Below are 129,181 nucleotides of genomic sequence, written 5' to 3'. Positions count from 1 at the left end.
TCGCGAAGTTGGCTGAGTGGCCTAAGTAAGGTAAGAAGAGGTTTTGTTTTTGATTTAAATATACTTTTTTCTTTGTTTTACGGTAAGCAATTAAAATTTGATGTTTAGTGGACATTTTCCGTTTTGACATTTACTCCCAGACCATAAATTACGATACAAGTTCTAGTAGTAATTTATGGACTATAACGAATTTTGCCTTGTCTAAGTTTAGTTTTTGATACCTATTGCCTGATGTTTATTTTGTTGTCATTTCAAATATAAGTTTCTGAGCTTTTTTTAAACCGATTCTGTACTGGTTTGGATTTTATGGTAAAAATAACAAACATTCATTCATACATTCATTGTTGTATTTATAAAAAATCATTTTCAATATTTTCATACTAACGTACTGGATTCTTAATGTAAATTTACCTATTACCTATAGAATCTGGTCACAAAATTTCACAAGAATCGGTTGAGAATTGTGACCTGTAGAGGAGAACATCCGGACATACAAAAGCAAAATGCCCGAGTCAAAACGTAGACCTTCGCTACGCTTCGGTCAATAAATACATAAGTTTTGATGAAAGTTTGTGCAACTGTATCCCCTTAAAGCCCTATTTAGACGGCGCGCGAACTCGCATGCGATTTTAGTTACATTGCAGACTGTTGGTTACGTCCAATTAAAACGACCGATCAAAACCCGCAATGTAATGAAACTCGCATGCGAGTTCTCGCATCGTCTAAATATCCCCTTTATCGTCACAATGGGACCAATTGGATAATCTAAAGATCGGATCGGTGTCAAGGAAATGAACGGGACATGTACTATTGTCAGCCAATAGAGACGCAGGACTATTGGGGTCCGGAGGACAATGATAAAACCCTTCTAGAAATACATCTTCGATTCGCTTATTTACTCATTCATTCAGAGATTTATCCATTCACTCTTTCCTATATTTCTCATTCACTCATTTGGGTACCTCTGTGGAATGATTAGATCCAGCGACACAATTCACTCTTCGATTAACAGTTGCTCACTACTCACTAATACACAGTCAAACAAATGTAGTTTTGTGGAGCTTTGTCCTTAACAAAAAAGTTGTAACTTTTGTGTAATAAATAACTAAAATAAATAAAAATAAATAATAATAATACTCTAACTAGCTCTTACATTCATTCATTCAATCTGATTCTCAATGAATTAATCTAGAGATCGGAACGGTGTCAAGGAAATGAACGGGACATGTACTATTGTCACCCAATAGAGACGCAGGACTATTGGGGTCCCGGAGGACAATGATAAAACCCTTCTAGAAATACATCTTCGATTCGCTTATTTACTCATTCATTCAGAGATTTATCCAATCACTCTTTCCTACATTTCTCATTCACTCATGAATGACCTCTGTGGAATGATAACATCCAGCTACACAATCCACTCTTCGATTAACAGTTGCTCACTACTCACTAATACTCTAACTAGCTCTTACATTCATTCAATCTGATTCTCAATCAATAAAATTAATCTAGAGATCGGAACGGTGTCAAGGCAATGAACGGGACATGTACTATTGTCAGCCAATAGAGATGCAGGACTATTGGGGTCCCGGAGGACAATGATAAAACCCTTCTAGAAATACATCTTCGATTCGCTTATTTACTCATTCATTCAGAGATTTATCCATTCACTCTTTCCTATATTTCTCATTCACTCATTTGGGCACCTCTGTGGAATGATAAGATCCAGCGACACAATTCACTCTTCGATTAACAGTTGCTCACTACTCACTAATACTCTAACTAGCTCTTACTCATTCATTAAATCTGATTCTCAATCAATTAATCTAGAGATCGGAACGGTGTCAAGGAAATTAACGGGACATGTACTATTGTCAGCCAATAGACACGCAGGACCTTTGGGGCCCCGAGGGACTATGATAAAACCCTTCCAGAAATACAGCAGAGAAATTGCACGAAGAAATTATGAATGAATTTGAAAAGTCGCCATGAACTTTAATTGCGGCAGATGGTACATTTTCTATTCGCTCATTTACTCACTCTTTCAGAAATTCATCCATTCACTCTTTCCTATATTTCTCATTCACTCATTTGGATTCCTCTGTGGAATGATAAAATTCAGCTACGAAAATCACTCATAGATTCTTCACTCATTCATTTTCTCAGTCATTTAGGTATACATTCACTTATTCTCAATATTTCATTGGGATCTCTCTGGACAATAATAAAACCCAGCTACATAATGCACACATCATTCACTCACTCATTTGGTCACTAATACTTTGACTCACTCATTCCCTCATTCATTCTGAGACTTATCCATTCGTCCTTCAAATACAAATTATTTATTGTTTGAATGTTACTGGTTATAAATGGTGGTTTACATCAAAGTCAGAATTTGGCGTACAATACTCTGACTCTCATCATTCATTACGTGTTTCATTCATTCATTCATTCACGGAACCCAGAGCTTATTGTGCGAAATGAGCACTCCGCGTTATATTCGTCGGTCTCCATTATCTACTTCACACACGTCAACGCGGGCAGGACTCTATGGTATAAAGTGCGAGCGAAGAGCGGGCTTGTTCATTCACTCATTCATTAGTTGGTTAAATATAAACAAAAACATTCATTCATTCTCTTATCTAGTTACGAACTGAAGTATTCTCATTCGTTTCTTTTTTTTATATGCTTATTTTTTCCATTAATTTGTTCTCATAACTTATTTATCATGTAAATCATCTATTCATTCACTCGTTAATTCATTCGCCAATTCATACGTCCATAATTCATTCATTCTTATTATACGAGATACCTAGTTTTAGTAACGTACGTAAGTACGAAACCAAAAATAGTTCGAAATATATTATCGCTCCGTCTGTGACGAGCTTAATTCACTGCACGCGACTTCGTCAGAGAGTCGTTACAAGCTAAGGATAGAGTGCGAGCGAAGAGCGGGCTTGTTCATTCACTCATTCATTGGTTGTTTAAATATAAGCAAAAACATTCATTCATTCGCTTATCTAGTTACTTAGTACCGTACAGATTAGTTCGCCATATCTGTCTGCGGGCAGATATCCAATAAACACGTCGACCAGTCACATCTAACCGGCAACAAAATATGATACCTATATAAATATCCAAAGCTCTCAACTCTCAATACACTGTCAAATCATCAATGACTGACACCATATCACTGAAACCCCTTCTCCATACATATAAAGAAGCACTCACTTCGCTCGCAACTCGCAACCTACAACCTACACCTTGGAGCCCTGTACGCGTTAAAAAGTGTAAAACAGATGACCGATATATCACTCACTTAACCCTTTCTACCTGTCAACCAAGACAAGCAAAATATAACTGTAAGTGAAGTACCTAAGTATTACTAGATATTTTGCACGCCATGTACTCTACGCAGCTTCTATTCTACCTGTGGAAACTTGTAATTGGCTCACTGTTTCTATGTTATTACCTAACTTGTTACTCTAGCTGTAAGTTTTCCTAACAAATAAAATAAAAAATAAAATAAAATATTATCGCTCCGTCTGTGCTGGGCTTTAGGCTAGCAACTTATAACTTGGACCATACACCAGCTCGTTTATCAGTCTGTCACACCATCCAGCCATGAGGGTAAAGTTCAAGGGAATACAGACCTTAACGTAAACAGAATTGAGTTCAAATTCGATGCAGGTCAAATGTTCATGTGAAAATTAGATTAATATCGAATGCGCATAGATTTTAGGCCCCTTATTCATAGAACTTGAGGGACCTGATTTTAGTTAAATTATGTTTTATCCCTTTCTGTTTCTGTACGCAACCATATATATACTTATGACCGAATGGTTTTATGCCTGTGTGTTATCCATTCATCGATTCACTCAACTTCTTCTTTCTCATCTACTCCCACGGTTAACATGGCTCTGTATTAATTTAAGTTTTTTAGAGAAAATGCACAGTCTTCATTTAATAAAAGTGACTTTTAATCATCCACCAACACTTTCTTACAAATATTATGTATGTATAGTCTAGCGGTAAGCGCATATGTTTGAGAAAAGCACTCGTGAAAATGGGTTGCCGGCCTCATAACTATTATGTACTCGGCCACTTCGGCCAGCAACCCCTGACTTCCCGGTCTCTGTAGTAATGTAGGTACTATTGGAACGTTGGTATGTAAGATGTTGACGGCAAAATACGATAGAAGATTCTCACATAAAATAAACCACAATAGCATTAATTTAACACGAATCGTGACTGAATCGAGACATTCGAGGTCTCATGTTTCTTGCATTTCACGGAATCAATTAAATTTACGAAATTAGACTTTAATGGCGAAGTAATACGGTTTAAATTCGATTGTGGTGACGTGAGATTTTGACGTAGGACTTTTGAACTTGTCTACAAGATTAATAGGTACTTATAGTTACTAGGTTTGCTGTTTGTCTGTACGTCGTAGCTCTGACTCTATTACTACTAGTATGTATGTATGTATGTAAACTCTTTATTGTACATACGACAGGTTAAGATACAATTAAAAGAAATTATATACAATGTACAAAGGCGAACTTGTCCTATAAGGGATCTCTTCCAGTCAACCTTTGAGCGATTGAGTAGACAAATGAAAATGACAGACAAACGAACTAGTGTGGCTCTATGAGCTGTAGATCTCGCGATCATAGCTTAAAACTGAATATATAATTGGCACATTGCTACTCAATACAGACAGACAGGCAGACAGCGGGAAGCGACTTTGTTTTATACGATGTAGCGATGAAACAAACTTAGAGGGTTAAATAAAGCATAAGTCCGTGAGAGAAGTGGATGCCAGCCACTTCTTCTTACATATAGTACCAGCTTGTCAAACATTTCTACCACAAAAACCTAACCATAAGACATCGTATCGCACTAACATAACTACTTAGGTACTAAATGCAGGTGTTTCATGTACTTACAATAGCACTGGCTTAGCCTTTTTTCCTATTGTCTAGAACTCAATCGTGGGAACCATTGTGTAAGACATCTCTATGAAAACCCACCATTTCATACCCTCTATCGCCCAGAGACCTATAAAAAGGTCTGTTCCATTCTAATTTGAACTTTGTGTTGACAGAATAAAATTTCATTTTGCTTGGCAAGGTTTGATGTATGGGTGGCTAGAGGATACAGTCGCTATCAGACACATCGGAGCGCCCAAAGTGCTCACAAATATCTGAACACGCCTCTATTCTCAAGGCGTTAGAGTGCGTGTTCAGATATTTTGAGCAACTCTGCCTCTCCGATGCCGACTGTACATAATTTACGCTGTTTTAAACTTTATTGATTTATTAATAAGACGTATAATGGTGTGTAAGTCTAATTTTACATGGGATGTTAAAGATCTGGGGTTTAAAACAGCAAATAGGGTAATATAAGCCACATAAGCGATTTCTGGCTTTAACAGTGAATGGCATCTTTATCTATTGTAGTGTAGATAGATTTAGATTTATTTATTTCATAATATTTTAATATCTGAAATATTATATGATATAATATTTTACATTATATACCTACCTATATGTTTTTTTGTGAAAATAAACATTTAAGTATACTGGAACACTTTTAGAAGTTTACAAACTTATAAATAAATATTACGTGTAGTCCTTATGTATGTATGTATGTCACTTTCCAGGAATGTTTGCATAAATCTGTCTTATTAAAATTATTCTTCCAAAATTAATGGACATTTTAAGTTTCTTCTTCATCCACAAGAATTAAGCCTATTTTAAAGTGACAACATCATCAGGTGTTTTCACGGGTCACGTGTCGATACCCTCTCTACCTTGACCCACAAAACAGCGATAAGAATTGACGTATATCTCGGGACGGGCCTTATTTATGCCTTACGAGCACTACAATGGTGCTAGTTCAGCGGTGTCACTCACGAATTCGAGCCAGTCGTGAGTCTAACGCAACTAGTTGCGACCAATCGCGATTAGTTCATGAGTTCGCCCGTGTTGCGAACTCATGAACCAATCGCGTTGTAGCGACGTCACACCGCTGTACTGGCCCCATTCATGCCCCATTCTTATTGCCCGTAAGGCCAGTCCAGAGATATCTGTCAATGGCGATAAGTTATGTTTATAAATATCTCGGAGCTGTTGACCTAATTTCAGCGTATCAAACATATGTACCTACAACGCAGAATTTCCAATAAGGATTTTGCACTATTTTTGCACAATTTGACAAATAATTCTTAAATAATACCAGGATGCCCTTAGTTATTTAGATGACCGCTAGAGGCACTGTACAATTTCTCCTTTGAGTAACGTATTGGTAATCTGTAAGTACCTAAATTGTTTTAAAATCGTCAAAACAATAACAATATTTTAAATAAAGATTCAAAGACACATTCTTATGATTTAGTATTTTTACGTCACCTAGGAGGAAACACTACGCGAGGAGATAATCTCACTTACTGGCCAAGGCAAGACGTAAAACTTTAGACAAACCACGGGCGGTAATTCGTAAAGCCCCAGATCGCATATTTATGGCCCTCACCTTCGGTTCGGGCCACAAACACCTGCGATCTGGAGCATTCACGAATTCACCTCCCTAGGTATGTAATGTACTATTACAAGGACTGTGTTCATGTATGACCTGTACTTCGCCTGTTCGTATATTATTTATTCATCATTATTTACCCAGGTGGATTATTAAAATATGCATAATTTACAATATGCAATAACAGGTACACATTATAGGCATCCTGAAATACAATAATGTATATGCTACTTGCGTCTAGTCATCTAGTGGCAAATGTATCAACTCGCAATAAATACTAATCAATCTGTAAATAGGCCCCAACGTAAAGGCACACTTACCGGTATGCCACACTTACTAGTACGCCACACTTATCCGTATGCCACACTTACCCGTATGCCACGCTTAACCGTATGCCACACTTAACCGTATTCCACATTTACCTACCCGTATTTGTCTTATTTTAGTTATTTTACTTACCTATATGTATTTATTTTAAGTATTACAGTCTAATGTCATTACTAAACATGTTTTTAACACGTTATGGTTTTATCGTGTGAAATATTAATATTACAGTGTGAAACTAATTTGCTTCACATGAAAACACTGAAAATTATTATTATTTGTTTTACATATGTTCAATTGTTTTTATTTGTTTAAGTAAAAGTAAACGCGTTTTTTTTATTTATAGCTTAAACGTCTCAGTTGTTAAAGTTCCTTAAATTATATTTTATTTGGTTTATATGAATATCTCGTAACTATTATATAATAGTACTAGCGACCCGCCCCGGCTTCGCACGGGTTAACAAATAATACATAAACCTCCCTCTTGAATCACTCTATCTATTAAAAAAACCGCATCTAAATCCGTTGCGATGTTTTAAAGATCTAAGCATACCTACATAGGGACAGACAGACAGCGGGAAGCGACTTTGTTTTATACATGTGTTTACTAATGACTGTCGGAAAGTTTCCTAAACTGCAAAATTTCCACGTGAAATAATTTCGGGAACTTCACTAAATATGGGGAACTAAATATTCCATTCAAAATGACAAGCTGCTTTATTTCTTGCGAGATTTTCCTGAAATTTCCTAGAATTTTCCAAAAAATATATATATGTATACTAAGTCGATGGTAAACAAGCATACGGCCTGCCTGATGGTAAGCAGCTCCGTAGCCTATGGACATGAAATTTTTGATAAGTTAGCATGCATATCAGATCTGTAAATTTACCTATTTTAAGACCACTAAAACTTTAACCAAGTGAAACTGCTTAAACTATAACCTTAGCACATTTAAGTGATCGCTCGTGCATAACCCAAGTTCACAGTTTTCGTGGTCAAACCTTAATCGAAGGCTGTCACAGTTATTATAACAATATTAGTATTTTATCTTTTACTAGCGACTCGCCCCGGCTTCGCACGGTTTAACAAATTATACATAAACCTTCCTCTTGAATCATTGAATTGAATTGAATCAATCTCTATCTATAAAAAAAAACGCATCAAAATCCGTTCCGTAGTTTTAAAGATCTAAGCATACATACCGACAGACAGACAGCGGGAAGCGACTTTGTTTTATACTATGTAGTGATGATAATATTGTTATTTCGTGTGAAATACTAAAACTTCGGTCAAGTGCGACTGGTTAAACTAGAACCTTACCACATTTTAGCGGCCTTCGAGCGCTCATGCAGAACCTAAGTTCACAATTGTCGTGGTCGAACCTAAATCGAAGGCTGTCATTATTACATTTATTACTATTACTATTATTTAATAATAATATTTTATTTATTCAGTAAAAAATAGCTAAACTAGTTTTTTTATGTTGTTACAAACTTAATTTTAAGTACTTAAAGATTCACACTAATCTACCCTCGAAGTTAGGCTATCATTTTACAGCATTATGAAATATGATGAACATTTTAGTAACATATACATATGTATATATACATATGTATGTATACAGCGTGTAAATTCAATACGGGCGTATATTAAATCGGTTAGCATAGGACCTAAGAAGTATAAGTATTGAGATAGATTTTCGCTTAGAAAAATACAATTAAAATGTTAACCGTAACAAAATAATTCGGCCCGCAATGTAAATACACGTACCACACAAGTTACGGGATACGAGCTTTTTAAAGTAACTGAGCGTTTTCCAAAAAAGTGTACATTTCATTCATGTCTTCAAAATATTGACTTTTTGCGCTGATTTTACTCAGAATCATTTGTACATTCACGCCTCATACATGAAACGATGTGTCCCAAAATTTTGTATGAAAAATTTTTTTTCCAGTGCGTCACGTTCATACAAATAAAAAAAAATCATACAAGAATGTGACGATCAGGCAAGGAAATTTTTGGACACATTTTTTTATGTATGAGGCGTGAATGTACAAATGATTCTGAGTAAAATGAGCCCAAGAAATCAATATTTTGAAGACATGAATGAAATGTACACTTTTTTTGGAAAACGCTCAACTGTCAACAGCTGTCAACGCTTGTTGGCAGTTATTATTAAAAAGTTTGTACCTCAGAATGTCATGTCATCTGATGTTTCTTAATGTTTGCAGTACATTGCTGCTCGGTAAAATTAAAAAATAATAATTACGGGGTCATAAATTAATAATTACCTATAGTTTGTTAAATGACTGTCTCATTTCAAACATAGACAGAGAGAATCATACTATCTTCTCTTACACTAGTATACACTAGCACTCAAAAGAAAATGATGAGTATAGTTTTCCCTGTTCTTACTGACTGACAGATTGGTTTGACCAACTATAACTTAAAAAAACTTCTTAATAATGACTAGACGGTAAAAATCTATAATCTTGTATAATTTATTGCCCGTATTGGATTTACACACTGTATTATTTAGGGTAGAAATTTAGGGATTGCATAACCGGTACTTTTTAAAAGAACCGTGATATTCGGTACTAGGCAAAATTGGAACCGGGATTTCCCGGTATTTTCGGTACTTTCGGGACTGCCATCAAAAACAGTGTTGATCTTAATGTTCAGTAAAAAAAAGCGTAAAACGACCACGAATCTTTCTCTAGACATTGGCACAATATAAAAAGATTAAAAAGTACCAAAGTGAAGGTACACACACTTCTTTTTTACGATAATTTGTGTCTTTATATAAGCTTTACACAATCATTGCCTACATTAACTGTGATATGGACTGCCTCTGCGTACTATACTACTAAATAATATAATTTTGGTTTAATCCTAATCTACATGTCATATTTTACTTTTTATAAAATTTCTCTCTATTATTTTCTCGTATTTAGTATACAAATAACTAATTAATCGTTATATTTTTAATCGTAGTAACACTTATGTCCTTAAAGTTTCAAATTACGCAATTTTATGTTGTCGGCATTGTCAAATCCGTTGACTATTTTTGTTTTGATTTTAATATTGTGATAGATAGAACATATTTCTTTAAAAAACTTGACATTTCATGCTAAGTAACAGAAAACAGTCAACTATTTTACCGGAAATGTTAGTCCCGAAAATCCCGAAAGTACCGAGATTTTAATTTAGAAATCCCCGTTCTTTGCTTGGCTCTAAATCCCGGGAAATCCCGGTACTTTCGGATCCGGTATTTCCCGGGAACAAACCCTAGGTAGAATCCAGAGACATACCAAAACTTTTGTTGGGAACAATACAATTGTTGTGACTTTGTGACTTCATTATTGATAAAGACCCTTAGTGAGTTCGATAGCAGTTTAATATAGAAATAAGATTACATTTCAAGGCGATGCAATAGCACTGATCTCGGACATTACTCATAATTGACAGACGCACGGAATCTTTCCATCTCGCTATACCTATATATTATATGTATCATAGCAACCTCTGTTGAATTTTGTCTCTTAAAATTTAGACTGTAGGTACCCATAGTGTAAATTTCATTCGATAGCGTGACGTGACGTACCTATACGCGTTTGCGTTAAGTTCAGAGATGTATACACATCTGTGAACCTATACAGGTATCTATATTATACATTATATCGGTGATCACGTGGTGCTTTCCATAGAGAACGAAGCGCCGGAAGCTCTGGCCCGGTCCCGGCCCAGTCTAACGTGAGTCATCCTTAATCCGAACAATTTCTCGAAGCACTGCCCGTTATACATGTTTCAACCATTCGTATTTGAAAAGTCGGTATACTGTTTTATATATTAACTATGTAACTTGAAAAGACTAGACTTTCAAGGCTTTTATTGACCAAACATACATAGCGACCCGCGAATGGGCGGGGCCTAGGTAGGGGTGGTCTCGACCAATCAGGTCGCGGCATTTGAAATAGGAACGCGTGCCAAATTCGTGCGTTGCGGGAATGACGTATCGTCAAAACAAAACAGTTGTGTACAGGCTGATTTTTTATTATCGATAATATTTTCTTGGTATTGTAATCATGTTTGTATGATACGATGCGCGCGAAATATGATGCTTTTATGACCCTACAAATAGATAGATATCTGTGTCAGATATTTTTGCACATTCCAATGTTTTAATGGTTTAAAGTAATGTCCGACTGAAACGTGATATTACGCCGAAATCTGCCGAAACTGAAACCGAAACTTCGTAAAGTAATGTCCGACTGAAACGTGATATTACGCCGAAACTGAAACCGAAACTTCGGTAGGGCACTAGTTTAAAGTTATAACAGATACCCACAGAAAGGCTGTACCTACCTTCGAAATATTACATTACTATACAAGTGCGAAAAGTTGGCAATTCGCAATGAGTGGCGATAAATTAAAACACGACCGTAGGGACACGAGTTGTGAATTACCTATTCGCACATGTATCATACAACGTTTTACATATACAGCGAGGCCGAAGGGTCGCTGAAGATAGAAAGGCGTGGCGCGAACTTGTGCCCTTCACACCTTTGCACCTCTGGGGTGCCATAGGACAACATGATAACCCATTAAATTTCTGACATAGGCACGTAAAGTTCAAAAGTAGGATATCATATCGGGAAGAAATAGGTCACCGAACTAATCTCAGTAAAGGACTGGTTTCCAATCTCCATTGGAACGTCTTGAAGGTGTTAGTAAAAGAACTAGGTTTTGAAAAAAACGGGACCAATCTGTATGCATATTATACATACAAACAAAATAGTTATTTTCGATACAAGTGCGAAAAAGAGGAAATTCGAAACGAGTGGCGATAAATTAAAACACGACCGAAGGGAGTGTTTTAAATCGACACGAGTTGCGAATTACCTATTCGCACGTGTATCGAACAACGTTTTACAGTACATATGGCACTTTAAAGTTTCGACATACGCACGAAAAGTGCTATTTTACGCACTAGTGCGGAAAAGTAGCCCCATTTGTACTGTAAAAGAATTTTCAAATTATGGAAAAAACCCACAAACTAATTGATAACCTCCTCCTTTTAAGACTTGCAGAAGTCGGTTAAAAATAGAAGTTCGAGTGTTTTTTCATCATTATTATCCTTCCTTCTTGTCGTGGCTTCCAAACTCCGTGGCGACCTGACGTAGACCAACTGACGGACTGGCTAACTGACATACATATTTGGAACTACAGACATTTAAATTCAAAATTAGACATGACAACGACACGACAAAATAAGATCAGTTCACGACGGACAGCCACCAAAACCAGACAGACTGTGTTCACTTCTGAAAACGCTCATTGAATAATAGTTATTTACGATACAAGTGCGGAAAAGAGGAAATTCGAAACGAGTGGCGATAAATTAAAACACGACCGAAGGGAGTGTTTTAAATCGACACGAGTTGCGAATTACCTATTCGCACGTGTATCGTACAACGTTTTACAGTACATGTGGCCCTTTAAAATTTTGACATCGCACGAAAAGTGCTATTTTACGCACTAGTGCGGGAAAATAGGACCATATGTACTGTAAAGTAAATATTACGAATCAACCTGTATACCAATACTATGACAACGCATCACCGTTCACCGTCGCTCGCGTGATGCCCAAAAATTATGGCTCCCGATATTCAAATGAGGTTATATAAATTAGACGCCTTAATTTATTCCGAGTTTATTTGTAATTAGGTTTTAAATGCTATTGTGTTGTATAAATCGAGGATATTTGTATAATTTATTGGTTTATGGTATTCAGCCGACAAGAATGGTATTCGACGCGTGATATGTTGTTTTAGTCATCATCATCTTCCTCTCGTTGTCCCGGCATTTCGTCATGGCTCATGGAGGCCTGGGGTCCGCTTGACAACCAATCCCAAGAATTGACGTAGGTAGGTAGTTTTTACGAAAGCGACTGACATCTGACCTTCCAACCCAGAGGGGAAACTAGGCCTTATTGGGATTAGTTCGGTTTCCTCACGATGTTTTCCTTCACCGAAAAGCGTATGGTAAATATCAAATGATATTTCGTACCTAAGTTCCGAAAAACTCATTGGTACGAGCCGGGGTTTGAACCCGCGACCTCCGGATTGAAAGTCGCACGCTCTTATACCGCTTATTTCGCTCCTCTACGAATGGTGTCAATAAATATCTACTAACAACTTTATCATATTCTTTCTTGAAGTCTATTAATAGTATTCGAGGTTTTCTCGAAGGACTGCAGTATGGGGTTCATGTCCAAAGGCATTCAGAAGACCATATTATGGTGAAGCGTGCCCTAAAACTGTCAAACACTACACGCAACTCGGGCAGACCGCCTAACACGTGATGGACGACGGTTGAAAAAGACCTAAAAGAAGCTCATTTAAATAAATACGTAGCGCAAGATGGAAATTGAGAACAAGAAAGGCCGACCCCAAGTAAATGGGAACAGGTCTAGCAGGAAGAAGAAGACTGCAGTATGGGGTTCTTCAAAAACAGAGTGCACAGGTTCTCAAAAGGTCGGCAACGTGGCAGCCCCTAGTTGCCGGCGTCCATAAGCTACACTTGTTTGCCACCGGCGTGCTATAAAAATAACGCTTATCGATACTCGATAGCCAAAACCAATGAACCGTGTCATATATGCACTGGATTTGGGGTACACAGGCAGGTGGGGACCAATCGTGTGTGACGGCAGCTGTGCTATACTGTGTCCATATATTATCGTATGTTAACGTCATTTTGTTTAAGTGGTTAATATACCTACTTGCCTACTTGGTCAAGCAAATCTTGTCAGTAGAAAAAGGCGGCAAATTTGAAAAATCGCGGGTTAGCAACTCTACGTTTGAATTGTTCGAAAATCGCCTGTCATTTATATCTTATCTACAAAACTGTTTTTAACCGACTTCCAAATCTAAAAGGAGGAGGTTATCAATTCGGTTGTATGTTTTTTTTAACCGACTTCCAAATCTAAAAGGAGGAGGTTATCAATTCGGTTGTGTTTTTTTTTATTTTTTTTATTTTTATTTTATTTTTTTTTATGTTTGTTACTCCATATCTCCGTCATTACTGGACCGATTTTGAAAATTTTTTTTTTGATTGTATGTATATGCATACAGATTGGTCCCGTTTTTGTCAAAACCCGGTTCTGATGATGGGATCCATGAGGAATCGAGGGAACTCCTCAAATCTTAAAGGCATACATATAGTGATTTTTGTGTTTTTATCAACAAATCAAGCATATACATTCAAAAAAGTGACATTTGATGAAGTGGAACTGCTGATGATGATCAGAACGGAACTCTTCAACGACGTATAGTACACGTTTGACGATTTGTCCTCTTCGTTATGTTTGTTAAGCAAGTTAAGTTTTTAATCCACATTTTTGTCAAGCTCGAGTTCTGATGATGGGATCCATGAGGAATCGAGGGAACTCCTCAAATCTTAAAGGCATGCGTATAGAGATTTTTGTATTTTCATCAAAAAATTAAGCATTTTCATTAAAAACTGTCGCATTTGATGCAGTGGAACTGCTGATGATGATCATAACGGAACTCTTCAACGACGCATAGCTTGCATTTGGCGATTTGTCCTTTTCGTTATGTTTGTTAAGCAAGTTAGGTTTTTAGGCACATTTATGTCAATCTCAAGTCCTGAACATGGGATCCATGAGGAATTGAGGGAACTCCTCAAATCTTAAAGGCATACGTATATAATTTTATATATTTTCATCAGAAAATCAAGCATTTACATTACAAACTGTGGCATTTGATGAAGCGGAACTGCTGATGATGATCAGAACAGAACTCTTCAACGACGCATAGTACACGTTTTGTGATTCTGAATTTAGATTTTGACTTGGACTGGGACTCGGACCCGTACTCGGACTCGGACCCGTACTCGGACTCGGACCCGGATCCGGACACGGACCCGGACCTTGATCCGGAAAACCACTTCTTCTTCCTCGCGTTGTCCCGGCATTTTGCCACGGCTCAAGGGAGCCTGGGGTCCGCTTGGCAACTAATCCCAGTAATTGGCGTGGGCACTAGTTTTACGAAAGCGACTGCCATCTGACCTTCCAACCCAGAGGGTAAACTAGGCCCGTATCGGGATTAGTCCGGTTTCCTCACGATGTTTTCCTTCACCGAAAAGCAACTGGTAAATATCAAATGATATTTCGTACATAAGTTCCGAAAAACTCATTGGTACGAGCCGGGGTTCGAACCCGCGACCTCCGGATTGCAAGTCGCACGCTCTTACCACTAGGCCACCAGCGCTTCTTGATCCGGAAAACCACTATGATACCTAAACTAAAAAAACCACTATGATTACCATAAAATGTATACAATATTACCAAATAAAGTATAAGCGCCGTTAAGTGGGTCCAGGCTAGTAGTTAGAGAAGTCGGTTTTTTTCTATTAAAGATTATGTTTAGGTACATTTCATCATTGTTCGATGTACATTGCTGCTTTTTGTCCGTTTCCTAGGGATACTTTAGTTTGTTTACATTGCTACTGACATATCCAGCTTGACAGACTATATGTTCCCCTGACGGCCTTGACGGTAAAAGATGACTCTCCCTAGATCGGTCCGGGTCCGGGCCGAGGCCCATCAGTGAGCACGAGATGGTCTCTATTGAAAACTGAGGGCCTACCGCGAACCACGTCCGACGTGTTGTCTCTCTGTCGCACTTGTAAATTCGTACGTAAGTGTGACAGGGAGGCAACACGTCGAACGTGGTTCGCGGTAGGCCCTCTGGAATGTCGGACGCCTCGACTTAGACCCGGGCCGTTCTAGCGTGTCATCCTTAAACCGTCCTTTCAAACCGAAGGTCCAAGCCCCTACACAAATCATCCAAAATTTCCTAAGTTATTATTTACTAAAATGGGACTTATTCGCGTATAATTAAGGATGACTCACGTTAGACCGTGCCGTGTCCAGGCCGGAGCTTCCGGCGCTTACTTTTCTATGACAGAAGACGTGATCACGTGATGCTTTCCATAGAAAACGAAGCTCCGGAAGCTCCGGCCCGGACATGGCCCGGTCTAACGTGAGTCATCCTTTAAGCTTTTTTAATTTACCTCCGACGTTTTGAGGACAATTGTCCCTGTGGTCTCGGAGAAGACTGGCTAGACTTCAACATTTTTTACCTGCGCAAGTTTTTCGAACTATCCGCTTTGTCTTGTTTATCAACTTGAACGTTTTGCGTAAAAAGTTCAAATCAGTATTTGACCAGATCGCCCAGTTGGCGGCCATCTTGGAAAATACTAAAAATTAATTAGTTTAATAGCAGTAATATACAAATTGCGGTTCTCATAGCCCCGGGGTTAATGCGTATATCCTCATCCATTGTGACAATGAATACATTTTCGGAACGTGGGTGAGGTTAGGAATACGAAAATAGGGTTGTAGCTTGTGTTCGCCATCAGATATATCGGAGCGGCCGAGGTGCTCAAAAATATCTGAACACGCACTCAGACGTCCAGTCCTCATTTAGACGGCGCGCGAAATCGTATACGATTTTAGTTACATTGCGGCCCATTGAGGTGACATCAATTCAGCCGACCGATCAAATTTCTCGCACCGTCTAAATGAGCCCTTAGGCCTTAATAAATAAATAAATATTATATATAGGACATTCTTACACAGATAGACTAAGTCCCACAGTAAGCTCAAGAAAGCTTGTGTTGTGGGTACTCGGACAACGATAATTATATATAATATACAAATACATAAATACATAGAAAACACCCAAGACTCAGGAACAAATATCTGTGTTAATCACACAAATAAATGCCCTTACCAGGATTCGAACACAGGACCGTCACTACCCACTAGGCCAGACTAGTCGTCAGTCGTTAATGAAAGAGGCTTGTTCAGATATCTGTGAACACCGCTCCAATATATCTGATGGTGACTGCCTATATCCAGGTTCGAAGCTCTACCGTCCACTGATCGATGCCTTTGGATTTGAGCGTAATATAATAATAGTACTCGTATATTGTGATACAAGTGCGAAAAATAGCTGCAAAATATTGAACATAATAAAAATAAAAATAATGACAGGAATTCTTTGGCGCAAGTACCATAGTATTTTTAGGGTTCCGTTCCGTACCTCAAAAGGAAAAACGGAGCCCGTGTAGGATCACTCGTCGACTGTCTGTCTGTCTGTCCGTCGGTCACAGCCTATTTTCTCCGAAACTACTGGTTTTTAGTAAACCTTAGCACTTAATTGTTCATAAACTAAGTGTCATTATTTCACACCCTATCCCACCTGCCCCTGTTTAAACATTGAAGCTCCCACGATTAACTGTGCGGAGGTGACCTTTAAACTGTAAACAATCGTAATTGCTACTAATTTGTTTAGTTTAGGGGCAATCATTGATATTCTTAATTTGTTTTACCCGACTAAAACAAATATAAACGAAGGGTTATGATTTTAGAAGTCTATATTTTTAAAACCGTAAATAAATGTTAACATGAAACTAACCTCATCTAGAATAAGTTTCTCAAAACTTGTAAAAACTCTTAAGGGGCCCACTGATTAGGTACCAGTCCGCCGGACAATATCGGCCTGTCAGTTGTTTGGAACTGCCGATATTGTCTGGCGGACTGGTAATCAGTGGGCCCCTTTACAAATAGCTACAGTAAGGGTTTAGTGATTCCGAACCCTAGCTTGCAAGCCTACAAGTCTGTCATCGTGATCGTCATCGGCAGTAAAGAAAACAAAGAAAGAAAATACATTTATTTAACATCTCAAAAGCATTGAAAAATACTTTTAAAATAACACGTACAACACAAACTATGTAAGAATTAGAAATTAGACGGGGCGAGAACTCGCATGCAAGTTTGATTACATTGCGTCGTTTGATCGGTCGGCTGAGTTGATGTGACCTCAATGGTCCGCAATGTAACTAAAATCGTATACGAGTTCGCGCGCCGTCTAAATCAGCTATAAAGCTAGAAACACAAACTAAGTAATAAGAAATGTCTCAGATCACATGGTAATTGTCGGCCGAGGCGATGCCGAGGTCTCCAAACAGTCTACCCGAGGTGTGTATACTATCTTTCAATCCGACGGAGCCTGAAAGTGGCAACTTCGTTTAGCGCAGTGTGCCGAAAACTGACGCTTTCTGCACTGAGAATAGAAAACATACATAAGAATTACAAGATTGATGCAGAAAATACCATAGACGTTATGATTTGCAACTAATCAACCATCATTGCTAAAAAAGGATAAGACAGTAATTAACTAATTAAGCGCCACTTGCACCATTCGGTTAACCCTGGGTTAACCGGTAAAACCTGGAGTTACCATGGTTACCAGTACAATTTGACACTAAGTTAACGGTTTAACCGGTTAACCCCGGGTTAGTGGGATGGTGTAAGTGGCCTAAAGACGTGTAAACTTTTATAAATAAGAGGGCTAGAGTTTGATTAAACAAAATAAAAATCCGCAGTTAAAAACGTACATCAAAAAATCCAACCGAGCAATACGATCAATACAGTTCGCGTCATCATTTCTACTATTCCGAACTATTAGGACTAGAACTTTCTGTAAAACTCGATAAAATACGCCTTTGTGGTTTAGATCGATCGTAGGTCAAATGGCACAAGATCCTAAGGCAAAAATTCTGGTTTTAAACAAAATGTGTTTAGTAATGAATGAGTAATATTTAAGACTCAGATTAGTTCAATTTCTAATAGGTTCTTGTAGGATTGACAAAAGAGAACGTCCAATAAGAGAATGAGAGGGCGATAGTTAGGTAGAGTTTGACTATATAGCACACGCAGTGTGTTATTTATATGTCATAATTTCATAGAAGTTTGACATTTAAAACAGCGTGTGCCATTTAAATCGATGCAGACTTATCTTGGTCTAACTCTAAGGGTGTCTAGAGTTACGGATACATTCTATCTGTATGTACACATGTATTCATTTCTTCGTAATGTAAAGTGCTTTAAAACACAGTAACTCAACTTACTGTATTCCGCCATTCTGCGCACTTTAGTCACGAGATGGTTGCCATAGCTCGTTGAATCAATGAAGATTCGGGGCTAACCATGTTTACTACCCTGTATAATTGTATAGTTATATTGTACCGTCTGTAAAGGGTGTATTCTCAAGCTATAGTGATAGTTTGCACCGGGATCTTTGGGATCTTGTCAACGACATATTTGGGGAAAAAGATAACAATTTATTTACATAAAACATATATACAGTGGTACTAAAAAACTACAGCGATAAAATACGCAACGGGCTTCGTCAACTCACTTACTCTAAAAATACACATTAATAAGAAACAAAAAAAAAACCTACAAATAAAATACACCCTCCAACTCACCGCCAGCAGGCAGTGTATCCAGCAGGCTGGCCACATTGGTGGTACTAATAAACCAAATTAATAACTATTAAAATAGGCCCTTGGGATAATTCTAATATCCAATTTAATACATTATTCAGCCCTAGTAGCACGGTCGCATTTTTATCGTTTATCACCATGCCTGTCACGTTCTAACAAGTATGTAAGTGCGAAAGTGACGGGCATAGTGATAGTCGATAAAAATGGAACCGTGCTGAGCCCGCAGGTCATACATTGTATACAGTCAGCAGCAATAGTTGCTAAGCGGGCGAGGTGTTCAAAACCTTGACGCGCTCTTATTCTCTTAGGAATAAAGTCGCGTCAAGATCATTTTGAACACCTCGCCCGCTTAGCAACTATTGCTGCTGACTGTACTATGGATCATCCACTAAATTGCGAGAAAAATTGGCTGTTTCATACATAATATCGATGCTTTTATAGGAGAGGCAATATTTTTTTAGCAGGTTGGTCCCATAGTAATGGTCGCTTAGTATTTCGGCTGAAAAACACCCCGTATGTATGTTATACCCTGTATATATTACAGTTTGGGGACAGAAAGTGGTAGTAAACACGGGAGGGGAGGATGGATCTATTTATTGTTTATGAATTATGTATTGTTTATGTATATGGTTGATAGGTTGATGAATGTTATTCTCATCTACTCAAAGGTTAACTGGAAGAAATCCCTTAAAGGGATAAGTTCGCCTTTGTACTGCCTATCCTGTGCCATAAATTTGTGTTTTGTACAATAAAGAGTTTATACATACATACAATTCGTGTGCATATTTTGTTAGTTTAACTTTTTACATTTATAGCAAAAAAAGCAAAATTTGTTGATAGAGTCCGTTTAAAAACTAAGTTTACACTGATTTAAGAGAACAAAGTGAGGAAGTGTCATTTTAAACGTCATATTCTCAAAGAAAATAGACATTTTGTCATTGCAAATGCCATTAAAACTCAATTTTTTTTGTTCCCGTTAAACGAAAATCCCTGTTTCTATCTTTTTAGGGTTCCGTATCCTCTTCGTGCGTCCTGTCTGTCTGTCCGACCATTCCCCCCCCCCCCCCCCCCGCCCCTTTATCTCCGAAACTACTGGGTCTAATATTTTCATAAACAATACACAAAATAGTTCTTTACCTATAGATGACAGGAAAACCAATTAGAAATGTGCAGTCAAGCGTGAGTCGGACTTAATGTACGGAACACTTGGAACGCGAGTCCGACTCGCACTTGGCCGGTTTTTTTGTTCTTACAACAGGAATTTATTGTATGTTTGGACAGCTCGTTCATGAATCATAACTATCTAATCACAACATAGTATAAAACAAAGTAGCTTCCTCTTGTCTGTCTGTCTGTCTGTCTATATGCTTAGATCTTTAAAACTTCGCAACGGAATTTGATGCGGTTTTCTTTAATAGATAGAGTGATTCAAGAGGAAGGTTTATGTATAATTTGTTAACCCGTGCGAAGCCGGGCGGGTCGCTAGTAATTGATAAAATTTAAACAAAACAAAACTCTGTTGTTATCAAAGTTAAAATAATAAAAATATTATTAGTATTCTTTGTGACGAACATACATACAAAACAGTCTGAAAATATATATTCATTCATGTCTGTAAAGTCACCTAACATTTAGTAGCATGAAAACTGCCCTAATATTCAAATCCACACGCCCTTTGACCAAAAATACCATTTTCCTAACAAAAGAAAACCCAGCCATTGGTCAATTTCCAACCCCACCGCTTTTCCTAAAAACAGTGAAAATATTCTCCGTCCCGCTTGCACGCACGCTTCGTTCCAATGACTGACTCTTTCACACGCAAGGGGTATAATAGATGAATTCGCCAGTGCCTCAAACGATCAAACGCCAAACGGTCGTTTTTTAAAAAAGATAATTCTATAACCGGCCAGTGTTTTCGAAAAAAGAATTTACTGTTGTTTTTTTTTCTGTGGATTGAACTATAGGGAATTTTTTTGGACTTTTTAAATTTAAAGACGTTTTTAAACGTGATGTGTGTTTGTGGTTTCGTATTAGATGGGACGTAAATGATGTGTTGAAAATGATTGAGTTGTAGACAATTAAAATGGAATATTCTTGGCATATGGAGGACAGTGGAACTAATTTAAGGAGATTGCAGAGAAATCCAGGTAACTCTTTTAATTATCCGTCGGAAACTTTCCGAAATTGCGAAATTTCTACATGAAATACTTTCGGAAACTTAAGATTTTGTTTAATGAGAAATTAAAATCCATTTTTTCTAGTGTAATTTGCAACTTTCCAACTTTTTGTACACTTTCCGCAACTTGTACAGAGATTTAATAAACTAAAATTAAAAATAAACTGAGAAATGCAAAACGAAGTCCAGGAGAAAATAGTTAAAAAATATCCTAAAAAACTAGAAAAAATTAAAATTCTTATAGATTACCTACTTTCAGTTTTTTTTTGCGTTTAAAACTATTATAGTCTAAGAACTTCGACTATGTGTTTCTTTCAAAGTTGTTTTAATTAAGTAACCAGTTTTTTTTGCGTAAAAATCTTTTTCTGTTTGCAAGATTTTAGAAACTTACCGTCGTTACTTTATATTACAAAAGTAAGTGCAATTTCTGTCTAACCCTTGACTTAAAATAATCCTGATCATAATATTATACTTCAATTAATAATAGTAGTTATTTTAAGCCATTAAAAACAATACTTTTTCTACTCCAGCACTTAAATGTGTCAATTAAATGACTGACAGTGATATCTAAAGCAATGTCATTTGAATGCTTTGTCTATAGGCTCATAAGATGACTGCTAGCAGTCATCTTATGAGTATAATACAACTGCTTTATTTTTTTTAAAGATACAAGTTCCGATCATCTTGATTGAAAGAGGTATGTTTTCATTTACAATAATAACTCTTTTTTTTTTAAATAATAACTCATTTTTTTTTTAAATAATAACTCTTTTTTTTTATAATAACTCTTTTTTTTAATAATAACTCTTTTTTTTTTAATAATAACTCTTGTTTTTAATAATAACTCTCTTTTTTTTTTTTTTTTTTTTTTTTTTTTTTGCTGCAGCTGTCATAGAAATAGTAATGTATGCAACAGCTCATAATTGGTTCTTAACATTCTCGGGTCTTTTTTTACAAAACTCGACTTTTTTTTTTTTTTTTTTTTGCTGCAGCTGTCATAGAAAAAGTAATGTATGCAACAGCTCATAATTGGTTCTTAAAATTCTCGGGTCTTTTTTTACAAAACTCGACTACGTCTCGTTTTGTAACTTCGACCCTTGAATTTTAAGAACCCTTATTATATCACTGTTGCATAAACTACTATTATATTGTTTGTCGATAAATCAATAAATTAAACGACTGATAATAATATCTTCAAAAGAGATAACTTGTTTGTATTTAACATACACAGTCGTTTCCCAAAGTAAATAAGGAAAGTTACTTGCCAGCACGTCTAGCACGCACGACTTATATGAAGGGTACACGGAAATAACATGTCTAGTAAATTTTTTTCAAAAATGAGATTTTAATCTCAAAATATAGAGCTCTCAATGAATTATTTGTTACAACTTCTGTTACCTCTGTAATTATAAATATAACTCCTTATTTCTCATTTTAAAAACACCCACACTCAGGTTTGTTCCTGGTTCGTCGTATTCCTGTTTCGTCGGATTCCTGATTCGTCGAAATGTCAATATGAAATGAAACTATGCAATTACCGTGACTTCACCTTTGTTTTTAATATCAATTGAAAACATATTTACAAACGAAAAATTCAAACAAAACTTAACAGCAAACTTATATACACAAACGCTAATCAAATCAATATACAGAGCCTATTCAAGCAATCTGGTTTACTGCACGACTTTATATGTATATAATTTCGACGAAATAAGAATACCACGAATCAGGAATCTGACGAAACAGGAATACGACGAACCAGGAACAAACCTATACGGTTAATCGTTCATCGTTCTTTCAAACCGCGATAACTCAAAATGATGTCAGGAGAGGTCAGAGTGACTAGACACGTTCTTTCCATGAACCCTAAATATGTTAAACTTGTTAAAGATGACGTTCGGATAGCAACTGTAGCAGCATTACTGTTGCGACATCACAGCTGCAGCCTTGACGTGGGTGATGTATCTGTCAATTTCCTTGTTAAAAGGGGCCCACTGATTAACAGTCCGCCGGACGATATCGGCCTGTCAGTTAAAACAAAAAGGTCACAGTTCCGAACAACTGACAGGCCGATATCGTCCGGCGGACTGGTAATCAGTGGGCCCCTTTAAAATTATTCACTCGGAAACTAGACTATATTATATTTGTAAGGGCAAACTTTAGCAACACCGTAAAAGAGTGTCAGTTCACCCGATTTTATCGATAAAAGTGCCGATCAAGTTAACTTATCTGGCCTTGGCCAGCCATTTTGTATAAAAACCCATTACCGGCGCGATATTTCTGTGTCTGTTTAAACGAACATCAAGTACATTTATATTTTTATCCATGTTAAAGACCAAAGACAATCAATGTTTCAAATGTTTCAATACGCGTGCAAATATTATTAATGAGCAATGTTTAAGCTTCCCTTGTTTACTTGAAACCTAAACCAAATACTTGTTTACTTGGGTAACCCCTACAATGGGGTTCCAGTACTTAATACTTATTAGGATTGTAAACAGTTTAGGCACGTTTAGGCGTATTGTTTGTCAGTTCATTAATTACATTATAATATACTTGCATAGATAAAAATAGATGTAATTTTATTTAAGTAACCGTTAATTTAAAAAGGAAAAATGTTACTATCAGGAAGTATCAATAGTACTGAAGGAGAATACGCGTCAAATGTATGGGGGTATTGTAACGTGGCAACGCGGCCAGTGTGATGGGCACCTTTGCACCCGATACAGCTCGCGGAGGTCTTTTTGATTAGTTTATTTGTAGTTTATTAATTAATTAAGATATTTATAAGGTTTACATTGAGAGATATTCCTTCTTAAGAACTGTAGAGGTATATTTTTATTTTTGTTCCTATTAGAGTTGTTCGCATTGTTCTATCCGCTACTGATGCTGACTGTACCTAATCCGTAAATTCGTTTTTTTTAGATATTTAAAGGTGAATAGTTAAGTTTAATAATAAACCGTAGACCCTAATAACCCGAAATAAGAATAAGAATAAAATTTATTTAAAAAATGTACTAAAGTATTGGATAAATTCACCCTATCGTCTTACTGTTTATTAGGCTGGCCGTACGGTTGTTTGCCACCTCTCCTAGTAAAGTACAAGTAGAATAGTAAAGTGCCCGCAATACCTATTTGTTTGCAAATATATTCTTGTTTTCTATCGGAAGCGTCAAATGTTCCGCTTTCATTTGAAACGTATAGTGCAACTGGAAACAGTCAATTATCATTGTTTTTGTATGATAGTGGCAAACAAGTGTACTGCCCGTCCTATTGCTTATAATCTCCAAGCATCGGTATCATATACTACTTAAAATCTTTACTCTAAGAATAGCGTTTTTAGTTAACTAGCGACCCGCCCCGGCTTCGCACGGGTTACAGAAAACCTTAACAAATTATACACCTAAACCTTTCTCAAGAATCACTCTATTGATAGGTAGGTGTTTTATATAATATGAAACCTATAAATTCTAGTATACTATAGGAAATAGTGTTTTATAGCGATTTTATGGCCATTATGGAATGTTATAAACTTATGACGTTACTTTGGTTACATAAATTTACTGTACAATTCGGTTTAACAAAATATTGTAAATTGGCCATTTTCGACAAAATGTATGTTACAGTGTGAGCCCGACTAGACCTCGCAATTATAATCAACGATTTTACTTAAATGTTCATATTAACTGTCGTTTAAAAATGAGAGCCTAGACGGCGCGTGAACTCGTATACGATTTTAGTTACATTGCGGACCATTGAGGTGTCAGCAATTCAGCCGACCGATCAAATGACGCAATGTAATGAAACTCGCATGCTAGTTCTCGCGCCGTCTAAATGAGTCCTTAAAGCTGGCTATACACACTAGGTTACCTACGCCTGCGCACCTGAGGGTCTAACGCGAAAACCGAATTTCGCAATTTGGCAACTGTCGAAGGTTTGCATAGATGGCGCCATCATAGCTTGCCCCTTTTTCTATGAGATTAGCTTAAAGAGCTGGCATCCAGGGCATTAAACAAACAAAAAAATTGACACAATTCTAGGGATTGACAGGGCAAGCTATGATGGCGCCATCTGCTAAATACTTCGACCAGCCAACCCCATTGCGGGGGTCTTAAGGGGCCCACTAGAACAAAAAGTTGACAGTTCCGAACAACTGACGGGCCGATACCGTCCGGCGGACTGTTAATCAGTGGGCCCCTTTAGGCGTAGGTATTATTTATTTTTGGTAAATACATACTTATACACTAGGTATCATGGTATATCGTTTTCAGTTATATATGACTGTTGATATTGATCCATATGATAGTTCTAATAAGGCAACGAAACTAGTTGCCCGCGGTAAATGGAGCGTATTGACTTGTTCATAATATGCATATTATAGTGAAGAACTATTACATAAAGGAACGACACTCTCTAATCTCTACATACCGTAAAATGGGGTGAGTAGGGTTCGCGGGGAGAGTTGGGTTATGAATGGGGAGAGAAGGGATGAAAGGGGTGAGATGGCATTTTAAGGCTACTGCTACAAAAATAATGTATTCCAATTTAAAATGGAGCTATAGTAATACCTACTCATATTTTGCTCGGTCCAGAGCCGTATCACGCCAGCTTTCGCCGACGCCGAGCTCACGGAGATCTGCCTCCACTCTGTCCGCCTAACGATATTTAGGATGACCAACAGGACGGCGTTCCGTTGGTCGACCCAAGTAGGCCATTTTGGCTGCCCGATCTTCACCCATCCTTTCGAGGTGGCCAAGCCAACGGATACGATACGCGCGTACGGTACATACGTATCTACCTACCTAATTAAATATTAAATTATGTCAAAATTATCATAATAACCGTTTCAAGCATCATGTTTCAAGTCTCCGTACTTTGTTGTCATTGCAATTCTCATTGTGAATTAATCTACCAATTAGGTATTTACAAAAATAACTCGGTACTACGCACTGAAATCGGATATATGATAACGGGGCACTAACGTCAACGCATCGGTTTTAGACAAAACGTCATATCTGCTTAACACATACACATATATACATATATGATTAACATTTAGGTGCTTAAGCCCCTTTTGAATGAAGTTACGTTAATAAACGCTAGAAACGAAATGTCGTATGTTTTGTGATGTCGAAATGTTTGACGTTTTGTAACTGTGGTAATTTTGATGACAAACATGGAATTTTGAAGCGTTCAAGGTTCAAATGGGAATCGATGTACGTCGTTTCGCTGAAATGATTATCTGATACTTATATATATTAAACGGAAATAATGAAAATTTTATTGAATAACAGTTTATACATCACACTGAGCAACTTTTACTATGGGACCAACCCGCGGAAAAAAAATTGGATGTTTCATAGATTTTGCTGGTCTGATGTTGAAATTTCCTATGGGAGAGTCAATTTTTTTCCGCGTTGTCGGGGTTGGTCCCACAGTAAAAGTTGCTCAGTATGACCAAAACATTTAATGGGTCTCTTTCTTTGCCCTTCGTTCTGATACATACTGTATACTATAAATAGTCTAAAATGTCGTACAAAATTGTATGACCGATCTGACACACCATGTACAGTCAGCAGCAGAAGTTGCTAAGCGGGCGAGGTGTTCAAAATTACCTGGACACGCTCTTATTCTCTTAACAATAAAGTCGCGTCAAGATCATTTTGAACATCTCGCCCGCTTAGCAACTTCTGCTGCTGACTGACCTATACAGGTTGTCCATTAAAAGGTAGCGTTTATTGGCGTTGTCTAATTTATTTCACTACTGACTTGACGCAGGTAAAACTATGTATACCTATGTATTGCATCTGCATATTCAGCGTAAGGACTTCAATAATACAGTCTCTATAATTGACTAGTCACATTCGCAACACGTAAACATTACGTTTTATACGTAACCACCAATAAAAGTTTATTGTCCTAACACAAACTTAAACTTATCAACGCAATGCATTTCACAAGCATACAATTTTAACCCTTACTTTCATAGTGCTAAAGTCTAATCTTAAAATCCACTCACCTTTCGTGAGATGCGTCATCTAAAACATATAATTTTGTCTCTGAACGCATAGCTCTATCACTCCAACTCCAAAAAGTCGTAAGTACATATGAAATTCATAGTCGTTAGTATGTTTTGCCGTCTAGTAGCACGGAGCGCAAAATATAAAAAGAACGGATGAATATATGCGTCGGATTAAGTAAATAATACTCTATTGTAATAGGCGCTTATGTCGTTTAGCGTCTATTTTATATAAGATTTTTTTAAAGAAGGTCTTAAGCGACTACCGCGTTAAAGTGTATTTTTCTATAGCTATATGCTAGTGCGTTTTAGTGATGTATGAGCAGACAATGAACCGGCCTTTCACTCTCTGTGATTCAGCTGATTGATTTTCATAGTGCACAAAAAGTGTAGTTGTTAAGATAATAAAGTTGACGAAATGTTGACTTTTTTAGCTTGTTTTTTGTTAAAAATATAGTGTTTCTTGTTACTATATAGTATATTGTCACGTCAATACAATAGGTATAAAAACTTAAGAAAATATTGTCTTCGATTACCGCGATAGTTACTCGTGAAAAAAACTAATTATAAAAATGTTTTTAATAGAGATGCCACGAATATTCGGCAACTATTCAGTATTCGGCCTATTCGGCCACTTTGCCGAATATTCGGTATTCGGCTGAATATTGCCTACTATTCGGCCGAATACCAAATACCTGTTGCACCTACTTAAAAAGAAAAATTGCACAATAAAAATAATCAAAAACTATGTAGGTATATTTAGAATGTGTTCTTGGAAAGTTGTTAAATACGAGGACCCTTTTTTGAGCATTTGTTGATTAAAAAACATTTTATTTTTATCATGAGTCTGTTTTGTTTGACTCTATTCATTAATGCTGTTCAAGAAAAATATATCTTAGCTAACGTTATCTAACGTTGAGCTTTGTTAGCGATCAGTTTTCATAATAATTGTGACTCAGAATGTTCGCATGTCATGCCGATTATTCGGTCGCCGAATATTGGGTATTCGGCCGAGAGAGGGGCCGAATATTCGGTATTCGGTATTCGGCCAAAACCACTATTCGGGGCATCTCTAGTTTTTAAGCCTCTCCAGTTGTTTTTATTAAACAATCTCGTGTAAGTAACCCATTTACGTTAAGTCAAGTGAAATTTAATAATCGGTCGTGCTTTTATACTAAGTCATAATAGGAGCGCTAATACGTCGCTATCGAATCTCTTTGTGGTCTCTGTCACTCTTCTATATTAGTGTGACAGTGACAGTTGCGTTTCTTTCGCTACGTAGCGTTAGCGATTGGTATGTTGTCTACGGGGCCAGGGCCGATACAGGCACATAAAAAAATACATTGTTAAAAATTGGGCAATGTACGGAACCCTTGGAACGCGAATCCGACTCGCACTTGACCGGTTTTTAGTATTTTTTGTTATAGCGGCAACGCCGGCAACCGGCACAATACACATCTTCTGTAAAATTTCAAGTCTGGCTATCACGGTTCATGAGATACAGCCTGGTGACAGACAGACGGACAGACAGACGGACAGACAGACGGACAGACAGACGGACAGGCAGACGGACAGACAGACGGACAGACAGACGGACAGACAGACAGACAGACGGACAGACGGACAGTGGAGTCTTAGTAATAGGGTCCTGTTATTACCCTTTGGGTACGGAACCCTAAAAAGAATTTAAAATTTAAAGGATTAATGACTAATCATACAAAATAATAGTTCATTATTTTCAGTTATTACCCAGCAGATGCCAATTTTCCCTTTATCTATAAGTTTCACGGATCACTGGATCAGCAGGGGCGTTTACTTCACACAACTTATTAAACAAATTAGCTATACAGGGTGACCGGAAACAGGGTCTCAACAATCAACATTCATTGCATACCATATATAGAAATTATTTTGAAAATGAAAATTAGTTAACTGACTCAGAATGCCATTTTGTATTAAGGGCGCCATATGTAATTAGTAATTACCTAATACATTTTTCTTGGTATTGTGAAAAAAAGCTAAAATTATGAACCTAACCTAACCTAATTAATTATTCGTGTAGATACATTCTAAGACACCTTATTCCAAAACTAACCATGACTGTTACTATGGAAGTTAGAAAAATTTATATTGTATTGTTAAACTACGTTCATAATGTTCATAGTATGTCATCATCATTGGCCTTATATCGTCTATTGCAGACAATTTATGGTGTAAAACCGGAGATATATCCTATTACACCGCCTGGGACGAAATTAAGGAAACGCAGGGATGCCCAGCACCTGCATTACCCTCTCGGCTTCACTGTCTTATCCCGCAGGAAAGGCGAGCCAATACGTGTGGAGACAGGTCGGCTGCAGGAATCTGCCGCTTATTTCAGGTTGGACCCTACTCGCGCCTTACGGAAACTCCATTCCGGGTTTTATTTTAGAGTATCCTTCTCCTAGATGGATTGCAAACCAATGTTAAGAGGACCATCTCCCTGCAACGAAATACCTTCTTGCTGCTTTTGTGGACTTAGTCGCCTCGTACGACACCCTTATCCTATGTTAGGGTTGGCGCTATTCTAAAGCCGGCCACCACACGGCCTATAGTATGTATATCAAATGGTATTATATCAACACACACAAGCGAATATTACCGGGTGCGTATCATAATGAATACGCACTTTTCGTATAATTTCAATTTACAAACGTTCAAAACGTATACTTATCTTATGTATAATGCACTAAATCTATATTTTCAATTAAGTATAACATAAAAATAATATAACATACAATATACATACCGGTGTTTGGTATAACATACAAATAAACTAATTATATTTAATATAACATTCATTATGCATATAAATTAAAATAATGAATAACATCTCATATAAGTATCTGAACAAGACATCAGTAAAATTATTTGGATAGCTCATAGGTCATCGAAACTAATTACTGTCAGAAAAGTAGGTTAGGTTACGTTAGAACTGTGACTCCCCAGAAAAAGAAACTGCTACCAGAAAAGTAGGTTAGGTTAGGTTAGAACTGTGACTCCCCAGAAAAAGAAACTGCTACCAGAAAAGTAGGTTAGGTTAGAACTGTTACCGCACAGAAAAAGACACTGCTAACATAAAAATAGGTTAGGTTAGGTTAGAACTGTGACCCCCCACAGAAAAAACTGCTACCAGAAAAGTAGGTTCGGTTAGGTTAGAACTGTGAACCCTCAGAGAAAGAAACTGCTACCTTAAAAGTACGTTAGGTTAGGTTAGAACTAGGTTACCCCCCCTTAAAAATTTAAAATAAAAGGTTAGGTTTATTGCGTGGTATTTGTTTTGTATATTATATTATTTCAACGTTATATCTTTTTATACTTATCATAAACGATATTATATGTAAAGTTCATTATACGTTATAAAATTATAGAATTCATTGTTATACGTATCACACGTTATACTTATTGCACGTTATGTCATTCAAAATTATACTAATTGAATTTATATATTCTGAGCAATATATTATAGGTTTGTATACGTTCTATTACTTACCCAATATTACCTACTGCTCGTAATACAACAAACACGTGGATTAATAAAATAAAATAAATAATGTAAAACTATGTAACAATTCCGAACGCTTGAATTAGTTCCGAGCATTTCCTATATCAATAAAACTTACTCATTAGTGTCACTCACAGATCTAGAATAACGCTTACACTTAAGGCCCCGCAGGTTCAGTGAGCGAAGTTTTTGAAAAAGTCGTTACATGTCCATCTTTGGGTCACTAATTTACATATATGTACCAAATTTTTAACTTAATTGGTCCAGTAGTTTCTGAGAAAATAGGCTGTGACAGACGGACAGACAGACGCACGAGTGATTCTATAAGGGTTCCGTTTTTTTCCTTTTGAGGTACGGAACCCTAAAATGCAAATAATTTGCGCAATCACATATTATTTCTGAATTCAATACTTCCAATGTCTTTTGCCATCATTCCAATTTGGTCGCACTTTTGATATTTGACTGTACTTTGCAGATCTGTCTGCCATACCGCCGCTTAGCTTAGCAGTGTCGAACTGACATAATATTCGCTAACGTCTACGTAACTTATTTTCTATAAGTACATCTCGCTCGCACTAATAGGTATGCGAGTCTAGCGAATAACAAGCAACTTCAATGATATATGATGATATGACAAAGCATGCCGATTTTTGCATAAGTAATATATATTTATTTAAATATGATGTCACGATAGCCACTTATTTATGTTAAACAACTTTTTAATTGCACAATGAGGCATTTTCTATAATAAAAACAAACGTATGTCAAAGCATGTAAAATATACGAGATGTAGATTTATTTAAGAGCCGTAAAACCTGGAATTAGAAGGAAAGAAAAGATATGGCGCGCCGCGTGAAATTTGCGACGGAAGATATGGTCGGCACGCGGGTTTTTTTGCCTTTTGGGTCATTTTTAATATTTTTGTTAATTTTATTTTTTGACAGATTTTGATAAAAAATAGTAGGTTTGAAAAGCTCCTTATTCTGGTCGGAATAAACTAGAAATCCAAAGAAAAAAATATTGAAAAAACGAATGTTTATTTATTATTCTTAAACTCTGTGCACCCTGTAGTAAAATCGTTTAGATTTGCGTAATCGAGGGGGTGTGTTCAGTCAACCGTGTGATTTGTCATTAGCGTAGGTACACGATAACTTAAACGATATGGGGTGGAAGACAGGTGTTTATGAATATAGTTCGAGCAATGCGCAATTTATTAACTAGTACAGGGTATTTGACTACTAGTCAAATCAGTTTCTTTTTTAGAACTGTCAAAACGATTTTGCTACTATGGAATTTGTATGAAACACTAGCATGTGACGTCACAATCAAATCACCTACTCTTTATAATTTTATAGGGCTTTTAAAATAGTAAAATAAGAAAAAAAATATTTATTTTAAATACAGGCAAATACCCTATTCTATAAGATTATATTAGATGAAGACAGAAAAGACGAATAAACAATCTTTTTTTACCACGTCGATGATAAACAAGCATACGGCCCGCCTGATGGAAAGCTGTCACCGTAGCATATGGACGCCGGCCTCCAGAGGTGTTACATGCGCGTTGCCGACCCTTTAATAACCTGTACACTCATTTTTTGAAGAACCCCATACCTACTGTAGAGCCTCGCGGGAAGTACCTACATTCTGTGGTCACCCTGTATATTAGGGTTCCGAACCTCTAAAGGAAAAAACGGAACCCTTATAGGATCACTAGTGCGTCTGTCTGTCTATCCAACCATTCACCGACATCCGACATTCACACACAAGGGGGGAGGTCCTATATCTCCAAAACTAAAGGTCTACAATTTTGAAAAAAAAAATACACTAAATAGTTTTTTATCTATACATGACAGGAAAACCTATTAGAAATGTGCAGTCAAGCGTGAATCGGACTTAATGGACGCAACCCTTGGAACGCGAGTCCGACTCGCACTTGGCCGGTTTTTTTATACAGGGTGGCCAGAATTTATACAACGTTTAAATTTGCGTAGTTAAGGGGGTGTGTTCGGTCAACCGTGTGATTTAACGTAAATGATATGGGGTGGAAAACAGGTTGACATGTTGAATATAGTTCGGTTAATGCGCAGTTCCATAGTTCATCAGTTTTTAGCATAGAGAAATATAAGTAAAGAAAGAGTGGTAACTCCATCTCCATACATCAGTTTTCATACAAATACGCTAGTTATTTCGTAGTCGACATCTAGCGTCAAGTAGCGGACATTATCAGTACTGCTAGTTGACAATAGATGTCGCGGCAAAACCAAACTCTAATGCTCAACAATTTTCAGTAGCGACATTTGTGACATCTGGTGTCAAGTAGCGGTACCTACTGATAATTCCACTACTTGACGATAGATGTCGACTACGAAGTGACTCGCGTTTTGGTAAGAGAACTGATGTATGGAGTTACCTACCCCTCTTTTTTTACTCATATTTCTCTATGTTTTTTAGTGTTTTTACCTGACTATGGGAAGGATCATGTTTTAGGGTTCCGTAGCCAAAATGGCTGTAAAGAAATGCGTAAGGTCAATTTGTCTCTTTCCGTCATACGGACTATTCCGTCTACTAGCGTTTTTATCGAACAACGAACAAAATTGATAAATTGTTATAATTAAACTGTTAATTGTTTCAGGTCCGGGTCTCATCGACGAACTGGAGGCCTACATGGCGCCCGTGGGGGACTACCCGCCGGACCGGAGGCTTGGGTAAGAGTGTAATAATAAAAAAAAAGCTAGGATAGAAGATAGGTACTTAAAGAAAGTAATGCAGAGGTGCTGAGTGGCATTGGATTGTTGTATTTAAATTCTAAAAACTGGACTGTAAATTCTAATTTCTCAATTTATAATTCCTAATTCTTTATTCCCCATTCTTCAATCTTAATCCTTAATTATTGATTCCTGATTTTTGATTCCTGATCACTGATTCCGTGATTCTTGATTCCTAATTCCTGGTTCCTGATTCCTGAACCCTGACCTCTGATTCCTGATCCCTGGCCTCAGATTCCTGATTAAGTAGTTGATTACTGATTCCTGTCTCTTAATCTTAGTTCTAAACTCTAACTAAAAAAAGAACGGGTTGCCCTCATGGAGTGCTGGCAGAAGTGACAACTCAATGACTAGTGCAAAATGCACTATGTATAATTGAGGTTAACGCCATCTAGCGTTATTTCGTCGCATTACTTGAAACCTCTAAGCACATCACTGTTAGTACTCAAGTTATATTAATACCAGTTAGAGCGAAACTCACTAAGTAGATGGCATTTAAATCAATAAAGAAAAACTCAATGACATTACATGTAACAGATCCGTCTTACGGTCACGTGATGTCACGCGAGTTTAACTTTTTTTCCCAACCTCAAAAAGTGCACAGCGCCGCTAAAGAAGTTTTCACTTCAATATTTAAATATTTGAATATTCAGATATTTGTCCCCGAGTCATGGTTGTTTTCTATGTATTTAAGTATTTGTATATTATATCTATCGTTGTCTGAGTACCCGCAACACAAGCTTTCTTGAGCTTACCGTGGGGCTTAGTCAATTTGTGTAATAATGTCCTATAATTATTATTTTTTTCATTTTCAGGAACCACCAACTCCCCGAAAGCCCCCCCGACTCTGGCTCGGAGAACCCCTACAGTCCCGACACCACCCACATACCGGTGCTGCCAGAATACGTGGTCCCCTCTCACCTGCAGGAGCTGGTGCCAGGAGACTACATGTACGAGGAGTTGAAAGACAACCTGGATGTGGTGGTGATGCCGGGGGAGGTGGAGCTGGGGGGGAGACTGGAGGGGATCTATCCTAGGTAAGATTAAAGGCTGTAGTGTGAGTGAAAGGGCGCGGCAGTAAGGTGAGAGGTGAGATCCTCTGTTGTTTAGTTTCTGTGGAATGCGGCCTTAGCATGAGTTCACTCGTTCCAAGGCTAAGGTTATAAATAATGTTAGCTAAAAATTTTCGAGCATGACAGTTTTAGTTTGCCGCGCCATCTATTGTCAACTAGCAGAACTGATAATGTCCGCTACTTGACGTTAGATGTCGACTACGAAATAACTCTCGTTTTGGTAAGAGAACTGATGTATGGAGTTACCACTCTTTCTTTACTTATATTTATTTCTTTATGGTACAAACGCAAAAGTTAAAAGCGACGAAAGAGCTTGTACACGATATTCACTCATAGACGGTCTTCGCCACATTTACCTTACGTATAATAGGTATTAACCCGGTACGCGCCTTAACCTTTTCGACGCCGTGTCAAACACAAAACCTGTCACGCTGACGCCACGTCACCGAAGTGTCAAAACTGAAATTGAACTTTATGCATATGCACGTAGGTCTATGTTGCTCTGTGATCTGTGACCGATTAATCGGTCTTTGGCGTTGAACCTACGGTGCGGATATATCGGTCATTGGCGTCCAAAAGGTTAATCTTGCATCACACCTGGCTCCTAGTACCCCTTGTATTGTTTAAATATCATTACCAGGACATTTCCTTCCAGGTACAACCAAATGCGAGTAGACCTCCCGGAGCTAGACCAGACCATCATCAGCCCTCAACTGGTGACCCTCGGCCATGAGACCTTAACACCGGTCTACACCACCCTACAAGAACCAACCACCAAGAAGAGGAAGCACTCGCAAGATGCTTCTCAAGTCAAGTGTGAACCAGGTATGTTGGGTCGATATAAGTTTTTTTTATACCACATCGGTGGCAAACAGGCATACGGGCCGCCTGATGGTAAGCAGTCACCGTAGCCTATGGACGCCTGCAACTCCAGAGGTGTTACATGCACGTTACCGACCCTTTAAAATCTGACCCTGGCCCTTTAAGTCCAGGTATCTTGGTTTCTGAAGCTACGTTTCAGGTAACTTGACGGAAAACGTCCGTCTGGGCGTCCCAGGTACCGCTGGAGTGACGAGGCCCAAAAAGACCTGTCCGCCCTCGGACCCAACTGGCGTGAAGTGGCGCAGGATAGGGCAGAGTGGCGCTCTCTTGTGTCAGAGGCCAAGATCCTTTTGGGTCACTGGGCCAGTGATGAATGTTGGTTTCTATCATTCTTCTTCTTCCTCGCGTTGTCCCGGCATTTTGGCCACGGCTCATGGGAGCCTGGGGTCCACTTGGCAACTAATCCCAGGAATTGGCGTAGGCACTAGTTTTTACGAAAGCGACTGCCATCTGACCTTCCAATTAACCCAGAGTCACACAAAAAGGTCTACTCCTAGTTTGTAGGAAAACTGACTGACACACTAAAGGATGACTCACGCTAGAACGGCCCGGGTCCGGGCCGCGGCTTTCGACACTTCGTTTTCTATTACGGGTGATCGGCAATCACGTGATGCTTTCTATTGAAAACTAAAGTGTCGGACGCCTCGGCCCGGACCCGGACCGTTCTAGCGTGAGTCATCCTTAAAGGAGGCAGTTAGCAACCTGAATACATTGCTAGGTTTCGTGGAGGACCAGGCCGTGTAGCCAACATGACAATCGCTAACGCTCCGTAGCGATCGAAACGCAACGTCACTGTCGCACTAATATGGAAGAGTGATAGAGAGACACAAAGCGTTTCGTTGTCGAAGCGATAGCGATTGTCACGTTGTCTAGGCCGGCGGTATGGTTAGAGTAGCGCTACCTCGTTTTTCACGCAATGGTTGTCGATTTGCAGAAAATGCCTAGAACTAACTAGGATCGCCTCGCTTCCTTCTGTCCTCCAATGTTGTAAGACCTAATTCCTGAAGCCTATGTCTATGTTTTACTCCATGCCATTCTATTAGGGTCGGCAACGCTTAAGTGGCTCCTGTGATGTTGCTTATGTCCATGGGCGTCGATGACCGCTTCCCATTCCCGCTCGTTTGCTGACTATCTGCCGTATTAGAACTTCAAGATATTCACAAGAGACGACACGTACTAGATCCATTCTAGATACGTTATAGTTTAGATTTCAACTAGTTCTCTTTTGCAGCGCAATTCGGGCAACCAATGTCACTTTTACGATAGATCGTGTCAGATATCTATTAGATGTGAATTAGATCTCTAAGTAATATCTTGTGGAAATCGTTCAAAAGTATCTCCAGAATCGCGGAAATGTCAAATTTGACAGGTTAGATCTTAAACATATTATCGTTATCGTATCTTGGCGATGTCTAATAGATATCTATTACAAAATCCGAATCGGGCCCTATCACATAAAAAAAATCCGCTTTTATATATTTCAGCAGCCCTGTCTCCAGAAACGCACGTCCGCCCAGCGCCACCTTCCGTGGACGGATCAGAGGCAGGAGATGACGTGCCCCTCCAGTGCATCAGATTCGCGCCCTTCCAGCAGAACTTGTGGCACACGCTGTATGACTGCAACCTGAAACCTCTGTAAGTATATCCAACTTGTAATATGCGGAATATGCCATTTAAACTTTGTTCATGAGCTCCTACAGTGACCAAAGACAGTGCTCGAGAGAGCTAAGCGTATCACTGAGCCGTAACCCTTTTGTCCTGCTGCAATGCACACAGTTTGTATGCACTTTTATGAACTCTTACTTGTGTACACATTTCTGGCTCGTTTCTGTTGTGGTATTTTCTTTGTAATTTAATTGTCTTTGTTAGTGTAATCGCTGTTTTGTTTTTTATTTTATCTTTTTGGTTATTGTTTTTGTAATTTATATTGTGTGTTTTTGCAGCTGTCAAATAAATGATTATCTATTTATCTATCAGTGAATCTGATATACTTCTGAGAGATTGTGCAACTATACAATTTTATTAGCTTCTAGGTACTCATCTATAGACCACTGCAGAACAGACTAACTGCATCCCTGGTTTAACTTTTTCATAAAGGTTTATGTCAATCCAACGTTAAGTCCTAAGACTTACGGGAGGATCTATTTGACGAATAAACCCAGGTGGAGTTGAACGTAGGGCATCAGATCGGAGCGACAAAGGTGTTCACAATATCTGAACACGCACTTTAACTCCCTGACAATAGGCGTGTTCAGATATTTGTGAGCGCCTTAGCCGCTCCGATATATTTGATGGAGACTGTATTTATACTCATGTGATAGATACTTTGTTGAAACAAAGTGTAAAATGGGGTGAGTAGGGGCCAAACTGACATTGAAACCTCGATAACATTTTATTTTTGCATATGCAAACTGAATAAGTGTTCCGGACGTTTGTATTTTAGTTTTTATTTTATTTTGGGTAGTTCCATTTCATAATTTTGACGATAAACAGGAAATCCCACCTCACCCCGTAGTCCCTCGTAATTGGGGTGAGATGGGATTTCATACAAAGGTGATTTTGGAAGATTGTTGGATCGATTTTTTTTATTATCCGTATTACTATAGCTCCATTTTAAATTGGAATAGTAGCCTCACCCCCCTTTCATCCCTTCTCTTCCCACTCATAACCCGACTCTCCCCGCGAACCCTACTAACCCCATTTTACGGTACAACTTTTGCTTCATAACTGTATTTTTCCCCAGCCAACCCCCCTCTTACGTCGTCGGCGCCGACAAAGGATTCAACTTCTCCCAGATCGACGAGGCCTTCGTCTGCCAGAAGAAGAACCACTTCCAGGTCACCTGCCAGATCCAGATGCAGGGGGACCCGCACTACGTCAAGACTAACGAGGGGTTTAAAAAGATTAGCGGGTTTAGGTTGCATTTTTATGGTGTCAAAGTGAGTACATGTCTAAATTCAGATTACTCACATTTTATAAATCATGCTAATCTGGTCTACTGAGATTGTGTGTCAATGTCAAGTCAGTCATCTTTCTAATCTATAAAATATAAGACGTGAAAATAATAAGTCTAAATTTAAATCTATGTTAAAAAAACATTAACATAATACAGGGTGCTTCCTGTAACAGGAGCAATAAATTAAACTAAAGGCTGTACTCCTCAAACTGACCAACATTTGTTAAGCAACTTTTAAAAATTATGAATCCATTAGACTTCCTCTTTTTCATACAAAATAAATATTGCCTTCAATGTACGCTGACATCAGTGTGTTTGACGTTGCTTGTCACGCTTTAAACATAACAAAATTTGCAATACATTGCGTCTTAGAATAAACTTAAAAGTGTAATAAAAATCAAAACATGAGTTATTTTCAAAAGTTGCTGAATAAATGTTGGTCAGTTTGGGGAGTACAGCCTACAGTTTAATTTATTGCTCTTGTTACAGGAAGCACCCTGTATATTGTAGTAATTAATTATCTACTATAGGTAAGTTATTTTAAGTTACATACTTAACTATAGTGCGTCAAGCAAATCTTGTCAGTAGCAATGTACTGCAAATTAAAGTAGGGTAACACCATGTAAAACTCAAAGAGCAGAATTGCGCTAGGAAAAGCAGCAATGTACATCGAACCAAAACGTGTTTATTTTCCGCCCTTCATACGTCAGTTCGAGTATGGTTCGAGTGAATTATCATAACCTCAAATTTTAGTAATGTTTACCGTCAACGAGTATGATTGTACATTGTAGGCACCTTAGCTTTCCTTGAGGTCATGCATAATCTTGGTATTTAATGGTGACAGCAGAAATTTCTCTTGAAATAGAAACGATTCAGAATGTAAACAATAAGATGATGGCTGTCATTCACGATCCACATTCCACAGATAACACACAGATGACACGCGATTTTGGAATTATTTGAACACAGTGTTGCTAACCCGCGATTTTTAAATTTGCCGCCTTTTACTACTGACAAGATTTGGTTGATCCAGTATAGAGACTGATGATAGTGATGACCCCAAAGTCATACTCATTGTTGAGTTTTGCGGGGCTATATGTAAGAACTCTGTATTTTATTAAATAAATAAATAAAAGTAAAATAAAACTACAAAAAGTACATATTTCCAGGCTGAAGATCCCAGTCAAGAAGTGAGAGTAGAACAAAGCCAGTCCGACCGTACGAAGAAACCTTTCCATCCTGTACCGTAAGTAAAGCTTTCACGGCAATAAATATATTTATAGGCATTTTATATTAATATTACACTGGTAGCAGACAAACACATGGCTCTCTTGAGAATACGCGGTTACCGCAGCCTTTGGATGCCTGATTTTCCTTCTAGAAACAAATATGTGGGTAGACTTATGTATGAGATGTGGGTAGGTCAGATTCTGAATAAACAGTCTTAGCAATGCACTCGTGGTCTCCATACAGTCAGCAGCAGAAGTTGCTAAGCGGGCGAGTATTCAGAATTACCTTGACACGCTCTTATTCTCTTAACAATAAAGTCGCGTCAAGATGGTTTTGAACACCTGGCCCGCTTAGCATCTTCTGCTGCTGACTATACATCGTCCTACCCAAATCAGTACTTTACATGGCGCAGCCGGTAGGATTCCCTAAGCTATTTGAAGAATTCCATACTTTAGTCACTTGAGGAAACGTCGGGAAGGAGTTCCTTCCAGGGATGTTGCGAATATCCGCGTCCGCAACTGCGGAACTTCCGCATTATTTTCAACATCCGCATCCGCATAAAATCGATGCGGAGTTTAATGCGGATGCGGATGTGGAACAGGTCGGTACAGGAACGTCTTAGCATCGGCGTAAGTGCTAGACTGCTAGGTAATTTAGTCATTAGCCAAAAAACTATTAGAAATGAGCAGTCAAGCGTGAGTGGGACTTAATGTACGGAACCCTTGGAACACGAGTCCGACTCGCACTTGGCCGGTTTTTTGAAATAAAAATTACTAAAATGTTATATTTGACGTTTTTTATGTATCTATCTTGACATCCACATCCGCATCCGCGGATGTCAAAAAATCGGCATCCGCAATCCGCAACATCCCTGGTTCCTTCCATAGCCAGAGCATGGGCGTTCAGAAATTCCTTGAAACCACACTGTGTGCGACCATTTAGGTTACTCACCAATTTAGGCTGTGAGACAAGACCGAATCAATAATCAGTTGGATAAAGGATGACTCACGCTAGAACGGTCCGGGTCCGGGCCGAGGCGTCCGACACTTTGTTTTCTATAGAAACATCACGTGATCAACAATCACTCGTCATATAAATACGAGACAAACAGTACCTAAGGAAGGAAGTAAGGAGTGTACAGGTTTTTAAAAGGTCGGCAACGCGCATGTTACACCTCTGGAGTTGCAGGTGTCCATAGGCTACGGCGACTGCTTACCATCAGGCGGCCCGTATGCTTGTTTGCCACCGATGTGGTATATAAAAAAAACCTAGCTACTACACTGATTTAAACTTTTTTTATTTTTACACATTATTAAATTGTACAACGGGACTTAATCGCGTATCTAAGTTTTAAGATTTACCTCCGACGTTTCGAGGACGGCGTTGTCCCCGTGGTCTCGGAGAAGACTGGCTTAAGTTGACATCAGCATCTTCTAACGTCCTCGAAACGTCGGAGGTAAATCTTAAAACTTAGATACGCGATTAAGTCCCGTTGTACAATTTAATAACCTAGCTACTGTTTCTATTCTTCGTATTTGGTTCACCAAAAAATTTCCTTTCAGAGTGGAACTAAGACGTGAAGGAACGAAAGTGACCGTCGGTCGCCTCCACTTCGCAGAAACCACAAATAATAATATGAGGAAGAAGGGAAGACCAAACCCTGACCAGAGGCATTTCCAGTTGGTGGTGGCTCTGAGGGCCCATGTCCCTAGTGGGGATGTTATGGTGGCTGCTAGTGCCAGCGACAGAATTATAGTTCGGGTAAGTGCCATATATAGGTAAATATAAAATGTAGGTACCAGGGGCCCGTTTCTCAAAAGCTTGTAACTTGTAATACAAACGGATGTCACTATTTGACGGCTTTTGTTAGAAAGGGACTTCCACTTGTATAACAAGTTACAAGCTTTTGAGAAACGGGCCCCAGCTCATTTACAATTTGCCGCTATGGGAAAGATAGTGAGTAACACTGATTTAAACTTTCACGATTTATACACATTATTAAATTGTACAACGAGACTTCATCGCGTATATAAGTTTTAAGATTTACCTCCGACGTTTCGAGGACGGCGTTGTCCCCGTGGTCTCGGAGAAGACTGGCTTAAGTTAAGAAGATGCTGATGTCAACTTAAGCCAGTCTTCTCCGAGACCACGGGGACAACGCCGTCCTTGAAACGTCGGAGGTAAATCTTAAAACTTATATACGCGATTAAGTCCCGTTGTACAATTTAATGATAGTGAGTAAGACAAGGAGTAAGGACTTTGTGTCAATTTACAGTTCATGTTGCTGTCATTAGTCATGTCCTGTAGTCATGTATTGTCATTGCCAAAGATTACCGTCAGAGGTTGGGGCACGCATATTGCATAGTACCGCAGAAAAATAAGCAAAATTAAGGGCTCATTTAGACGGTGCGAGAACTCGCATGCGAGTTTGATTACATTGCGTCGTTTGATCGGTCGGCTAAATTGATGTAACCTCAATGGTCCGCAATGTATACTTACTTAACTAAAATCGTATACGAGTTCGCACGCCGTCTAAATGAGCCCTAAATCTCTTGTTTTCTCAACTTGTATGTGAATGCTGTTTACAAAAATAATGTTTCCACAGGCATCAAACCCAGGGCAGTTTGAGTCGGACTGCACCGAGAACTGGTGGCAACGGGGTGTCTCTGACAACAGTGTCCACTTTAATGGTCGTGTCGGAATCAACACGGATCGGCCTGACGAGTCCTGTGTCATTAATGGTAAATATTTAATTATTATCCTCATTAAATAAAACTATTAATACGGATTATATCGAGTACATTGAATTTATACTACATCCCGACGTTTCGAACCCTTTGCACGGTGTAGTTTTTTCTCAGTCACCCGTTGACCACGAACGCTGTAAAGGGTTCGAAACGTCGCGGGATGTAGAATAAATTCACTGTACTAGATATAATTCGTTTTAATGGTTTTATTTCATCAGTAACTATCGCGGTAACCGTAGACAATATTATTATCCACATTATTGAGTGTATCGTTTTCATTGTTAAAATTGAGATCCAATTTAGTAGCCGTGTCTGGATTAACTTTGATCGGATTGATGAGTCCTGTGGCAATGGCAAGTGTTTTATTGTCATCATCATCAAAAACATTTAATGTATCGTTTTCAACATTGAACATAGTGTCCACTTTAACGGTATGGTGCTCTTAGAAGATAGCAAATTCGAGTAACTTAGTATTTTAGGAAGGCTCACAACAGCGAAGACTGATTAGCTATTCAAGATTTCAGGGCGATATTGCCATATAGCGCATTATCAGTTGCATTGGAGATCCTTGCAGAATGCTTTTGTTCAGCAGTGGTATCCAATGGTATTCTACGAAAAAAACCGGCCAAGTGCGAGTCGGACTCGCGCACGAAGGGTTCCGTACCATTACGCAAAAAAAGGGCAAAATAATCACGGTTGTTGTATAGGAGTCCCTCCTAAATATTTATTTTATTTTTAGTATTTGTTGCTATAGCAACAGAAATACATCATCTGTGAAAATATCAACTGTCTAGCTATCACGGTTCATGAGGTATAGCCTGGTGACAGAAAAACGGACAGACGGACAGCGGAGTCTTAGTAATAGGGTCCACTTTTTACCCTTTGGGTATGAAACCAACAAGATTTAGTTATTCTTTCTTTCTTGCAGGTAACCTAAAAGTGATGGGTCACGTTGTCCACCCGTCAGATGCTCGAGCAAAGCACAACATTGAAGAGCTGGATACAGCGCAGCAGCTGAAAAATGTCCAGAGCATCAGAGTTGTCAAGTAAGTGTCTTAACTAGAACAGTCTGTGGCATCTCCTCCAGCTGCCACTGTCGACGACTTGCCACATGATTCTAACAGATGGCGTTAGTGAGGTAGAAACCTTCGAGACTTGTAATTGTCGCATTCTATTTCTATGAGAAACCTACATCGCACTTACGGAGTTTCAAAATGTCACTTACTATATATACTCCTTCTGACTATCTCTCAGTGGATTTCGGTCCCCAGTAGGGTTGCCAGATCGAAAGGGGCTATTATCGGGAAAAAATATCAATTTTTCGGGATTTTGAGACTTAAGTCGGGAAAAAGAAAACATTCAAATTAAAGTAATTGTATTAAAAACAACGATGTTTTACATTATTGGTACTACGTCAGTTGCTCTGCCCATATAAGTTTTTATAACGCTGACGCGCTCGACACGGGTCGCTCGCTCGCTCGACGACAGTTCGGAACTTGAAATTATTGTTTTATAACGTGCAGCTGTTTCGGGACAATTTACACTTTGTCGGGAATCGGGAACACATGCTAAAAATCGGGAGAATCCCACCAAATCCCGACCATCTGGCAACCCTAGTCCCCAGGCATAACACTCGCCTGGAGAGAGTACTCTCTATTGCCCTCTCTGTACCTTCCCTAAAAGTCAAAAGAGGTTGCTGAAGATCTTGAAAAGTGGAAGTGAAAATACTGGAAGCGGATTAAGCTCTTAAAATCTGTGACAACGTAGTTTGATGAAATATACTGTTATATGACCACCAAATAGTAGCAGCGAGTCAAAATTAGGGGCTGTTCATAAATTACGTCATCGATTTTTGACGTTTTTTTGACCCCCCCCCCCCCCCCCCCCCAAAATCATCCAAAAATCATCCTCCTACCTCCTACGTTATGCTACCATCGTCCGACGTCTAGACCCCCCCCCCCCCAATTTGAAATGACGTAATTTATGAATAGGCCCCCCTTAGCTGTTGGGCAGGCTGAAGCAAATATGACCGGCCCCTATTTCACCAAGCTGACAGGTACGACAAGTGTCAAAAAAATGACAGACCTTTGTTTCACCACGCCGACATTTGTCAGTGACATATGTCGAGTGACAATTGTCAAGTGACAGGTGACAGATGACAATTTCGTAAATTGTTTTGTATAGAACTTCATATAAACATGACAGGTAGTTTGGTACAATTGTCCATCTTAAATTCAATGACAATTATTTTGTGAAACAAGGGTAATGTATACTAGCCGACATATTTGTCAATTCTTCACAAGAGATCGTTAATTGCTTTCGATGTGCCGTGTTGTCATCACTAACATGATATTGATTGAGATCCCATCTATGTCCCGACCCCATCTAATGCAGCGTATACCTACATTATTTGTTGACAAGGCGTCAAAGCATTATTTTTTTGTTTGTTTTAAGTATTTTTTTCTGCAAATGCAAAGTCAGTGACGTCAAAGTAGGAATCTATTCGTACTTCATATATTCCCTTGTATAAGAATATCACCACTACTGCTTTCGCGGAGATTCATTTTCTAACTAACCAAAACCCTAACTTTACTGTTAATGCCCAACTTCGCCCAAGTAAATTATTAAAAAAACAATACCTACCTAAACATACCTAATTTCGCTACCGGTCCCCAACTTCGCATTATATATTTTTTTTTTAATTATGAAAACTATACCTACTGAGTATTATTCCAAGTCCTAAATGTTGAATTTCTAATCGCCTTCTTAGGCAACAATTACAATTTATAATAGAATTATGATTTAATGCTAGTTAAGAAGAATTTAAAAGCGATTTAAAGCGATTTTTATTTGTACCTTAAAGGCGAATTTAGGGTACACAGTTTTGCCAACGTTTATTTTCAATGAACTGCAACAATGATAACGGGGTTTGCTAATAACGAAAACACTACAATTGTCACCCAAGCCTGACACAGCTCCGATCTCATGTCAAGAATTACCGACAAATCGACAAATATGTCGACTTATAAAAAGTACTCTTGTTTCACCAAATCATTGTCATTAAATGAAAGATGGACAATTGTAACTAAATGCCTGTCATGTTTATAAGCACTTTACTGTACAAAAACAGTTTACGAAGTTGTCACTTGTCACCTGTCACTTGACAATTGTCACTCGACATATGTCACTGACAAATGTCGGCGTGGTGAAATAGGGGCCTGCTTTTCTTAATGTAAGTAATGTCTTTACGAAAAGGTGCTCAGTAACCTACAATTAGTGAGCCTTGTAAACAAGGAGGGAAATTAGATGCTGTAGAAATCTCATATCTTACATTGTTATAATCTTGTTATGATGCTTTTGAAGGCAAAATCCTCCATTATTATTACGCTGCACAAACTTCTTCAATGATAATATAACTTGTAGTAGGCGCATCATGCCGCCTTCGGCCATGCTATTTAGAGAGAGAAAGTTTTTCTCAAATTCAGACTTCCGAACGCACGTCACGCAACCCACGCGTGACGCTTCTGTCAAACGTCATTGTCGTTTTCATGCAGCCGACGGCCATTACGTGTCCTAAAATAAAAAGTCTTTTTGTTTATAAAAGGACAAGAAATTCCTTAAAATACGTGGAAAATAGGATAAAAAGTGACCCAATTGTAAATTGGAAGAATAAGAAGATTGGAGAAGAAGATACAAGAACGTACGCGATCAAGGCTGAATGCGACCTCTCGTCGCCATGGGCCGCTATGCGCGGACGCGGTACATATCGAGATCACGATCTTGGGCCTATTCTAGGTCTGTAATTCTATATCATCAAGATTCCTATCTCCGCCAGCGGCGTCGAGAACTAGATCTCGCTCGGTATCCACAGTAAGCCTCGCTCTCTGAATTAGCATCGAATGCCAGCATTCGAATAGTTACTTTTTTAAAACATGTAACATTCCAAAAAGGAACATAAATGGTAAGTAATAGAGTGGTAGTACCAAATGCTAATTTGTTATTTCTATTTAGTGTTGGTGATGTGGTTTTGGAGTCTTATAACTAGCCAACTCTGGTTGCTGAGTGTACTTGGTGGTTGTGCTGTACACATGCATTCTGGAACGCTATTCTAGGCGTATCTGTTTCTAAATGCATAAAATGGCTGTGCTAATCATTTTGGAGTGTTAATTTAGACATCTCTGTTTGATATTCGCACTTGGCAACCTTGGCGTACTACACTAGGTGCGTTCACTGCCAGTAGCCATGGGATATTGTCACATATTCCTTGCCAACAGCACTTAGACATTGCTCATGTCCTACCTGCAAATAGGTAGTGGACCATAAGCCACCTACAAGTCTTGTTAGATAAACTTACCTACTGGGTTTTGTGGCGTGTTACACTCTAGACACAGCTCTTAACCAAATGAGTTAATCATGTGGTATGCCAATACTAGGCCGTCTCTTGATATATACTCATTTTCAAGTAGCTGAATTTAAGTAGGTACTTATTCTAATTCAAGCAAGCGAAGTACTAAGCGAGCGAGCAAATCTTGACCTTGTGGATAAAGGCACCTGAAATTCGAATATTATGGGATTAACCCTTCTAGGACTTTGCTGTTGTTTGTTCGCAGATATATAATTAAGGACATTACAAAATACTCCGCGCTGTAAATAATTATTGGTGCTCCGAGGTGAACCCAGAGAATTACGCTGCGGCTGGCGAGATGCTTGTCAGTAGGGAACAAGGCTAAGTATTGAAATTAAACAAAATCAACCTGTTCTCTAACTGTGATGATTTAGCTCTCAATACAATTGTGCACTGTAACAGAACCATAAGTGACTGCTCATTTTTGTGCGATTGTCATCATTAACAATCTTAGCTAAGGTAGCTGTTCAATAATGAATCCCAATAAATGGCATAAGATGTTTTAAAAAATCTTTTAAACATGCTGTTGACAAGTGATGTATGTGATAAGGTGTGCTAGCAAGAATAACTAATGACTTATAAATTATTGTAAGTCCTAAGAAATTTAATCTTACAGGGCTCAACTACCAATCATATTTTTACAATGTATGTTTTTGATGTTACTTATCTTTGTTTCATACAATAAGGTATTTACTACTTACTAGCAACATACAAAATAGCCTGGTCAAAAGCAGCAATAAGGAAGCGGAGCAACACTATCCTCTCTGCAGGCACAAGGTCGCTCCTAGTCCCAGCGACAGCACGGCCTGGATAAAGGCAGCAATAAGGAAGCGGAGCAACACTATCCTCTCTGCAGGCACAAGGTCGCACCTAGTCCCAGCGACAGCACCAACACAACAGCCTGTGTTCACTTAGAACAATTTTTTATAAAAGCCCTGGTTTAATTAAATTATATACCTTTTTTCATAGCAATGTCATCATACTTGCAAGGATTCTGTCCAGGACATCTCATACAAAGCTCCTATCTTATCTGTGCCAGTATTTACAGGTATTCCGAAAAATGGATATTTCTGTAAAATTAACAGTCAAGTACTGGAAAAATATGTGACTTTGATATATGCTGTGTGTACAAAATAATATATGCCTATGATGTTCTTAATGTAGGTACCTACATTTCATACAGCTCAATATTTCGTTAAAATATTTTCTGTACAAAACCCTATGGGAAATAAATACAGATATATTGCTAAGACAAGTAAAATTATTGCATCTAAGCAGTTTTAATACAACAAGAAATTGGAACTGCCATAAAACTAATAACACAAATTGTTACATGGCACTAGCTCCAAGTTGTTTTTACCTGATTCTTGAATTTGGGAAACATCTGTGTTTCATATGGAAATATGAAATTTCAATTTTAATTCCTGTCATTAGACTATTATGTGATTATATATAGATATCTCTCTAGCTATATGTATCGGACCTTTCATGAAGTGTATAAGGTCTAGAGGTCACACTATATCCATTGTTGAAACTCCTTACAATAAATGTTTCTTATACTATGTATGTACCTATACAAGATATATGGAGTCATAATCAAATGGAACTAGCACCTAAATACCTCAGAAAGCTGGCTAATATCTAGATTATTTATTTACCCAATATTTTATAAACTGGTTACATTTTTATAAGTTTATAACTTTGTTCATATAAATGGGTTGTTTGTATAGCTATAAGTTTGGCTAAATGAATATGGCATACACATGTATGTTTAAAGAGCTAAATACTGAATTTAATATATTTTAAAGAAATATAATGCCAATAAATATCACCTAGTGTAATATAAATTGATGGCTAAATATTACGCATTTGAATTTGAAGAATGCAAGAAGAGAAAAATTGCCAAGTTTGACGCAGCTCTAAGAATTGCTTCAGAATAATCGGAGCGCGAACGGAACGTCGCTGTCACTGTCAAATCCATGGGTTGTCATTGTCAACTTATCTCTTCAGTAATATGTCGATTGTCGATCGTCTTTATGTTCAAAGACATTCCTTTCAGATTTATCAGTGTGAGATACTACTGAAAGAAGATAATACAGCTATCTCAACTAATTAAAAACCGACTAGGTGAAATGAAATACAGTATGTTTATGTCTAGGATCATTTAGCATAAGATGAGTGAGAGATGATAAACTATTCGATTTTGCTGATAAAAACCTGCCAAATATGCAAGTGAGAATCCTATAGGTATTAGAAATCAATCTGAGATTGTCATACGAGTTTCAATTCAACAGTGGTTACTCAAATGAGTACGTCTGATTGTCTGTCAAGTTAAACCAGTTTGACAGCACTGGCTTACCTCGAGTATCAAGATCTCGGAGATTTAATATAAATTAAACAATGAATATTTTGAAATGTGTTGCAACATTCTGGAACTCCTCTGATCGAGTTATTAATAGTCGTGCAGATGAAATATGTGAACGCTATACATATACTTACCCTAGTGAAGTAATTAATTAACCCAGATGTTTTTCTACATAGATGCTTTCACATTTTCATGGTTATAAAAAACATTTTATCTGTGCTTTCCTTCCATTTGAAATGAAATTCAAGGTATTAAAGTTCTAGGAAAAGCAGAAGGCACGGTCATTGTACCTACTCAGTTTTACAAAATATTTATATGTTACATACATATAATTATATGGATTTGAGCCCTAGCTTCTCAATTATAAAAACTTATTCCATTAACCGGTTTCACACCGGGTTAACAAGATTCAACATCGTCTTATCCTGGTTACCCCTGTGTTAACCGGGAAGTGTCTTCAGCCATCACTGAAGGAGCGGAGGAGAGAGGAGGAACTTCCGATTGGCGCGACCAACAGTACGGTGGAGTCCCTTGCGCCCAACACCGTCAACACTGGTGTATGTTTTTGTGGAACAATTAAGCATACTTACATTAATTATTTCATAGCAGCTGTTCGAGAAGTGCTTGCTATTTAATAGAATTATGTAATGAGGAAGCTATGTATAGAAATATTTTTTTTTTATAAATTGCTCTTATGCCTGTATTGCGGCATAGGCTCTCCTCAAATGATAAGGTGGAACGCTTTATGAAAAACGTTTTTTGACTACACCCACCTCAACCTTAAGTGTGAGCTTGTACCTAATCTAAATCAGTATTTAATTATTTATCAATAATTTCACCATCTAATAAAAATCTTTCATTACAAGATTAAGAAATAGTAAAAAATTACTTATTATTCTGGCTATGGTGATTGCACACAGCGCGCTAAAACCCTATCCTTGATTTTAAATTTGAGAAATGTTGCTATCTTTAACATTTTGTAGAAAAAAAAAAAAAAACTACTTAATTTGATATTGAATGAGGTTTGTTCTCAGGCCAAAACATTACCTAGCTGTATGTTACTGATATATAAGAACGAAGAATGTTATTCATTAGTTATTATTTATTGCCGGAAAAATACCTCATCACTTCCCAAACGATTCGTAGATGAATTAAGTCGACTCTTAAAGATACTTTAAGTGGTATTGATATTTCTATTTTTCAACAAACATTCAACCTGTTATGCGTTGGTGTCATATTGATGGAAGAAAAACATTACGTTGGAGTAAGACTTCTGACGATTTTGCCCAATTTCATAATAATAGGGCCATAGTTTCATCCAATGATCTTGTTAGATCCTTAGTTATTCTTTCTTCTATCTAGTTAATAAGAGAATAAGGGTTGCTAAAAGCAGCAACACACTGTTAAGAGACAGTTAAGAGTTGCTTATAGCTATTGAATTCTCTAAAACTTTCATTTTATGCCATCTTTAGATTTTTTGATAGTCCTATACTTCATAATTAAGTTTTTTATTTGGTACTAAGTGGTACTAATAAAATACCCTTTAATAAGGAACAATGTATTATTTGTTTCAACTAGGTATCATATGATAAGCAGTTTGATGAAATGATGATCTCACTAGATCTCTAAATAATGTGTAAGAATTAAAATTATATTCATATTGGAAATAGACAGTTACTCATACCGAACTAAAACGGTAGGTATTTTAAAATGAAATCAAAAATCATTGCTTTCATTGTTCCCATACAAAGCCAAATCAAACTTTGAATACTTATCTCTAAACATCTACAAGTTATATTATCATTGAAGAAGTTTGTGCAGCGTAATAATAATTGGAAATTAAACGAACTTACCTGTAAGTGAAGTTCATTTCAATTATATTAGCTGCACAAACTTCGAAATGATAATCCCTCCCGCCCAGTACCCGCGTTATCCTGCGACAACCAGGGATTCTAATAGTGAAAAATCCCTGTCAAAGTTTTAGACAATTTTGGCTTTGCCGAGTTGGCCAAGCTGTTATATCTGTTGGCATATTCACTGCCAGTGCGAGCTACGAGCGAAGCTGATAATATGTGTTTTTCCGCTTTGTAGCGCCAAGCGCCTAAGAAAAGAGAACCCGCCTAGCGGGTCTCTGGCAGTGAAAGTGTTTTGACTTGGCTTGTTACTCTAAACTAAATGACGTTTGACAGAAGCGTCACGCGTGGGTTGCGTGACGTGCGTTCGGAAGTCTGAATTTGAGAAAAACTTTCTCTCTCTAAATAGCATGGCCGAAGGCGGCATGATGCGCCTACTACAAGTTATATTATCATTTCGAAGTTTGTGCAGCTAATATAATTGAAATGAACTTCACTTACAGGTAAGTTCGTTTAATTTCCAATTATGCGTGATAAAACACAGAATTTTTCGACTTTACATAGGTAATATCCTTGGAACCTTCTGAAATGATCTGACCTAGGGATAGAAAAAAAAACAAATGTTTGTTTTTCAAATTTATGAAAAAAAAACATGAAAAAAAACCTGGCACCATGGTTTTTTTTCTAAATTAGGTTTTTTTTCAGATGAACAAGAATATACCACAATAACGGTTTATCGTGATTTATTTATATAAGTAACTTAAAACTAAGTACATTCAAGTAAGTATGTCAGTACAGTATCCGGAATCCCTGAATTCCCCGACGCGGCGACGAGAGGCGTTGGTGTTGCCAACAGTAAATTGCGATAACCACCCCTACAGATTTCATTTATGTTGTTATTAATCAAAGTTGTTAAATTAAATTGGTTTAATGGTTAACATAAAGTCTAAAACAAGTAAAACAACCGTGTAAAAGTATTAACTGCCTTGCAAATTTTGAGTTTTCATACTTTTGAAAAAAAAACGTACTCCAGAAAAAAAACGGTTTTTTACCACGGTTTTTTTTCCATGTTTTTTTTTTTCAAGTCAGAAAAAAACCGTTTTTTTACAACCCTAATCTGACCCTTCCAGATTCAACTACGACCCCTCCTTCGCCGAGCACTCGGGCCTGCTCGGGTTCGACCCGACGTCCCCCGCCCCGCAGGCCGACACGGGGGTCATTGCGCAGGAGGTGCGGCAAGTCATACCAGAAGCGGTGAAGGAGGCAGGGGACGTCACGCTGCCAAATGGAGATACTATACACAAGTTTTTGGTTGTCAATAAGGTAATATTTTTGGCAAATCGAAGTAGGTACTACTATTATTTTTCTGTGCTAATATTAACATTAATTTCAGGACCGTATCTTCATGGAGAACCTTGGAGCAGTGAAGGAGTTGTGCAGAGTGACTGGAAACCTGGAGTCCCGTATCGATCACCTGGAGAAGATCAACAGGAAATTGTGCAAAATCAACATTCTTCAGAGGAGAGACAGCGCCAGATCTAACATAAGTAGTGGTAAGTGCAGATTTTGGTTTTTAGGGTTCCGTACCTCAAAAGGAGAAAACGGAACCCTTGTAGGATCACTCGTGCGTCTGACACAGCCTATTTTCTCGGAAAATAGTGGACCAATTAAGTTAAAATTTGGTACACATAGGTAAATTAGTGACCCAATGATGGACATGTAACGTAAACAAATGAATTTTGAACATAGCGGCCACTTTTGGGGTAAATGAGAAAGTTAAAGAATAAAGTTTTTCATATCGATCAAATGAAAGAGCTCTTTTTGAGAATTTCAAATATATATTTATTATAATTTTAAAATAGGTACATAGGTTAAAAGTTAAATAGGGTAGTTTAAGAAAACAGCCAAAAAATTGCCATTGTTGTTTCAGACTCCCACTTTTCAGCCATATCCTCCTCATCAAAATCCTTCTACAGCGACGGCAACATATCCATAGACCAGATACGAGACATAGCGCGCAACATCCGACGACACGAGTGTTGCCACAAACTCAGCCACAACTCCCCCAAATACACGAGAAAACAATGCAAGACCTGCCACGACCCACGGAACTACTCGAAATACGGCAAATTCTACAACTACAACAAAACCTGTGTCAGATATCATAAAGAAGAAAAACACGAATGTAAATTCCCGCCTTACGTCGGCACTTTGGAATCTGACATTCAGAAAATCTCAGATGACAGTACGATGTCGAAAAAAAAAGATACGTGTCTGTGGTTGAAGGAGGATTTTGCGCCTGGCAACACCAAGCTGGCGTTTTGTTGTAAGAAGGAATACAGTGATGCCAGCAGCGAATTGATTTCTAATAAGTTTTTGCAGATCGTGATCACTATTTTGATTTTCATTATGGCTGTTTGGTAAGTTATACTAATTAGTTCATAATATAATGAATGCTTGGGGTCTAATTATTAATTCCTTTTTTAGCGCAAGTAACATTCCCTATGTCAAAAGTTTGTTATTTGTATAGGTATAGTTGGTCAAACCAATTTGTAAGTCAGTCCAGCGGTTCTCAATCTTTTTTTTTTGACGGAACCCTTTTGGAAAGCGAAATACTTGATGGAACCCTACAATAAAACAATAGTTTTTAGAAGTGTATTTTTTTATTAATAAGCATAATAATTATGCTTATTTTATTATTCTAAATTCTTGCGGAACCCCTGCAGGGGTGTCGCGGAACCCCAGGGTTCCGCGGAACACACTTTGAGAATGGCTGCCCTAGTCAGTAAGAACCAGGAAACTATACTCATCCTTTTCTTTTGGGTGCTAGTACTAGTGTAAGACACAGATAGTATGATTCTCTCCGTCTATGTTTGAAATGAGACAGTCCTTTGACAAACTATACTTGTATTTATGCTGCAAATTTGATTAGTAGTTAAAGCCTGACCAGTAATTGCGCCTGCTCGCGCTTGCGCCACCTAGCGGTTATATCTGTCGTAATAGGCGCGTTTTGAAAGAGTAAATCTTCTGTACCTAGTACTATTATTTAGGTATTCTGTGCTTTGACTGACAATGAGTGTTTTTTTTTGTTCAAATTTTTTTTTTACTTTGACTGACAAAGTTTGTTGTTGTTTTTATTGTTTTTGTTTATAAATCTTATTGTTTTAGTTTGGTGGTAATGTCGGCCCTATATTTCCGGGAACATCAAGAGTTGCTAAACATAAAGGAGAACAGACAGCACGAAAAATACACGTACTACAACTACAGAAAAGAAAACACACCCTACAGAGCCACGCCTCCAGACTTGAATCAGATACAGGTAAGAATCTCATGCGTGTGTATGACTATACACAAGACTATACGACTATACGACAAGAAATTGTAGTAAATTATTGAGGGCGCCACTTCCTACGTAACTGTCACATCACTACATAGTATAAAACAAAGTCGCTTCACGCTGTCTGTCTGTACCTATGTATGCTTATATCTTTAAAACTACGCAGCGGATTTTTTTAATAGATAGAGTTATTCAAGAGGAAGGTTTATGTATAATTTGTAAACCCGTGCGAAGCCGGGGCGGGTCGCTAGTTAGACGTAAATTGCTTAAACATGGCAACAATTTAGTATGGTTTTTTTTTAGTTCCAGTTTATTTCATTTCTACTATTTTAGGTCGCACTTTACATTTAATAAAGACTAGAGATGCCACGAATATTCGGCAACTATTCGGTATTCGGCCACTTTGCCGAATATTCTGTATTCGGCCGAATGTTGCCTACTATTCGGCCGAATACCGAATATCTGTTGCCCCTAACTAAAAAGAAAAATTACAAAAAAAAACAAAAATTAGGTATATTTACTATTTAAAAAGTATTATTGGTAAGTTGTTAAATAGGAAGACCCTTTTTTAAACATTTGTTGATTATGAAATATTTTATTTTTATCATGGGTCTGATTTGATTGACTCTAACTACATTCATTAGTTCTGTTTTACAAAAAATATATCTTAGCAAACGTTGTGCTTTGTTGTCGAACAGTTTTCATAATAATGGTGACTCACAATGTTCGCATCTCAAGCCGAATATTCGGTCGCCGAATATTCGGTATTCGGCCGACAGAGTGGCCGAATATTCGGTATTCGACATTCGGCCAAACCCACTATTCGGAGCATCTCTAATAAAGACTTTTTAACTGTTTTTCTCAATCAATCTGCAAGAGATTAAAGGAAAAATTCAACGCTTCGCGGAAGACTCGATTTTGACTTTTATTTACCTAAAGGTTGCAAGTTCAAGCCTTGAAAAACCAACGCTTCAGTGGTTTTTTTTAATATATTTATAAATTAGTAAATATTTTTGTTCGCTACAGGCCTTAAAAACGACATACAACATACCTACATGCCACTAAATCAACTTTTTGTTACAGAATTTGAAATTTTCACAACATGTGCCTTCGAAGAAAAACGCAAAAGGTTTGTTTTGTATATTTAATTAATATCTATATTTCTAATTTTAAAACACACACAAGTTTTAAATCCAAATGTTGTATATTGCAATTTTTTTTAAGTCATGAAATATTGGAAACCTCAAATTACACCCAGTTTAGTACAGCCGCCATCATATATATCCGAGCGGATAAGGCGCTCAAAAATACCTGAACTCGCCTCTATTGTCATTAGAGTCAGTGTACAGATATTTTTGAGCACCTCGGCCGCTTCGATATATCTGATGGTGACTGTACAACAAATACGTGTGTATATTTACCCAAAAACATGTCCACAGAAAAAGGGCCACACAAAACAACTCCGGAGTTCCCGACCACACCGTCCACAGAATCTCTGCGCACGATCGCATCTACCCTCCACGCCTCAAGAAATTATGTCCGGGACGTGCTAAGTAAGAAATAACTATGTTTTTGTTTTTTTAGTCGGTGCGTTAGTCAACTTTATGGGGTCTAGTTGTTTCCCATAAAGTTTTAAGTCATAATGTATTGTTTGTCATATTATCATTAATCATAAAACTGAAACCGTTAACATTTCAGGATTTTCGTTAGGTTATCCTATAGATAGATTAGGTTAGGTTAGGTTTGTTTTATGGCAATCTTGAAAAGTGACGCGTTTCTGAACCAAATGAATTATGACTAAAGAAAAAGCGGGCAAACAATACATTATGGCTTAAAACTATTTGGGAAACAATAGAGACCCCCTCGTAAGACCTATAGTACTTATTCAGTTTGATGAAATTTAAATCATATCCAGGATTTTTCATTTGTATGGCTGGGCCTTAGGAGATTTAACTTATCTAACGAATGCATCTAAACTATTATTGAGCCGAAAAGCGCTCGACGTGTTTTGATCCAATTTCCGAGCAATTTCAATTTCTTCTTCACGGAGCGAGGGGTACACTGCCTTTACTGGTCGTGCACGTGAATACTAAACACATTCAAATGACAGTTCTAATAGTCGAAACCAACTATCTACTTTGACTCTATATTACGTCCCGACTTCAGCCGGTCAGAATCGTATATAAAAAATATATAATATTGTTTCTCCTAAAATCGTTTGTCATAATATGTTTTTCTCCTAGACATGGACGCCACACACTCGCCGCTGGAACGCGCGATCTCTATAACAGCAACAGCAGATCTCGTTGGAAAACTCGCAAGTGCTTGCAGCTTTTCGGCTAACTCAGAAAACGATCTGTACGCTGAATGCCAGGTAAAATTCTGTTTTAATATTTACATGTGTTCATAATGATCAAATTTTATATCTTTACCCATCATAGAACAGCGGTGTTCCAGATATTTGATAAACGTTCACAGACCCGAAGCCGATACCTAGAGGCCTTTTTCACACTGTAATGAAATGTAACGGGTACTCGAGCGGATGCTGCTCTTTCCCGTGTCTTGCAGCACCCGCCAGGGTGTAATCATGTTTAATTATTAAGAAAGTAATTGTGAACACCTTATTCACTTAATTAATTTTGTTAGAATTAATTAAGATTACAAATAAAAATAAAAATTATAAATTTAAAAAGACAAAACAAATAAAATTTTGTTTGTGACTAGAGAAAATGATTACCTGTAAAAAATGTATTGGAGTGGTAAAATTTAAACTTGTTCTAAAATTGTAAATATTAATAAAACTTATTTGTTAATGCTGCAAAAGGATTGGGAATATATTTCAAGGTGGATAAAAACTATAATGGTAAGAAACACGAATTGCGAAATAAGTCCTCTGATTATTTAATAAATAAATTAATAATGCTAATAACAAATGTTTTGACCAGTCACCATGCAACCTGGAACCCCCTCAAGCCTTCGAGAACCAGGAACCTTTGGAACGCAAACCGGAGCTGAATGATACCTTCAGACCCCCGGAACCTCCAGTAAAGGTACGAAAATAGATACATCTTGTTGACACCCGCCTACGGTTCCTTCAACATTATTTTTAGGCAAAAACATGCTCATTATTTTAAAGTAAGAGGGCGTTTTTTTTTTGGTCCCAAACACTTTTTTTTTCAAATTTGGGTTTTTTTTATGTTATTTCTACTCAGAATCACGAGCTCTTTCTATCCTAATAGGAGAAAAAAGTGTCCCAAAATTTCCATACATTTTTCGATCTTTCCATTACGCGACCGCCATACAAAGTCTATGAAAAATGGTGACGGAATGGAAAAAAAACCTTAGGACACTTTTTTTCTCCTATTAGGATAGAAAGAGCTCGTGATTCTGAGTAGAAATAACATAAAAAATCCCAAATTTGAAAAAAAAGTGTTTGGGACAACAAAAAAAAACGCACAATGAACTTTAAGCACAAAGAATTTTGTATTATAATCCTACTCGGCTTCTACACTAATATTGTCAATTAATTCATTTCATTTCATTTATTTCATGCGAAAACCATGGGCGACCATGTACCTAATTATTATGTAACACTTTTTATAACCATGCGCATAGTTATAAAAGGTGTTACATAATTTGGTCATAGTCGCCCTGCAAGGGCGTAGCACTGTCTTAAAAACTAGTTTAAAACTAAAAACTTTATTTATACAAAACAAGATCATTCAGATTCAGAAGATTCAGTCTGGTTCTGGGCAAGTGGCCTGTCTAAATGCTTGCACCTTCTGGAGGGCTAGGTAGCTACCTACATTTGGGGCATTATCTATGAAAAGGGACCTTATTGTCGATGGCGCTTACGCCGCACAACGTTGCGCGGCATTGTATTTATATCGGAGCATCGCTAATAATGGCGTAAGCTCCATCGACAATAAGGTCCCTTTTCATGGATGACGTCACATTTTATAAGATCTTCTGTCTTAAATGAATTTACTTTTGAAACCATTTTGAATTATTTGTTTCTTTATAGAAGTGATTACTTATTTTACCAAATATAGCTAACAGTTTTTCGATGACTGTCGTCATCTTCCGACATCATTATTTTAATTTTTTATCCATTTATATATTTAATTTTTCAGGATAATAAACTCCCAAACATCCCAGTGATACCAGAAAAAAATGCCACAGAACCCCTAAAGCAAGACAACGATTCAATCCAACGCTTCAAGAAGATACCCGACGAAATAATGGCTGAAAACACTTTGCTGGACCCTAATAAGTTGAACCAGACGGATAACTTGACTGGGAGAGTGAGAAGGCAGATAGGGAAACGTGTGAGGAAGAGAGAGGCGAATGAAGCTTTGTCAGCTTCGATGCGGAGCTCGGAGGAGAATTTGGAGCAGCTTTCTGGTAAAAAAAATATTACGTGTCATGTAGATTTTTTTTTTCGCCAGTGTCGCGTTCTGGAAGCGTTCTAACCTACTAGGTGTCCCGTTAGGTATGGGAAATTATAAATGAGTAGGCAGAAGAACGGTACAAAATATTTCCCTGGACAGTACTTAATCGTGTCGAAGTTTTTTTACACTAATTTTATGGAACAATGTTACACAGATCGACGTAGCCCCACAGAAAGCTCAATAAGTCTTTATTTGGTCGATATTATAGATAGATATAGAAAAATACTTAAATACATAAAAAACATCGATAACTCAGGTACAAAATCCCTTCTCTAGACTATCATAATATCAAATAAAATTTGCCTAAGTGGAAAGCAAATTAGGTGAAATGAAACATTATATAAACTAGAATTAGGACAAATAATTTTGAGTCAGCTATGGAATCTAAAATAGTTTAACTATTACTTTTACAGCAGAAAAATATCCTGTTATCTTTGGAATCGCCACACAAGCTTTTACAAACGATTCGCTCTTCACTGCAATGGTGACGTCACACATGACGTACAACATCACATACACCGTCCCCCTCTCGCACTGCCTGCATGACAAGGACATCGATATGGTTATCAGGTGAGAATGCGCCTTTAATAAGGCACAGCCTAATTTCGGGTTTCACATAATAACGCTTGTCATAAAATAATATTTGTGAAAATAAATAAATAATTTTTTTATTACAAATTAAAAAAACTACATAGAGTTAGACCAAGAAAATTCTGCAGTGATTTTGATAGCCCACGCAGTGTAAGTGTTATTTACACGTCATAAATTCATAGAAGTTTGACGTTCAGACTTTTCTCGGTCTGACTCTAAAAAAATCGGAAATATTCTGATATAATTTTGGTAATAAACATAACACCCATTTCCATTTTCACTTGTTATATTTATTCATCTTTTATTGTATTATATGTATTTAATTCGTCTTTTCTACATTGCATTTTCTACCATAATTTAATAGATAATCATAAAGTTAAATGTTGACTATCAATTATCATTCACTTTGTCCTCCATACACCCATACAAAAATAATACAACATGTCAAATAGTCATCAAAAATAGGATACAGATCATTTATTCTTCAAATCCGATATATGTAATGCTTTTATGAATGTCAAAAAGGAAATTTCACGTAATTTTAAAAATGCTTTAGTTTTTTTTACATAATAACGGTTGTCATAGAATTTATAACAAGTGTCAAATAATAATTATTTCTATAGACGACTGTATATTAAAGGCACTGGTTTAGGAGATAACAAAATGTATTCTGACAAATAGTAAAATATAGACAAAAAGTATCAAAAACCATAAACAAAAATACGTGAAAAAAATTTATACAAAAAGGTTGTGCAGTCTTGCACAATTATTGTGTAACCAAGAAATTAAAACATACCTTCACACCTTCAAGGTCACCTCACCACCAACTGAGCGAGGTCCGCCTATGCGATCTCCAATGCGACGACGCGGACAAGAAATGTCTCCGGATCCGTGACGACACGAAGCCGTTCCTACAGTATGGTGCCTGGGTGCTCAGAATGCCTCTGAGCTGCAAGATGGATAGAATGCTCAGGATCAGAGCTTCGTTTGCGCCCAATAAGGTATTTACTAGCTTTATCTTGCTTTAGTTAACTACCCGTCTCTTTCTCATAAATACAGTACGGTGCCTGGGTGCTCAGAATGCCGCTGAGCTACAAGATGGATAAAATGCTGAGGATCAGAGCTTCGTTTGCGCCTAATAAGGTATTTACTAGCTTTATCTTGCTTTAGTTTACTACCCGTCTCTTTCTTATAAATACAGTACGGTGCCTGCCAGGTGCTGGGTGCTATATTGTTAATTACAAGTGTAAATAAATTGATAGTGTATTTCGAATAAATTGGTACTAAATCGAACAAGCAACAAATATACAATAATCAATACAATAGTACTTTCAAATCTATACTATTTATTATATAGCTACCAGCAAAATGTATACGAACTTTTTCAGTTTCGTGACCCATTTATCCTTTCCTCAAACAGTCAACTAAAAATTCGTAATTATATATTATACAAGTTACATTATAGGTATTCTTGAACTTTTAGAAATTCAACATTAAGTCTAATGATGCCAACCATAATTTAGTTCTATCTGAAGGACACGTGGTTTATATTTACCATTTTTTTTTTCAGAACATCTGCTTCGCCTCTGACCACATATCGTCGCTCCTGGTCTACAATATACACGTTTACAGAGATTGTCAATAGCAATGTTTGTCATAATAGGTTTTTGTCATAATTTTTCGTTTCGATTAGCTCGTGTTTGCGTTTATGTGTTGTAAACCGGATAAGGCTGTTTGACATAATTATTGAAATTCATAATGTAATGATTGTCAGATTATCATTAGTAATAATTCTGAAACCGTTTACTTTTCAGGATTTTCGTAAGGTTGGCCTATAGGTAGGTTAGGTTAGGTTTGTTTTATGGCAATCCTGAAATGTTACGTGTTTCTGAGAAAAACCATAGGTATTATGACAAACAAAAATGCCGACAAACAATACATTATGACTTAAAACTTTATCGGAAACAATAGAGACCCGTTGTAAACTGTGAAGTATTTTAATGTCTAATAACAATGTTTGGCCACGTCAATAACTTTACATTATTATGTTGAGTTTATCCCTTTTAAGTTTTAACCTATCGTCCGCGGCGCGTTATTGTGAACCTTGTCGGAATGCACAAAGGTTGATATTGGCCTGTAGCCACACGCGTCACTTGACGTCTTTGAGGTCAAAGGTTTGAGGCCTTCATAAAATCATAGTTGAAAGATATTTTTGAATAGTTAAAGCATTTAAAGTTCATAATGATCTTTAGTTAAGAATCTCGCTTCGATCTGAAAACTAGGTGATGAAATAATTGTACAGTCAGCAGCAATAGTTGCTAAGCGGGCGAGGTGTTAAAAATTACTTTGACGCGCTTCTTATTCTCTTAATAACAAAGTCGCGTCAAGATCATTTTGAACACCAGCGGGCTCAGCACGGATCCATTTTTATCCACTATCACTAAGCCCGTCACTTTTGCACTTACATACTTGTTAGAACGTGACAGGCATGGTGATAAATGATAAAAATGCTACCGTGCTACTAGGGGGCCCGCTTAGCAACTATTGCTGCTGACTGTACTTGTTTTGTTTTTCGAATGGTAGTAAACCATTTCTCTCTACAGACTAAGAAATTTGAATAGGTTTCATTTTCACTTATTTTTAGTATGATTTAATAATGATGTAGGTTTATATCTTACAAATTTTTTATTGTGTATATCTTGGTCGTAAATTTAATGTGTTTTGTCAAAAGTATTAATTACTTATGATTCAATAATTATAAGTAGTAATTTTAATGAAAATAGCTATTACAAGACATCTTTTTTTTGTGTAAGTATAATAATATTTCCTAAATAATTAAATACATTCCAGAAGTGCAATTATATTTATAATGTCCGTCCTGTAGGCTCAAATACTAAATGCGTATTTGTTATATATTTATGAATATTCTCATACATTTGCAACCACGTGAATCTCATTTATTACAGATATATGGCCTCAATTTTGAGGTATTAATTCTTTAAATTATACATATTTTTGAAAACCTTATGTCATTCATCATAAATGAAATCACATTCGAAAATCTTTTTTTACACATAGTAAAATTAGTAAAATGTACAGCACATGGCGAATTGACCTTATACAAAATACATATAAACCGCCTAGGTATATCTTTATTTCATATAATTTAAATTTCTGTTTAAATATATTGTTTACGAAACAATTAAATGCATACATGTTTTTGACGAAGTAAGACAGTATTTTCATATTATTTTAAAACGTCAAAAAGTTTGACATAGTTTTGAATTTATTTTCATGAATTTGTTACATTTTAAGATTGATGATATAATATTTAAGTCAATAAAATTTTAAGTAAATAAAATTTGGTGGTAGCTTTTTTATTTTACTTTGTACTTTACAGTACATAAATGTAGCTTTTAATATAGTTTTGTTTGTTATTGATAATCGTTTACGTATATGACGTATTTTACAGCTTTATTGTTATTTTAAGTGTATTTTGTTTTAGACAAAACTTATTATAAATGATATTTAATACTCATTTTTGCTATTTTCACTGGTTTTTTTCACTATAGATCTCTAAAAATCACATAATTGTTTGAAAAATATCTCTATATTTCATGAATTTTGTGCTTTATATTTGACGCAATAGAGTACACTTTGTAATATACACATTCCAAGCCAGTACTTAACTAGAAAATAAGTAAATTTTAAGACCAATTCCAGTTTAGAAAAAGTAGTGCCACTATCCTTTATACCAACATAAGATATTTATTAAATAATAATGACACTTATATTTAAAAATATAAAAAATAATTAGGTATAAAAATAGGCTTCTATTATTTTATTGCTCAATTGTTTGGATTAGTTTTGAAACATTTGACTCCCCTTATTATGTCATTATGGCAACTCCAATATATAAATTATAATCTTTAAATAACCAGTGTCTTTTATTATAACTAAAATATTTTTCTCAAACCTGTGTTAAGATTAATTTTACGTCTTGCCATATTTTAGACTTATTTTTAACAAAGTAGGTGCATCACTATGTATTACGACTTAGAATTTAGTTATCATAATTAGGTCAAATATAATTATAGCAAGCATTTTTATAAGATGCTGATTTATTTCCTCCGCATTCCCAAATAGATGTCGAGTTTCATTTTTGAAATTATTTTTAGTTGATATACTAGATAATAATTATAGATGGTAAATTTATTTATGTAATAATAAAGTTGTATTGTCTTTGTTTTGTAGCGTTAAGTGTCCACAAATTTGTAATGTTAAAGAGACAAATAAAATGTAGTAGAGTAACCATATTGTTTTTTTCGCCTCTTTTTATTATTACAAAAAAACTTGAGATACAAAGGTAAATAAATAGAAGCGCTGGTGGCCTAGCGGTAAGAGCGTGCGACTTGCAATCCGGAGGTCGCAGGTTCAAACCCCGGCTCGTACCAATGAGTTTTTCGGAACTTATGTACGAAATATCATTTGATATTTACCACTAGCTTTTCGGTGAAGGAAAACATCGTGAGGAAACCTGCATACATCTGCGAAGAAATTCAAAAGGTGTATGTGAAGTCCCCAATCCGCATTGGGCTAGCGTGGGGACTATAGCCCAAACCCTCTCGCGCATGAGAGGAGGCCTGTGCCCAGCAGTGGGACGTATATAGGCTGAATTATTATTATTAAGTATACCTATGCTCAAACTATAATGACTAACAATACTCGTGAGAAAATGTCTGTAGTGGCATGTAATAAATAAGAATAAATATATATGAATAAATTTAAAACATGTTATATACTTTTAAAAAAATAAGAAAGTCGATATAAGGAACTGTGAAAAAATGAAGGAACTGTGAAAAAACATGACAAAAGCAATAAATAAAAACAACTTAAAATTACAATTAAACTAAATGCAAACTATTCTAAAATAAAACTAAACTAAATCTAAAAAATCTATATGCTGGCTGTGCTGTGTTACCCCGCGAGGCTGTGTTACGTTGAGCGAGGTAACTGCCAGCTCTCGGGTCCCCAGTTGCGTCCCTGAGTCTCTTTGAAAGGTCTCCAAAGAGCGCCAGGACCCCACGGTCCAGTGAAAATCCATAATGTATTGGCCATTCTGTTTAAAATACAACTTGAAAAAGTCGATCGAACGGTAACCCAAATGAATGATTAATTTTCGAACGGCTTAAGCCAAAAAACGGGGTTTTCCGGCCCCTGCTTAAGAGCGCTCCCACAAGGAAAGTCGAAATAATGCAAAATTGATGATATTCCTCGATGACTTTCAGTACTTTACGCTCATTATTAGAAATAATGAGTACTTGTTCCAGTAAAAGCGTCTTCTTATCTTTAGGAATTACTTTGTAAATATTAGAAAAAGGACTTATTAAATTAGTAATGATTTTTTTTCTGAAGGTCGTTTCCGAAAAACCACGTCTAGTACTGAATTGTCAGCTCGTATTTGTAAATGTTGAGAAGTTTACTCTGGTAAAGCTGGCTATTTTGTATTACTAATACCCTGTACTTTAGGAATTACTTTTGACATTTTTCCTAAATACCTTTTAGAAAGAGAAAATCGAAGAAAAACAAACTCAATTTTCTCTCCGAAACAAGTGTCAATTCCTACGAAATTCTACTTAATATCGAAGTAATTTTCATACTCAAGCAATCTGCAGCGTTTGCTTATACTGTTGGTATACATTAGTGTTTATGAAATTCTACTATAATTTTTTGGCAATTTTTTGAAAACGACTCTAATATTACCGATGACGCGCGGTCGTGAGCTCAGTGCCGCGGCAGAGCTTGTAGAGGTAGGACGTGTGTCGGTCGGCTCCGCACGTTTACAACGGCGTCGACGAGGTTTTTTATCGTTGTGTGCGGCAGGCGCCGTGTAAAATGCTATACTGTGTGCGTGACGCTGCGTGTAAACGGCGACTGAGAAACTTTGATCCTACTACTGTGTATTTGGTTTTATATGTAATGCAACCGGACCGCATTAAAAATATTTGTAATGACCTGATATTTTATAGGTACTAAATGAAAAAAATGGCTGAATTCAAATGTTTTTGATGACATCTCAGAATATACATATATAGGTCCACATCCACAGTATAGGAGTCTGATGATGGAGCTGGAAGGTGGTCAACGGTACCAGTCAACCACGCAACTAAACCACTTCGTGTTTGGGCTCGTTTGATTCCTCTCAACGAGATCTTTGACACAAGATAGAACTCAGGGTCTGATGATGGAGCTGGAAGGTGGTCAACGGTACCAGTCAACCACGCAACTAAACCACTTCGTGTTTCGGCTCGTTTGATTCCTTTCAACGAGATCTTTGACACAAGATAGAACTCAGGGTCTGATGATGGAGCTGGAAGGTGGTCAACGGTACCAGTCAACCACGCAACTAAACCACTTCGTGTTTGGGCTCGTTTGATTCGTCTCAACAAGATCTTTGACACAAGATAGTACTGAGGGTCTGATGATGGAGCTGGAAGGTGGTCACCGGTACCAGTCAACCACGCAACTAAACCACTTCGTGTTTGGGCTCGTTTGATTACTCTCAACGAGATCTTTGACACAAGATAGGACTCAGGGTCTGATGATGGAGCTGGAAGGTGGTCACCGGTACCAGTCAACCACGCAACTAAACCACTTCGTGTTTGGGCTCGTTTGATTCCTCTCAACGAGATCTTTGACACAAGATAAAACTCAGGGTCTGATGATGGAGCTGGAAGGTGGTCAACGGTACCAGTCAACCACGCAACTAAACCACTACGTGTTTGGGCTCGTTTGATTCCTCTCAACGAGATCTTTGACACAAGATAGAACTCAGGGTCTGATGATGGAGCTGCAAGGTGGTCAACGGTACCAGTCAACCACGCAACTAAACCACTTCGTGTTTGGGCTCGTTTGATTCCTTTCAACGAGATCTTTGACACAAGATAGAACTCAGGGTCTGATGATGGAGCTGGAAGGTGGTCAACGGTACCAGTCAACCACGCAACTAAACCACTTCGTGTTTGGGCTCGTTTGATTCCTCTCAACGAGATCTTTGACACAAGATAGAACTCAGGGTCTGATAATGGAGCTGGAAGGTGGTCAGCGGTACTAGTCAACCACGCAACTAAACCACTTCGTGTTTGGGCTCGTTTGATTCGTCTCAACGAGATCTTTGACACAAGATAGAACTCAGGGTCTGATGATAGAGCTGGAAGGTGGTCAACGGTACCAGTCAACCACGCAACTAAACCACTTCGTGTTTGGGCTCGTTTGATTCCTCTCAACGAGATCTTTGACACAAGATAGAACTCAGGGTCTGATAATGGAGCTGGAAGGTGGTCAACGGTACTAGTCAACCACGCAACTAAACCACTTCGTGTTTGGGCTCGTTTGATTCGTCTCAACGAGATCTTTGACACAAGATAGAACTCAGGGTCTGATGATGGAGCTGGAAGGTGGTCAACGGTACCAGTCAACCACGCAACTAAACCACTTCGTGTTTGGGCTCGTTTGATTCCTTTCAACGAGATCTTTGACACAAGATAGAACTCAGGGTCTGATGATGGAGCTGCAAGGTGGTCAACGGTACCAGTCAACCACGCAACTAAACCACTTCGTGTTTGGGCTCGTTTGATTCCTTTCAACGAGATCTTTGACACAAGATAGAACTCAGGGTCTGATGATGGAGCTGGAAGGAGGTCAACGGTACCAGTCAACCACGCAACTAAACCACTTCGTGTTTGGGCTCGTTTGATTCCTCTCAACGAGATCTTTGACACAAGATAGAACTCAGGGTCTGATAATGGAGCTGGAAGGTGGTCAACGGTACTAGTCAACCACGCAACTAAACCACTTCGTGTTTGGGCTCGTTTGATTCGTCTCAACGAGTTCTTTGACACAAGATAGAACTCAGGGTCTGATGATGGAGCTGGAAGGTGGTCAACGGTACCAGTCAACCACGCAACTAAACCACTTCGTGTTTGGGCTCGTTTGATTCCTTTCAACGAGATCTTTGACACAAGATAGAACTCAGGGTCTGATGATGGAGCTGGAAGGTGGTCAACGGTACCAGTCAACCATGCAACTAAACCACTTCGTGTTTGGGCTCGTTTGATTCGTCTCAACAAGATCTTTGACACAAGATAGTACTGAGGGTCTGATGATGGAGCTGGAAGGTGGTCACCGGTACCAGTCAACCACGCAACTAAACCACTTCGTGTTTGGGCTCGTTTGATTACTCTCAACGAGATCTTTGACACAAGATAGAACTCAGGGTCTGATGATGGAGCTTGAAGTTGGTGACCGGTACCAGTCAACCATGTAACTAAACCACTTCGTGTTTGGGCTCGTTCGATTCGTCTCAACAAGATCTTTGACACAAGATAGTAGTGAGGGTCTGATGATGGAGCTGGAAGGTGGTCACTTGTACCAGTCAACCATGCAACTAAGCCACTACGTGTTTGGGCTCGTTTGATTTGTCTCAACAAGATCTTTGACACAACATAGTACTCACAGGGTCTGATGATGCAGCTGGAAGGTGGTCATCCCAGACACGAAGTGGTTTAGTTGCATGGTTGACTGGTACCGGTGACCACCATTCAGCTCCATGGCATCAGACCCTCAGTACTATCTTGTGTCAAAGATCTTGTTGAGACGAATCAAACGAGCCCAAACACGAAGTGGTTTAGTTGCATGGTTGACTGGTACCGGTGACCACCTTCCAGCTCCATTATCAGACCCTGAGTACTATCTTGTATCAAAAATTTTGTTGAGACGAATCAAACGAGCTCAAACACGAAATGGTTTAGTTGCATGGTTGACTGGTACCGGTGACCACCTTCCAGCATCATCATCAGACCTTGAGTCCTATCTTGTGTCAAAGATCTTGTTGAAATGAATAAAACGAGCCCAAACACGAAGTGGTTTAGTTGCATGTTTTACTGGTACCGGTGACCACCTTCCAGCTCCATCATCAGACCCTGAGTATCACCTAGTGTCCAAGATCTTGTTGAGACGAATCAAACGAGCTCAAACACGAAGTGGTTTAGGGGTCATCCATTAATTACGTCACACGTTTAGGGGAAGGGAGGGGATCAAGAAAATGTGACATGTTGTGACATGGGGGAGGGGGGAGTCACAAACATTGTGATGTCACTTTACCCTCATCAGTAACCGAAAATTAATTTATATTTTTTTATTCGTTGTACAGTTCAATAATGAGATTTTGGATGTAACTTTCGTTGTGTTATAAAATTACTAATATTTATATGTCGGAGCGAGACACCAGAACGACATATTGCAGTGTTACAGTTCATAGCTTTAAACGCCTGTATAAAGTCGATTAGCAATGTTTGGCTACGTATTATTTGCTTGTAACGAAATAATAAAGTTGCGTAGTGAATAACGCCACCATCTATTGGCGTATTGTTGAACTAAAATGACAGGTAGAAGGCTTTGGAACGTCAAGATGTGTATCTTGAGTGAACGTAGGCACGAGCAGGCAATTTTGTCGTTATGTTGGTAGACTGGTCAGGCAGGTTTACCAACTTGAATTGGAGGCGGGAGCGGTTGGCTCCGCCGCTGGAACTGGCTTCCTTCTTCTTGATCGGACCGCGCTAGAGATCGGACGTTAGCCAAGCTCGTGCCTAATTCGCTACGTTCCTGAAGGCTTATACCTGAAGGATTATTCTGAAAGCTTATAGATTCTCACGTTCTTTAACCGTTTAGCTAAGTGTTTTATTCCAAGTGTTATTTTGATTTCTTATGTGCCATTATAAGCTTACTTTTGTAAAATAAAGAAACTATGTGTTGTTTTGAAAAGATGTGTCCCGCCGAGTTTGTTGCCGGGTTAAATCTTCTCGGGTCAGAGGTGTAGGGTTGGAGCCGGTGTAGTTTGACTTAAATAAAGATATGAACGATTTCATGTGATCTTTTTATTTTTATTGAATCCGATTCCATCGTAAGATCGTTTAGTTATTTTGATTATTTAGTACTGAAATATAGTAGACACTAGTATGGTTAACGAATCCGAATGTTTATTTCATGCACCGGTAGCATACCTACTATTTTGGCTGTGAAGTAATACATCGAGGTACCATGCCCACCACCCGCTATCAATAGCCCCACACAATAAATATTTTTTTATTAAAAAAATTATGCCGAGTTAATATTGTCGATTTCGTTGAAAACAAAATTGCCTAAAATGTGACGTCACACCAGGGGGGTGGGGTTTGCAAAATGTGACCAAGTGTAACAAGGACGGGAGGGGTAAAAAAACCTAGAAATTCGTGTGACGTAATTAATGGATGATCCCTTAGTTGCATGGTTGACTGGTACCGGTGCCCACCTTCCAGCTCCATCAGCAGACCCTGAGTCATATCTTGTGCCAAAGATCTTGTTGAAATGAATAAAACGAGCCCAAAGGTTTAGTTGCATGGTTTACTGGTACCGGTGACCACCTTTCAGCTCCATCATCAGACCCTGAGTATCACCTAGTGTCCAAGATCTTGTTGAGACGAATAAAACGAGCTCAAACACGCAGTGGTTTAGGTGCATGGTTGACTGGTACCGGTGCCCACCTTCCAGCTCCATCATCAGACCCTGAGTCATATCTTGTGTCAAAGATCTTGTTGAAATGAATCAAACGAGCCCAAACACGAAGTGGTTTAGTTGCATGGTTGACTGGTACCGGTGACTACCTTCCAGCTCCATCATCAGACCCTGAGTATCACCTAGTGCCAAAGATCTTCTTGAGACGAATCAAACGAGCCTAATCATGTTACTACATGGTTGATTGGTATCCGTGACCACCTTCATCATCATCATCAGGCTTCATCATCAGATGCTTAGTACCAGCTCGTTTCTAAACCCTTGTTGATACAAATTAAAGGTTTTATTATATAGCTAAAATAGTTTCACTATACAACCTATACCATATGCAACGGCGAAAAATGAAAATAAGCGAGTACCTAAGTAAGTACTTACGTATAATTTCTTTTTAGTAATAATGACCTACATAAGTATGTATATTTGCACTGGATTTAGTATTTTCGTACCAAATAACATTTTTAGGACTTTGATATTAAAGTACAGTTAGTGTTGTTATGGTTGATTTCAATATGCTTCACGATCGGATCAAGAATGTTTAATCCATCATTGTTAGTGCGACCGAGGGAAAATGCGGTGGAACGGATCGGCGTACTGAGCTCGCGGGGCCTGCCGCAGCGCGTAAAATACCTAAACTCGCTCATCCCCGAAAGGTAATAGCACTCTTAAAGCATATCAATCTTGCCTATTTCTCTAGTTTAGTTCTATTATATTAGACAATTCTAGGGATTGATAGGCTATGTTGGCGCCATCTGTGAATACTTCGATCGGCCAACCCCATTGTCAATGTAACAAAAATGCGCGTTGAAGGAAATTAAAAATTGAACAGTGTTTATCTCATGTAGAAATAAATTTAAAAAAAATTCATTACCTACCACAGACAAGACCTTCGAGTCAATCCCGTCAATCCCGTGCCGTGATTGGTCTTTAAACGGACCAATCACGGCACGGGATTCGCTCACCTCGTCCCCCCGCACCCCCGTATTTTTGGCAGCATCGGTTTCATGAAATAATTGCTCTAAACTCCGTCTAGAGGATTCCTAGTCTATGTTACCTACCATATGTTTCTCATTGGTATTCATATAGTCTATAATATCTGGGTGACCGAGCTTCGCTCGGAAAACATATAAAAACTCGAAAATGCGCGTTTTCCCAGAGATAAGACCTAGCTAGATCGATTTCTCGCCCCCGAAACCCCCCATATAGTAAATTTCATCGAAATCGTTAGAGCTGTTTCCGAGATCCCCGAAATATATATATATAAATAAATAAACAAGAATTGCTCGTTTAAAGGTATTAGATAGATTAGATAAAAGAAAATAAAATCTGTACTTCTCAAAGAAAAATTTCAAACCTTTTTGGAGACAAGACAATGGAAATCAAAATGGAAATATTTTGGACCCAACTAAACCCAAACGAGAAAATATTTAAAAGGCAAGTAGGGTGCATTGGGGTAATTCCGAAGACAGGGTAATTTTGAAAATGGCAAATATCTACTAAACTAGAAACACTTCATACTTTAGCAACACTTATACCACTGCAACGCTTACATGGCATCTTGCGTACTGTTGCTACACAGTAGAAAGCTTTTCTAGTTTAGTAGATATTTGCCAGATTCAAAATTACCCCGCCTTCGGATTTACCCCAATGCACAATGAAAAGGTAGGTAAATTAATAATTATTTAAATCGCTATGTTACCACTCGCCCTCATGTTTGACTTAAGTACCTAATCAAAACAAACAGTCAAAAATAACATATGTTTTGCACAAAAGTAATTGATTTGTCAGGTGTTTAATTATTTATGTAAATTTTCTTAAATACCTACTTATCAATTTCAGACTCGTCAACATTTAGTAAACATACTAAAAATAATGTCACACAAATTAGTGTTGTACGTTGGTAGGAATTAGATTCTTTTAAGTCTAAATTTGAAAACTCGACTCGTTTTAACGATAGTCTTGTAAGTCTCGAGTCGAGTCGAGTCTTTTAGCGAGTCTTTTTTAAGCTCAACTCAAAAATACACGAGCCTCCGAATAAAGACGCCGTCAACAATTTTATTGGTTTTATCTAAACAGTAAAGAAAATAGGCGTATTGTATTTTTTGGGTATCATACACATCAATTTTTTGCAACAACATTTTTTGTAAATAAATTGAAAGTTAAATATAAATATTTTCCCTTTTTTTATTGTGGGACGTACCACATTACAATTTATAAATTTTATATTAATATACAGATGTCAGTCACAATGGGAAAAAAATGTTTTTCATTGTGACTGACATTTACATACTTATACATACAATTTATAAATTGAGAGTTACCTAAAAAGGACTCAAGTCTCTACAAAATACTTGGGTCTCTAACAAGTTAAAAAGGACATGAGCTTCAACTTAATTATAAGTCTAGTAAGAATCTTTATTGAAGAACAACATAAGTATAAACTAATAATAAAAAGTAACCTAAAATTAAAACTACCTACAAAACTAAAATTACTACCGTAAACCGGGGTGACTTTCAAATGCAGGGGCGACTTCGATATTTCAGTTTTTCAGCCGTTACATATTTTTATTCGGATTTTTTAGTAGTAGGTAAACAAGTATATATAATAATCTAACTTGTTACACGAACAGTTCGAGAAAATAATGAATAATGATAATTTAGTGGCAGTTTTAAAACTATCAAAGTATCCCCAAAATTTCCTAAAGTCACCTCGTTTTACGGTACTTAAAAAAAACTAAAAATCTATATCTAAAGAGGGCATAGTGCCAAAGATACTGGCAGCATTTCCTCACTGAATTGCAGCGCAATCGTTGAGCGAGGAAGCTGCCAGCTCTTTTGTCCCTTCTTTTTAGGGTTCCGTACCCAAAGGGTAAAAACGGGACCCTATTACTAAGACTCCGCTGTCCGTCCGTCCGTCCGTCCGTCCGTCCGTCCGTCTGTCTGTCACCAGGCTGTATCTCACTAACCGTGATAGCTAGACAGTTGAAATTTTCACAGATGATGTATTTCTGTTGCCGCTATAACAACAAATACTAAAAACAGAATAAAATAAAGATTTAAGTGGGGCTCCCATACAACAAACGTGATTTTTTACCGAAGTTAAGCAACGTCGGGCGGGGTCAGTACTTGGATGGGTGACCGTTTTTTTGCTTGTTTTGCTCTATTTTTGGTTGATGGTGCGGAACCCTCCGTGCGCGAGTCCGACTCGCACTTGGCCGGTTTTTTTTTCTTTATAAGTCTTAAAACAGACTCGAATTTTAAATCAGAGGACTCGAAGGACTCGAGTTAACCAACACTAACACCGCTAATTTAAATTCAGAAGACATCTTAAATAACTCAGAGCGTTGACCTCAGAACCGTTAGGTATTATACCACGTATTACCTACACCGCAGCCTACGCAATGCTGCGCGTGGCACATACGACATATATCCATTTGAAAACTAGTGCAAATTTGTACTTTACTGCTCGAGAATAAGCTCTACAATTCAATGAACTCAATGTGCAATGCACGTACGGTGAAACGGCGACGGTCTATACACATAAGAGAGAGAGAGAGAGAGAGAGAAGAGGAGTAAAATAGTATTGAATGCGATTTAATTTGTAAGGTCAGGGTGGGCAAATCCGTCAGCGGGGCAAATCCGTCCAACAACATTTGTGGCTATTCTAACAACAGTATGCACTTGCTGAGTCGATCGATAAAGCAGAGAGCAAATTTAATACCAGTAGTCAAAAACAGATAGCGCTTAGTCGCCAGTAAAGCTTTGGTTTCCTCCGAAAGCGGTGCCGTCATATAGCGGCCGTCTCCATACAAATACTACGACATCCATATATTTAGACGTATTATTTAGTATGGAGACGGCCGCTATATGACGGTGCCGCTATCCTAGGAAAAACCGATCTTAAATGAAAAAATAACGCTATTAAAAGTTCAGGTGCGCTCCGAACTCGATATCGAGATGAGTATGCTGCTCTGTTTTGTGAAGTTGGGATGAGACGATGTAAGTTAGGTCTTAATGAGTATGTTTATTATATTGTTCGATATGCATATTTATCGATCTCTTTATCCACTTTACGTTATAATTTATTGGTGAGAAACTGTGGGTGGTTACAATTCGTGCTTACAAAATTAGCGAGTGGACAAATCCGTCAATTACGAAACGGGAAAAATCGTCATGTGCCGGAATTTCCCTATTTCATATATTGCCAACCTTATTTGATTTGACTCACTTAAGTGTAACTCATATTCATGAGAGGTGATGCGATATTCTTATTGAACTGTAAAATTTATCATATAAATTCGTAGTAGCTTTCGTAGATCAACCTATATCTGTGCTGTATTATTTAAAATTAAAAGTAGATATTATTTTTTAAGTTTTAAAAAATGTTCATTACCCCTGAATTTAAGAGTGCTATTACCTTTCGGGGATGAGCGAGTTTAGGTATTTTACGCGCTGCGGCAGGCCCCGCGAGCTCAGTACGCCGATCCGTTCCACCGCATTTTCCCTCGGTCGCACTAACAATGATGGATTAAACATTCTTGATCCGATCGTGAAGCATATTGAAATCAACCATAACAACACTAACTGTACTTTAATATCAAAGTCCTAAAAATGTTATTTGGTACGAAAATACTAAATCCAGTGCAAATATACATACTTATGTAGGTCATTATTACTAAAAAGAAATTATACGTAAGTACTTACTTAGGTACTCGCTTATTTTCATTTTTCGCCGTTGCATATGGTATAGGTTGTATAGTGAAACTATTTTAGCTATATAATAAAACCTTTAATTTGTATCAACAAGGGTTTAGAAACGAGCTGGTACTAAGCATCTGATGATGAAGCCTGATGATGATGATGAAGGTGGTCACGGATACCAATCAACCATGTAGTAACATGATTAGGCTCGTTTGATTCGTCTCAAGAAGATCTTTGGCACTAGGTGATACTCAGGGTCTGATGATGGAGCTGGAAGGTAGTCACCGGTACCAGTCAACCATGCAACTAAACCACTTCGTGTTTGGGCTCGTTTGATTCATTTCAACAAGATCTTTGACACAAGATATGACTCAGGGTCTGATGATGGAGCTGGAAGGTGGGCACCGGTACCAGTCAACCATGCACCTAAACCACTGCGTGTTTGAGCTCGTTTTATTCGTCTCAACAAGATCTTGGACACTAGGTGATACTCAGGGTCTGATGATGGAGCTGAAAGGTGGTCACCGGTACCAGTAAACCATGCAACTAAACCTTTGGGCTCGTTTTATTCATTTCAACAAGATCTTTGGCACAAGATATGACTCAGGGTCTGCTGATGGAGCTGGAAGGTGGGCACCGGTACCAGTCAACCATGCAACTAAGGGATCATCCATTAATTACGTCACACGAATTTCTAGGTTTTTTTACCCCTCCCGTCCTTGTTACACTTGGTCACATTTTGCAAACCCCACCCCCCTGGTGTGACGTCACATTTTAGGCAATTTTGTTTTCAACGAAATCGACAATATTAACTCGGCATAATTTTTTTAATAAAAAAATATTTATTGTGTGGGGCTATTGATAGCGGGTGGTGGGCATGGTACCTCGATGTATTACTTCACAGCCAAAATAGTAGGTATGCTACCGGTGCATGAAATAAACATTCGGATTCGTTAACCATACTAGTGTCTACTATATTTCAGTACTAAATAATCAAAATAACTAAACGATCTTACGATGGAATCGGATTCAATAAAAATAAAAAGATCACATGAAATCGTTCATATCTTTATTTAAGTCAAACTACACCGGCTCCAACCCTACACCTCTGACCCGAGAAGATTTAACCCGGCAACAAACTCGGCGGGACACATCTTTTCAAAACAACACATAGTTTCTTTATTTTACAAAAGTAAGCTTATAATGGCACATAAGAAATCAAAATAACACTTGGAATAAAACACTTAGCTAAACGGTTAAAGAACGTGAGAATCTATAAGCTTTCAGAATAATCCTTCAGGTATAAGCCTTCAGGAACGTAGCGAATTAGGCACGAGCTTGGCTAACGTCCGATCTCTAGCGCGGTCCGATCAAGAAGAAGGAAGCCAGTTCCAGCGGCGGAGCCAACCGCTCCCGCCTCCAATTCAAGTTGGTAAACCTGCCTGACCAGTCTACCAACATAACGACAAAATTGCCTGCTCGTGCCTACGTTCACTCAAGATACACATCTTGACGTTCCAAAGCCTTCTACCTGTCATTTTAGTTCAACAATACGCCAATAGATGGTGGCGTTATTCACTACGCAACTTTATTATTTCGTTACAAGCAAATAATACGTAGCCAAACATTGCTAATCGACTTTATACAGGCGTTTAAAGCTATGAACTGTAACACTGCAATATGTCGTTCTGGTGTCTCGCTCCGACATATAAATATTAGTAATTTTATAACACAACGAAAGTTACATCCAAAATCTCATTATTGAACTGTACAACGAATAAAAAAATATAAATTAATTTTCGGTTACTGATGAGGGTAAAGTGACATCACAATGTTTGTGACTCCCCCCTCCCCCATGTCACAACATGTCACATTTTCTTGATCCCCTCCCTTCCCCTAAACGTGTGACGTAATTAATGGATGACCCCTAAACCACTTCGTGTTTGAGCTCGTTTGATTCGTCTCAACAAGATCTTGGACACTAGGTGATACTCAGGGTCTGATGATGGAGCTGGAAGGTGGTCACCGGTACCAGTAAAACATGCAACTAAACCACTTCGTGTTTGGGCTCGTTTTATTCATTTCAACAAGATCTTTGACACAAGATAGGACTCAAGGTCTGATGATGATGCTGGAAGGTGGTCACCGGTACCAGTCAACCATGCAACTAAACCATTTCGTGTTTGAGCTCGTTTGATTCGTCTCAACAAAATTTTTGATACAAGATAGTACTCAGGGTCTGATAATGGAGCTGGAAGGTGGTCACCGGTACCAGTCAACCATGCAACTAAACCACTTCGTGTTTGGGCTCGTTTGATTCGTCTCAACAAGATCTTTGACACAAGATAGTACTGAGGGTCTGATGCCATGGAGCTGAATGGTGGTCACCGGTACCAGTCAACCATGCAACTAAACCACTTCGTGTCTGGGATGACCACCTTCCAGCTGCATCATCAGACCCTGTGAGTACTATGTTGTGTCAAAGATCTTGTTGAGACAAATCAAACGAGCCCAAACACGTAGTGGCTTAGTTGCATGGTTGACTGGTACAAGTGACCACCTTCCAGCTCCATCATCAGACCCTCACTACTATCTTGTGTCAAAGATCTTGTTGAGACGAATCGAACGAGCCCAAACACGAAGTGGTTTAGTTACATGGTTGACTGGTACCGGTCACCAACTTCAAGCTCCATCATCAGACCCTGAGTTCTATCTTGTGTCAAAGATCTCGTTGAGAGTAATCAAACGAGCCCAAACACGAAGTGGTTTAGTTGCGTGGTTGACTGGTACCGGTGACCACCTTCCAGCTCCATCATCAGACCCTCAGTACTATCTTGTGTCAAAGATCTTGTTGAGACGAATCAAACGAGCCCAAACACGAAGTGGTTTAGTTGCATGGTTGACTGGTACCGTTGACCACCTTCCAGCTCCATCATCAGACCCTGAGTTCTATCTTGTGTCAAAGATCTCGTTGAAAGGAATCAAACGAGCCCAAACACGAAGTGGTTTAGTTGCGTGGTTGACTGGTACCGTTGACCACCTTCCAGCTCCATCATCAGACCCTGAGTTCTATCTTGTGTCAAAGAACTCGTTGAGACGAATCAAACGAGCCCAAACACGAAGTGGTTTAGTTGCGTGGTTGACTAGTACCGTTGACCACCTTCCAGCTCCATTATCAGACCCTGAGTTCTATCTTGTGTCAAAGATCTCGTTGAGAGGAATCAAACGAGCCCAAACACGAAGTGGTTTAGTTGCGTGGTTGACTGGTACCGTTGACCTCCTTCCAGCTCCATCATCAGACCCTGAGTTCTATCTTGTGTCAAAGATCTCGTTGAAAGGAATCAAACGAGCCCAAACACGAAGTGGTTTAGTTGCGTGGTTGACTGGTACCGTTGACCACCTTGCAGCTCCATCATCAGACCCTGAGTTCTATCTTGTGTCAAAGATCTCGTTGAAAGGAATCAAACGAGCCCAAACACGAAGTGGTTTAGTTGCGTGGTTGACTGGTACCGTTGACCACCTTCCAGCTCCATCATCAGACCCTGAGTTCTATCTTGTGTCAAAGATCTCGTTGAGACGAATCAAACGAGCCCAAACACGAAGTGGTTTAGTTGCGTGGTTGACTAGTACCGTTGACCACCTTCCAGCTCCATTATCAGACCCTGAGTTCTATCTTGTGTCAAAGATCTCGTTGAGAGGAATCAAACGAGCCCAAACACGAAGTGGTTTAGTTGCGTGGTTGACTGGTACCGTTGACCACCTTCCAGCTCTATCATCAGACCCTGAGTTCTATCTTGTGTCAAAGATCTCGTTGAGACGAATCAAACGAGCCCAAACACGAAGTGGTTTAGTTGCGTGGTTGACTAGTACCGCTGACCACCTTCCAGCTCCATTATCAGACCCTGAGTTCTATCTTGTGTCAAAGATCTCGTTGAGAGGAATCAAACGAGCCCAAACACGAAGTGGTTTAGTTGCGTGGTTGACTGGTACCGTTGACCACCTTCCAGCTCCATCATCAGACCCTGAGTTCTATCTTGTGTCAAAGATCTCGTTGAAAGGAATCAAACGAGCCCAAACACGAAGTGGTTTAGTTGCGTGGTTGACTGGTACCGTTGACCACCTTGCAGCTCCATCATCAGACCCTGAGTTCTATCTTGTGTCAAAGATCTCGTTGAGAGGAATCAAACGAGCCCAAACACGTAGTGGTTTAGTTGCGTGGTTGACTGGTACCGTTGACCACCTTCCAGCTCCATCATCAGACCCTGAGTTTTATCTTGTGTCAAAGATCTCGTTGAGAGGAATCAAACGAGCCCAAACACGAAGTGGTTTAGTTGCGTGGTTGACTGGTACCGGTGACCACCTTCCAGCTCCATCATCAGACCCTGAGTCCTATCTTGTGTCAAAGATCTCGTTGAGAGTAATCAAACGAGCCCAAACACGAAGTGGTTTAGTTGCGTGGTTGACTGGTACCGGTGACCACCTTCCAGCTCCATCATCAGACCCTCAGTACTATCTTGTGTCAAAGATCTTGTTGAGACGAATCAAACGAGCCCAAACACGAAGTGGTTTAGTTGCGTGGTTGACTGGTACCGTTGACCACCTTCCAGCTCCATCATCAGACCCTGAGTTCTATCTTGTGTCAAAGATCTCGTTGAAAGGAATCAAACGAGCCGAAACACGAAGTGGTTTAGTTGCGTGGTTGACTGGTACCGTTGACCACCTTCCAGCTCCATCATCAGACCCTGAGTTCTATCTTGTGTCAAAGATCTCGTTGAGAGGAATCAAACGAGCCCAAACACGAAGTGGTTTAGTTGCGTGGTTGACTGGTACCGTTGACCACCTTCCAGCTCCATCATCAGACTCCTATACTGTGGATGTGGACCTATATATGTATATTCTGAGATGTCATCAAAAACATTTGAATTCAGCCATTTTTTTCATTTAGTACCTATAAAATATCAGGTCATTACAAATATTTTTAATGCGGTCCGGTTGCATTACATATAAAACCAAATACACAGTAGTAGGATCAAAGTTTCTCAGTCGCCGTTTACACGCAGCGTCACGCACACAGTATAGCATTTTACACGGCGCCTGCCGCACACAACGATAAAAAACCTCGTCGACGCCGTTGTAAACGTGCGGAGCCGACCGACACACGTCCTACCTCTACAAGCTCTGCCGCGGCACTGAGCTCACGACCGCGCGTCATCGGTAATATTAGAGTCGTTTTCAAAAAATTGCCAAAAAATTATAGTAGAATTTCATAAACACTAATGTATACCAACAGTATAAGCAAACGCTGCAGATTGCTTGAGTATGAAAATTACTTCGATATTAAGTAGAATTTCGTAGGAATTGACACTTGTTTCGGAGAGAAAATTGAGTTTGTTTTTCTTCGATTTTCTCTTTCTAAAAGGTATTTAGGAAAAATGTCAAAAGTAATTCCTAAAGTACAGGGTATTAGTAATACAAAATAGCCAGCTTTACCAGAGTAAACTTCTCAACATTTACAAATACGAGCTGACAATTCAGTACTAGACGTGGTTTTTCGGAAACGACCTTCAGAAAAAAAATCATTACTAATTTAATAAGTCCTTTTTCTAATATTTACAAAGTAATTCCTAAAGATAAGAAGACGCTTTTACTGGAACAAGTACTCATTATTTCTAATAATGAGCGTAAAGTACTGAAAGTCATCGAGGAATATCATCAATTTTGCATTATTTCGACTTTCCTTGTGGGAGCGCTCTTAAAAATAGGACGGAATTGACCCAAAAAAATATATTTGGCAATAAAATCTAAAATTAACCTTAAATTGAGTTTGCTAAGGTTTAGTTTCGATTAAAAGTACGAGTATAGGTAGGTGGTATTTGTTCACTTGACGTATATGTTTGTAATACGTCACGATACAAGAAAAATCGTTGGTTGACGGAAATGCCCCAAACCCTAGGCAAAATCCGTCAACTGACATGTCTTTAAAAAAAAAACATATTTAAATAACCAGCAGTACTAGCAATTTAATATGAGTACCTACCTTTATATAGTTAAATAAATGCTTAATCTATTACAGTCATCAGGTTTATTAAAAATTAAATATCATCGTAGTTATGACCAGGCAAAGTGAACTTATAAAAAAGTATGACGGAAATGCCCTCATTGACCTTATACTTAATGCCTTTTTACATTGAACGTGTAATAATGATAGGAAAATAACCTGTTTATATATAAAATGTTTATGGTCTGGCAAAACCTGACTTTAGCAATACCTAAACTCCAATATAAGAAGGTATTTAGTTTTTTTATAATATTTATAATTTAAGTAGGTACCGTAAGATCACCCCGCTATTATATTCGTAGTCCAGTCCTATAGTACTATAATGTATGTATACTTGGTCAAGCAGATCTTGTCAGTAGAAAAAGGCGGAAAATTTGAAAACGGTAGGCGCGAAGGGATATCGTCCCATAGAAATTTTGAATTTCGCGTCTTTTTTACTGACAAGATTTGCTTGACCAGCTATATAATGTATGGATGTATTTTCTCGAATACGTTTGTATTTGTCATGCTACTTCAGACAACCTCAGTACTTTTTGTACCTAGACCTAGATAGACTTCAACAAGTTCAAGTAAGTAAGTTACGTTTCACATAAAAGGTACTTACCTAAGATATATTAAGACACCTATAGTTTTGTTCTCAGATATCTGTGATTTTGCTTCACATAATTTATTTGACAGTATATCTACCTACATTTATTATTAATCTCTTTATTTATTTTTCGTCTTAAGTTAGGGTTTTTTACAATATGGATATAAAATTAAAATATAAAAACACTTACAAAAACAATATAAAAAATATTACAAACACATTATAAAAACCTAACCTAGGGTGCCGCCAGCAGCGGGGCAAGGCCCAAGCTGCCGGTGGTCAGGACCGCAGAGAGAGGAACCGGCGGACTATCCTTATTAATATTATTATAGTAACGGACTGCCTTTTTTAGGGTTCCGTACCACAAAAGGGAAAAACGGAACCCTTATAGAATCACTTTGTTGTCTGTCTGTCTGTCTGTCTGTTAAGACCCTTTATCTCGGGAACGCGTGCACGTATCGAGTTGAAATTAAAACCATATACTCAAATCTACAGTCCCTTAAAGCTGTACAAAATTCAGACTTCTAAGTTAACGTAACAAAAAGATACGGCCGTTTATGCCTCAAAAAAGGTATGTTTCGACACTCTCAAGGGAATCAAAATTTATAGGGTACTTCCCGTTGACCTAGAACTATGAAATTTGGCAAGTAATATCGTCTTACACTACAAGTTTAGGAAAAAAATTAAAAAGGAACCCTCGGTGGGCGAGACCGACTCGCACTTGGCTTTTTTCTTCTTATTCTCATTGTTGTCTGAACATCTTACTAATACAAAGAAAAAAGTTCATTTGTTATATTTCTCAAAGTTATTGAATGTGATTGTAAATAATTAGAAGAGGTGAGAAATCTAAAGATACATCGCACCTTAACTAAACTGCGGTATTTCCTTACCGATACGACTTTCAAACCTTGAAGAAAAGACCGTACTCTCATCTTAAAGGCCGGCAACGCACTTGCAAACCCTCTGGAGCAGGGGTCCATGGGCGACGGTAAATGCTTACCATCAGGCGATCCGTCTGCTCATTTGCCTCCTATATAATAAAAAAAGCGGCCAAGTGCGAGTCGGACTCGCCCATGAAGGGTTCCGTATTTAGGCGATTTAAGACGTATAAAAAAAAACTACTTACTAGATCTCGTTCAAACCAATTTTCGGTGGAAGTTTACATGGTAATGTACATCATATATTTTTTTAGTTTTATCATTCTCTTATTTTAGAAGTTACAGGGGGGGGGACACACATTTTACCACTTTGGAAGTGTCTCTCGCGCAAACTATTCAGTTTAGAAAAAAATGATATTAGAAACCTCAATATCATTTTTGAAGACCTATCCATAGATACCCCACACGTATGGGTTTGATGAAAAACGTCAGTCTTTCAGTTCGAAGTATGGGGAACCCCAAAAAAATATTGGTTTTTTTCTATTTTTGTGTGAAAATCTTAATGCGGTTCACAGAATACATCTACTTACCAAGTTTCAACAGTATAGTTCTTATAGTTTCGGAGAAAAGTGGCTGTGACATACGGACGGACAGACAGACGGACAGACAGACAGACAGACAGACAGACAGACAGACAGACATGACGAATCTATAAGGGTTCCGTTTTTTGCCATTTGGCTACAGAACCCTAAAAAGGATGTGACACGATATTTTTTTTATAACTACGGAAAAAATGGACCGAGTCGCGAAATTTAGAGATAAAGATAACCCAGCCATACAAACAAAACATCCAAAAGTTGCTACTGAATTTGAACCTTAATTGTAGGAAATAGAGTTGATTTTGCGTTGTTTGAAAATTGAACGAAACAAAGCAAAAGCGACTCTGTTCCAATTGAACATGGTTTAAATTACATGATGTAATTTACATCGAACTGAATAGGTACTATTGGTGGGACCTTTGGGCCTTAGTAGGATAAAGTGTGGTAATGTCATCATTAATGTCAAAGTTCTATGGAAATAACGGCACAACGTTATCAATGAAAAGGGACCTTATTGTCGATGGCGGTTACGCCATTATTAACGATGCTCCGATATAAATAGTCCCTTTTCGTAGATAATGCCCCATATGACGTTTATGACACGACCTGACTCTGTTCTATTCAAATCGGCACAAAGTTAGGTATAGTCTAGTGTTTGGAATTTGTCAATAACACCATATTTATTTATGTAAAAGTATGTCAATTACTACGTAAATGCAGAATTTAATGACGGTTGATTGTGAGTCGATGGAGCTGGTATTGCAAGATTATCATCGTGACGATTAAGGCTGGGGTTCGAGTTGAGCGGAGGCTCGAGCGGAAGCGGATTTTTTATGAAGAATTTTCCTTTAGCCAATATCGAACGTCGCCGAGTCCAAGTGCCTAATCATGAATCAGGAATTGTATGTTGCGATCTGTAGGCCTAGCACATGATTGGTGCGACAGTATCTCGCGGTGAGATAGACTACCCGTCTTTTTCTATCTATATTAATCAAAGAGGAACGTGAAGTCTATCTCGCCACGAGATACTGTCGCGCTAATCATGTGCTAGCCCGGCTGGATATTACAATTACCTATGTTTACTATGACATCTAGGTAAGTGGAGGACATTTGTACCTATAGAATTTTTCGAAAAAAGATGAATTAGATAGAATCTATAATCACTATCTAAAGCAAGTGGAAAAAAACATATGTTACACACTTTGTTAACGAATCTGGACATACTCGTATTGTGAACCATTTCATAAATTTTACAAGACCTGCTGAAGCTGGAAAGTCCATTTGAAACTGCTTTTACAGCGTTCTTACCGAAATTCAACTTATTCATAATCTTGTATATATCGTTAGGTGCTCGATAATCTGACACATGAAGTTTCCCCTTATACTGCCGGATCATTGGATTTTTATGGAAAATAAAGGTTTATATAGAAAATAAATTTTATATATCAAATGCTTCTCTATAATCCACCGTTCGGCTGTGTGGTTAGATTAATGGTTGTGCCGGATAGGTGAGCGTTGGAATACCGAGCGCCTACTATAGGTAACTACTACTATAGGTAACTAGTTAAATATTTGTAACTAGGAAATATTTCAGTGTACCTATGACCCGAAATAAACGTGTAAAATCGCTGCCACTTTCACCGCAGCCTAACTCACCAGACCATCAAGCATGCCTCCCCGCTGCAGTGAACACGCAACGCGCGTCGCGACCGCCCGCGTCCGCCATTTTGTTTAGTGACGTCACCGGTCAACCAGACACAAGGTAAGGAATATTATATATTGAGATATATCGGCGTTAGAGTTAAGGCCATAAAACTACGTGTAAGTATGTAATGACAGTGAGATTTTGAAGTTAATGTAAATAGAAAAGTCGACAGCTAATTGCAAGATTGACCTAGAAGTTGTGAGTACATATTTGGGTGAATCAACTTTTTAGAGTCGTAACAGGCTAACTTTGCGTAAACAAAGTGTAAAAATGTCATCATTCATCACAAATATCTATGAAACTATGACGTTGTAATACTTATAATGACACTACCTCACTTTGTTGTATTTAAGTTGGTGCAAAGTTAGCTTTAGACGGACTCTATATTTACACATTATTGACGACCATAATGTAAATTCATATAGATTAGAGCAAGAATAATTTATACTGTAATTTATCATTATGAAATAAATAAACTAAACTATACTATTACTAATATACGGCATCGGCATTAGAGTTGAGGTCATAAAACAACATGTATCTAATATAAATGATTTTGGAATTATGAAAATTTGAGTTATTGCAAAATTAACCCAAAAGTTTCAAGTAAATAAGTAAATATTTGGGTGAATCAACTTACCCCTGATTTTATGGTACTTATTTAATTTTACTAAACATAATTTACTGTAGTACCGTAAAATGGGGTGAGTAGGGTCAAAACTGAAATTCAAACCACGATAACATTTTATTTTTACATATGAAAACTGAATGGTGTATATAATAAGTGTTCCGGACGTTTGTATTTTAGTTTTTATTTTATTTTGGGTAGTTCCATTTCACAACTTTGACGATAAAGAGGAAAACCCACCTCACCACGTAGTGCCTCGTATTTGGGGTGAGAGGGGTTTTCATACAAAGGTGATTTTGGAAGATTGTTGGATCGATATTTTTTTATTATGCGTATTACTATAGCTCCATTTTAAATTGGAATACTTACATTATTTTTGTAGCAGTAGCCTTAAAATCCCTTCTCACCCCCCTCTCAAACCTTCTCTCCCTATTCATAACCCACCTCTCCCTGCGAAACCTACTCACCCCGTTTTACGGTAGTTAAACTTAAGCCATTTGGCTATCTACTAAGAATGTTTATTTTAGTTAGTAGAGCGTGATACAACAACATTTCTTCTACAACTGTACAACTGTTGCGGCAACAGTTGTACAGTTTTGCCCCTTGGACGATTTAAATCCCACTCAAACAAGGCAATCCACTCATTCTCACTCTCTCACTCAGCTTTAAAACATTATGCATTTAAATCACATTCACTCATTCATTCATGCACTATTTGGCTGCAAATAACTCTATGTAAAATGCGATTTTGCTCACTGCTTTTAAGTAGCAAAGTACCCTTGTTCGAGCTGCTGAGGTGAAAATTTAATTGTTGGTATATCTTAAGAAAACATGAGTGAATAGAGGTAAGTGATGAAGAAGGAATACATTTTTCGGGTTCTCTAATATGTTCTCACTGCTGAGGTGAAAAGTTTTGTGAACTACACGAGATCAAAGTTATTTACATCTCGTGCGCTTTTGAGTCCCTTACTACGCTCAAGATTCTAAATTAGTATAGAATCATTCGCTTGCACGGGACTCAAAATAAGCACTCGAAGAAATATCAAACTTTGATCTCTTGTTGTACAAATAACTATTCTATACATCTCGCTCGTACTCACATATTAGTGCAAACGAGGTGTATAGAAAGTAAATTACGTTCTCGATAGCGTAAATGTCAGTTTTGACACTGTCAGTGACTCATGGTACGGGCTCTGTGGGTGAAATAGATAGGCGCCTGCCAGACACATCACACATCTGACGGATACATATGCACGTAATCACGTATATTTCTAGCTAAACTATGTATTTTTGTGTGTAATCCTTCACCTCAACTCTGCTACCACAGGTAAACACCAAGATCGACCATGACTTGTGCGTATGTATCTAGTTGTTTACATAACTAATACAGAATTTACGTCCAAAGTTCAAATATGAATGTGTTAGCAAACACGTTACTTTTACATTCAAGAGTTCCGCAATCTTAAATATGTAGTTATTTTTGCGGCGGTAAGATATTAAAAGTACTTATAGTTAGTCAAAGCAATTTGTCAGTCGTAAGAACCTGGTAAACTATACTCAGCCTTTTCTTTTGGGTGCTAGTACTAGTGTAAGACAAAGATAGTATGATTATCTCTGTCTATGTTTGAAATGTGACAGTCCTTTGACAAACTATAGGTTAAGTATATAATATTTTAAGGATGGCCGAAAAATACGTCGACAGTTTTTTCTTAACAATATTAGTTAGTTATTTATAAATTACTAGCGACCCGCCCCGGCTTCGCACGGGTTAACAAATTATACATAAACCTTCCTCTTGAATAACTCTATCTATTAAAAAAACCGCATCAAAATCCGTTGCGTAGTTAGTTTTAAAGATCTAAGCATACATAGGGACGCTCGTCACGCTAACTCCAAGTAACTGGTAACCGGTTTAACCGGTTAACCCTGGGTTAGTGGGATAGTGCAAGTCATACTCGTGGATGACTTGAATCATCATTTATTATAGTGCGATTAATAGGAAAGTATGTCAACAAAAGATTTCTTCATACTTGTATCGGTCCACCCCGGGCAACGGCTTCACTCTGAAGACGGCTAAAAGATTCCGACTGTTCCTGGCAAGCTGGATCTGCTCCCTCTGAGCCTCCCAGCTATTCCTGTGTTCGATACTCTCGAGATAAATTAAAATGCGCTCAATAGTTTGCCCCTTAGTGGGCTCACCGACAAAAAGTTTAGGACCTTCCGTCCTTATACTGCAAATTAACATTGAAGGTATGTCACAATCTAAATGCGACTACCTTGCGCGACTTGCTCATGATAACCATGTTGACGTGATAACCATCCAGGAACATCACATAGATAATATTAGCAAATTTGACAACCGCGGGAACATCCCGGGTTTTAACTTAGTAGCCTATACCCTTTCACCTATCTATGGTTCAGCTGTTTACGTAAGATCTACTATCACAAGTGCACAAATAATAGAAGTGTCTGCTCATAATAACTTGGAGGTCATTACTTTAAAAATATGCAACATCTCTTTGACATCAGTCTACAAACCTCCTAACAATGTCTTCTCAAATCCCCCCTTTAAGACTTATCCCCACCCAGCGATCTTCTTGGGGGATTTCAATAGCCGACACTCAGCCTGGGGATACACATCCAGCAATCCCAACGGTGAGATTCTAAATAAGTGGTGTATAGAAGAAAACCTTCATCTTATCTTCGACGCCAAGCAGCAAGGATCTTTCCGATCGGCACGATGGCAGCGCGATACTAACCCAGATCTCTGTTTTGCCTCTGAAGATGAACATGGAAACATATTACCTACCAGCAGAGTTATCCTAAACGATTTTCCCCGTAGCCAGCATCGCCCCGCTCTTGTAAGGATAGGACTGCAGGTCCCGATTGTCAACTCCTTGCCGAAACCGCGCTGGAATATGATGAAAGCTGACTGGGAATCATACAAACACCAAATGGATGCAAATATAAGATGGCTCAAACCAGAAGCATCAAACTACGATAGATTTTGCGGCATAGTCATAGGTGCGGCCAAAAGATGCATACCAAGAGGCTTCAGAAAGGAATATATACCTGGTTGGTCTTCGGAAATCGAAGTAATGTATCAAACGTACCTCAAAAACAACGAAGTCTCTACTGCCAATGAACTCCTGGCCGCCCTGGGGGAGGCCCGTCGACAAAAGTGGATGAACAGCGTCGAAGGTATGAACTTTACGCACTCGAGCAGAAAAAGTTGGGCTTTACTGCGGAAACTGGGTGGTGGAGCACCAACTGACATTAGACCGGCTACTGTACATCCTGACAACATCGCGGAACGCCTCAAAAACATCACAAAGAGCGCGCATATCGACAAAGTCTTCGCTAAAAACATCAGAGGCGAAAACAAAGCCCTACTCGGTTCTCAAAATCGATGTGTGGCTTTTGATTCACCCTTCAGCGCCGACGAGGTCTGCCAGTCTTTGAAGTATGTTAAATGCAGGAAAGCTGCTGGGCAGGATGACATATACCCGGAGTTCCTTACCCATCTGGGCAAGCGAGCGGTGCGATGGTTGACAGACTTCTTCAACAACATCTTTGAAACTGGCATACTACCCGCTGTTTTTATGAAGTCCAAGGTCATAGCCATACTCAAGCCCGGAAAAACTCCCGATGATCCGGCTAATTTCAGGCCTATATCACTGCTTAGCGTCACGTTTAAATTATTGGAGCGCCTACTGTACAACAGAATGAAAGATGTCGTGGACAAACACATTCCCGCTGAGCAGGCAGGCTTTCGCGCCGGTAGAAGCTGCTGTGACCAGGTCCTAGCGCTAAGCAGCCATATTGAAGCCGGCTTCCAACGAGGACAGAAAACTTTGGCGGCTTTCGTGGATCTAAGTGCAGCGTACGACACTGTCTGGGTAAGCGGATTGATCCACAAGGTAGGCAAGATAATTCCGTCTGCTAAAATCCTCCGTCTCCTGGGGAACATGATGGGGCCACGAAAGATTACCGTGCTGTTAGGCGACACAGCCAGCAAATACAAGCAACTAAAGAACGGACTTCCGCAGGGTTCAGTTCTGGCTCCCCTCCTATTTAATATATACACCAGCGACATGCCTCCCACCCAAAGTCATAAATTTCTGTACGCCGATGATATTGCGCTCACAACCCAGACTAGGAGTTTTGAGGCTGGCGAAGCTGTGCTCACGCGGGACCTTGATGCCTTACATCGGTACTACACCAAATGGAGACTCCACCCAAATCCTTCAAAAACAGAGGTTACCGCTTTCCATCTATCGAACAGCCTGGCAAATAGGGAGGTGGATGTTACTTTCTGCGGGCAAAAAATCCGCCACAATCCCAACCCGAAATATCTAGGGGTCACGTTGGATCGGTCACTAACATACAAAGCACACATGGAAAACCTAGCCCAAAAGGTAAAGACCCGGGTAAATCTTATAAATAAGCTGGCCGGAACTTCGTGGGGTGCTCGAGCTGACGTGCTGCGAACATCTTCTATGGCTCTTGTATACTCTCCAGCGGAATACTGCGCACCAGTGTGGTATAAAAGCGCGCACACCAGCAAGGTAGACGTTCAGCTGAACCGAGTGATGCGAACGATATCTGGCAGCTTGCTACCTACCCCCACCAGTTGGCTCCCCGTGTTATCGCACATTGCCCCTCCGGACATCAGGAGAACTCAGGCTGCTGCGCGGGAATGGGATAAAGCATCTACGCATGCTTTACCGATTAGAGAGACGCTGGACCACCTACCACAGGCGCGCCTACCATCTCGCAAACCTATTTGGTCTGACTACCAGCTACAAGGCCAAGAGCCATTCAATGTCTCCGCGGAGTGGAGAAAGCAGTGGCAAGCGCAGGACGGTGACCCCAGCACAGACCCCACCAAACTACCGACTGGATTCAAAGACCACCGCAAGATCTGGGTCACTATAAACCGCATCCGAACGGGAGTAGGACGCTGTAACCAGAACCTTCACAGATGGGGAATCTCGCCGACACCAGCCTGTGACTGTGGGGAGCCAACCCAAACAATCCCTCACATAATAGGAAAATGTCCTAGAAGGCGATTTGCCGGAAGCATGCAGGACTTGTTGGCACTCACACCGGAAGCAAGGGATTGGCTACTCAATTTAGATATTAAATTGTAAATATTTCATTTCTGTGTAAATTGTAAATTAAGTGTAATTGTTTATTCAGGAATAAAGCCATACGACATAATAATAATAATACTTGTATCCGGACCTATAAATTGCTTCACTGCATTTTGTACAATAGCATTGTATGCATTGTTTAGAGTAATTGCATTGTCGTTGCATACGATCGTTTTTTGAGTGCGTATGCAAATGAAAGCATTAAGACGAAAGTGGAGGACCCACGCGGAATCGCCTTTCCATACAAACGTAGTCCTCATTTTCCTCTCTGGATATTAACATTATTGAAAATATTGTAACACAATTTTTTGTACCGTAAAATGGGGTGAGTAGGGACAAAACTGACATTTAAGCCTCGATAACATTTTATTTTTACATAATTATGCAAACTGAATAGTGTATATAATAAGTGTTCCGGACGTTTGTATTTTAGTTTTTATTTTATTTTGGGTAGATACATTTGATAACTTTGACGATAAATAGGAAATCCCACCTCACCCCGTTGTCTCTCGTAATTGGGGTGAGATGGGATTTCATACAAAGGTGATTTTGGAAGATTGTTGGATCGTTTTTTTTATTATGAGTATTACGATAGCTCCATTTTAAATTGGAATACATTATTTTTGTAGCAGTAGCCTTAAAATTCCATCTCACCCCCTTTCATCCCTTCTCTCCCCATTCATAACCCAACTCTCCCCGCGAACCCTACTCACCACATTTTACGGTATATCAAGCACAGCTATGCCCCTACGATTTTTTGATTATTGTAAGTTGTTTGATTATTCATAAATTTTAAAAATTTGTATGAAATCAGTTTCTCGCTAAAAAAAAATCACCATAATCAAAATATCGAAAAAAAGTCAAACGTAGGAGCATAGCTATGGTGCAATAGATTTAAATAATACATGAAGGTACAAATGAAACAATATTTACTTAAAACCTAAAAAGACTTAAACTTTGAGCCAAGAAGGAGCCCGCCCTGTGGTCGCCCGAGACACCTATTAGTCTGACCGACACTTCCTTTATTAACTGTTTGGTGTCGGTCGACCATGGGCCCAGTGTTTCAATGGCGAGCGCCGCAAAATCGTATCGGTCCATTAGGAACGCATATTTGCGGCGCTTTAGTGTCTGGGCCTGGTCCGCGGCAGTCCCGGGCTTCCGAGCCGATCCCTCAACGTGGGACGGTGCTAGCGTATCGACGCAGGTAGCGTCCCACGCTAAAGGGCGGCCAAGGCTCCAGGGCACAAGAGTGCAGCCGTCAGGTCTCTTGCCGTCTGTGGCAGAGAGGCCTGACGGCTCCAGAGTTGCGGGTAGAGAGGCGGTGCAAAGGGCGCGGCGGATGAGGTCGTTTAATGTGGCGTGTCTATATAGTCGGCCTGCGCTCATTCGGCAATGTAAGCCGTGCCGTCCTAGAGCATCAACAGGTTGAGCGCATCGACTACAGGCGTGGGGCTCACATATTTTTAGGCCCAGGCGGAGGCAGACAGCGATGCGAAGGGCTGAAGGATCTAGAGTGGAGCCAAGGTTTCGCGATGGAAGCGCGTGTAGCCATTGTCCTGACTCCTTTTCGGAAACGGCTAATAGCCTCGCCCGTTCGTGGTTGTTATGGCAGTTTTGTAGTAGGAGTTGGTGTTGCGTTTTTATATTTATGACGTCCCATGTTGCTTGGCTAGATTTTTCCTCTGGTACCTGTTCGACGGGATGGTCTGCACTCCAAGCCGATTCAGCGTCCGCCAGGCACGACACCGACACATTAGTGGTTGAAGGGGTACGTAATATACCACCAATGAGGGTGAGCGTGCTATAGGCAGACGACAAAAAGGCCGGGAGAGCTAAACTGCCCGCCTGCTATGGTTAATATACATCAAAATAGGCCAAATATAAACATGATTTCTGGACGGCCCCAAATGAGACATATCACTCTCAATTTCCTTGAAAATTTGTTAATGTCGTATAAATAAATAAATATTATAGGACAATTTTACACAAATGGAATGGAGTTGAACTCCGTTACTCAAACTGTCAAGGATCTTAACCTTAAAGACATGTTCATAAGTTCGTAAAGTTCATATGCCTAATTTTGCATGTAGTACCTGTGTAGTGTAGTACCTTAGCCCGTACCATGAGTCACTGACAGTGTCAAAACTGACATAAACGCCATCGAGAACGTAATTACTATCTTAACATCTCGTTCGCACTAATATGCGAGTACGAGCGAGATGTATAGAAAGTAAATTACGTTTTCGATGTCGTTTATGTCAGTGCCAAACTGATGGTAGCCGTGCTACTCGTAAATGACATGTTCTAGTTTTTATTATATACTTATTTTAATCTGTTAATTACCTGCATGCTCACTCATATTTTATGTTTTATCTTATATTTTCTCTATTTAAGTTAAATGTAAAATTTGTGTTTTGCGAAAATAAATTTTCACCTCAGCAGCTCGAACAAGGGTACTTTGCTACTTAAAAACAGTGAGCAAAATCGCATTTTGCTCACTGAGTGAGACAAAATGACATTCAAGTGACCTTAATATTCAAATGTCATTTGAACATGCGGGGTCTAATACAAGTTCGAAATACTTGGATTTTATTATCTCTGTCCCTTTCACGTCGTTAGCAAAAAGAAAGAGACAAAAAAATTTTCAAACGACATTCAACGGTATATTGACGGTTTATAATAGACCCCCGAAAACCGTCAGAACGCATCGTTCCAAAACACATACAAGTATGAATTCTTAATATGTAATTAATGAAAATAAAGTTTCAGATTTGATAAAAACTGATAAAAACACTATATTTTACGTAATTTATTGTACGATTAAAATAATGAACTCAAAAAATACACAGTATATCACGTAAAATAAATAATTATACTTTTAAGAATCTCTACAATAGTTTACAAATAGTAAGTATCCGTAATTCGGACCCTATCTTACAATGTTTTTTTTTTACAAAAAAAAAGTTGCCGATTCAAATGTCAATCAATTGATGGTCGTTGTTTTCATATATTACCTATTTTACTGAAATTTACTACGTTTGTTTGTTTGTTTTTGTGTTTGATTGCGGTAATTATACTTAATTGTTAGTATATCTTAAGAAACATGACTAAATAGGTAAGTGATGAAGAAGGATTACATTTTTCGGGTTGTCTAAATGTTCTTACTGCTGAGGTGAAAAGTTTTATGAACTACACGAGATCAAAGTTATTTACATCTCGTGCGCTTTTGAGTCCCTTACTACGCTCAAGATTCTAAATTAGATTCACTCGCTACGCTCGTGAATCTACTATAGAATCTTTCGCTTGCACGGGACTCAAAATAAGCACTCGAAGAAATATCAAACTTTTATCTCTTGTTGTACAAATAACTATTCTTTAACCGCAAAGACGTAATAGAAAATGTTTACTCAAAGTCAATAGGTACCTTTTTAATGGTGTGTAAGGTAAGCCTACAATAATATAAAGGAATGACTTACGTTAGACCGGGCCGTGTCCGGGCCGGAGCTTCCGGCGCTTCGTTTTATATGGAAAGCACCACGTGATCACCGATCAGCCGTCATAGAAAATGACATGCTGAACGCTTCAGCCCGGGCACGACCGGATCTAGAAATCTGTCCATAAAAAACTTACATCGTGTTCATAATACATATTACATTGTTTATTTTTGTTTACTTAACACTCTCGTGTCTCAATGGCGTAACTCTGCAGTGGATCAAAGGACACAGCAACTCACGAGGTAACGATGCAGCCGACATCCTGGCGAGAGGTGGCTCGGAACTGAAGGTGGCAGGACCTGAGCCAATTCTACCTCTGCCATTTGCCTGGCTCCGGAACATGCTGCGACATAACACCAAGGTAAAACACCAACAATACTGGTCTAACCTAGGCACCTGCAGGCAGGCGAAGGAAGCCCTCCCGACACTCAACCCCAATCTGTCACGGAGGCTGCGACAGCTGAAGAGACCACAGCTCCGGCTTATAGCTGGGGCCATAACCGGCCACGCCTCATTTAACAAACACCTACTAACCCTACGTGTTACAGATAGCCCCCTCTGCAGGGCGTGCATGGAGGCAGAGGAGACAGCCGCCCACGTCATTCTCGAATGCCCAGGGGTGGCAGAATACCGAGCACAACACCTCGGCTCACCGGGGTCGCTCCCAGAAGTCGTCGGCAACGTCAAGGGTCTGCTAGGCTTCCTGGTAGAGCTGGGTTGGCAGGAATAGGCCGCCAACCCATCACGCAAAATAGGCGCAATAATATGACGTCGAGTTGCGGAAACCAAGCCCGCGAATACCTATAACCTATATATAACCACTCTCGTGTCTTACGTAAGCGTCTACGTTGCGTCAAGTCTGATATTTCCATTATGCAACGCAAAAGTGGAATAATTGCATGCATGTCCGAAATTATGGTCATTTAAAGTCAATGACCATGTGGTGTTAAGGCCCCGTAGGTTCGTGTCTTTCTCTCGCTCTCACTGAGCGTAAGCGTGAACAAACTGGATCTGCGCGCTCGAGACCGCGGATATAAGAATAAGAATTTATAAATTAATTTATTCATGGCAACCTAAAACTACATTTCATACAAACGTATTACAAAAAGTATATTTAAAGCATAAAATGTTTCCCACGAAATGGTCCCGCCTCAACCGTTCAAGTTAATATCATGTTTTTAAATTTTAATTTGTTGTATGTTTAACAAAAAAAAATGTAATCGATGTGTTTTATTTTTATTTTCTTTTGTTCAGAGGTAAATTGTTACACAAAGTAATTCTGAATGTAAAGCTCTACTCGCTTTATTGTTTTGCTACAAAATATTTTTGGGTAGAAAATACATATTAAAATTTTACTAAAAAAATCCTAGCCGCCTTTGTGTGGTGTTACGTTTTTTTATGAGACTCCATCGTTTGTAATTACTAATAACCATCAGCCTTGAAGTCAAGACTTAATTGCCCATTTGTATGTATTATTGTAGGCTATAACTACATTTTCTATAGACCTTCACAAAACTGACACCCAACCCAAAATCAGTATAAAAAACTGCAGATGTTTTTTCTTTGTTTCAATCGTACTTATGTGGTTCTGAGCCGAAATAACCCAAAAGTTATTTTTTCGAAAAAAATTAAATGGTACGCTTTAAATCGCGATTTTTCAGTAGTTGGGTTTTAGTTTTTGATCTAACTCTCATTTTGGGGTTATACTTTCGTGATATTTGAATTCACTGTCCTTTTTTTGTGTAAAAGCGCCTTCACATTCGATACATTTCTGCATTTCACAAGTTTTAAAGTCTATGACCACTACGAGAAAAGGTAATAGGTAGGTATATAAATATAGCTGGTCAAGCAGATCTTGTCAGTAGAAAAAGGCGGCAAATTTGAAAAATGTAGGCGCGAAGGGGTATCGTCCTATAGAAAATTTGAATTTCGCCCCTTTTTTACTGACAAGATTTGGTTGACCAGCTATATATATAGGCTATTTATTGTTTCCTTTGCGTCTGGAGGGGCGCGGGGCGAGTTTGGTGGATAGGTTTAGTACTTGTTAGTTGTTAGTTTAGATTAATATTTAGTAGTAGTGTTTAGTTTTAAGAGTAGGTACCTATAGTTGATTTTAATGTAATTTTTTTATTTTATTTATTGTCTATTATGATAATATATGATTATTATTAACCACCATTTTTATTTTCCAGAATCCAAGATGGCCGACTCCCAAGTGCGCGCCTTCTACGCCGGAAAGAACTTCTTCATCACCGGCGGCACTGGCTTCGTAGGGCTGTGCCTGCTGGACAGGATCCTGAGGAGTCTACCTGACGCTGGCAAGGTGTACCTGCTGATGCGGCCGAAGAAAGGGAAGAAGATTGAGGAACGGCTTGAGGAGTTTCCGAAGAATCCGGTGAGAATTACTTTAATTCCAAAACTCATTAGTCTAAGCCCAGAGTGGGCAGTGTATATCTAAGATATACATATTACATCTACCCCAAATACTTAGGAAGGAAAAATGTCCCCCCTGGATTGCGGAGATTCCGAGGAACTAATTGAGTAGGTACCAATTGGGAAAGCTTAATAGAAAAAGAATCAATGTGCAGATCTACAGATGTAGTGTATTTTCACGGAAAATCTTATTGCAAAGACATACAGCCAAAAACGTCACTTTTGACACTTGTTTGACACTGATGACATATCCAATCCATATCGTTTCAATACCTAATAATTGACGTATCTTAAAGTTCGAATATGGCTGGTAAGGTCTACTTTAAGTTGCCTTTCCACTAAGATGGAGATGAGAAGAGACTCGCTTCCCTTCTCATCTCCGCTTATGTCTGTCTCAGTGGTACGGCAACCTTAAGAATGTTTCTATCAGTTTGCACTTCCCAAATAGTCAAAGAACTATTCTCACAATTTTAATTAAATTTCTCACATTACAGATCTTCGAAACTCTCCTCAAAACCAACACGCCCGACATCTTCAAGAAACTAGTCCCCGTGGCCGGCGACGTCGGGGAACCAAACCTGGGACTCAGCGCTGAAGACCGTCAGCTGCTGGTCGACAATGTCAACGTCATCATACATTCGGCTGCTACGTTGGATTTTGAGGAGGGCTTAAAGCCGACAGCGAGGATTAATGTTCTTGGGACGAGAAGAGTGATGGAGCTGGCTGGGCAGGCTAAAAATTTGAAGGTATGTTTTAAAGCTCAGCTCGTTTTTTTTTTTTTTTTCAGTTTTTTTTTTTTCTCCGTTTTTATTATATTATTTTTTCTTTTTTTATGCACTTGTTGACCGAACGTTAGCGAAGGTCTCCTTTTCAGGCCGCGTAGCCAACGTGTCAATCGCTAACGCTCCGTGGCGATCGAAACGCAACTGTCACTGTCGCTCTAATATGGAAGAGATTGTCGATTGTCACCTTGGCTCAGTGGCGTAACTAGGGGGGGGCTGGGGGGGGCACGTGCCCCGGGCGCCGTCCAAGGGGGGGCGCCAAAATGGGCAAAAGACCTCCCATAGAAAATGGACCAGCCAAAATGTACACAACAGTAAATTTTTTTTTTCGCTACTTGGTTGGGGGTTGGTCTCATAGTAAAAATTGCTCAGTATAATCCCAAAACCTCCCTGGCAACGGAAATGCAGTTATTTTTTAGCCATCCTGTGCCCTGTATACAGTGTGGTCCAAACCTTGACCTCAAAAAAATTTTTTTAGAGTCCTCGTCGTTGGTTATCAGAATATACCCCATGTATGTTAGCCGATTTTTCGTAGTTTTCGAGTTTAACTTTTAACTTTTGTTAAGAAATTCCGGGGTGAAGCTTTGCGTTGCTTTTATGCCTTCTAATAATTGTTCGTGGTATTTGCACTGATAACATGAAATAGCGATAGGGAAGTGACCCCATAAAATAATAGTAGAAATAACAAAAGAGGATTTTTGTAATGAATTACTAATTTGGAAGCTTTCCACCTCAGTTCCTTTAACCGGCGACTCTGACAAATTATAACTATAAAGTATCACTTTTTTGACCTTTTAAAAAAACGTAGGGTCTGCAGTTTCTAAAATAACCAAAAGTCCTTGAAATCGCTTGTATTTTTTATTTATTTAGGTAAGGGCATCATCTAAGCTTGACATGCTTGAACGTAAAAGTTTGTCTTTTTTTCCCAACTCAGTCAAGTGAGGATGCTGATTTTATTTTAGCAACTGCGCCGTTTGTAAAGGATTATGTTACAAAAAGAAATATTCAAAAAAGTTCAATAGTTTTTTTAATAAATAATTGCTTCACCCCGGAATTTCTGAACAAAAGCTAAAAGTAATAAAAATCATAATTCGAAAACTACGAAAAGTCGGCTAACATACATATTCTGATAGCCCACAGCGTGAGGAATCTAAAAAAAAATTTTGGACGGCAAGGTTTGGACCAACCTGTATAACACATGCCGTGCCAACATCGCTCGTTCTGTGATACAAGAATGCCGTTAAAAACCTGTGTCAGGTATTGAGAGCATTCTATCCAGAGTTTCGGTGTGGGATCGGGAGAATTTAGTCCAATTCAATCCCACCAAGGCTCAATTTTGCGCGTTTACCGCTAAGAAAACCTCATTTTTCAAGGCACAACCCTTCCCATGTCAGGGAGTATTGGGAGCCTCGGTGTTGACATCTCCATCAGTGACGTCCAATAATTTCGTAGCCACCTTTCTGGGTAGGCTGCGCTCGTATCCAAAAAACTCGGTGTGCTCAAAAGGGAGGCGATACTTTACTCTGGGGCAGACAGATCCATAGGCGTACCCACGGTGGGGCAAGGTGGGGCAGTTGTCCCACCCTGGTCTCTGACCATAAGCTAAGAAACTCTGTTTCAACCGTACCCTGTTACAACGTCCCCAGCCTCCCCTACTTCTGCCCCACCCCTTAAAAATGCTGCGTACGACCATGGATCTGCCCATATAATGAGTACTGCTGTCACCTTTGGGCAGGAGCACCTAGATGCCACCTTGGTCCCTTCAAATCAGTCCAAAGGCGCGCTATGAATAGTCTACGATTCCAAACTTACAAGCGATATTGAATCTTCAAGTCAAGTTCAAAAAAGAAGTGCATAAGTTTTAAAAAGGTCGGCAACGCGCATCATGTAACGCCCCTGGAGTGTAGACGTCCATAGGAGGCGGTGACGGCTTACCATCAGGTGTGTCGTAAGCTTGTTAGCCACCGATGGACTAAAAAGCGGCCAAGTGCGAGTCGGACTCGCCCATGAAGGGTTCCGTATTTAGGCGATTTATGACGTATAAAAAAAAAACTACTTACTAGATCTCGTTCAAACCAATTTTCGGTGGAAGTTTACATGGTAATGTACATCATATATTTTTTATAGTTTTATCATTCTCTTATTTTAGAAGTTACAGGGGGGGGGGAGACACATTTTACCACTTTGGAAGTGTCTCTCGCGCAAACTATTCAGTTTAGAAAAAAATGATATTAGAAACCTCAATATCATTTTTGACGACCTATCCTTAGATACCCCACACGTATGGGTTTGATGAAAAAAAATTTTTTGAGTTTCAGTTCGAAGTATGGGGAACCCCAAAAATTTATTGTTTTTTTTCTATTTTTGTGTGAAAATCTTAATGCGGTTCACAGAATACATCTACTTACCAAGTTTCAACAGTATAGTTCTTATAGTTTCGGAGAAAAGTGGCTGTGACATACGGACGGATAGACAGACGGACAGACAGACAGACATGACGAATCTATAAGGGTTCCGTTTTTTGCCATTTGGCTACGGAACCCTAAAAAGCGGCCAAGTGCGAGTCGGACTCGCCCATGAAGGGTTCCGTATTCAGGGAATTTATGACGTATTAAAAAAAAACTACTTACTAGATCTCGTTCAAACCAATTTTCGGTGGAAGTTTGCATGGTAATGTACATCATATATTTTTTTTTAGTTTTATCATTCTCTTATTTTAGAAGTTACAGGGGGGGGGGGGGGGGACACACATTTTACCACTTTGGAAGTGTCTCTCGCGCAAACTATTCAGTTTAGAAAAAAATGATATTAGAAGCCTCAATATCATTTTTGAAGACCTATCCATAGATAGGACACATACATGGGTTTGATGAAAAAACGTTTTTTGAGTTTCAGTTCTAAGTATGGGGAACCCCCAAAATTTATTGTTTTTTTTTCTATTTTTGTGTGAAAATCTTAATGCGGTTCACATAATACATCTACTTACCAAGTTTCAACAGTATAGTTCTTATAGTTTCGGAAAAAAGTGACTGTGACATACGGACGGACAGACAGACGGACGGACAGACAGACAGACATGACGAATCTATAAGGGTTCCGTTTTTTGCCATTTGGCTACGGAACCCTAAAAACACTTTTTTGCCTAAATCAAAAGTAAACTTTAATAAGTAAAAAGTAACCCTTTCGTTAGTTCATTTCGTTTGGGGGGGGGGGGCGCAAATTTGGTACCTGCCCCGGGCGCCATATCCTCTAGCTACGCCACTGCCTTGGCTAGGCCGGCTGCTTGGATAAAAATGCTTTCGTATGTCTGGATATCTACTCTACAGGCCTCTACAGCCGATTATCGTGAAATTTTGCTGGTTCAATAATGATATAGATTTTCTTATCGATTCAGTTTTTGTTTTCTTTTAAATGGCGGAGTCATAAATGCATTTATTTTGTTTTAAGCTAATATGCTCGCAAGGTCTAAAGCTCACAGAGCCACTAGTAACTAAATAATGAACTATAAGTATAATAAAATGGGATCAGGCCCCTGTTTCATGAGAAAAGCAATGACCCCCCGTTTAGGTCATGGTTCGTCTAACATGTCTAACGGCGTAGTAACGCTTCGAATGTGATGGATCTTTGGACCGGGCATGGCGCAGAACGAGTTTTAGGTCTACCAGCTACCACTTATCTCAGGCGGTTGTTTATACGGTGATATTCTAGTAGAAGGTAGTTGAGTTTTAGGATTAATAGTATAGTATATACAATATATTTTTATTTAGGTACTTAACTTAATTCAAATTAGCGATGTTAATTAGCTGACTAGCTGACTGAATTAGGTTTTTATTTGTGTCTTTCTACATCTTCATCTCTGTTCTTTGGTTTGCTTCGTATTCTATAAGTTCTACGACGAGTGATCGGTGACCACTTTCTATACAAAATACAAAACACAAAACTGAAGTGTCGCTCAGCCCTGACCGGGATCGTTAAATTCTAGCTTGATTCATCCGTAATCTATCTCTACCTAAGGTAAACGTACTGGTGCTCGACACAGTCCCAGTACATGTCATCTTGAAACTTAAGTCATTGTCAATAGAGGTGACAGCATCTATTGGGCATTAGCATGTCGATCATTCGTACGTTTAACTTACGTCATGAGAAAGACACTAACAACAAACATCTCATTTCAGGTCATGGTCCACGTATCATCAGCGTACGTCAACTCCTACCTCCACGAGGCTAGAGAAAAGCTTTACGACGCACCAGAAGACGTCGAACAAGTCTTAGCCTTAGTCGACACCCTTTCTGACGAAGCCCTTTCCGTTGTTGAACCAAAACTGTTGAAAACACATCCAAACTCTTACACTTTCACTAAGCATTTAGCTGAACATGAGGTCGCGAAGTATGCTGACAAATTCCCGTGTACTATAGTGAGACCTAGTATGATCGTCGCTGCTTGGAAAGAGCCGGTTCCCGGTTGGACCTGTTCAAAAGTTGGGCCTCAAGGTTTCCTAATGGGTGCCTCAAAAGGCGTTGTCCGAAGACTGCCGCTAGCTGTCAATAACATCGCGGATTATATTCCTGTAGATGTAGTGGTTAACGAACTGTTGGTAGCTGGTTTTCAATCTGCAAAATCTAACACAGGTCTGCTTGCTATATACCATTGCACTTCGTCAACTCAAAAGCCTTACCGCTGGGCGATGCTTGAAGATACTATTAATGAAACATTACACAAATACCCGTTGAAAAGCGCCGTTTGGTATCCGCATCTCAAATTCGTCAATTCCCTCCTAATGTTCAGAATTTCCGCCATCTTTGTCCACTTCATACCAGCAATTCTCCTAGATTTGCTTTTACGTGTGACAGGAGGCCGCCCTATCCTGTTTAGATTACATAGAAACGTTTGGAACTCTCTAAACAGACTTGAAAAGTTTATCTTTACTGAATGGAAGTTCCACAATACTAATTCTATTGAGCTAGCTAGTAAAATGAATAGCACTGACAGTAAGGTGTTCTATATAGATATATCTGATATTGAATGGAGATCTTACTTTACCGCTTTGCATTTGGGTGTAAGAAGATATCTAAATCGTGAGAAAGAATCTACTTTAGAGGCAGCGAGAGGAAAAGATACTATATTGCTGGTGCTTCACGTAATTTGGCAGCTTTTGATAATTTATCTTTTCTGGTATATCGTAGCTTGCTTGACTGGTTTAACCATGACACAAAGTGCGTGGTGTGTGCCGGCGTTATATATTTTATACAGTTATTTATAGACTGTTTTTTAGCTTTAGTTGTAAGTTTCGTGGAGTATCTTAGACATGATCATTTTCGCCGTTAAACGCAATGATTTATAACTCAAGAGGTTATAGGCGTCCCAAAATTGAAGCGCTTACCTTGTGACAAATTGGACAAGTTGCCTTTAGTCGCGGCTGGACAAGCGAGAAATGTGCACGTGCTAACGAGCTCCCGCACACCGAAAGAGAAGAGACGACCTTATGTTTAACAACGAGTGTGACAAAGATGATGGAATGAGATAATTAATCAAAAATAACAGATTTCTTCGTAGGCACAGAAATAAATATGGAAGTATTTTTTGTGCTCCTCAAGTATGAGTATAACCTATCTATGGTTATATAATATCATTGGTTAAACGTAAGTTTAGCGAACCTAATATGTATAGAATTAGACCAAGAAAAGTCTGCAGCGATTTTGATAGCCCACGCAGTGCAAGTGTTATTTACACGTCATAAATTCAAAGAAGTTTGACGTTTAAAATGACACTTGCACTGCGTGGGCTATCAATATCGCTGCAGACTTTTCTCGGTCTGACTCTAAGTTTAAATATAACTTACATGTCTGGTTTAACTGTAAATGTAAGTTAGTCAATAAATAAATAAACAATACTTTGTTGAAAAAAAAATAAAAAAAATTCATGATGTGGGAATGATTTCATGAAGTGATCGGTTGGCCACGTCATGAAAAAGTCAAACCTAACCTAACCATACCATGAAGTACTGTGCGCTTTATTTCAATTAACTTTATATTATAAGAAATGTACGTACAGATGGTTTGATACTTTAATTATAATATAATGCTTTACGACCTACGTACTTATTAATGTATCGTGACATATAAAAAGGGTGCTTAGGCCGTTTCAATCGCCCACAAAAGTTTTTTTATAGGTAACGACATACATAATTATGTTAATTTAACAATAAGTTTGTTATAAATATTATTTTATTTTATTTAGTACGGACAAAGGTAATTTTAATTTGGTACTATAGTTTCGTTGTTATAATTATAAATGATATTTATATACAATACACTTGTTATTATTACAGAAATAGATTTAACAAGGCTATAACTTTTGTTAATTGAAATACGATTGTTGACAGGGACAGGACTTGCTCCAAAGATTGACTTATTTATTAAAAATTTGTTCAAAACTTGTGTCACTTACCTATACTTCGAGCAACACTGGGATGGGAGTCGGCATTCGCACTATTTCCCCTCTGCCGAGGCCATAGAGAAATAAGTAAGACAAGAGTGCTCACTCCATACATCAGTTCAGACTATTAATTTCAGTGTCTACATCTAGCATCGAGTAGCGGAACTATCAGTACTGCTACTTGACAATAGATGTAGCACCGACCGGAAAGTCTTATCTCAACAGCATAAGACTTTCCGGTCGGTGCTACATCTATTGTCAAGTAGCAGTACTGATAGTTCCGCTACTCGATGCTAGATGCTAATAGTCTTTTTGGTACTAAAACTGATGTATGGAGTGAGCACTGTAGTATTTTTTTCTCTATGCCGAGGCACATGTCCAACTGGGCATAGCGCGGTGCGTGTAATGTGTGTTGTTACTCACCCGTACACAAAAAGAGATCGAGGTGTGCAAGATTTGTCTTTGACGTGTGTCATTTTCTATGTACCTATTTGTGTCGTAATTACAGATTGAATTTTGTATAGTAGTTAGTGAGAAGTGCGACTGTGTGCACGTTTCCCCCCGCAAAAATGGCAGACCGATTTGTACGCTAAGATATCGCTTGGTCTACTCCCTTCCGACGTGTCGGAAGCCGGTGTTGCTCGAAGCATTTACGTTCATAACTTTCTTTTAACTTTACCGTAGCATAGAGAAATATAATAAGACAAGAGTGCTCACTCCATACATCAGTTCAGACTATTAATTTCAGTGTCTACGTCTAGCATCGAGTAGCGGAACTATCAGTACTGCTACTTGACAATAGATGTAGCACCGACCGGAAAGTCTTATGCTGTTGAGATAAGGCTTTCCGGTCGGTGCTACATCTGTTGTCAAGTAGCAGTACTGATAGTTCCGCTACTCGATGCTAGATGCTAAATAGTCTTTTTGGTACTAAAACTGATGTATGGAGTGAGCACTCTATGTATTTTTTTCTCTATGACCGTAGTCCTAAGGTAAATGACAATATAAGCAGGGTTCGAAAGGATAATTATCAATGATAGTTATCTGGATAATTATCGTGATTATTATGCCTGATATTTATCGATTTGTAATAACCTAAAATATATTTTAAACCGGTTCGGTAAATTACTGGACTTAGTATTATCTAATGATTTTTTACGCGTTAGCGGTTGTGCTGCACCCCTAGTTCCTATCGACCCATATCATGAGCCCTTAACTATTCGAATTAAGCTTACCACTGTCGTCCCGCTTCATACAGCCCCTCGGGTTAAATATTTTTACAACAAAGGTGACTACACGTCTATTAATAATGAGCTAGCGACTGTTAATTGGGAGAATGAGTTTTCTGACCGTACTTTAGATCAAGCTTTGGATTTCTTTTACGTAACTTTTAAAAAACTTAGGAATAAATTTATACCCAGTAAAACAATTAAAAAGGATAATTATCCGGTATGGTATTCCCTCTCATTGAAAAAAGCAATCAAGGAAAAATACAAATATTTGAAGAAATATAAAATATACAAGAATTTATCAGATTTAGTTTCATATAACTTTCTTAGAGAAAAAGTACGCAAATTAGAAGATACATGTTTTACTTCGTATATGCACCAGATGGAAAAAAATATTACCACTAACCCAAAACAATTTTGGTCGTTTGTGAAGTCTCGTGCATCCTCTCAGGGTTTACCCAGCAGCCTTAACTATGGTAACAGAATATTTAATTCAGGTTTAGATATTTGTAATGCTTTCTCAGATTATTTTTCTACCACCTTCGCAGCCTCAAGCGTAAATATCGACTCACCCTATCCTACTAGGTATGACTCAGAGGCTAGCTTAAATAGCATTGAAATTAATCCTGACGTTGTCACTAATATATTACTGAAATTAGATCCCTCAAAGTCAGCGGGACCTGATGAGCTACCTGCCCAGTTCCTAATTAACTGTGCTAAGAGCTTGGTGTGTCCCATTGTTTTACTCTTTCAGCGTTCATTCGCCGAGTGCTCAATACCCTCAATATGGAAGTCGGCTTTTATCACCCCCGTGCATAAAAAGGGTCCGAAAACGGAAATAACTAATTATAGACCGATATCGAAATTGTGTATAATTTCTAAAGTACTTGAAAAAATTGTATTTAAACAAGTATACGATACTTTTAAACATTCTTTTAATGATTATCAGCACGGTTTTTTGCAACGAAGGTCAACTGTATCCAATCTTGTTTTACTGAATGATTATGTCACTGAAGCATTGGATGGTGGCCTTCAGGTAGACGTCATATATACTGACTACAGCAAGTGTTTCGATAGGATTGATCATAGGTTACTGATATCCAAGTTATATGACATGGGAATACATGGGGATTTACTGAGGTGGTTCTCCTCGTATATCAATAATAGGTCTCAGGCTGTCGTAGTCAATAACTATATATCTGGATGGGTGTCAGTCCCAAGCGGCGTCCCTCAAGGGTCCCTGCTCGGTCCGTTATTATTCAACATTTTTGTTAACGATATAGGCAAGTGTTTTTTTGCACTCTAAACTTCTTTGTTTTGCGGATGACATGAAAATCATTAAAAATATAAAATCCAATTATGACTCAATGTTATTGCAATCCGATCTAGAACGTCTTGATGAGTACTGTGGAATAAATAAGTTAGAGCTTAATCCCTCCAAGTGCTTTTCGTTAACATTTTCCCGTCAACGCAATGTAACTCCCACATCATATATAATAAAGGGCTACCCGCTCGAGAAAATAACGTATATGAAGGACTTGGGTGTTATTCACGATTCTAAACTTATATTTGACAAGCATATAGATAATATTATTAGTGGAGCACTAAAAGCGCTAGGTTTTATAATGCGAAATTCTGTATACTTCACCCAAGCTAAAACCCTTAAAGTGCTATATTGCGCATATGTCAGGAGTAAACTGGAGTACGCGTCACAGGCCTTGCTATAATACTTACATTGACCGAATTGAACGCGTTCAGAAAAAGTTTATAAAATATTTATGCTATAAACTGAAATATCCCTATAGTTCATCCAATTATTTAAGTATTTGTAAGAAACACCATCTAGTCCCTTTGCGAAAAAGACGTGATATATCTGACATTACTTTTCTCCTGAACATCACCAGTGGCGTAACTGACTGTTCCGAGCTACTTGGTAAACTTTCTTTCAATACTCCCTATCGTTCTAAAAGGTACTATCCCCCATTATCTGTTAAGACTGCATCCTCCAAGTATAGACAGAATAGCTTCCTAGTTCGTGCGAGTCGAAGGCTCAATGAGCTGTCGAAGGAACTTGATATCGATATATTCAATTGTAAAGTTCCCAATGTAAGGCATAGTTTGGTTGAGCGGTGTTTTATGTGAGCGACCTTCCTACCAATGTATTTAATTCATGTATACTTTTTGTTTTTTTTTCTAATTAGGCGAGCAAAATGCATTAAAATTAATTTATTCAACTAAGTGTATTGGCGCCTTGATAGCGACATTACATAATTATGTATTATTTAACTGTATACCGTTATGATAATTTTACTTTATTTTGTTTTCATCGCTCGAATTTTGAGACCTCTGACATTCCAGGCGCTAATGTACTAAGTAGGTATTAAACTTATTAAACTTAGGATCTATTGTAAGGCTTCTATTGCCATTTTCAATTATGTTTTTTTTCTCTTTTTTTCCTTCTCTTTTTGTACGCATGTGTGTGTGCGTAGGTGCTAGCATTAGTTTTAAATTTAATACTTTGTAACTACCTGTGAGTTCCTGTAATTGGCTTCCTGTTTTTAATATTACTATCTATTTAAAGTTTGTAGCTGTTGGTTCTCCTTAACATAAATAAATAAATAAATAAATAAATAAATAAAAAACGCCCCAATCATTATTTTTTATTATCAAAGAATTCAAAGAAAATAAATATAGCACCAACCATACTTGGGATAATTATCCGATATTTATCGGATAATTATCAAAGACTATAATATTTCGAACCCTGAATATATGTATTCAGTGTGTCTTCCCAGTAATCTATCAAAAGACAAGAAAGTCATACATTTTAAAGCAATAGAAACAGGTCACTGTGTATGGTTTTTAAATGTATGAAGAGTGATATCGAAAGGTTGAACTGCATGTAAATTCACTCTTTACTGCGAGGGCGAAGTATATTTTATACATTGCAGTTGAAATATAAGTAGTTCATCTGTCCCAATCCTAAACTTTTTTTTTATATAAAGTTCCCTTTATCATATAGAAACGGGAATTATACTCAGTAAAAAATATTGAAAGACTATTAATTTTTTTTATTTTTGTAATGTAGGTAGGTATGTTTAAATATTGTGGAGGTGGTCGTTAATAAATGTTTATTTTTTAAATGTCTTGTTTTATTTCTATATGGGAAACAAAGGTACGAGGGATCTGAAGAGTTTTAACCACAAATTACTGAGGGAAAAGCAAAAAATAATGATATGTAACGTATATATTATAAAATATTAATTATAATATATAAAAAAACCCCTGCGCTATATTCCAAAAAAAAAAACAATTTAAACAACAAGAGTTTTGGAAAAGAGCTGATCAGATACTCTTCCAGCGGATCGATTTCTACATTTCTACGTAAAAAAAAAACCCGCATGAACATATAACAACCCTCTTTTTGCGTCGGGGCTTAAAAAATATGTTTGATAATCACCATTTCACAAAAACGTGGTGTCGTTTTTAGGACAGATCAAACGAGAGCCCATGATAGTGATCTTTTGCAAATTAATTAAGTACCTACCTATTTCCACGGTATTTCATAAAATTAACATAACCACCATTGCCACCATCACGCACACAAATGTTTGAATGAAAGCACTACTCGACAACAGATGGCAGTACTGACTACGTCAAAAAAAATGATTTTAAAAACACATAGGATCCGTCTAAGCTAACTTTGCAATGATTTGAACAGAAAAAAGTGAGGCAGTTTCATTATAAATGTCATATTTTTCATGCAGAGTTAGCTTATACCGACTCTACACAGAGGTTGAAAAAGTGCTACTTGACAACAGATGGCAGCACGACTTCGTTAAAAAGTACAGTGTTTTTAAAACGTAAGAATAATAGTATTTTATACGATCGTGATATAATGGAGAGGAGAGCTTTTCAGTCGAGTACCGTATTTAGGCAACGAAGCTGAGTTGCCTAAGTAAGGTACGAGATTGAAAAGCTCCAAAGTGTCCCGTTTACCTCTATTCTTTTAAACAGTTCTCTTACGCTAGAAAGGTGGAACAATCAAAGTTCTTGAATTTTGTACTTATGTGCAGTCGAAGTCGAAATAAAGTTAAAATTACTGAAACATGAAGCTCGTGTATACATATTTTAGATACTTTGTCCGCATCGATATCTTTGACCCCCCAAGACAGTTCATGTTCACCATGAAATGTTGTCACACACTTATGTGATTACATGCGACTGTGAACTTTGTCCCGTCGTATTATGGTTCATTACAAATTGCCGTGACTTGTCTGACGATTGCCACCCCTGTCATTATGTGGGTGATGGTGGGACAGTGCTTGAATTAATGTGTCGATATAATTAAAAGTATCAAGATTAATTCTTCATTATACGCACACTTCCACGTTAGTTTACTGCATAATAAACTATAGTTGGTCAAACCAATTTGTCAGTAAATAAGAACCAAAAATCTATACCCATCCTTTTCTTTTGGGTGCTAGTACTAGTGTGAGACAAAGATAGTATGATTATCTCTGTCTATGTTTGAAATGAGACAGTCCTTTGACATTTGACAAACTATAGTTTATTGAAGTAGGCATATTACAATGCGCTTATGAACGTCAAATAAAACTACACCAACTCCAACCCTACACCTTAGTCTCGAGAAGATTTAAATCCCCCCTCAATTGGAGGAGGAGTACACTTCAGTATACTTACTCAAATCAAAGAGAATATAGTGTATAGAGGCTTATTGTCATAGTAAATTTTGTAATCACAGTATTTACTGCCATCTTTTGACACAGGATTAAAAGTAAAAATGAAAAATAACAAAAATACTCGTAGCTATATTTTTACACAATAAACTTAGTAGCATGACTAGCATTAGGTTACCTATGTAGTAGATATTGTGTGTGATATAGCTATAGTTTGTCAAACGACTGTCTCATTTCAAACATAGATAGAGAGAATCATACTACTTTGTCTTACACTAGTTTTTTTATTCTTATTTACTGACAATTTGGTTTGACCAAGTATAAGCTACATCGCGCTGAAAATGGTATCGATACTTTTTTCAGAGCTGACCCCATCTCTAGCGCTTTTCTGTCATCGGCCGCCATCTTGGATAATTTATTTGAATTCCGAACGCTACCGGCGGCGCGCGTCACGAAAACGCGGGAAATTCGCGAGTGCACAGACAAGGATGTTTTAAAAAGTGTAGTGCAGTGATATGGTGTAAAAGGTATGTATTAAAATTAGAGACACATTTTTCGCTGGGTGAGAATACGTTTGTACCATACGCCACTTACATTGGTTTACAGGAGAGCGAAAAGTTTTACATTTAGGAAATATTGAATATATTTATCATTTAGGCACATATGTTTAGTACTAAACTAAACTAAACTAAATTGCCATATCCGTTTTTGATGAGTAGGTAAATGTTAAACGTACAATGTATGATATGACACAAAAGTTTTGGATATGTCACATTTTTGTGATAGTTTTCTGTTAACAGAGTGTAATTATCCTATAGTAAAATGCGGATATGGCACAACATTTTTGAAAAATATGTTTTTTCAAAAACCGATTAGTGTCAATTATAGCATATTTTTTGTTATTTTAGAAATCATTAAAAAACGATTTTGCTCAAAAATGGATATGGCACAAACGTATTCTCAGCCGGCGTTTTAGGAGTTTACGTTCGTCGTTAAATTTTAATGGGTTTCGGTTTAATATCGTGATAATACAGAGTATACAGACACGTGAATTTAGTCGTGTCACTTTTATTTATTTACTTTTTCTTTAAATTTTAAAGAGGGCAAAAGAAACTATGGGGCGTGAGAAACACTTCTAGGGAAAAAAACAGTTGGAGATAGAGTCAAACCAAAGAAAGTCTGCAGCGCAATAATTTGACAGCGAATTAAAAAACTACATATGGCAATGTTTTTTAGCAGTCAGTAAACGTCATGCACTATGGTATGTGTTTGTCAAAATCGTTTAAATATTCGTTGTGTTTTGTGATGAACGGAATAAACATGGTGAAACCTTACAAAACCGGCGTGCGGGAGTTACTTTTCCGCATGACGAATAATTTTACACTTGTAAAAAGTCAGCACGAGGTGATTCAAGCTGAAAAACGACAATGTTTACAAAATTTGGAGTTGATGACGGGTAAGTGGAATAAAACATCTTAATACTTCACCATATGAGGTACATATGGTGAAGTATTAAGATCACATATTATCTAAGAAGGTACTTAGATAATATAATATTGGTTTAGACTAAGGTTTCACAGCAAATTGAACACATCTAATAGGTATAGGCATACTTATTAACTTCCTCTAACATTTCGAGAAACTCATTGGTACTAGCCGGGTTTTGAGCTCGAACCCACAACCTCCATGCTTATGCTCACGGCATGGGTACCTACTAGTTAAAGCTAAAATTTATTTTTAATATATGTTTATTGTTCGTTCGTTTTTCCGAAACCTTAAGTTCGCAAATTTCGGGCAATTTCTAAGTCAATGTAATTACGCCTTAATTGGAGTAAAAGAGAAAGATGTCCGCATATTGAGAACTTCGGTGTTCGCGGTAGGCCCTCTGTACCTATTTACAGCCGTCGCGGATATTACAAAAGCTTAATAATTTTGATGAAGCCAAATGTCACATTCTCCCAATATTATTTATCAATATTAGTATAAGTCTACATATTAATAGTGACATAAATAAATAAAATAAAAAAAATAAATATTAGAGGACATTTTACACAAATTGGCTAAGCCCCACGGTAAGCTCTAGGCTTGTGTTGTGGGTACTCAGACAACGATATATATAATATACAAATACTTAAATACATAGAAAACAACCATGACTCAGGAACAAATATCTGTGCTCATCGCACAAATAAATGCCCTTACCGGGATTCGAACCCAGGACCGCGGCTTCACAGGTAGGGTCACTACCCACTAGGCCAGACCGGTCGTCCATCTATTGTTGGAATGAAATTTATTTTACCATAAAAATTAAGCTGTGCATACAGCTTAATTTTTTCATAGACGGTAAATATGGTAGAAATTTCACAAGTATCAAGACTATTTAATCCATTTTCTGTGGTGTTGTCGCATACCGATTTTTAAAAACTACTTTTAATCTAGCGCTGCAGACTTTCTTTGGTCTTACTCTAATTAAAGATATTAAAAACTAAATTAAATTATAATATTGAAAATAAAACTGCAATATAATTAATTAATTTTAATTAAATGCTTTAAAATACTCATGTAGAAGTGTAGTTTCTTTTCCGTGTTTTCTTGCCCCGAAAAAAATAAACAAGGTATATACGCGCGTTTCTTTTACACCACCGGACCATAAAACAATGTACAAATGGCGTACTTAATGCCAAATGACATTCTGTACCAGTAAACCGTAGGACTAAACATAGATTCAAACGGCGGTTTTGTGTATAATGGTGGATTTTTTCTTCGTAAATAAATTTCCCGATAAGTACAAACACCATTTTATCGAGTTATGATAATTTGATGCGGTTACGTTGCAATTTCACACGGCATTGTTTTCGTTTAGCCGTTGCATTGTATGAGCAGGTTGAAATTGAAAAAGCGGCCAAGTGCGAGTCGGACTCGCCCATGAAGGGTTCCGTATTTAGGGGATTTATGACGTATTAAAAAAAAACTACTTACTCTATCTCGTTCAAACCAATTTTCGGTGGAAGTTTGCATGGTAATGTACATCATATATTTTTTTAGTTTTATCATTCTCATATTTTAGAAGTTACAGGGGGGGGGGGGGACACACATTTTACCACTTTGGAAGTGTCTCTCGCGCAAACTATTCAGTTTAGAAAAAAAAATGATATTAGAAACCTCAATATCATTTTTGAAGACCTATCCATACCCCCGTATGGGTCTAATGAAAAAAAAATTTTTTGAGGTTCAGTTCTAAGTATGGGGACCCCCAAAATTTATTGTTTTTTTTTTCTATTTTTGTGTGAAAATCTTAATGCGGTTCACAGAATACATCTAAGTACTTACCAAGTTTCAACAGTATAGTTCTTATAGTTTCGGAAAAAAGTGGCTGTGACATACGGACGGACAGACGGACGGACAGACAGACAGACATGACGAATCCATAAGGGTTCCGTTTTTTGCCACTTGGCTACGGAACCCTAAAAACAGGGACGGATCTAGGGTAGAGCGAGTGGAGCGGCCGCTCTAGGCGCCGGATGGCAAGGGGGGCGCCAAAATGGCAAATGAAAAAAAAAGCTTTAAAAGGCGCGAGTGTGGCGAGGGGGGGGTTGTAAAATACGCTTGAAAACTTCAACGAAGGGCGCCAAAACCCGATTTCGCTCTACCCTGATCAAGGGCTCGGGCCGGCACTGCCTAAAAATGTGCATATTTAGTTATTTACGATAACTTTTATGGGTCACACTAGATTTCTCGCTTCTATTTTTCTCTTTTATCAAATAAAAAAAAATGTGCTATTATGCCACAGAATAACTAATAGTACTTATGCTCCAGAATGATATGTGGCTTTCCATCAGAGAAGGGTCCTAATGCTTAATAAGGACCTTTTTATAAGAATTTCTGATGGAATTCCAGATAAAAAGTACCTCATTGCACTTGAAGTGTAAGGACAAGGAAAGCCACATATGTCAAAACTTATTGTTTATAGCACATGTAGGCTTCGGTGAGGATCTGGGGGCCTAGCTAAGATGACAATCATTTGCACCCTTAGCGAACGAAACGCATCATTTCAGCCTCGGACTATTGGAGCTCTCACTGCCTTCGAGCGCCAAACTATCTCAACTGACATCGCCTTTCATTCTTTAGTTAACAATCTACTATTCTTTATCCACTTTAAAACAGTAACGACTTTCCACGTGAACTACTTATTATCTAAGCCAATAACATAATTTAAATTTGAGAAAATTGTCGGTAAATCGTTAGCAAGCCACTTAGAAAATGCTATTCAATTACTGGCCATACATTTTATATTTATAGGCACTGCCTATTACTATTACCTTACCTACAGTCTTTTCTAAAAATAGATAAGTACCTGGTGAATAAAAAAACTTGACTAAGTAAACTATTGTAGTCTCCTTCCCGAAAGAAAAAACAAATACATACCTACTATAGGTCATAGACTAGGAATCCTCTAGACGGAGTTTAGAGCAATTATTTCATGAAACCGATGCTGCCAAAAATACGGGGGTGCGGGGGGACAAGGTGACCAAAGATGGAGTAAAACTACCGTATATAGTGGCAGAGGGGGTAGCGTTACTATGCTCAGTCTAGAGGATGTCTTGTCTGTGCTATAGGTATGCTTATAATATTCGCAGAGTTCAATTTTTTTCTATAATCCCTTCAGATTGGGACCTAGTTAAATACAATTACAATGTGGATATGAAGTGTGTATAAAAGTATAACAATAATACCTTAAAAATATAAGTACCCCAACAAAGTAATAAATTTTATAAAGGCGGTTAAAAATTAATTAACCAAATGACAGATGCCAATTGCCAATCACAGATTAATCAAGATACTTGCAAAACTTTAGCAAGGACTGTCCTTATGGCTTCCGTAAATTTAGGCATCCCTAAACCCCATAACCTAAATATCAAGCAAATCTTGTCAGTAAAAAAGCGGCCAAGTGCGAGTCGGACTCGCCCATGAAGGGTTCCGTATTTAGGCGATTTATGACGTATAAAAAAAACTACTTACTAGATCTCGTTCAAACCAATTTTCGGTGGAAGTTTACATGGTAATGTACATCATATATTTTTTTTTAGTTTTATCATTCTCTTATTTTAGAAGTTACAGGGGGGGGGACACACATTTTACCACTTTGGAAGTGTCTCTCGCGCAAACTATTCAGTTTAGAAAAAAATGATATTAGAAACCTCAATATCATTTTTGAAGACCTATCCATAGATACCCCACACGTATGGGTTTGATGAAAAAAAAAATTTTGAGTTTCAGTTCTAAGTATGGGGAACCCCAAAAATTTATTGTTTTTTTTCTATTTTTGTGTGAAAATCTTAATGCGGTTCACAGAATACATCTACTTCCTAAGTTTCAACAGTATAGTTCTTATAGTTTCGGAGAAAAGTGGCTGTGACATACGGACAGACAGACAGACGGACAGACGGACAGACGGACAGACGGACAGACAGACAGACAGACAGACAGACATGACGAATCTATAAGGGTTCCGTTTTTTGCCATTTGGCTACGGAACCCTAAAAAGGCGCGAAATTCAAATGTTCTATGGGCCGCTATCCCTTCGCGCCTACATTTTTCAAATTTGCCGCCTTTATCTACTGTCAAGATCTGCTTGACCCAGTATATATGGGTTTCCGTCACAGAATAAGGTCCTTATTATCTGAAATTCCATCAGAAAAAAGTCCTTATTGCACATGAAGCATTTTAGGCCCCTTTTCTAATAGAAAGCCACATATTTCGAGAATTTTATCGACTTATAACAGCTTTATTCTTGACCATAGCCTAAGAGGTTTGGCTATCTGCCAATTTCATAGATATCGATAAACAGTCGATAACATTTTGTGTCTATCCCTACACAATGTTTAATATGCTAAAAAAATTGATTATAATTAGAACGCATTTGTACGAGTTTATATTATAATAATCTTGTTTATAAGAAAACTAGGTATAGAAGATCATAAATTTCAAGCGGATATTATAATTCGTAGGTACAGGAAACTTGTACCGTAAAATGGGGTGAGTAGGCGCAAAACTGACATTCAAACCTCGATAACATTTTATTTTTACATATGCAAACTGAATGGTGTATATAATAAGTATTCCGGACGTTTGTATTTTAGTTTTTATTTTATTTTGGGTAATTCCATTTCATAACTTTGACGATAAACAGGAAAACCCACCTCACCCCGTAGTCCCTCGTATTTGGGGTGAGTTGGGTTTTCATACAAAGGTGATTTTGGAAGACTGTTGGATCGATTTTTTATTATTATGAGTATTACTATAGCTCCATTTTAAATTGGACTACATTATTTTTGTAGCAGTAGCCTTAAAAACTCATCTCACCCCCCTTTCAACCCTTCTCTCCCCATTCATAACCCAACTCTCCCCGCGAACCCTACTCACCCCATTTTACGGTACCATAGAATTGAAAAAGATGCGACATGCATAAGTATAATATTAGAGCTAATATGAAACGAGAAATCATCTGTTTATTTCCTCATTAACCATAAGGAAAATATAACAATATTTACTCTTAATTGGAATACGTAATAGTTTAGGTAATTTGTCCTTATGATTGGATACCTAAACCTGCCTAAACTATTTACTATTTATTTATACGACTTTGTGTATATAAAATAGAATTAACTTAAAACTTTGTATGATTATAGTATTTTTTATATTTATAATTTTTGTATAACGGCCTTTTTTGGACACCATCATTTGTTTTATTTTTGCCTATAAATATACACCGTGCTCTTTAGTGGGACTTAAAAAAACATGTCTATGGTTCACTTATTTGTCAGAGATGACATTTAAAATAAGGTTGGCAACACTGTATTTCATTCAGTATTTTTTAAGTGGTCATTACACGAAATATCGTAAAATAGCCAAAAAGATACTGCGTGTATGCACAAATTATTTTTTGGGGCATAGACTAAAGACTTGTCTTGACAACTATAAGGTAGGGTTTTAAAGGTGTGTGCACGGCCCTTTAAATGACAAATAAAAGTACGGGAGTAGAAAAAATTAAAAATAAATGGTACGAAACAATCTTACACAATTTACCTATTTCTACAGTAAGCTCAATCAATGTTAAAATATTGTTAGTAGTAAATATATGACGATAAACCTACTGATAAAATTGATATACATTCAGTGCTTATCTAAACAAGTTATCACACATTAAAAGCTCTTACTGAGATTCAAACCTACATACATAGTCACAGAGTAAATAATAGTACTAGGAACAGAAGATTCACTCTAACAAAACGCGTCTATTACGAGAGATATGACCGCTAGGTGTTATTTCAACTCAGAATCAGAAATCAGAAAAAAATGACAGTTTTGTAACGCATTTTCACATAGGTACATTTTGTATGGACCGTTACAAAACTGACACCCAAAATTTGTATGAAAAATTGGGGACACTTTTTTCCTTGGTGTCATTCAATAGTACTCATGATTCTGAGTCTAAATAATCCAAAAGTTAATGGTTTTTCGAAAAAAACTAAATGGTACCATTTTTTCTGAAACCCCCCATAAGAGCAAAACAGCAGTAGGTACTGCAAACAACTGATGTTATTGAGGAATCGAGAACACACGTTTTAAAAATCACCTCGACTAATCGATCATCTCTTCCTCGCATTGTACGGGCATTTTACCACGGCTCATGGGAGCCTGGAGTCCGCTTGGCAACTAATCCCAGTAATTGGCGTGGGCACTAGTTTATACGAAAGCGACTGCCATCTGACCTTTCAACCCAGAGAGCAAACTAGGCCCGTATTGGGATTAGTCCGGTTTCCTCACAATGTTTTCCTTCACCGAAAGCGACTGGTAAATATCAAATGATATTTCGTACTGAAGTTCCGAAAAACTCATTGGTACGAGCCGGGGTTCGAACCCGCGACCTCCGGATTGCAAGTCGCACGCTCTTACCGCTAGGCCACCAGCGCTTCGACTAATCGATAGCCTTTGAAATTACTAACTATCGGTACTTACAATTCCAGTTATCACTATCACGGTGTCGCATTTTACCGCTTTGTCACGTCCACCATTATCTTTTTTTGCCACGACCTGTCAAGCTCGGCTGAACACGAAAATGTTACGTAATGATAATAGAGAGTTGTCGTATAACAAACAGCTGATATTGTGCAGTCACAGCAGAACTACTTACAGATGTACCGTGAAATGGGGTGAGTAGGGATCGCGGGGAGAGAAGGGTTGAAAGGGGGGTGAGGTGGATTTTTAAGGCTGCTACAAAAATAATGTAGTCCAATTTAAAATGGAGCTATAGTAATACTCATAATAAAAAATCGATCCAACAATCTTCCAAAATCACCTTTGTATGAAAACCCAACTCACCCCAAATATGAGGGACTACGGGGTGAGGTGGGTTTTCCTGTTTATCGTCAAAGTTATGAAAAATAACAATAAAGTTAATAAATATAATAAATAACAAATATAAGTATATATGTAAGTTATAATAAATATTCCGTATCTTTAAAAAAAAACAGTTATGAAATGGAACTACCCAAAATAAAATAAAAACTAAAATACAAACGTCCGGAACACTTATTATATACACCATTCATGCGTATGTAAAAATAAAATATTATCGAGGTTTGAATGTCAGTTTTGCGCCTACTCACCCCATTTTACGGTAGTGCTTGATTATATTCCATCGTTTTTTGGCGGAAACGTACGAACGTGTCTTGCTATTTCAGTCAGTCTCGGTACAAAAAGTACTGACGTAAACGAACCCCGTTACAAAAGACGACAAAGTTACTAGCATTGACGTAGGTATATCTCAGGACGGGCCTTACGGGTTCTAAAAATTGTACTAGTTCAGCGGTGTCACTCACGAATTCGAGCCAATCATGCAGTCTAACGTAACTAGTTGCGACCAATCGCGCGCGTGATGCGAACTCGTCAACCAATCGCGTTGTAGCGGTGTCACACCGCTGTACTGGCCCCATTCATGCCCCATTCTTATTGCCTGTAAGGCTAGTCCTGAGATATACGTCAATGATTTTATCTAGCAAATTGACAGTTATAGTGGCGGCAATGACGCCGCAACAATAATGCAGCTGCAATTGTCATCCGGACGTCACCTTAAAGGTGACAGTCCATTTCCAACCGCAGCTGCACTACTGTTCATTTTACTATGGAAATTGACAGTAACAGCGACGCGTTCAGTACCAGTAGTGCAGTTGCGGTCAGAAATGGAATGTTACCTTAAGAAGAACTAACGTACACAAGTTTGTCACCAGTCGCGGGGATAAAAGTTATATCGGCATGATAAAGTGAAAGTAAGTTTTGCTTTATCACGCCGATAGACCCCGCCTAAGTTAATTTTGACAGGACAGAACTGTGGGAGTATTATTATATAAATTACTAGCGACCCGCCCCGGCTTCGCACGGCACAAAGTATACATAAACCTTGCTCTTGAATCACTCTATCTATTTAAAAAAACTGCATCTAAATCCGTCGCGTAGTTTTAAAGACCTAAGCATACATACAGACAGACAGGGAAGCGACTTTGTTTTATACTATGTAGTGATTAATTATTACACTGCCACACTTAGTCATTGCAATGCCAAAGTAGCTTGGTCCGACTCTAACAACGTCCGTCGAAGTAAAGTGAGAATAACATGGTTGGTATTTTTAAAACAAGAATAGATCTTAACACGTAATTCCGGAACGATTGTTCCACTCGTAAATAGAATCGATTTACAAACACAGTTTATTGTCGATCAGAAACAACGCAGACATCGATTGTCTTTAGCATTCCTTGTGTTATAGCATCCTAAGAATCAGAGGAAGTTGTTTTGTGTTTGAATTTGGAACCTTTAGTTAAACAATAAAAGTTCAAAATAGTCTGTGGTATATGTACAAAATTTTGTACAAGGGGTCTTAGGAGGATGGATAGCGAAATCAGAGACGTATTCAAGACGAACAAGTTTTTATACAAGCAAATTTATAACCAGCTACCTAAATGTAACTTAGAATGTCCTATAAATCACTTTCACTGGAAACCCTGGGGCCGTGGGGACCTAGCGCGCGTAGCCTCTATAAGGAGCTGTCAAAGCGCGAGGCTTAAGGTGACCAGAGGGCTGGCCAATATTTCGCCCAGCGGATCAGCATTGCCATCCAGCGGGGCAATGCGGCCAGCCTTCTGGGCACCCTACCGAGCAACCACGACCTAGGCCAAATTCTTCATTTATAAGTTTTTATTTTATTAAAAAAGTGTTTTTCAGAAAATTACGGACTTTATTATGTTTTTTACTTAGTAAAGGAATATTTAGCAAATAGGTAAACCATAGTTGACAAGATCACTATTTGACCAAGGAATTTATTTTTGTGCTATGTTTCGACATGTCAGTTACGTAAACATTTTTCTGAAGTCAAGAAATTTACGAAGAGCTTCTTCGATACATATTTATTCCACAGCTATTCTGTCGCTATTAAAGCGGGATATGAAGACACTAAGGGCCACATGCACCATTCATTAACCCCGGGTTAACCGGTTAAACCTAGAGTTGCCATGGTTACCAGTGAAGACGCAGCGTGGGAAGGCCCCAGACTAGATGGACCGACGATCTGAGGTGGCATGGTTCCATTTTTATCGCCTGTCACTATGACCGTCACTTTCGCACTTACATACTAGTTAGAACGTGACAGGCATAGTGACAGGCGATAAAAATGCGATCGTCGAATTTAATATAATCTAGTAAAATAACAGTAAGTTAAATAATAACAAAATCTAGTAAAATAACAAATGAGCAATTTATCACAATATTGTGGATATTAAAAAAATATATGAAAATAATACAAAAATACAGCACCTGAAAGTTTCAAAATAAAAGTTTTTTTTAACTTTCAAAAACGAAATAAGTAAGGATACCATTCGATTCCTCATATTTTATCCAAAAAAAGATTGTAGGTATAGCAACCACATACATAAACGCAATATTTCACCGACAAAAGTGCAAATTTCTTGTTTTGTCCATACTTCAAAATGGGCTCTCAGTGACAGTGACGTCACGTTCACATATCAATTTGTTACAAGCGTTTCGCGAGTGAAGTACGACTATCATTTCTGACCTTTGTATTGATTTAATGCAATGGGTCCCATATAGACATTTAATCCTAAAAACAATCCTGATCGATTGATACCATAAATGAATTTTTTTCATTTAGCCTATTCCTGGGTCCTACGGTGTTCGTATTAACCTAGTTCCGATGTAAATGAACTAGCATTCTGTGAATGAACCCCACCGGTCATATACGATTCCCGCACGTCATATAAAATGCATGCCATGACGCAGTTGTACTGAAGGCATTTCTAAAGGCTTTCGTTTTATTGTTTAGCTGGATTTATACCATTCGCATAGTAATGACTGCTAGAGTTAAACCAAGAAGTCTGCAACGATTTTGCTAGCATAGGTACACAGTGCAAGAGTTATTTATTCGTCATATAGAAACCCACGCCAGTTCCTGGGATTAGTTGCCAAGCGGACCCCAGGCTCCCATGAGACGTGGCAAAATGCCGGGACAACAATAGGTATCGATAGATTTTATTAATGCACAAATTATTTTTGTAATCAACTACATAGTATAAAACAAAGTCGCTTCCCGCTGTCTGTCTGTCTGTATGTATGATTAGATCTTTAAAACTACGCAACGGATTTTGATGCGGTTTTTTTAAATACATAAGTAGACTCATTCAAGAGGAAGGTATATGTATAATTTGTTAACCCGTGCGAAGCCGGGGCGGGTCGCTAGTATTTAATAAAATCTATTTCCAATATAGATACGCACGATGTCATATATAATGCATGCCGTGCGCCCTGACGCCCTTGTGCTGACTGAAAATACTGAGGGCATTTATGAAGGCTAGGTACATTTTTATTTATTTTTTCTACTCCCGTACTTTTATTTGTCATTTAAAGGGTCGTGCACACACCTTTAAAACCCTACTTTATAGTTGTCAAGACAAGTCTTTAGTCTATTCCCCAAAAAAGAATTTGTGCATACACGCAGCATCTTTTTGGCAATTTTACCATACTTCGTGTAATAATACTTAAAAAATATTGAATGAAATACAGTGTTGCCAACCTTATTTTAAATGTCATCTCTGACAAATAACATAGATGTATTATTTTTAAAGATGGAGCGTAAGCCACCTGTCACCGTAGCCTCACACACACAGACACATTTTATGTACGATTTACAATGAGGAACCAGAGGCATGTGGCCACGACGATAAAGTCATATCGATAAACTATACGGCCTTTTTACAATTTAAATTTTACTTGAAAGGATCTAAACTATCTAAAATGAACAGATAACTATTATAACATTAATTTAGAAGTTCTTTACTTATAAGTTGCTCTTAATTATGACCCCGTTATAATTATTTGAATTATTGTCTAAAGGAGGCATGGAACGCCACATATATGTATAAATGTTACATTAAAACCAAATAAAATATGTTTTTCGCAATAATAGAGTTTATTATTATATTATAAAATTTATAAAGTATTCATTATCCATTAGCATTTCCGGTTGTTTATTTTTAGTGAAGATATCGAAGCTTCAATTAATCGCTATTACGTTCCGCTGTGTAGAGAGTATCGATATATAACATGATTAAAATCGACAAATCTACATCCCTAGAAACGTGCAATAAACTCACACATACACATTTTAACGCACACATACACAGCTTGCCCACCACCAAAATGGCTACGGCTTGACAGATAAATTTTGTACTGAGAACCGAGAACGTTGGGGCCTTGACAAATAAGTGAACCATAGACATATTTTTTTTTAATTTCATTCATTCATTCATTCTTTTCCCGCCAGTACCTACCATATTTGCTACTTCTTGAATTAAAAATATTTGTTACATTTCGTACCCTTGGTGCAATAAAGCCACATCTGCATAATGATGACTTTTCAGGAGAGAGGTTTAAAAATTCTGTCAATCAAAATTTGTAAATATCTTTTTTATGCTTAATGTTAGGTTTATAAAATTTTACGATTTACATTTGTGCGATTTACAATTTTATTTCAAAGTAGGTAAGTGCTTGGTCGTAGAAAAAGTATTTTATGCAACGTTGTTTAACTGAGTCAAAAAATACTCGTGGCGTCTTTATTAACAATTTTCGGCTTCGCCTCAAATTGTTACTCACGCCACTCGCCTTTTTTGACCTCTCTTAAACAACGGTTGCATAAAATACTATAAAAAAAGCTGACAATCAAAAGCCTGCTTAATATCCTTTAAGTACTTACTACGTGTTCAGTATCATGATTTATGATATCATTAGTCTGTGCGGAAAGAGAAGAGTCGTGGAATGTATGGGGCCCAATACATTACACGACTCTTTCTCTTTCCGAACAGACTCTATTTGTAAGTACGATGTGAAGTGGATAGGCCAAAAAGAAAAACCGGCCAAGTGCGAGTCGGACTCGCGCACGAAGGATTCCGTACCATTCCGTAATATCGAGCAAAAAACGGCAAAGAAAGCACGTGAGCTGTATGGGAGCCTTGGGAGCCCCACTTAAATACTTATTTTATTCTGTTTTAGTATTTGTTGTCATAGCGGCAACAGAAATATCATCTGTCAAAATTTCAACTGTCTAGCTATCACGGTTCATGCGATACAGCCTGGTGACAGACTAACAGACAAACGGACGGACAGCGGAGTCTTAATAATAGGGTCCCGTTACGGGTACGGAACCCTAAAAAACGAACCACTATAACGAGCGGACGTATACATTATATGTCTATAAACATAGACCACTTACGCCCAATATTTCTAGTGTCTGTTCTAGATAATACCGACCTAATTCCACTTTCCACCATTATCACGCTAAATATACCATCATCAAAAACTAACGTCGTGACGTATGCCGTGCGTCACGGACATATTTAGAAGGGAACTTAAATAGTAAGTATTACTAAGGTACACTTATAACTCTTATAAGTTTACTCTTCCGTATGAGCCAGAGACAGGTGAAGATAAGACTGTCAATCTTTCTTACAAAGACGCATTGCTTAAATAGGGTTAGACAATTTTTTTATGAATGGTATCAGTCGATCAGGTTTGTTTTGAGGATCAAATGTCTGTATGGGACCCATTGTCTTAAAGCAATACAAAAGTCACAAATAATGGTCAAAGTCTGGCACCCACACTTTACTGATGAAACGCTTCTAACAAAACGACAATACATCGTGACGTCAACATGTAACGTTAGGAGTGTTAGGACTCGTTTCGATGTATGAAAAACAAGGATATTACGATTTTGTCGGAGAAATATTGCGTTTATGTACATTATTGTAATACAATAATTGTTTTAATAAAATGAAAGGAATCGAATGATACCATTATTTTTTTCCTCCTTGGAAGTTAAAAAAAACTTATGAAAGTTTAAGGTTTGTATTATTTTATTATTCCCATATATGTTTTAAGTTTCCAATGTATTGTGATAAATATAACATCTGATCTGACCTTCCAACCCTGAGGGTAAACTAGGCCTTAAAATTGGGATTAGTCCGGTTTCCCCACGATGTTTTCCTTCACCGAAAAGCGTAGGTATGGTAAATATCAAATGATATTTCGTACATAAGTTCCGAAAAACTCCTTGGTACGAGCCGGGGTTTGAACCCGCGACCTTCGGATCAAGTGGGACGACATATCGACTCGGCCACCACCTCTACAACGCCGCTAAAAAGTAAATGAACTTAAACTGGAAAACTTCCCAATGATATAATATTCACATTATTATGATACAAGTAATGTCCATGTCGCTCGGACAGAAAATCGATATACTATTAATATTTCACGATGGCTGCCGGTGGTCATTTGTATATTGTGTTCGTGACATTTCGTTGAACTCTTTTTTTCCTAATTAGGCTTATGGATATGAATATCATAGGAAATATCTAATTAAAAGTTTATCAGACAATCTGTTTTCGTGTTTTGTTAAAAAATAATAACGTACCTTAAACAGAGCGCTGGGGGCCGATTTTTGAATTTCGATCGCTCGATTTCGTCACTCGAAAATCGGTGGAAAACGGCGAAATGCTAATTTTTGAAATACGAGCGATCGAAATTTGGAATCTATTGGTATTGACCACTCGATTTCAATTGTATTAGTAGAATTTAAATGCCTAGTAGTGGATATATTAATTAACGAAATACACGAAATCGAGTGGTCGAAATTCAAAAATCGGCCCCCTGGTGGCTTAGCGGTAAGAGCGTGCGACTAGCTATTCGGTGAAGAAAAACATCGTGAGGAAACTTGCATACTTACATCTGCGAAGAAATTTAAAGGTGTATGTGAAGTCCCCAATCCGCCCTCTCGCGCAAGAGCGGAGGCCTGTGCCCAGCTGTGGGACGTATATAAATATAAAGTGTAATTCAATAGAACTTGCTAACTATGTAAACAAAAGTTACTAGTAAATTGACATTCAGTGTCAATTTTAGTATGGTGGTTTGTTTACATAGTTAGCAAGTTCTATTGAATGACACTTTAGGCTGAATTTTTCTTCTTCTTTGATTTACTTTTACTTTTGTTTTGTGATAGTACTTAGGTACAATAAAGATTCGTGTCTTAGGAGTAATTGCGTTTTAAAACTCGATTTGGTTTAAAGTTTAAATAGTAGTTTAAAAAGTTTAAAATTAGTCTTCATATCTATTCAAGTCACAGTCTGTCTCATCAAAGTCGCTGCCAAGTTGCCAACTGAGCTTTGTGGGTACTCTAGGCAGCAGGCAACTATCACTACATATATAGTATAATACAAAGTTGCTTCCCGCTGTCTCTCTGTCCCTATGTATGCTTGGATCTTTAAAACTACTGAGAAAGGTTTATGTATTTGTTAACCCGTGCGAAGCCGGGGCGGGTCGCTAGTTTTTACCAACTGATGCACGTATCAGCGTGATCGATCTTTAAGATCGTGTCAAAATAAGATCAAAACCATAAAAAATGGTTGAATCTGAATAGGCTATACAGTACTATATTACCCACATTTTTATTTGATTGACAATCATATCTTATAGAATAACAAAATTAATTAGGGACTTTTTAAGAGAAACTAAACGGTAAAATTAAAACTAAAATAAAGCAAATCTTAAACAAAACTTATAAGTAAAAAATGTTCCCCAGGTCACCTTCATGCGATAAGGTGCCCAGAAGGCTGGCAGCGTTACCTTTTTGGATGGCCAGGCTTATCCTCTGTCCAAGGTAGCTGCCAGTACTATATTAATTCTAATGACGCAGTAAAGGTACCTACTGTACTGAATGAATAAATAAACGTATACCGGAATTAGACCGTGTTATAGTTTTTATTTAGACCAATAATTATTAAAATACTATATTATTTATTGGACAAGGGACGCCTACACATGAAATGTAGACGTTCGATCGCGTAACCATAGAGAAATATAAGGAAAGAGTGGTAACTCCATATAGAGTCTGTGCGTAAAGAGAAGAGTCGTGAAATGTATGGGATCCAATACATTCTACAACTCTTCTCTTTCCGCACAGACTCTATCAGTTTTCTTACCAAAACGCGAGTTATTTCGTAGTCGACATCTAACGTCAAGTAGTGGAATTATCAGTAGGTACCGCTACTTGACACTAGATGTCATAAATGTCGCTACAGACGAAAAATATACTGCTAAAACAATTTATAACTAATATTATAAGTGGAAGGAGTTGAAAATAGAGTTTCGGTGCATCCGGCTATAATATTAGCTGAAAATTGTTGAGCATTAGAATTTTAGTTTGCCTATTGTCAACTAGCAGAACTGATAATGTCCGCTACTTGACGCTAGATGTCGACTACGAAATAACTCGCGTTTTGGTACTTTTGGTAAGAAAACTGATGTATGGAGTTACCACTCTTTCTTTATTTATATTTCTATATGGCGTAACATAAATACGTCGAGTACATTCGGAATCGCATATATCCGAGCGGCCAAGGAGCCCACAAATATCTGAACACGCCTCTATTGCCAAAGCATTAGAGTGCGTGTTCAGATATTTTGAGCACCTCGGCCGCTCCAATATATCTGATGGCGACGGTATTGTTATATCTGTGTTTGTACTTAATGACATTCCCTCACTTTGTTCTGTTTTCTATGGAAAGCATCACGTGATCACCTGTCATTGTGATAGAAAAGAAAGCGCCGGAAGCTCCGGCCCGGACACGGCCCGGACACGGCCCGGTCTAACGTGAGTCATCCTTAAAGGTGTACTAGGAATAGTTTTTACAATACATATAATGGTGCTACTTTACCGCCCTAGTGCGGTAATTGGCACATTACGTGCATATGTCGAAAATTTAAAGGGCCATATGTACTGTAAAACGTTGTACAAAACACATGCGAAAAGGTAATTCGCAACTCGTTTCGATTTAAAACACTCCCTTCGGTCGTGTTTCAATTTATCGCCACTCGTCGCGGATTTCCTACATTTCACACTTGTATCGTAATGTACTATTATAAGAGTCCAGTTCGAACGACTAAATTAAGTAAAGTGTGTGAAGAGATTTACACGGACCCTATTTCTTTGGGGATCAGAAAAAGCTATAACCTCTAGCAGACGTCAAAACTTGCCAACACAAATGCAACTCTGATTTGTCAAAATAAAGATTTAAATTAGAATGGAATGGGAGACCTTTTATAGGTCTCTGGGCGGCTCGAGGAAGATGGTAAGATACAACCGGTCAAGCCTAATCGATTTAAACAGTGTGGAGTTTACATGACCTACATTATTTAATGGCAGACAAATCAATATAGGTACATACGCCACCGGTAGGTATACGTAGGCGGAAACACGTGAGCAAGAGACATTTTACGGTGTAACGGACATTATATGGGGCATTATCTATGAAAAGGGACCTTATTGTCGATGGCGCTTACGCCGCACAGCGTCGCGTCGCGCGGCATTGTATTTATATCGGAGCATCGTTAACAATGGCGTAACCGCCATCGACAATAAGGTCCCTTTTCATAGATAACGTCACATATAGGTACATACGCCACCGTACGTAGGCGGAAACACGTGGGCAAGGGACATTTTACGGTGTAACGGACATTATATAGTTAGGGGTATAAAACTCGAGGGAGTGGATTTTCTGGGACTGTGTATGGGGTTCTTAAAAACGGGCCAAGTGCGAATCGGACTCGCGTTCCAAGGGTTCCGTACAATACGTCCGAGTCCGACTCACGCTTGACTGCAGATTTCTAATAGGTTATCCTGTCATCTATAGGTAAAGAACTATTTAGTGTATTTTTTTCAAAATTTTAGGCCTAGTAGTTTCGGAGATAAAGGGAGGAATGGTCGGACAGACAGACGCACGAGTGATCCTATAAGGGTTCCGTTTTTTCCTTTTGAGGTACGGAACCCTAAAAAGAGTGTACCTAAGTACAGGTTCATAAAGGCTCGGCAACGGGTATGTAACACCCATGGAGTCGTAAGCGTCCATAGGCTACATTGTTTAATGGCAGACAAATCAATATGCATACGCCACCGTACGTAGGCGAAATCACGTGGGCAAAGAGACATTTTACTTAGTCACAAATATATTGAGAGTTCTGTCTGTATGTTAGTAACTTAAGAACATGAAACAGCCAAGTAATTTTATAACGCGGGCCGTATGCTTGTTCGCCACTATCACTAGTTACCGGCAACCCTAGCTAAACGTAATGCGACTAGAAATTAATCGTTTTCTGCGATTATTCGATAGTAATTATAGTCCATTTGCTATGCGCTGTCTAATCGGGGTAATCATCGCTTTTGACCAGTAACAAACTGTAACAAACAACTTAAATTCAGCTAGCATAACTACCTATAGCTTGTTGTCAGTCGCGCGAGTTAGCATCTTGCGCGTAATTGTAACGTTCCGAACCCCTTGTCATAGAGAAAAAAATACATTAATTGCTCAATCCATACATCAGTTTTGGTACCAAAAAGACTATTATTTTCATAGTCGACATCTAGCATTGAGTAGCGGAATTATCAGTACTGCTACATGACAATAGATGTTGAAATTAATAGTCTTTTTGGTACCAAAACTGATGTATGGAGTGAGCACTCTTGTCTTACTATATTTCTCTATGCCTTAGTGTAATTTTCATTCGATAGCATGACGAGCGTTCGCGTTCGCGTTATGTCTATTTTTGTATGTTGAACAGGGGCGCCAAGCGGGACGTTTTGGAAACTCAAAATGCCATAAAAAATGACACTTAACGCAAACACGTAAGGTACGTCATGTCGCGCTATCGAATGAAATTTACACTAGTGCCCTGTTTATCAAAAGCTTGTGACTTGTAATACAAGCGGATGTCACTTTTTGACAGCTTTTGTTAGAAAGGGACTTCCTCTTGTATTACAAGTGACAAGCTTTTGATAAACAGGGCCTATGGGGTACGGACACAATTTACACCAGCTATACTGCAGCGGTATTGCAGTACGACATGAATGCCGACTGCATTGCTGTTGTGGTGATGA

At 38.2% G+C, this 129,181-nt stretch overlaps 2 protein-coding genes across 2 annotated transcripts; both read left to right on the top strand.

Annotated features, from left to right (window-relative positions):
* Positions 1 to 21,218: 21,218 nt before the first annotated feature.
* On the top strand, positions 21,219 to 61,337 carry LOC134660506 (uncharacterized). The gene is given in 23 exon segments (XM_063516278.1): positions 21,219 to 21,389; positions 33,617 to 33,689; positions 34,565 to 34,801; positions 34,839 to 34,850; positions 35,463 to 35,647; positions 37,189 to 37,339; positions 38,448 to 38,643; positions 39,830 to 39,906; positions 41,453 to 41,651; positions 42,496 to 42,631; positions 43,566 to 43,683; positions 52,391 to 52,583; positions 52,654 to 52,813; positions 53,191 to 53,680; positions 54,429 to 54,579; positions 55,681 to 55,726; positions 56,037 to 56,150; positions 56,841 to 56,971; positions 57,543 to 57,647; positions 58,731 to 59,001; positions 59,462 to 59,618; positions 60,451 to 60,640; positions 61,210 to 61,337. Coding segments are annotated over 23 exon segments (3,531 nt in total). The 5' UTR covers positions 21,219 to 21,325; the 3' UTR covers positions 61,285 to 61,337.
* Positions 61,338 to 96,245: 34,908 nt separating this feature from the next.
* On the top strand, positions 96,246 to 102,535 carry LOC134660570 (putative fatty acyl-CoA reductase CG8306). Its single transcript, XM_063516346.1, has 3 exons — positions 96,246 to 96,450; positions 96,983 to 97,234; positions 101,446 to 102,535. Exons 1-3 carry the CDS (start codon positions 96,256 to 96,258, stop codon positions 102,529 to 102,531), a joined length of 1,533 nt encoding a protein of 510 aa, XP_063372416.1. The 5' UTR covers positions 96,246 to 96,255; the 3' UTR covers positions 102,532 to 102,535.
* Positions 102,536 to 129,181: the final 26,646 nt, after the last annotated feature.

Source organism: Cydia amplana, chromosome 27, assembly GCF_948474715.1.
Source record: "Cydia amplana chromosome 27, ilCydAmpl1.1, whole genome shotgun sequence".
Classification (NCBI taxonomy): Eukaryota; Metazoa; Arthropoda; class Insecta; order Lepidoptera; family Tortricidae; genus Cydia; species Cydia amplana.
Note: the sequence above shows the minus strand (reverse complement) of the source record. Positions and strands in the feature narration are given on the sequence as shown.

Bases quoted from the DNA above. Each gene is read 5' to 3' on its own strand.
- LOC134660570 (XM_063516346.1), top strand. From the start codon at position 96,256: ATGGCCGACTCCCAAGTGCGCGCCTTCTACGCCGGAAAGAACTTCTTC. The intron at 96,451-96,982 runs GTGAGAATTACT...CTCACATTACAG, and splicing joins AGGAGTTTCCGAAGAATCCG to ATCTTCGAAACTCTCCTCAA. The intron at 97,235-101,445 runs GTATGTTTTAAA...ATCTCATTTCAG, and splicing joins GGCAGGCTAAAAATTTGAAG to GTCATGGTCCACGTATCATC.